This window comes from Pristis pectinata, chromosome 23, assembly GCF_009764475.1.
Source record: "Pristis pectinata isolate sPriPec2 chromosome 23, sPriPec2.1.pri, whole genome shotgun sequence".
NCBI lineage: Eukaryota > Metazoa > Chordata > Chondrichthyes > Rhinopristiformes > Pristidae > Pristis > Pristis pectinata.
In genome coordinates, this window is record NC_067427.1 from 29,020,324 (window position 1) to 29,164,502 (window position 144,179).

Genomic DNA, 144,179 nt, shown 5'->3' on the forward strand with positions numbered 1-144,179 from the left:
ATGGTCTTCCACAGAAGCGTTCTCAGGTCCCCAGTTCCCAACAGCTTCTCACCATCCACCCCTGAGCCCACCTCTGGAACCTGCTCAACTCTTGGCCATTCCGTGTTTGCTGCCTGGACCCTGGTACTTGAATCATTGACAGCTCGTCGTACTGAAGGAATGTGGTTTCTCAGTTGAGGACCAACATCCTCACCCCCTGCTGAGAACACCCTCCGCCAAATTTGTTCTCTGCAACTAGTCACCTCACACGTCCCTCTCCTCACACAGATCCCCAAACGTAGCTTCCCCCACCCCCCAGCCCATCCCACTTTCTCTCAGTGAGACCTGAACATCCAGTGTGGTTTCAACCCATCCCACAGCACAAAGAGAGCTCTGGACATATTTCCAAGTGTGTGCTCATTTTACAGAATCCATTCCTGTCCCCAGACATTGATCCAATGAGACCCACCATCACCAGCTCCACTTCCTCCCCACTCCCCCCATCCCCAGTCTGCCCACATTCACACTGCACCAGGCCACGCAGAACCTCAGGACCTTGTGCGACGCAGGAGCAATCTTCAAATCCCAGTGATCAAAACTGCAGATGCCGGAAATACTCAGTGGGTCAGGCAGCGTCTGTGGTGGGAGAGACTCTTACTGCCTCTGGGCTGTGATCTCACAACAGAATTCCAAACACCAGATCCTTCCCACCTCCAGGACCAAGTGTTTACCCCCAACAATAGCAGCAACACCACCTGCTCTTCAACATCAGAAACGATCATTCCTGATCGATGTCTGTGCTTTTGTCTGGAGTATCCTGAACTCCACGAGGAGAACCCATCTTCTCGACCACCGTCCCACATATTTTGTGGTATTTTCTTAAAAAATGGAAGGAGGCCATCGAGTAAACGCCGGCTCTCATAGAAACCCCATCAACCTCATTCTGCTGTAACCTCCTCTCTCAACTCCTCCTGATTCTCCTTCCACCCACTTACACCAGGGGTGATCTGCAGGAACTGATTAACCTCCCAGCCTGCACGATTGTGGGATGTGGGAGGAAACCGGAGCACCCGGGGCAAACCCACACAGTCACAGGGGGAACATGCAAACCCCACACCGACACCACCGGGGGTCAGGATCGAACCCGTGTCCCTGGAGCTGTGAGGCAGCAGAACTAACTACGGTCACCGTGCCCGTCACTGCTTCCGGTTGGATTACATTCATTTGTATCAGATTTCAATCCCTGTGTTGGTCTTCAGCTCCCTGCTGGCTTCACCTGATGTCTCTGCTCCTGCTCTGTCACCTTGAGCCTCAACTTTTCTAACTCCTCCTTTCTCTCACTCAATTGCTCCCTCAGTTTCTTCACCTCAGCCTCCTTGCTGCAGAGTTGCTCCAGGCCACTGATGATTGTCATCGCATGAGTTAATTTGGAGGTGCATTTCCCTGACCCTTTGAGAGGCTCCTCTCAACACTCCTGCCCTGCCGATCCCTGTGCAGGTTTGCTGCAGACGTCGACCCGTTTGGGCCGCTCTTATGCAGTAGCTCCTCCCATTTTGGACAGTCTGCCGTCGTTCTGATGTCTCGGGGTCATTCAGGGAATATGGAAAATGACCAGGTTAAGGGTCCAGCTTGTGAATTTCCCGCCCAATCTCCTCCGACCCACTACGCACAAGACATGACTTACACCTATTGGAGTTAACTTGTGGATTTTACACTTACTTCCAACTATCCGAGCTTTGGCCTGTGGTTTTGTTCATAGTACCGAAAGGCCAGTCTGTCATGTGATCCTCACATTGACGTCCCATCCAAAGAAGCCTCAGTCTGCTCCGAGAAACCACCAATCAGCCACAGACACACACTCACTGCTGACAGTGAGGGTTCTAATCTTTAGTCCAAATTGTTGTAGTTAACAATAGCAGAATGTAAATTTCCCATTCATCCAATCTCTCGATAAATGTCAGCAGACATTGTTTAAACTCAATTATCCATTCTGAAATCATTTCATCTGGAGAACTGAAACAAAGCTAATTTTACATAAAGTTGATAGGAAAGCCGAGATAATGAATAAAGGAAAGTTTCTGCAGAAAACACAGTCAGTGTTGTTGCAGTTATTCAACTGTCTCTGTGTGCACCCGATGTGTCCATCAGTGGGGCAGTGAGAACCTCATTGGGTAATCTGTTTGAATGACACGGGTGCTGTAATCGGGCTGCAGGGTGATATGCGATGCTGTTTGAGGACTACATTTGGGGGCTAAAGCTGAAAAGGAGATCAATCAAACAGCACACACCCTCATCCTCACCCATCTAGATGCAACTGCCCATGGTGTGTACCGGTGGAGTGACCTCCACATCGACTTCATGGAGATATACATCCATTTTCATGCTGAATAACAGGAGGTTTTACTCTGTTGGCGCCTTCACTTCCTCAACCCAGGTTGTGTTGGAGTAGCCTGGGCGAATAGCTCAGTGCATTCAGTAGATGGCGCACACCACAGTCACCATATGTCCGTGGTGGAGGGAGTGGATGTTTCGGGTGGTGGATGGGATTCCAGTCAAGTACGTTGTTTGTCCTGTTGTCAAGTGTTTGTGGAGTTACACTTCTCCAGGCAACTTGACGGTATTTCATTACCCTCCCTGCTTGTGCCTTGTACATTTTGGGGTGTCAGGAGGTGTTGCCACAGAACACCCAACCTCTGACTTGCTTTTGTAATCATTGTGTTCCTATGGTTGATACCGTTAAGGTTCTGGTCAATGGTGACCAGAGGGAGATGATCTGTCGGGGGACGATTAAGAAATGCGCTGCCCTTCTTTGCAATAGTGTCGTAGGATCTTCTACTTCCGCCGGAGGGGGCTCATGAGGCCATGTTTTAACATCTCACCAGGAAAGTGCAGCTTCCAATGGGGTGGCACACACTGCAGTTTCAACTTACATTGTGTACCTAGGTCTCCGGAGGGGGATGAACTCCCAGCCATTTGACTCACAAGGCTGGAGCTCAGCACACTGAGCCAGGGTTGGTGTTCCTGCTTTCAACACGAAGCGAATATGTGCCAGCAAGCCCATACTCACTGTCTACATCAGATAAGACTGAATTTCAAGTTCAGGTGCTGCCATTATACAGAGCAAACCCAGATGGACAGTAATGGAGCTGGTGTGACTTTGAATGGAAACGGAAAACTTTTATTTCATCCCAGTCCCCAGCACCGGCAGTGGGAATGCACAGATTGAGCAATAGGATTCCACCTCTCCAACTGGTGATGAGCTTCAGCTTGTCTATTGGGTGCTAGCACAGACCTGATAGGTTGAATGGCCTCTTTCTGTGCCACAGTAAGCAATTCAGCTCCACACCATTACTCCTGATTTGATTCACCGTCTGTAAAGTGATTGAAGTCCCTCATGATCATTGTTACATTCAACACCAATTCCCCGATTTAAACATCTCCCTCCATTACCCTTACAGTCTGGGGCCCATAAACAACCCCCAGCAATGTTCTACCCCTGGCTATTTCTCATCTCCTCTCTGAGATACGATCCTTCCTCTCTGAGATACGATCCTTCCTCTCTGCTGTCTCTATCTCGACCTTCAATATCAGCGCTCCCCTGCCTCCTGGTCCATTTTGCCGATCTCTTCTGAAGGTTCAGCCTGCTGCAACATTCAATCCCCATCCCTGGTCACTTTGTAACCTCCTCACTGCAGTGGCCATCAGATGAAACCCATTTCAAGTCCAAGTTCAAGTTTATGTTTGTCATGGGCATACATACAAGGATTAAGTTTAAAATTTATTTTGAAAAGTACAGAAAAAATAAAAAGGACCTCTGGCCAATGTTTTTTATGACTCTGACATGTCCAGAACATGTGAATTAAAGAAGCCATTCTGTTATTGCATTTGTCACAGTTAGGAGATATGTCAGAATGAAAACGGGTAGTTTCTCTTTGGACAAGTGAGCTCTATGGACCACTTTAAATTGAAGGAGAGAGTGACGAGCACATAATGACGTGGTATTAACCTACTTAAAAATTTCATTCCAAGTTTCCTCAGAAATTGACATCTGCAAATCTGGTGCCCAAGCGTTTCTAATTTTGTCTAGTGGCACCTTACTCATTCCTAGTAATCTGTCATAAATATTAGATATTGAGCCATCCTGAAAAGTTTCCAAATTAAAAATTACATCTAATAAGTTCTTATCAGGACTCAAAGGAAAAGAATGTAATTGAGATCGAAGAAAATCTCTCATTTGTAAATATCTAAAAAAATGAGTTTTTGGTAAATTATTCTTGGTAGACAATTGTTTCCTCCAACAAGCAGATCTTGAAGGCAAGTAATACCTAATTTGTCCCACTCTTTAAAAACTCCATCAGTCATAGAAGGTTTAAAGAAGTAATTAAAGAAAATACAGCACAAAAACAGGCCCTTTGGCCCACTCAGTCTGTGCCGACCTTCAAACATCCAATTCTTCCATCCCTTTTGTTTATTCTCCTCTCAGTTCCAGCAAATCCTCACAGCTTCTACCACTCACCTACACACAAGGGACAAATCTCAGTGGCCAATTAATGCACCACTCCATACACCTTTGGGATTATGGCAGCAAAACCCACACAGTCGGCACCAGAGATCGGGATTGAGCACAGGTCTGCTGGCTGCATCCTGTGCTGCCTAAGTTACTGCTGAGACATTGGCTGCCAATGGACGGAAAGGGGTTATTGCTGAATTGAGGACCTATTAACAGAGGGTTAAATCTGAGCCGGGGGAGCCAGTGGATGAGGGGTTAATGTCGAGACAGTGAGGAGAGGGTTGATGCTGAGACACTGGGTGCCGAGTCAACATTAAAGGGTTAATACTGAGACAGTAAGGCTCACTGTACGATTAGCTTGGTTCACTTCTTTAACTCATTAATGCATTAAAAACAACATCTGCTGACACTTTTCGAGAGATTGGATGGATGCGAAATTTGCATTCTGCTATTGTTAACTGAGTTTAACAGGAAATCAAGGACAGCTCGAGCACCAGCTGCCCAAGAACTGAGCTAAAGTGGAAAGGCAGGCAGGGTGAGACAGGCAGCTCTAGGGTTCAGTCTCCAAAGGCAGTGGGGAGGATGGAGTGGGGTGGGGGGCGGACAGAGGGTCGATCACTGGTCAGATTTGCTGGGCTGAAGAATGAGTTGGGAATGAAATCTGTCAGGGGTCCTGCTGCCTCACAGACCCTGTGACCCAGGTTCAATCCTGACCTCCGGTGGTGTCTGTGTGGAGATTGCACGTTCTCCCTGTGACTACGTGGGTTTCCCCTGGGTGCTCCAGATTCCTCCCACATCCCAAAGGCAGGCAAGGTCAAAAACAGAATTGCTTCCTGTAAATTACCCCTTGTGCAGGTGTGCGGAAGGAGAATCAGGGTGGAGTTGATGGGCATGTGAGAGAGTGGGTTACAGGGGAATGGGTTTGATGAAATTTCTTTGTGAGCTGGCATTTACTCAATAGACCAAATGGCCTCCTCCCATGTTGTTCGAAGATACCAAGAAATAATGTGTTGAAGAGCAGGTGTAGCTGCCGATATTGTTGGGTGGAAATACCTGGTTCTGGAGGTGGGAAGGATCTGGTGTTTGGAATTCTACTGTGAGATCACGGCCCAGAAACAGTAAGTGTCTCTCCCACCACAGACGCTGCCTGATCGACTGAGTATTTCCAGTATCTGCAGTTCTGATCAGAGGGATTTGAAGATTGGTCCTGGGTCACACACGGTCCCGAGGTTCTGCGTGGCCTGGTGCAGTGTGAATGTGGGCAGACTGGGGATAGGGGGAGTGGGGAGGAAGCAGAGCTGGTGATGGTGGGTCTCATTGGATCATCGGTAGAAGCTGTGAGGAGTTGCTGGAAATGGGAGGAAAATAAAGAAAAAGGGATCGATGCAATTGGGTGTTTGATGGTCAGCACAGACTGAGTGGGCTGAAGGGCCTGTTTTTGTGCTGTATATCTCCATGACTCTCTATGACACACGGTGTTCACTGGGCACACGGGAAAGCCTCGTTATCTGAATGCAGCAACATTCAGAACAAGGTAGGAGAGACAAGACACTGCAGATGCTGGAACCTGGAGCAAAACCAAACCTGTTGGAGAAGGTCCTGATGCAGGGTTATGAGCTGGAATGTCGACAGTTCCTTTCCTCCCCCATCGAGTTCCTCCGGCAGATTGTGTGTTGCTTCAAAACAAGGTTGCTGAGCTAATGGCAAAACTAGATGTCAAGGACCAGGCCGGTCTGGTCAAGGGACGCCGAGGGGTGCTCAGAGGATTGCTTTGAATTGGCAGACTGGACCAAATTCAGGGACACATCAATGGATCTGAAGAAAAATGCCACAGTTGTCACTGACTTCATCAAGACCTGCGCGGTTGAGTTTGTGCCCACAAAAATTTATCGAGCCTTCCCAAACCTGAAGCCCTGAATGAAGCAGGAGATTCGTGGTCTGCTGAGGGCTCGGTCTGTGGCGTTCAGGACCGACGATGCAGAGACCTATGAGAAGTCCGGGTACGGCCGCTGCAAGGTTATTGCGAGAACGAAGAGGCAATTCTGGAGGAAGCTGGAGACACAAGTGGACGCTTGAAGTTGTGGCTGTGCACGCCATCACTTCCTACAAGGTGAAATCGAAACGCATAAACAGCAAAGATGCATCACTCCCTGATGAGCCTCATGCTTTTCGTGCTTACTTTTAGAGGGAGAACAGTGACACACCAGCACGGGTCCCCACAGCACCCAGCCACCCTGTGATCTCAGTCTCAGAGGCTGACGTCAGAACATCCTTCAGAAGGATGAACCCTCACAAAGCATCAGGCCCTGACTGTGTACCTGGTGCGAGAAACACTGAACTGGCTGGAGTGTTCAGGGACATCTTCAACCCCTCATTCTGCACTCTGAGGTTCCCACCTGTTTCAAGATGCCATTGATTATAACGGTACCCAAGAAGAGCAGGGTGACCTGCCTCAATGATTACCAGCCAGTAGTGCTTACACCCACTGTAGTGAAGTGCTTCGAAATGTTGGTTTTGGCTCAGGGATCAGTTCCTGCCTCAGTAAGGACTGGACCCACTTCAATTCACCTATTGCCACAATAGGTCTACAGCAGACACTATCCCTCTGGCTCTCCAATCTGCTCTGGACCACCTGGATGACCGGAACACTACATCAGGCTGAGGTTGATTGACTAGAGCTCAGTGTTCAACACCATCATCCCCTCCAAACATCGTCAAGCTTCAGGATCTGGGCCTCTTCACCTCCCTCTGCAATTGGATCCTTGACTTCCAAACTGAGAGACAACGATCAGTGCGGATGGGAAACATCATCTCCTCCTCACTGGCCATCAACACAGGTGCACCTCAGGCCTGCGTGCTTAGCCCCTGCTCCACTCTCTCCATACCTATGACTGTGTGAATAAGGATAGTTCCAACACCATCTACAAATTCCCCAACGACACCACTGTTGTTGGCAGAATCATGGATGGTGACGAGGCGGTGTACAGGAGCGAGGTAGGTCAGCTGGTTGAGTCATGTTTCAAGAACAACCTTGTGCTCAGCATCAGCAGGACCAAGGGACTAATTGTGGACTTCACGAAGGGGAAGCCAGGTGAGCACGCACCATCCTCACTGAAGGGACTGCGGTGGAAAGGGTGAGCAACCTGTCGTACTTAGGTGTCAACATCTCAGATGACCCATCCCGGGCTCAGCACAGAGATGTAATCATGAAGGCGGCACACTAGTGTCTCTACTTTCTTTGAAGATTAAGGAGATTCCGTATGTCATCGAGGACTCTGACACACTTCTGCAGCTGTACAGTAGAAACCTTTCTGACTGGTTGCATCAGGACCTGGTATGGAAGCTCCAGTGCACAGGAATGCAAGAGCCTACAGAGAGTGGTGGACTCAGCCAGTTCCATCACAGGTACAGCTCTCCCCACCATCGAGGACATCTACAAGAGGAAGGGAACATTCGTCATCAGGGACCCCCACCATCTGGGCGATGCCCTCTTCTCAGTGCTGCCATCGGGCAGGAGGTACAGGGGCCTGAAGACCCACACCTCAAGTTCAACAACAGCTTCTTCCCCACTGCCATCAGGTTCTTGAACTGACCTGAAAAACCTTAACACCACCCCAAACTCTGTTTTTTGTTCTCTTTCTCAATCTTGCACTGGTGTCATTATGTTTATTTTGTTGTACAGTTTGCACGTGTGTAATTTAAGTATAATTTTGGTTAATTTAAATTTATGTCAACTAGTTTTTGTCCTTCTCTGTAATGTACTGTGCTGCTGCTGCAAAATGCTAATTTTTATGGCATTTATATTCTGCGTATGTATGCCCATGACAACCATAAACTTGAACTTGGACTTGAAATGGGTTTGATTTAACGTCTACTGCAGAGAGGAGGTTACAAAATGACCAAGGCTGGGGATTGAATGTTGCAGCAGGCTGAACCTTCAGAAGGGATTGGCAAAATGGACCAGGAGGCAGGGGAGCGCTGATATTGAAGGTCGAGATAGAGACAGCAGAGAGGAAGGATCGTATCTCAGACAGGAGATGAGAAATAGCCAGGGGTAGAACATTGCTGGGGTTGTTTATGGGCCCCAGACTGTAAGGGTAAGGGAGGGAGATGTTTAAATCGGGGAACTGGTGTTGAATGTAACAATGATCATGAGGGACTTCAATCACTTTACAGACGGTGAATCAAATCAGGAGTAATGGTGAGGAGATGAATTGCTTACTGTGGCAAAGGAGGAGGCCATTCAACCTATCAGGTCTGTGCTAGCACCCAATAGACAAGCTGAAGCTCATCACCAGTTAGAGAGGTGGAATCCTATTGCATTCCCACTGCCAGTGCTGGGCACAGGGATGAAATAAAGGTTTTCCGTTTCCATTCAAAGTTACACCAGCTCCACTACTGTCCATCTGGGTTTGCTCTGTATAATGGCAGCACCTGAATTGAAATTCAGTCTTATCTGATGTAGACAGTGAGTATGGGCTTGCTGGCACATATTCTCTTCGTGTTGAAAGCAGGAACACCAACCCTGGCTCAGTGTGCTGAGCTCCAGCCTTGTGAGTCAAATGGCTGGGAGTTCATCCCCCTCCAGAGACCTAGGTACACAATGTAAGTTGAAACTCCATTGTGTGCCACCCCATTGGAAGCTGCACTTTCCTGGTGAGGTGTTAAACCATGGCCTCATAAGCCTTCTCCAGCTGAAGTAGAAGATCCTACGGCACTATTGCAAAGAAGGGCAGCGCAGTTCTTAATCGTCAACCGACAGATAATCTCCCTGTGGTCACCATTGACCAGAACCTTAACGAGATCAACCATAGGAACACAATGATTACAAAAGCAAGTCAGAAGTTGGGTTTTCTGTGGCAACACCTCCTGACACCCCAAAATGTACAAGGCACAAGCAGGGAGGGTAATGAAATACCCTCCAGTTGCCTGGATAAGTGTAACTCCACAAACACTTGACAACAGGACAAACAACGTACTTGATTGGAGTCCCATCCACCACACGAAACATCCACTCCCTCCGCCACGGACACATGGTGACTGCGGTGTGTGCCATCTACTGAATGCATTGAGTTATTCGCCCAGGCTACTCCAACACAACCTGGGTTGTGCAGGTGAAGGCAGCAACAGAGTAAAACCTGTTATTCAGCATGAAAATGGATGTATATCTCCATGAAGTCGATGTGGAGGTCACTCCACCGGTACACACCATGGGCAGTGCATCTAGATGGGTGAGGATGACGGTTTGTGCTGTTTGATTGATCTCATTTTCAGCTTTAGCCCCCAAATGTAGTCCTCAAACAGCATCGCACATCACCCCTGCAGCCCGATTACAGCACACGTGTCATTCAAACAGATTACCCAATGAGGTTCTCACTGCCCCACTGATGGACACGTCGGGTGCACACAGAGACAGTTGAATAACTGCAACAACACTGACTGTGTTTTGTGCAGAAACTTTCCTTTATTCATTATCTCGGCTTTCCTATCAACTTTATGTAAAATTAGCTTTGTTTCAGTTCTCCAGATGAAATGATTTCAGAATGGATAATTGAGTTTAAACAATGTCTGCTGACATTTATCGAGAGATTGGATGAATGGGAAATTTACATTCTGCTATTGTTATCTGCAACAGCTTGGACTAACGTCTCTCTCGGCCAAGTGAGATTAGAACCCTCACTGTCAGCAGTGAGTGTGTGTCTGTGGCTGATAGGTGGTCCCTCGCAGCGCACTGAAGCTTCTTTGGATGGGATGTCAATGTGAGGATCACATGACAGACTGGCCTTTCCGTACAATGAACAAAACCACAGGCCAAAACTCGGATAGTTGGAAGTCAGGGTAAAATCCGCAAGTTAACCCCGACAGGTGTAAATCATGTCTTGTGGGTAGTGGGTCGGAGGAGATTGGGTGGGAACTTCACAAGCTGGACCCTTAACCTGGTCATTTTCCATATTCCCTGAATGACCCCGAGACATCAGAATGACGGCAGACTATCAAAGATGGGAGGAAGCGCCTGCATAAGAGCGGCCCAAATGGGTCGATGTCTGCAGCAAACCTGCATCGGGATCGGCAGGGCAGGAGTGTTGGGAGGAGCCTCTCAAAGAGTCAGGGAAATGCACCTCCAAATTAACTCATGCGATGGCAATCATCAGTGGCCTGGAGCAACTCCGCAGCAAGGAGGCTGAGGTGAAGAAACTGAGGGAGCAATTGAGTGAGAGAAAGGAGGAGTTAGAAAAGTTGAGGCTTAAGGTGACAGAGCAGGAGCAGAGACATCAGGTGAAGCCAGCAGGGAGCTGAAGACCAACATAGGGATTGAAATCTGATACAAATGAATGTAATCCAACCGGAAGCAGTGACGGGCACGGTGACCGTAGTTAGTTCTGCTGCCTCACAGCTCCAGGGACACGGGTTCGATCCTGACCCCCGGTAGTGTCGGCGCGGGGTTTGCATGTTCCCCCTGTGACTGTGTGGGTTTGCCCCGGGTGCTCCGGTTTCCTCCCACATCCCACAGACGTGCAGGCTGGGAGGTTAATCTTCTCCTGTAGATCACCCCTGGTGTAAGTGGGTGGAAGGAGAATCTGGAGGAGTTGAGAGACGAGGTTACGGCAGAATGGGGTTGATGGGGTTTCTATGAGAGCTGGCGTTTACTCGATGGCCTCCTTCCATTTTTGAAGAAAATACCACAAAATATATGGGACGGTGGTCGGGAAGATGCGTTCTCCTGAAGTGGAGTTCGGGATGCTCCAGACGAAAGCACAGACATCGATCAGGAATGATCGTTTCTGATGTTGAAGACAGGTGGAGCTGCTGATATTGTTGGGGGGAAACACTTGGTCCTGGAGGTGGGAAGGATCTGGTGTTTGGAATTCTGTTGTGAGATCACGGCCCAGAGGCAGTAAGTGTCCCTCCCACCACAGACGCTGCCTGACCCACTGAGTATTTCCAGCATCTGCAGTTCTGATCACTGGGATTTGAAGATTGCTCCTGCATCGCACATGATCCCCAGGTTCTGCGTGGCCTGGTGCAGTGTGAATGTGGGCAGACTGGGGATGGGGGGAGCAGGGAGGAAGTGGAGCTGGTGATGGTGGGTCTCATTGCTTCAATGTCTGGGGACAGGAATGGATTCTGTAAAATGAGCACACACTTGGAAATATGTCCAGAGCTCTCTTTGTGCTGTGGGATGGGTTGAAACCACACTGGATGTTCAGGTCTCACTGAGAGAAAGTGGGATGGGCTGGGGGGTGGGGTAAGCTACGTTTGGGGATCTGTGTGAGGAGAGGGACCTGTGAGAAGACTTGTTGCAGAGATCAAATTTGGCGGAGGGTGTTCTCAGCAGGGGGTGAGGATGTTGGTCCTCAACTGAGAAACCACATTCCTTCAGTACGGCGAGCTGTCAATGATGGAAGGAGCAGCAATCATAGAATGGTCAAGAGTTGAGCAGGTTCCAGAGGTGGGCTCGGGGGTGGATGGTGAGAAGCTGTGGGGAACTGGGGACCTGGGAACGGTTCTGGGGAAGACCATAAGACATAGGAGCAGAATTAGGCCATTCGGCCCATCATTTGCTCTGCCTTTCAATCATGTCTGATTCATTTTTCCTTCTCAACTCCACTCTCCTGCCTTCTCCCCATGACCTTTGACAGCCTTACTGATCAAGAATCCATCACCCTCCACTTTAAATGCATGCAAAGACTTGGCCTCCACAGCCGTTTGTGGCAATGAATTCCACAGATTCACCACCCTCTGGCAAAAGAAATTCCTCCTCATCTCTGTTTGAAAGGGACGTCCTTCTGAGGCTGTGCCCACTGGTTCTAGACTCTCCCACTGCTGGACCCATCCTCTACACATCCACGCTATCCAGGCCGTTCCATATTCGGCAGGTTTCAAAGAGATCCCTGCTAATCCTTCTAAACTCCAGCGAGTACAGGCCCAGAGCCATCAAAAGCTCCTCATATGTTGACCTTTTCGTTCCAGGGATCATTCTTTTAAACCTTCTCTGGACCATCTCCAATGCCAGCGCATCCCTCCTTAGATATGGGGCACAAATCTGCCCACAATACTCCAAATGTGGTCTGACCAATGCCCAATAAAGCCTCAGCATTACATCCTTGTTTTTCATATTCTAGTATTCTCGCAATGACTGCTAACATTGTATTAGCCTTCCTTACTATTGACTCCCTTCTTCCTTAACGTCACCTGCTCTTCCACCTATCTTTGTATCGTCCGCAAACTTGGCCACAAAGCCATCAATTCTGTCATCCAGATCATTAACGTAAACTTGAAAAGTAGCAGACCCAACAACGACCCCTACAGAACACCACTAATCACCGGCAGCCAACCAGAAAAGGCATCGTTTATTCCCTCTCTTTGCCTTCTTCCAGTCAGCCAACCTTCTATGCATGCTAGTAGCTTTCCCATAATACCCTGGGCTCCTAACTTGTTTAGCAGCCTCATGTGCGGCACCTTGCCAAAGGCCTTCCGAAAGTCCAAGTAAACAACACCCACTGACTCTCTTTTGTCCATCCTGCCTGTTACTTCCTGAAAGAATTCCAACAGATTTGTCAGGCAAGATCTCCCCTTATGGAAACCATACTGACTTTGGCCTATTTTATCATGTGCTTCCAAGTACCCTGAAACTTCATCCTTAATAATGGACTCAGCTTACCAACCACTGAAGAGAGGCTAACTGGCCCAGAACTTCTTTTGCCTCCCTTCCTTCTTAAAGAGTGGAGTGACATTTGCGATTTTCCTGTTCTCTGGAACCATTCCTGAATCCAGAAACACTGGGAGAGGAAAGGGAGAATTGCTGGAACTGGTGTGGAGGTGGGCTCTCTGTTGGACTGGGATTATTTTAACCACTGACTTCCCCTCTGCCCTCAGCGACACTACACCCTCGGGGCTGCACGTCTCACCCTGACTTTCTCAGTTAAACAGCTTTCTTCATTTGAATAACAGGAATGGAAATAAGAAGTGAAAGAACAATAAAAGCTTTAACAATGTGAGGTCTGATATCTGATGGTTTTTTTTGGTCATTAGCTTGAACCCGATTACCGACCTTTTGATGACCGTAGCGACAATAGACAAAGGTATTCCTGGAACTGAGGTGGGGAGGTGGGGGGCAGCCCTGAGATGTGATGATAAGAGGGTATTTAAAGGGCAGGAGGAACGGCAGCTCACCACTCGACATCTCAGCTTGCAAAAGTGAAGGCATTCTCTCTTCTCGGGCTGTTGGCCGTGTTGTCTGTGGTCGCCCTCCATTCTGCCGGGGCAGGTGAGTGACACCAACACTAATTCTCTTCCTTTGCAGTCTAGTCTCAAACCAGCCCCAGAACGGTACTGCACTGAGAAGTCCAGATAAATTACAGCTTGTTGTATTTATTCCAGAGGGGGTCCCACTTGCGGAGGATGGGTCCAAATCCGCCCTGACGGAGGTCGAGATGTGAGAGCTGGGTAAGTGTTCACACCTCACTCTGTACATCCCTGTACTGACTGTTTTTGGATGAGGTTCCCCTCCCACCATTTCCCCGGCTCTGTTCTCACTCTGGGAACCACACTTGAGGGCAGAGCTCGATATGTAAAGACAGGTTGAGAATATTTCTCCTCTCAGTCACTGACCTCCCATACTGACGGACCCTGTCAGAGCCAGCACCCTGTGTGAGACCCTCTGCCCAGTATCACAGCCTGACATCACTTTCTGCCCAGTCCCAGGCTGGGTTCTGAAGGTTGAGGTTCCAATGCCAGTGAATGCCCTCCAGTGTCTTCAGCACTGGGGTAGGATGGCGAAACACCTGAAATACCAATAAGGCTTCGTGTGTTGTCCTGGGCTAACATTTGCGGAGAAGGGAAGGAATGTGATGGACTGAAGTTGAAGTGTGGGGCCACCTCTCTGTTCACTGTGTTCAATGGGCTGAGAATTGGGATTTCCTGGGGTTTCCATTGGTGGGGAACCTGTCCTGATACACGCAGCCTGGGGAAACCTGGAAGAACAACTAAGGAGAAGTCAGCACCCATCTCTCCCAAGTCTTCATTCCAAGTCGGTGACGGTGCGATCTAATCATGTGACTTCCCCCTCTGCAGCACCCACCCATCCCCAGGGATGAGAGGGATTCTCAGCAGCAGGCCTGTTGTTTCCTTCAGGTCAGGCCTCACTGACCAATTTCTTCATCACTTGCTCCCCTCCCCAGTGAAAGATGCTGGAAACGGGACCTTCGGCCAACCAAGCAGAGGAAAGCTCAGTGAGGAGATTGAAAGGATCTCCATGACTTCATTAGCCGAAGGATTGTGGGTGTTGGGGGGCAGGAAAATCTTCGACACTTAACGCTGCAGTTGATGGACACGTCATGGAGTCACAGATATTGGACGGAAACAGGGCTTTTGGCCACCAAGTCTGCACCAATCATCAACCACCCATTCACACTCATCCTCCGGTAATCCCATTCTCCTTACATTCTACCAACTCCCCACAGATCCTACAATTCACCTGCACACCCGGGAAATTTGCATTAGCCAATTGACCTACTGACCTGCATATCTTTGTGATGGGGAGGAAGCCGGAGCACCCAGAGAAAGCCCACGCAGTTAAAGGCAGAAAGTACAAACTCCACACAGACAGGGTTGTCTGGCTGACGTGCTGAGTGTTTCCAGCTTTTAATTAGTTGCTGATAGTGTTTGGTGGAAAACATTGTTCTCGGAGGTGGGAAGGGTCTGGTGTTTGGAATTCTGTTGTGAGATCCTCGCCCAGAACCGGTGTCTCTCCCACCTCAGATGCTGCCTAACTAACTCAATGTTTCCAGCATCTGCAGTTCTGATCATTGGGATTTGAAGATTGGTCCTAGGTCAGAAAAGGTCCTGAGGTTCTGCGTGGCCTGGTGCAGTGTGAATCTGGGCAGACTGGGGATGGGGGGAGTGGGTAGGGAGCGGAGCTGGTGATGGTGGGTCTCATTGCATCAAGGTCTTTGGACAGGAAGGGATTCTGTAAAATGAGCACACACTTGGAAATAAGTCCAGAGCTCTCTGTGCTGTGGGCTGGGTTGAAACCATACTAGATGGTCAGATCTCACTGAGAGAGAGTGGGATGGTCTGTGTGGTGGGGGGGAGCTGCGGTTGAGGATCTGAGTGAGGAGAGGTACGTGTGAGGAGACATTGCAGAGAACCAGTTTGGCCGAGGGTGTTCTCAGCAGGGGGTGAGGATGTTGGTCCTGAACTGAGAAACCACTTTCCTTCAGTACGATGAGCTGTCACTGATGGAAAGAGCAGGGTCCAGACAACAAACACAGAATGGGGCAAGAGTTGGGGGAATGGAAAGTAACAGTGCAGAACTGGGACCTGAACGGGTCTGGGGAAAAGTGAGAAACACTGGGAGAGGAACGGGAGAATTGCTGGAACTGGTGTGGAGGTGGTCTCAGTGTTGGACTGGGATTATTTTAACCACTGACTCCCCATCTGCCCTCAGCAACACTACACCCTCGGATCTGCACGTCTCACCCTGACTTTCTCAGATAAACAGCTTATTCATTTGAATAACAGGAATGGAAAGAGTGGAGTGACATTTGCGATTTTCCTGTCCTCTGGAACCATTCCTGAAGGCAGAGACAGTGGGAGAGGAAAGGGAGAATTGCTGGAACTGGTGTGGAGGTGGGCTCTCTGTTGGACTGGGATTATTTTAATCTCTGCCCTCAGCGACACTACACCCTCGGATCTGCACGTCTCACCGTGACTTTCTCAGTTAAACAGCTTTCTTCATTTGAATAACAGGAATGGAAATAAGAAGTGAAAGAACAATAAAAGCTTTAACAATGTGAGGTCTGATATCTGATGGTTTTTTTGGTCATTACCTGGAACCCGATTACCGACATGGTGATCACCGTAGCGACAATCGACAAAGGTATTCCTGGAACTGAGGTGGGGAGGTGGGGGGCAGCTCTGAGATGTGATGATAAGAGGGTAAGATGATAAGCTAAGTCCCCTCTGGCACTGAACCTTTATCGCTAGTTCTTCAGTGCTGGCAACTGGCAGGTGTTTGGTGATGTGAAGGACACCCTGAGTCACTGCAGGAAGACGGAATCAGCACAGCAGTGATTTCCAGCTTTCATCCCCACCTGGAGCAGACTTCAGCCAATTGTAACCTGCGGCAGTATTTCTCCGCCACTTCCGCCGTCTCCAACGGGACCCCACCAGGAAGCGTACCTTCCCCTCCCTACCCCTTTCTGCGTTTTGCAGGGACCGCTTCCTCCCCCACACCCTCCTTCACTCCTCCCCCCCACCCACCCATCCCGCTCCCACCCCAGGAACTTTCCACTGCCCCCGCCAATGGTGCAACGCCTGCCCCAACACCATCTCGATCTCCTCCATCCAGGGACCCAAACAGTCCTTTCAGGTGAGACAGAGATTCACCTGCACCTCCCTTCACATCATCTACTGCATTTGCTGCTCCAAGTGTGTCCTCTTCTCCATTGCTGGGATCAAACGCAGACTCGGTGACCATTTTGCAGAACACCTGTGCTCTGTCCGTAACCACAACCTGCATCTTACTATTGCCAGTCACTTCAACTCCCCCTCCCACACTATCACTGATATATCAGTCCTCGGCCTCCTCCACTGCCAGGAGAATTCCAAGCGCAAACTGGAGGAACAGCACCTCATTTTCCATCTCGACATATATAATCATAAAGAATAAAAAATATATTCTAGACCCCGCGGTCTCTTAGTAAGTGAATATAATACAAAAAAAAATTAAAAAGGGAAAGAAAAGGATTTATTGTATAATGAATCAAAAGAACCCCCAAATCAAAAAAAATTATAAGTGATAAATCGAAACAAACTCGAAAAATTTCAAAACAAACAAAACTGGACTGATATTTCTCGATGAAAAAAAGAGCATTATGTCGTCAACTCCGCTCCTCTAAATTCAAAGGTTATTGGAAAGGGATCTCTATCATATGAAAATATGGAATTAATGGACTCCAAACTTCCTCCAATTTAAGCAAAGAATCAACAGTGCCACTCTTAATTTTTTTCTAAGTTTTCACATGATATAGTTTGAGAAAACCATTGAAAAGTAGTAGGAGGTATTGGATCCTTCCGTTGAAACAAAATGGATCGCTTGGCCATTAATGTGACAAAGGCAATCGTACGGCAAGCAGAAGCAGAGAAGCGGCCAGATTGGTAGCCCAAAAATTGCAGTGATAGGATGAGGTTGTAAATCAATTTTCATTACAGTTGAAATAATGTTAAAAATGTCTTTCCAATATTTTTCTAAGAGAGGGCAGGAGCAAAACATACGTATCGGGGAAGCCATCTTCGACTTACATCTGTCACATATAGGATTTATATGGTGATAAAAATGGGCTAACTTATCCTTAGATATATGGGTCCTGTCAACCACCTTAAACTGTATCAAAGAGTGTCTAGCACACATTGAAGATGTATTAACTAATTGAAGAATTTTCTTCCATGTCTCTGGAGGTAACAGTATCTGGAGTTCTCCTTCCCATTCATTCTTAATCTTATCAAGTGTTTCTGGATGTATTTTCATAATTAGATCATAAATTATTGCTTTCAAGCCCTTCTGCTAGGGATTAAGACCTAAACTTTTTTCCATAATTTCAATTTGATATGGAGTTGGAAAAGAAGATATCGTAACTTTTAAAAGATTTCTAATCTGTAAATATCGAAAAAAGTGTGATCTAGGCAGATTGTATTTATTCGACAACTGTTCGAAAGATAAAAAACAGTTATAAATGAATAAATCGCGGAAGCATGTTATTCTCTTCATTTTCCATAAGGAAAAAGCTAAGTCGATTCTAGATGGTTGAAAGAAAAAAGTAGATTGAATGGGACTTGATAAGTTAAATTTGTTCAATCCAAAAACTTTACAAAACTGAAACCATATTCGTATTGTATGTTAAACTATTGGGTTAGTCATACGTTTACTCAATTTAGTAAGTGCAAAAGGGAGTGGGGATACTAAAATAGAAACTAATGAAAATCCTTGCATTGATTCATACTCAAGGTATACCCATTTGGGACATTGAATTACATCTAAATCTTGTGCCCAAAAAATTAAATATCTGATATTAATTGCCCAGTAGTATAATCTAAATTTAGGCAGAGCCATGCCACCATCCCTTTTTAATTTTTGTAAATATTTCTTACTTAGCCTTGGGTTTTTATTCTGCCACATGTATGAAAGAATTTTAGAATCAATAGTGTCAAAAAAAGATTTCGGGATGAAAGTTGGAATCGCCTGAAAGAGATATAAAAATTTTGGTAAAATATTCATCTTAACCGCTTTGATTCGGCCTATCAATGATAGAGATAATGGGGACCATTTAGTAAATAATTGTTTAATGTGATCAATTAAAGGTAATAAGTTAAATTTAAACAAGTCTTTCTGCTTCTTGGTAATTTTAACACCCAAATTCATAAAGTAGTCGATCAGAAGTTTAGAAAAGAATTCAATGGGGTTACCAGTTTCAGCCCTTTCTGGAAAACCGATGATTCTTACATTACTTTTCCGACTGCGGCTCTCTAAGTCAATAATCCTCCGTTTTTGCTGTTCCAGCTTTTGTTTGGTCGTAATTAAATCTTTTTCAAGTGAGTTTAGTCTGGAATCTCTCTTTTTACCAGCTTGATCCAGTTCAGCAATGAATTGCTGTTGTTTTTAGGATTCTCCTGAATGAGTGTATTTTGTCTGCCTTCAATGTCCTTTAAAAGCATTTCCAAATCGGCGAATCTTCGATCAAGCTTTTTATTCAGTTTAAAAATAGCTTCCAAAGTAGGTCGAGGGTCTCCATTATCCTTACCATGAGCTCTAGCTTTGGATCTGGTATTCATTTCGAGAGCTGAAAATCAAAATTAATCGTGTAACAGTATTATAAAAGTCTCATGAAAGGGTAGTACATGAAAGCTTAAGAAGTGAATGGAGCAGAGCTAAAATATGTCTCACTCCATGTAGCGCCACCAATAGAGTCCCCATCACTATCTCTTACTTGCATCTACCTATCACCACCCTGTGCCCACCTCACCCCCCCCTCCTTTGTCCGCCTCTCACTGCTCTGCCTTTCCCTCCTATATATTGGGCTTCCCCTTTTCCTATCTTCAGTCCTGAAGAAGGGTCCTGACACGAAACATAGACTGCCTGCTTTTCTCCACGGATGCTGCCTGGCCTGCTGAGCTCCCCCAGCATCAGAGAGTTTTTCATCTAGATTCCAGAATCTGCAGTCCTTTATTTCTGCTGTATTTCAAGTTTGTGTAGGCATCAGAAGATGTTGGAACCACCAAGCCGGATCAACGGATCTTCAATGCAGCTCTGAGCCTTGCCCAAGTGGAGCCCAACCAGGCCGTGCACTTTGGAGATGAGGTGTGGATGGATTATCTGGCAGCCAGGGACATCGGAATGGAGAGCTACCTGATCTGCAGAGGACAAGAGGAACCCTCTGGTGCAAAGGGGCTGCTGCCAAGGCCCACATCCTCCACTCCCTGCAGCAGTTGTGTCTTCTCATTAAATGAATGCCTAACTATATGCATGTGTGCTTGTCCAAACTTGGTACCCTTACTGTGACCATCAGTAGAGCAGGAGGTCCATTCAGCTGCCTGAGCCACAGAAAGGACTGACGGTGGAAATAAATAGACACTTCATCCCCCTTAAAGATGGGTGGATTAGATGGATCTTCACCCTGAGCTTGAAACACTGTCCCATTCGTTACAAAGACCATATACTGACACCTTTGTGATGTTGGACATCTCTGTCACAGCATCAACATATCTGCCACAGAAACCCTCATTCACGCGTTCGTGACCTCTCAACCCAATTGCACAATGCTTTCCTCGCCACCTTCCAGCCTCTGAATGTGGCTCATCCAAAGCTGTGCTGCTTTTATCCATCAGGTGCTGCCAATCCATCATCCCTTTGGACACTGGTTTGCTGTGCACCACTGCCAACAAGTAAAGGTTTGCATTCTTGTTTTGAAACCCCTCCTTCTCCCAGTAACCTCTTCCAAGCCTTCAACCCTTCAAATTGTCTGAGCCTTGCCCTCTCGAGTTCTATCCCTTCCCACCACCCCCCCCACACCTGCCCCCCAAATTCAAATACCTCCCTCTATTGTAGAAATGCAACTTTAACCAAACATTTGACCACCTGTGTCTTTGCCTCAGCGTCCGTACAGATTTTCAATGAGCATGTGCAGACAATATATTTCACGAAAGAATCTATGTTGAAGTTGCTGTCATAAGACATTTCCTTCAGCGATCAATACAACAAGTCATTACCCAGTGTTGTTTCCTACTGCTCCTTGTTGAGGTATTTTAATGTCATAAGGTAGAAAATAGGAGCAGGCTAGTCAAATGATCATGTCTGATTATTCAAACTCAGAACCCTGTTCCAGGTTTCTTCCCATATCACTTGATCCCTCAAGCCCTGTCAACGATGTGAATTTTTTGAACAAGAAATCAAACTTGTGGAGGAACTCAGAAGGTCAGGCAGCATCTATGGAGGCAAAGAAATGGTCGACCCTGCATCAGGACTGAAGGTGTAGAGGGGAGAGAGCCTGGACATGGAGGTGAGAGGGAGGGATGAGACAGAGGCTGGTAGGTGATAGGTAGAAGCAGGTGAGGTAGGGGTGGATGGACAGATGGAGCCAAGTAGGAGAAGGGGAGGTGGAAGATGATGAGTGGAGCCAGATAAGGGAGAGATGATGGTCAGAGGAGGCAGCTGATGGATCTAGGGAAGGGGCAGGGGGGGTTGTGGGTGGGATGCTGGTCAGTAGCAAAGCTGATAAAATTGACGAGTTCCACATGAGTGCAGGAGGCAGCACCAATACACTTGTCGATGTAGCGGAGAGAGAGTTGGGGAGGGGTACCAGAGTGGGTTTGGAACATGGACAGCTTTACATAGCGAACAAAAAGACAAACGTAGCTGCGGCCCATGTGAATCCCAGTGGCAACACCTTTGATTTGTAGAAAGTGGGAGGAATTGAGAGAGACTTCAGATTCCAGCATCTGCAGTCTCTTGTGTCTCCAGTCAACTTCTTGAGCATATTTAATTTTTCTGTGTTAGGGAAATCCAGAGGCACAAATCTCTGGGAGAAGAAATCCCTCCTCATTTCATGCTTAAATGATTCACCCCTTTTAGACATGAGCCCTGGTCCTGGACTCCCTGCAAATATTAGATGAACAGGAGGTGTGCTCATTAATGTGAATACTGCCCTGATACAAGTTACCATGGTGCAGCTGTGGAAAGAGCACCAAATACTGACTGGCCATGCTGCAGCAATGTGAACCACTGGGGGCCAAAAGTGACAATTAATCTCAGAAAAAATGAGAAACAACTGTTTGATGCACTTATTTTTATTCTTTTTTAAATTGCTTTGCTTAGGTTATATCGGGCATACAGGCAAGCAAGGGAAGGAAGAAGCAGAGACACTGATTCCATCACTGATATGGATTAAATTTTGTCTATTTTTGAAATGTTTCAGAATCAGAATTTTATCCATCACTAATTCAATCTGTGTTCCTGTTTAAAAGAAAGGCTGAGTGGAGCCAATTGTTATTGGATCCAACCAGCAGTGTTCTCCAGGGTTCTGCCCTGTGTCCAGGACGGACATGTGGCATTAAAATGTTTGATGTTTTCAGGTGTTTGTTAGACGACCTGAACTGTAACTTAAAATATCAAATTTTAATCATTGTGTTTGGTCTAATTTTCACATCTTGCACTTGAATGAGGTTGATGTCATTCAGTGTCTCAGAGTCGCACTGACCCAGCAGAGATTTCTAACTCAGCAGCACAGATTTCACTTGTTAAAGCACGATTGGCGATTCCTCAATGTTAGCACATGCAGATGAACAGCAGGCATTGTAGTTCAGAGTTTCAGCATTCATTAAACGGTCCTTCTCTCCCAGGTGAATCAGATCGATCAAACTGCATGAGACAGAAGGTAAATATTAGTCCTTTGGTACACTTGCTGCAGGTAATGGGACAAGCAAGGTATTGAGAGGAATTGACAGCAAAGATGATGGGAAGCTGTTTCTCCAGAATCTAAAACTAAGTTGTCCCAACATGAGTCATTACCCTTTCAGGACAGAGTTGAGAAACCAGAGCACCCAGAGGAACCGCACACAGTGACAGAGCGAACATGCAAACTCCAAAATGTCTGCAGCCAAGGTCAGGATTGATTCCGGGAGAAGAGAGAAAATGACTTGTGCTCACTCTGTGCTGGTTCATGGCTTCATTTTCCGGTGATGACGATAGTAGCAGTGGTACTAGTGGTGGTGATAATGGTGATGGTGGTGAAGGTGGTGGTGCAAGATTTTCTGCACTGATTTAAAAAAAAAGGAGAGAGAATTACATGTTTCTGCTATTTCTGCTCTATTACTTGCGCTAAGAGTCAGTTGTTATGGGAAGAGGGAGACTATTCGATCTATGGAATTCAAAAAGTCTCTTTGCAGAGAAATCTTGTCTGTCACATTCCCTCACATTTTTCTCATAGCCCTGAAAGTTATTTCCCTCCAAGATCTACCTGTTTCGTTTTTGGAAGCTCTGGTCGACTGTTTCCACTCACTTCCAGGCAGGGAGCTACAGATCATCACTGACCTCTGAGTAAGAGAGCTCTTCCTCACAAATCCCTGTATCTTTTGCATCTTACTTTAAATCTCCATCCCCTAATCCGTCAGCTATCTGCTGATGGGAGCAGCTTCTGTTTATTGGATCAAAAACGATCGGCTTGTACAGCTCCATTAAATCTCCTCTCAACCTTCTGTCTTCCAAGGGGAAAGACCAGATCTGTTCCGGACTAAACCGGTAGCTGGAATACCTCATCCTCGGAAACACTCTCATGTTTTTTCTGCTGCACTTACTTTCTGGTGACCAGGATGAGACACAAATTCTGACAATTGTCTAAATTTTGTGAAAATTCAAAATAACCTCCCAACCTTTGTACTCTATGAATCCCAATATCTCCTGTGCTTCACTAACTCCTCTCTCAACATGTTATCCCACTTTCAATGAATTGTACTTAGGACCCTTGTTCTTTCAGCTGAGATGTAAAGTATAAAAACAGAAAATGCTGGAAGCATTCATCAGGTCAAGCGAAACAGTAAACATTTCATGATAATGAGGAACAATGATTGGTTAATTACGGAAGTGCAGTGTGGGGAGTCTGAAACAATTTTTTTTGCCACAAGCCAATCTTAAAGGAACATCAATTCTTTTCCAAGGTATTCAGTTGCCTGAAGTATCAAAGGTTATGGGAGCAAGTGGGATCAGCCAGGGTCTCCTGTGGAGAAACAGGTTATATCAACATTCTACCTCAAAGGTGGAGAGTTTTGGGTACAGCATCATTAGCATGTTGAAAGGTAGGTTAGTGACTGTTGGCAGGAGAATTGTAAGAATAATTGGGTTATTTGTTGCGTGAAACTATTGTAAACATGTTGTACACATAATGGAGAAAATATTGTGATCAGGAGGCATTTCCCAAACATCCTTTGGGGCACCAGCCCTCAAACTGAGTCACATTCCATGGGTGGCAGAAATATCTGATCCCGTTGTGATGCTGTTAATACTCCAGTATTGTCCTTCTGACAGACATTTCTTCTAAATTTTGTTTTATTCATTGAACGGAAAAACTTACCAAAGAAGAAGAATCATTTCTTCAACTCCTCTGTAAACAGAATGAGAATGGTTCCGGTTAGTATTTGGGCTCTCTGTTTGGTAAAGGATGATTTCCATTACACATTACACATCGTTCCATAGCACCTCAGCTCCACCTCCAGTAAATATCTTTTGAAGCGCACACACAGCTTGGATGCAGAAAACATGAAGTAAATTGCCCTTAGCGAGGTTTGATAGAATTGTGATCATCACCAGGGCATTTATTTCTGGAAAGTTGTTTGAGGGATGAATATTGACTCAGATACTGAGTATAATTTCCCTGGGAGCAGATGGGTCACAGTTTACTGTCTCCGGCAAAAGACAAATTTGAAATATTCCTATGGTACTACACTGGATTGTCAGCCAAGATCTTGGAATAAATAAATGAATAGAAACTGCCTCACATTGCCACATGCCCAGGTACAATCCTGATTGTGTGGAGTTTGTACTCTCTGCCTGTAACTGTGTGGGTTTCCTCCGGGTGCTCTGGTTTCCTCCCACATCACAAAGATGCGCGGGTCAGTAGGTTTATTGGTTACTGCAAATTTCCCTAGTGTGCAGGTGAATTGTAGAATCTGGAGGCAATTGATAGAATGTAAGGAGAATGGGATTAACGGAGGATGAGTGTGAACGGGTGGTTGATGATTGGTGCAGACTTGGTGGGCCAAAAGCCCTGTTTCCATCCAATATCTCTCTGTAACTCCATGACATGTCCATCAACTGCAGCGTAAAGTGTGGAAGATTTCCCTGCTCCACCACACCCACAATACTTTGGCTAATGAAGTCATGGAGAACCATTCAATCTCCTCACTGGGCTTTCCTCTGCTTGGTGGGCTGAAGGGCCCGTTTCCAGCATCTTTCACCGGGGAGGGAAGCAAGTGATGAAGAAATTGGTCAGTGAGGCCTGATCTGAAGGAAACAACAGGCCTGCTGCTGAGAATCCCTCTCATTCCTGGGGATGAGTGAGTGCAGCAGAGGGGGCAGGCACATCATTGGGTTATTATTCCATTGGAAGCAGCTTTGTCCTGGGAAATAAATCAGAATCCTGAAGATTCCTTCTTTTCAGTTGCTATAATGGAAGGGCTCCCACTTCTCTCACTTGTACAGCAGTCTGTGCACCAGCAGTCGTTTATTATTGAGCGACACCACGACCGGCTGATGTTCCAAATGCTTACCTCCAAGCTGATTCTTTGGTAAGAATTGACGCAACATCTCATCTGAAACAGAGAGACCGCGTTGTATGTCCGCGATGTTATCAGTACAGATGAGTTCCTCACTTTGTCAATTATACCCACAATTTTCCAAAATTCAGAGAACAGAATGGGCATCTTTGTTGCTTCATCATTGGAGGCCATTCAGCCCACCTGCTCCAGATGGGTTCACGCTCCAGATACGTCCTGTGCAACCCTGCTTCACCTCACCCCATCAGAAAACCCTTCCGCTTCCTCCTTCAGCTCCTCAATCAGAACAGGTTAATTGGTTTCATGTGGAAGCAGGTTTCACACACTCGCTACTCTCTGGTTGAGCAGTTTCCCTGGAATTTCCTGCTGGATTTACTGGTGTTCATCATGTGAGAGCAGTTCCTGGTTCCTGTCTCCTCAACAAACACAAGCATCCACTTCATATCTACGCCAGCGGAACACTGAATAACGTTAAAGATCCTCGCCCCAACTCCCACCCTAATTCACTGCCCAATCCTAGCTGATGAGAGATGCTCTGCAATGACTATCAATTCCTGCATCAAGCCTACATTTCTGGAATTGCACACCATCACCGACTTGGGATGCAGACTTGGGAGAGATGGGTGCTGACTTCTGCTTAATTGTTCTTCCAGATTTCCCCAGGCTGTGTGTGTCAGGACAGGTTCCCCACCAATGGAAACCCTAGGAACCCTCAATTCTCCTTCTATTGAACACGGTGAACAGAGAGGCGGCCCCACACTTCAACTTCAGTCCATCCCATTCCTTCCCTTCTACATAATTGTTATCCCAGGACAATACGAGGTAGTGTTGAGCAAACCAGTGGGTCTAAAGGTGTATAAATCCCCTGATGCATCCCAGGGTATTGAAAGAAATGGCGGAAGTTACAGTCAGGGCGTTTGTGATAATTTACCAAAATTCTTTGAATTCTGGGCATGTCCGAGAGGATTGGAAGTCAGCCAATGTTACGCCACTGTTTAAAAATGGAAGTAGGCAAAGGCAGGTAACCAAATGCTAGGTTAGCTTAACGTCTGTAGTCGGGAAAATGCTTAAAGCTATCATTAAGGAAGAAATAGCAAAACATCTGGATGGAAATGGTTCCATCAGGCAGACACAGCATGGATTCAGGAGGGCAGGTCCTGTCTGACAAATTTAATGGAATTCTTTGAGGATAGAACAGGCGCAATGGATAAAGGGGATCTGGTGGATGTTGTATACTTGGACTTCCAGAAGGTGTTCGATATGATGCCGCATCACAGACTTATCTTTAAAATGCATGGAGTTGAGGGCGATATATTGGCATGGATATGGGATTCGTTAACCAATAAAGGCAGAAAATTGGGATAAATGAGTGTTCCTTTTGTTGGCAATGAGTGGTGAGCGGGGTACTGCACAGGGCAGTGCTGGGAATGAAACTGTTCATACATTAACAATTTGGAAGAGGCGGTCGAGTGGAGCATAGCTAAGTTTGTTGCTAACACTAAATTGAGTGGGAATGCAAATCGTGCAGAGGATGCGGAGAGTCTGCAGAGAGATATAGATAGGTTCAGTGAGTGGCAAGGGACTGGCAGATGGAGGACAATGTTGGGAAATGTGAGGACATTCATTTTGGAAGGAAAAGTCGAAGATCAAATTATTATTTAAATGGTGAAAGATTGCAGCATGCTGTTGTGCAGAGGGACTTGAGAGTGCTTGAGCATGAATCACAAAAGGCTTGTTTGCAGGTGCAACAGGTTATCAAGAAGTTAAACGGAATGTTGGCCTTCATTGCTAGAGGGATTGAATTTAAGAGCAGGGAGGTTATGCTGCAACTGTACAGGGCACTGGTGAGGCCGCACCTGGAGTACTGCGTGCAGTTCTGGTCTCCTTACTTGAGAAAAGATAGACTGGCTTAGGAGGTGGTGCAGAGTTGATTCACCAAGCTGACTCCAGAGATGAGGGGGTGAGCCCATGAGGAGAGATAGAGTCATCTGGGACCATGCTCGCTGGAATTCAAAAGAATGAGGGGGATCTTATAGAAACATATAAAGTCATGAAAGGGATAGATAAGATAGAGGCAGGAAGGTTGTTTCCACTGGTGAGACTAGAACTAAGGGACATAGCCTCACGATTCGGGGGAGTAGATATAGGATGGAGAGGAGGAGAAACTGCTTTCCCAGAGAGTAGTGAATCTGTGGAATTCTCGTCCCAGGGAAGCAGTAGAGGCCACCTCATTAAATAATTTAATCCACAGTTAGATAGATGTTTACATAGTAGGGGATTTAAGGGTTATGGGGAAAGGCAGGGAGGAGGATCTGAGTCTACGGCCAGATCAGCCATGATCTTATAGAATGGCGGAGCAGGCTTGACGGTCAGATGACCTACTCCTGGTCCTAATTCTCATGTTCTTATGTAACACAGAGGCCTTGTCGGTATTTCAGGTGTTTCACCATCCTAGCCCCCTCCTGTAGACCCTGGGGGGCATTCACGGGCATTGGAACCCCAACCTCCAGAACCCAGCCTGGGACTGGGCAGAAAGTGATGTCAGGCTGTGACACTGGGAAGAGGGTCCCACCCAGGGTGCTGGCTCTGACAGGGTCCGTCAGTAGGGAAGGTCAGTGACTGAGAGGAGAAATAGGCTCAACGTGTCTTTTCCATATTGAGCTCTGCCCTCAAATGTGGTTCCCAGAGTGAGGGCAGAGCCGGGGAAATGGTGGGAGGGGAAGCTTACTCAAAATTGACCTCCGTCAGGGCGGATTTGGACCCATCCGCCTCACGCACGGCCTCCTCTGGAATAAATACAACAGGCTGCAATGTATCCTGACCTCTCAGTGTCGTACTATTCTGGGGCTGGGTTGAGACCAGACTGCCAAGGAAGAGAATTAGTGTTGGAGTCACTCACCTGCCCCGGCAGAATGGAGGGCGACCACAGACAACACGGCCAACAACCTGAGAGGAGGGAATGCCTTCATTTTTACAAGCTGAGATGTCGAGTGGTGAGCTGCTGTTCCTCCTGCCCTTTAAATCCCCTCTTATCATCACATCTCAGAGCTGCCCCCCTACACCCCCACCTCAGTTTCCAGGAATACCTTTGTCCATTGTCGCTACGGTGATCACCAGGTCAGTAATCGGGTTCCAGGTAATGACAGAAACCCATCAGACCTCACATTGTTAAAGCTTTCATTGTTCTTCCACTTCTTATTTCCATTCCTGTTATTCAAATGAAGAAAGCTGCTTATCTGAGAAAGTCAAGGTGAGACGTGCAGATCTGAGGCTGTAGTGTTGCTGAGGGCAGAGGGGGAGTCAGTGGTTAAAATAATCCCAGTCCAACACTGAGACCACCTCCACACCAGTTCCAGCAATTCTCCCGTTCCTCTCCCAGTGTTTCTCACTTTTCCCCAGACCCGTTCTCAGGTCCCCATTTCCCCATAGTTTGTCTCCATCCACCCCCGTGCCCACCCCAGGAACATGCTCAACTCTTGCCCAATCTGTGTCTGCTGCCCCGACCCTGCTCCTTACATCATTGACAGCTCGTTGTACTGAAGGAAAGTGGCTTCTCAGTTCAGGACCAACATCCACACCCCCTGCTGAGAACACCATCAGCCAGACTGGTTCTCTGCAATGTCTCCTCACATGTCCATCTCCTCACTCAGATCCCCAAATGTAGCTTCGCCCAACCCCCCCAGCATATCCCACTCTCTCTCAGTGAGACTTGACCATCCAGTATGGTTTCAACCCATCCCACAGCACAAAGAGAGCTCTGGACATATTTCCAAATGTGTTCTCGTTTAACAGAATCCCTTCCTGTCCCCAGACCTTGATCCAATGAGACCCACCATCGCCAGCTCTGCTTCCTCCCCACTCCCCCAAACCCCAGTCTACCCACATTCACACTGCACCAGGCCACGCAGAACCTCGGGACCCTGTGTGAACCAGGACCAATCTTCATATCCCAGTGATCAGAACTGTAGATGCTGGAAATACTCAGTCGGGAGGCAGCGTCTGAGGTGGGAGAGACACCGGTTCTGGGTGAGGATCTCACAACAGAATTCCAAACACCAGACCCTTCCCACCTCCGAGAACAATGTTTTCTGCCAAACACTATCAGCGTCTAATTAAAAGCTGGAAACACTCAGCACGTCTGCCAGGCAACCCTGTCTGTGTGGAGTTTGTACTTTCTGCCTGTAACTGCGTGGGTATTCTCCGGGTGCTCCTGTTTCGTCCCACATCACAAACAAGCGCAGGTCTGTAGGTTAATTGGCCAATGCAAATTTCCCGAGTGTGCAGGTGAATTGCAGAATCTGGGCGGAGTTGGTAGAATGTAAGGAGAATGAGATTAACGGAGGATGAGTGTGAATTGGTGGTTGATGATGGGTGCGGACTTGATGGGCCAAAGGCCCTGTTTCCGTCCAATATCTCTCTATGACTCCATGACTTGTCCATTAACTGAAGCGTTGAGTGTGGAAGATTTCCCTGCTCCCCCACACCCACAATCCTTCAGCTAATGAAGTCATGGAGAACCATTCAATCTCCTCACTGGGCTTTCCTCTGCTTGGTGGGCTGAAGGGCCCGTTTCCAGCATCTTTCACCGGGGAGGGAAGCAAGTGATGAAGAAATTGGTCAGTGAGGCCTGACCTGAAGGAAACAACAGGCCTGCTGCTGAGAATCCCTCTCATTCCTGGGGATGAGTGGGTGCAGCAGAGGGGGCAGGCACATCATTGGGTTATTATTCCATTGGAAGCAGCTTTGTCCTGGGAAATAAATCAGAATCCTGAAGATTCTTTCTTTTCAGTTGCTTACAATGGAAGGGCTCTCACTTCTCTCACTTGTACAGCAATCTGTGCACCAGCAGTTGTTTATTAGTGAGCGACACCACGACCAGCTGATGTTCCAAATGCTTACCTGCATCTTGATTCAATGAATCCAAGGGAGGAATCCTCTTTTCTGAAACAGAGAGACAGTGTTGTATGTCCGTGATGTTATCAATACAGATGAGTTCCTCACATTGTCAATTATACCCACAAATTCCCATGATTCAGAGAACAGAATAGGCATCTTTGTTGCTTCGTCTTTGGAGGCCATTCAGCCCACCTGTTCCAGATGGGTTCATGCTCCAGATACGTCCTGTGCAACCCTGCTTCACCTCACCCCATCAGAAAACCCTTCCGCTTGCTCCTTCAGCTCCTCAATCAGAACAGGTTAATTGGTTTCATGTGGAAGCAGGTTTCACACACTCGCTACTCTCTGGTTGAGCAGTTTCCCTGGAATTTCCTGCTGGATTTACTGGTGTTCATCATGTGAGAGCAGTTCCTGGTTCCTGTCTCCTCAACAAACACAAGCATCCACTTCATATCTACGCCAGCGGAACACTGAATAATGTTAAAGATCCTCGCCCCAACTCCCACCCTAATTCACTGCCCACTCCAAGCTAATGAGAGATGCTCTCCAATGGATGATAAATTCCTGCACGAAGCCTAAATTTCTGGAATTACACACCATCACCGAATTGCGATGAAGAATTAGGAGAGATGGGTGCTGACTTCTCCTTAGTTCTTCTTCCAGATTTCCCCAGGCTTCGTATGGCAGGACAGGTTCCCCACCAATGGAAACCTCAGGAACCCTCAATTCCCCTCTCATTGAACACAGTGAACGGAGAGGTGGCCCCACACTTCAACTTCAGTCCATCACATTCCTTCCCTTCTCCACAAATGTTATCCCAGGACAACACACGAAGCCTTGCTGGTATTTCAGGTGTTTACCCATCCAAGCCCAGTGCTGAAGACACTGGGGGGCATTCACTGGCATTGGAACCCCAACCTCCAGAACCCAGCCTGGGACTGGGCAGAAGGTGACGTCAGGCTGTGACACTGGGGAGAGGGTCCCACCCAGGGTGCTGGCTCTGACAGGGTCCGTCAGTAGGGAAGGTCAGTGACTAAGAGTAGAAATATGTTCGACCTGTCTTTTCCATATCGAGCTCTGCCCTCAAGTGTGGTTCCCAGAGTGAGAGCAGAGCCGGGAAAATGCTGGGAGGGGAACCTCACCCAAAAACGGTCAGTACAGAAAGGTACAGAATGAGATGTGAAGACTTACCCAGCTCTCGCATCTCGACCTCCGTCAGGGTGGCATCGGGATGGTTCTCCTCCCTCAGGACCTCCTCTGGAATAAATAGAACAGGCTGTAATGTATCCTGACCTGTTAGTGTCATACTATTCTGAGCCTTGGTTGAGACCAGACTTCAAAGGAAGAGAATTAGTGTTGGAGTCACTCACCTGCCCCGGCAGAATAGAGGGCGACCACAGACAACATGGCCAACAGCCCGAGAAGAGAGAATGCCTTCATTTTTGCAAGCTGAGATGTCGAGTGGTGAGCTGCTGTTCCTCCTGCCCTTTAAATCTCCTCTTATCATCACATCTCAGAGCTGCCCCCACCCCCCACCCTCAGTTTCCAGGAATACCTTTGTCTATTGTCACTACGGTGATCACCAAGTCGGTAATCGGGTTCCAGGTCATAGCCAAAAAAACCATCAGATATCAAACCTCACATTGTTAAAGCTTTTATTGTTCTTTCACTTCTTATTTCCATTCCTGTTATTTAAATGCAGAAAGCTGCTCATCTGAGAAAGTCAGGGTGAGACGTGCAGATCCAAGGGTGTGGAGTCGCTGAGGGCGGAGGGGGAGTCAGTGGTTATAATAATCCCAATTCAACACTGAGACCACCTCCACACCAGTTCCAGCAATTCTCCCTTTCCTCTCCCAGTGCTGCTGGATTCAGAAATGGATCCAGAGGACAGGAAAACCGCAAAGCTCACTCCACTCTTTGAGAAGGAAGGGTGACAAAAGAAATTCTGGGCCAGTTAGCCTGACTTCAGTGGTTGGTAAGATGAGTCCATTATTAAGGATGAGGTTTCAGGGTACTTGGAAGCACATGATAAAATAGGCCAAAGTCAGCACGGCTTCCTTAAGGGGAGATCTTGCTCGACAAATCTGTTGGAATTCTTTGAGGAAGTCACAGGCAGGATAGAGAAAGGAGAGTCAGTGGATGTTGTTTACTTGGATTTTCTGAAGGGTTATGGCAAGGTGCCGCAGATGAGGCTGCTAAACAAGATAGGAGCCCATGGTATTACAGGAACGGTCCTAGCATGGATAGAAGATTTGTTGACTGGCAGAAGGCAAAGAGAGGGAATAAACGATGCCTCTTCAGGTTGGCTGCTGGTGACTAGCGGTGTTCCGCAGGGATCGTTGTTGGGTCTGCTACTTTTATATGTTGTTATATGTTACTGATCTGGATGACGGAATTGATGGCTTTGTGGTCAAGTTTGTGGACAATACAAAGATAGGTGGAGGGGCAGGTGAAGTTGAGGAAGCAGGGAGTCTGAGGAAGAACTTGGACAGGTTGGGAGAATGGGCAAAGAAGTGGCAGGTGGAATACAGTGCATGGAAGTGTAGGGTCATGCACTTTGGTGGAAGGAATAAAGGCATGGACTATTTTATAAATGGGGAGTGAATTCAGAATTCGGAGGTAAAAGGGACTTGAGAATCCTAGTGCAGGATTCCCTAAAGTTTAACTTGCAGCTTGAGCCATTAGTAAGGAAGACAAATGCAATGTTAGCACTCGTTGTGAGAGGGCTAGAATATAAAAGCAAAGATGTAATGCTGAGGCTCAGTAAGGAGGTGGTCAGACCACATTTGGAGTATTGTGAGCAGTTTTGGGCCCCATATCGAAGGATGGATGTGCTGGCATTGGAGAGGGTCCAGAGGATGTTTACAAGACTTATCCTCGGAACGACAGGGTTAACATATGAGGAGCGTTTGATGGCTCTGGGCCTGTACTCACTGGAGATTAGAAGGATGAGCAGGGATCTCTTTGAAACCTGCCGAACATGGAACGGCCTGGATAGTGTGGATGTGGAGAGGATGTGTCCAGCAGTGGGAGAGTCTAGAACCAGAGGGCACAGCCTCAGAAGGACGTCCCTTTTGAACTGAGATGAGGAGGAATTTCTTTCGCCAGAGGGTGGTGAATCTGTGGAATTCATTGCCACAAACGGCTGTGGGGGCCAAGTCATTGCATACATTTAAAGCGGAGGGTGATGGGTTCTTGATCAGTAAGGCTGTCAAAGGTCATGGGGAGAAGCAGGAGAATGGAGTTGAGAAGGAAAAATGAATCAGAATCAGACAAGATTGAATGGCAGAGCAGACTTGATGGGTCGAATGGCCTAACTCTGCTCCTATGTCTTATGGTGTTCCCCAGAACCGTTCCCAGGTCCCCAGTTCCTCACCATCCACCCCTGAGCCCACTTCTGGAACCTGCTCAACTCTTGGCCATTCCGTGTTTGCTGCCTGGACCCTGCTCCTTCCATCACTGACAGCTCGCCGTACTGAAGGAAAGTGGTTTCTCAGCTCAAACCGAATCCTCACCTCTCCTCAGAACACCCTCAGCCAAATTGGTTCTCTGCAACAAATCTCCTCACACGTCCCGCTCCTCACTCAGATCCTCAAGCGTAGCATCCCCCCACACCCCCAGGCCATCCCACGCTCTCTCAGTGAGATCTGACCACCCAGTTTGGTTTCAACCCATCCCACAGCACAAAGAGAGATCTGGACATATTTCCAAGTGTGTGCTCATTTTACAGAATCCCTTCTTGTCCCAGACCTTGATCCAATGAGACCCACCATCACCAGCTCCACTTCCTCCCCAGTCCCCCCATCCCCAGTCTGCCCACTTTCACACTGCACCAGGTCACGCAGAACCTCGGGACCGTGTGTGACCCAGGACCAATCTTCAAATCCCAATGATCAGAAGTGCAGAGGCTGGAAATACTCAGTGGGTCAGGCAGCGTCTGTGGTGGGAGAGACACTGTTTCTGGGCTGTGATCTTACAACAGAATTCTACACACCAGACCCTTCCCACCAAGTATTTCCCCCCAACAATATCAGCAGCCCCACCTGCTCTTCAACATCTGAAACGATTATTCCTGATCAATGCCTGTGCTTTAGTCTGGAGGAACCTGACCTCCACTTGTGGAGAACGCATCTTCCCGACCACTGTCTCACATATTTTGTGGTATTTTCTTAAAACATGGAAGGAGGCCATCGAGTAAACGCCGGCTCTCATAGAAACCCCATCAACCCCATTGTGCTGTAACCTCCTCTCTCAACTCTGCCAGATTCTCCTTCCACCCACTTACACCAGGGGTAATCTACAGGAACCAATTAACCTCCCAGCCTGCACGTCTGTGGGATGTGGGAGGAAACCGGAGCACCCGGGGCAAACCCACAGTCACAGGGGGAACATGCAAACCCCACACTGACAGCGCTGAGTGTCAGGATCAAACACGGGTCCCTGGAGCTGTGAGGCAGCAGAACTAACTGCAGTCACTCTGCCCATCACTGCTTCCTGTCAGATTATATTCATTTGTATCAGATTTCAATCCCTGTGTTGGTCTTCAGCTCCCTGCTGGCTTCACCCACTCTGCCTCTACAACCTCCGACAGCCTACATTTCCACCTCATCCTAAGCCCGGGAACTCTGGGCTGTGGGTGCTATTCGTCGCTTCATGGAAATCAAATCCCAGCCGTGAGGAATCAAAACCCTCCCCAAAGCACAGTGGAACCTCCTTCTGGCCCCATGCTCTGGTGAGCAAAATCACTGTGTGAAGAAGACTAGAGTTTCCGTGTTTGACCTTGAAGTATGGAGGAACAGTGAGTGCACTGGATGGCTTTCAATAACACACCCTGAACGATGCTGCTGGGCATTTATTCCTTGCAGGGCACTTTACATCGTGGTCCTGTTTGTAAATGAATTGAAATCTGGATCATACACATTAAAAGGAGACGGAGCTGGAAACACTCAGCAGGTCAGGCAGCATCTGTGGAACCAGTTCTGCTGAAGGGTCTTCTGCATGAAACATGAATTCTGTTTCTCTTTTCACAGATGCTGCCTGACCTGCTGAGGATTTGCTGCAATTGCCTTCTTTATTTCACATTTGCAGCAACTGCAGTTTTTTTTGCTTTTCCTAAAAGGAGACGGATCCAGTTTTCTCCACATCCCTTTAAGGAGCACTGGTTAGGCCTCAGTGTCATTACCAATTGGCACAGCTTGTGTGACATCAGATTTGTCCCTTTATTAGGCTGCATTTGGAGAAGATCCTCAGGGACAGGATTTCCTTGCATTTGAAAAAGCATTGACTTATTAGGGATAGTCAACAGGAATTTGTGCAGGGCAGGTCCTGTCTAACAAATTTGATGGAGTGTTTTGAGGAAGTGATGAAGATGATTGATGAAGGTCGGGCCATGGATGTTGACTCCATGGACTTTACATGACAAGGTCCCTCATGGTGAGCTGCTGCAGAAGATAATGGTATCCATGGTGGGTTGTTAAGTTGGATACAGAATTCTATTAGCCATAGAAGACAGAGAGCAGTGGCAGATCGGTGTTTTTCTGACTGGAGGTCTGTAATCAGCAATGTTCTGCAAGGATCAGTGCTGGGACCTCTGCAGTTTGTAATATCTATTAACAATTCAGTTGAAACTGTAGGTGGTCAGATTAGAAAGTTTGCAGATGACATGAAAATTGGTGGAGTTATGGATAGCAGGGAAGATTGTCAAAGGATAGAGCAGGATAAAGATCAGTTGGAAATTTGAGCAGAGAAATGGCAAATGGCAGAAGATCTCGGGTGCAGAACTCCCTGCTGCAGCAGGCTCTTTATGACCTTGGCCACCTCACCAAGGGAAGTTTACCGAGGGAAGCCATATTACCTTTGGGGATTCAGGTCGGAACCTCGATCACTGTCTCTCCCTGTGTGTAACCACAGTTGGTGGTTTGCGAATGCCCGCGCACAGTCTGTGAGTGTACCCTGCGCTTCTGGATCCTCCATCATCTCTGTGGGTTTTACCCACGGTTCCCCCATTGCACAGACCCTATCCATATAAGTCCCCGTAGGAACCCCTATCAGGCCTTCATCTTCGGGACTCAAATACACCAATTTGGCGGGTCAAATGAAAACTGACACTTTTGCACGATGTCAGAGCCTGGGACGTGCTCTGCATCTAGTTGGAGGTTGATTAAAATGGCTGGGTGGTGACATGCTACCTTCCCATTTGTAAACTCTAACAGGTCCGTCCCGTATCCCTCCTGTAAGAGCCCTGTAAATCCACTCAAATGTATTGTTTCTCTTGTCCCCCACGCTCCACCAATCTACTTGGATGTATTGAGGGTGGTTTTTATAGAATATCCCAGGTGAACCACCTTGGACTGCATTTCCATCCCGGACTACACGTTGCGCCCCGATTTGCCCTCACACTGGGTCCGAAATTGTCCCATGTGGAGCTGATTCACCTGATGTCTCTGCTCCTGCTCTGCCACCTTGAGCCTCACCTTTTCAAACTCCTCCTTTCTCTCACTCAATTGCTCCCTCAGTTTCTTCACCTCAGCCTCCTTGCTGCGGAGTTGCTCCAGGCCACTGATGATGGCCATCGCATGAGTTAATCCGGAGGTGCATTTCCCTGACTCTTTGTGAGGCTCCTCCCAACGCTCCTGCCCTGTGGATCCCGATGCAGGTTTGCTGCAGACATCGACCCATATGGGCCACTCTTCTGCAGGCGCTTCCTCCCATCTTGGACAGTCTGCCGCCGTTCTGATGTCTCGGGGTCATTCAGGGAATATGGAAAATGACCAGGTTAAGGGTCCAGCTTGTGAAGTTTCCACCCAATCTCCACCGACCCACTACCCACAAGACATGACTTACACCTGTCGGGGTTAACTTGCGGATTTTACACTTACTTCCATCTATCCGAGCTTTGGCCTGTGGTTTTGTTCGTTGTACGGAAAGGCCAGTCTGTCATGTGATCGTCATATTGACGTCCCATCCAAAGAAGTCTCAGTCCCCTCCGAGGAACCACCTATCAGCCACAGACACACACTCACTGCTGACAGTGAGGGTTCTAATCTCACTTGGCTGAGACAAACTTTAGTCCAAACTGTTATAGATAACAATAGCAGAATGTAAATTTCCCATTCATCCAATCTCTCGATAAATGTCAGCAGACATTGTTTTTACTCAATTATCCATTCTGAAATCATTTCACCTGGAGAACTGAAACAAAGCTGATTTTACATAAAGTTGATAGGAAAGCCGAGATAATGAATAAAGGAAAGTTTCTGTACAAAACACAGTCAGTGTTGTTGCAGTTATTCAACTGTCTCTGTGTGCGCCCGATGTGTCCATCAGTGGGGCAGTGAGAACCTCATTGGGTAATCTGTTTGAATGACACGGGTGCTGTAATCGGGCTGCAGGGGTGATGTGGGATGCTGTTTGAGGACATTTGGGGGCTAAAGCTGAAAATGAGATCAATCAAACAGCACACAACATCATCCTCACCCATCTAGATGCACTGCCCATGGTGTGTACCGGTGGAGTGACCTCCACATCGACTTCATGGAGATATACATCCATTTTAATGCTGAATAACAGGAGGTTTTACTCTGTTGGTGCCTTCACCTGCTCAACCCAGGTTGTGTTGGAGTAGCCTGGGCGAATAACTCAGTGCATTCAGTAGATGGCACACACTGCAGTCACCATGTGTCCGTGGTGGAGGGAGTGGATGTTTAGGGTGGTGGATGGGATTCCAATCAAGTGCTTTGTTTGTCCTGTTGTTTGTCAAGTGTTTGTGGAGTTACACTTATCCAGGCAACTGGAGAGTATTTCATTACCCTCCCTGCTTGCACTTTGTACATTTTGGGGTGTCAGGAGGTGCTGCCACAGAACACCCAACCTCTGACTTGCTTTTGTAATCATTGTGTTCCTATGGTTGATCTCGTTAAGGTTCTGGTCAATGGTGACCACAGGGAGATTATCAGTCAGGGAACAAGTAAAAACTGCGCTGCCCTTCTTTGCAATAGTGCTGTAGGATCTTCTACTTCCATCTGAGAGGGCTCATGAGGCCATGGTTTAACATCTCACCTGAAAAGTGGAGCTTCAAATGGGGTGGCACACACTAGAGTTTCAACTTACATTGTGTACCTGGGTCTCTGGAGTGGGATGAACTCCTAGCCATTTGACTCACGAGGCTGGAGCTCAGCACACTGAGCCAGGGTTGGTGTTCCTGCTTTCAACAGGAAGGGAATTAGTCTCCACAAGCCCATACTCAGACTGTGGCCCATAAACAACCTCCAGCAATGTTCTATCCCTGGCTATTTCTCAGCTCCTCTCTGAGATTCGATCCTTCCTCTCTGCTGTCTCTATCTCGACCTTCAATATCAGCGCTCCCCTGCCTCCTGGTCTATTTCGCCGATCTCTTCTGTCATGGGCATACATACGCCGAGTATAAATGCCATGAAAATTAGCTTTTTGCAGCAGCAGCACAGTACATTACAGAGAAGAACAAAAAGTTCACATAAATTTAAATTAACCAAAATTATACTTAAGTTACACATGTGCAAACTGTACAACAAAATAAACATAATGACACCAGTGCAAGACTGAGAAAGAGAACAAAAATCATAGTTTGGGGTGGTGCTAAGCTTTTTCAGGTCAGTTCAAGAACGTTATGGCAGTGGGGAAGAAGCTGTTTTTGAACTTGAGGTGTGGGTCTTCAGGCCCCTGTACCTCCTGACCAATGGCAGCACTGAGATGGCATGGCCTAGATGGTGGGGTCCCTGATGACGAATGTTCCCTTCCTCTTGTAGATGTCCTCGATGGTGGGGAGAGCTGTACCTGTGATGGAACTGGCTGAGTCCACCACTCTCTGTAGTCTCTTGCTTTCCTGTGCACTGGAGCTTCCATACCAGGTCCTGATGCAACCAGTCAGAAAGGTTTCTACTGTACAGCTGCAGAAGTGCGTCAGAGTCCTCGATAACATACAGAATCTCCTTAAACTTCAAAGAAAGTAGAGACACTGGTGCGCTTGTGTGCTGAGCCCGGGATGGGTCACCTGAGATGCTGGCACCCAGGAACCAGAGGCTGCTCACCCTTTCCACCGCAGTCCCTTCAGTGAGGATGGTGCATGTTCACCTGGCTTCCCCGTAGTGAAATCCACGATCAGTCCCTTGGTCCTGCTGTTCTTGAGACACAACTCAACCAACAGACCTATCTAACTCCTGTACACCACCTCGTCACCATCCATGATTCTGCCAACAACAGTGGTTTCGTTGGGGAATTTGTAGATGGTGTTGGAACTAACCTTATTCACACAGTCATAGGTATGGAGAGAGTAGAGCAGGGGGCTAAGCACGCAGGCCTGAGGTGCACCTGTGTTGATGGTCAGTGAGGAGGAGATGATGTTTCCCATCCGCACTGATTGTGGTCTCTCAGTTTGGAAGTCAAGGATCCAATTGCAGAGGGAGGTGAAGAGGCCCAGGTCTTGGAGCTTGATGATAAGTTTTGAGGGGATTTTGGTGTTGAACACCAAGCTGTAGTCAATGAACAACACCCTGATGTAGTGTTCCAGTTGTCCAGATGGTCCAGAATAGAGTGGAGAGCCAATCGGATAGTGTCTGCTGTAGACCTATTGTGGCAATTGGTGAATTGAAGTGGGTCCAGTCCTTACTGAGGCAGGAGTTGATTCCTGAGCCAGAACCGACTTCTCCAAGCAGTTCACTATAGTGGGTGTAAGCACTGCTGGCTGGTAATCATTGAGGCAGGTCACTCTGCTCTTCTTGAACACACTATAATCGATGGCATCTTGAAGCAGGTGGGAACCTCAGACTGCAAAACGAGAGGTTGAAGATGTCCCTGAACACTCCAGCCCGTTTTGCACCTGTTACGGACTCAGTGAAAGTCCCTTTAAGATAGAGAGTGTGTGTGTATGTGTGTGTGGGGCGTGCTTACGTCAATAGAAGATAAAGGACGTAATGACGTTGTTGAAGAAGAAGAAGAAGAGAGAGAGAGAAGGGAGAGAGACACCAGCCTGCTTGTTTTCTCTATCGATGGATGAGAAACAATAACTGTGTTTACCACTGAAATCCATGTATGGAAGTTGGAAGTAATCCGGTGGAGTTCACTTTGTTGCTGACCTGTAGAAGGAAACAGGTATTTGTGAGTGGACGACCACGGTTCGGATGCTTTTCGGGGTGAGGAAGTCACTACCGAGTAAACACTGAAGTGTCGTTTGGGTTCCATCGTGGAACATTTGGATTTCGTATGTACTCTCTCTATGTTTTTCTACATCTATATCTTATCTTCAGACAACGGTGGTTGTTGAAGAAGCCCTTGCTCATGTTTCACCTTATGGCTTGCGGAACTGAACTTTAAGAACCATTCAGGAACTGGGAGTTTTGGACTTTGTCACACACACACGAAGAGTTTAGTTTTGGGGTTAACGTTCGAGGTTTAACATTTTTGAATTCTAACATACTAACATTTTTATTTTTGTTTTACGTATTATCGTAAGTAGTAATTAATAAAATAGTTTTTAACACTGAATCATGCTCAGTGTGTTTCTTTTGTTGCTGGTTCGTGACAAAATTGGGGGGTCGTCCGGGATAGTTCCCAAGGTTAACGAGTGTCGTCTGGGATTGTACCCCAGATTGACGAGATTTGTTCGGGATTCAATCCAAAGATTTTGAGGGAGGTCTGATAAATTCTTTTTAATTGGCTTGTGTGTGTGGAAACCAACAGCAATGGATATTAAGGCATTTTTGGAGTCACCAACCCAAAAGGGATTGGAGGTGGCGAAAAAGGATGATCTGATAAAGATTGCTACAAGGCTAAACCTTACAGAAGTAAAGCAGTCTATGAGAAAGGCAGACATTCAGAGACTGATAGCTGGCCATTATGTGGAAAAGAAGGTGTTTGAGAAGGAAGTGTTAAAACAGTTTCTTGGCAGTGAAATAGCAATTTCTGAGGCACAGGTGCAGCTGGCAAAGATAGAGGCTGAACGAGAGCAAAAGAGATTAGAGGCCGAACAAGAGGAAAAGAGATTAGAGGCCGAACAAAAGAAATTAGAGACTGAACAAAAGATAACTCAGATGAAGTTAGAGGCTGAACGGGAACGGGAACTAATTCGGTTAAAGTTTGAGGCAGAGGAGAAGGAAAAACAGAGGCAGCATGAGTTACAAATGAAGCGTAGGAGTTTGGAATCTGATTCTGAAGATGGTTTTTCAGCCAGCAGGGAGGTTCGATTAGTCCCTCCGTTTGAAGAAGATCAGGTTGATCAGTATTTCCAACATTTTGAAAAGGTTGCTGTGAGTTCAAACTGGCCAAGGAAAGGATGGGCTCTTATGGTACAGAGTGTGATTAAAGGTAAAGCTCAAAAAGCTTATTCTGCTTTGTCTGCTGAGGATGCAGCTGATTATACCAAGGTAAAACAAGCTATTTTGAAGGCCTATGAATTGGTCCCTGAGGCTTATAGACAAAAATTCAGAGACTTGAGGAAATCTGCAGATCAGACTTATATGGAATTTGCCAATGGAAAGAGAATATGTTTTGAACGATGGTGCCTGGCTAAAAATGTAGATGGGGATTACGATAAATTGACAGAATTGATACTGGTGGAAGACTTTAAAAGATGTGTTCCAGCTGAATTAACAACATATTTAAATGAAAAGGCAGTGGAAACTTTACAAGAAACTGCTAGGTTGGCAGATGATTATGCTTTAACCCATAAATCCAAATGGGGACAACCTAAAACCTTTCAAAAGAGTTACAAGGACAATCCAGGTAAACCGGAGATTAAATTGGGAGGTAATCAAAAAGGAAAGGATGAAAAGAAGCCAGGGCTGGAGAAACCTGTTGAGCGTACTTGTTATTACTGTAGGAAACCTGGCCACGTGATATCTAATTGTGCCCTTTTGAAGAAAAAGGAAGCTGGGCCCAATGCTTGCTTTCAGGCAATTAAAAATCAAAAAGGTTTAGGAGATGCTGTTAAAGATCAGTCCTTGCAAGAGGGAAAAGCGGAAAAGTTGGAGGAGGTGAGAAAGGAATTCCGTTCGTATGTATCAGAGGGTTTTGTTTCACTGAATGATGAGTCACCCCAGGTGCCAGTGAAAATTCTTAGAGATACTGGGGCTAGTCAATCTCTCTTGCTGGACAGTGTTTTAAATTTTGGTGAAGAAAGTGACACTGGTGAAGTAAATCTAGTACGAGGCGTTACAGGTGAGACCATGTCTGTCCCTTTTCACAGGGTGATTTTAAAGTCAAAGTTCGTAGAAGGACCAGTCGAGATAGGGATAAGACCTAGTTTGCCAGTGGAAGGAGTTTCTTTGTTATTGGGAAATGACCTTGCAAATGGAGAAAGTGATCCTGTGGTACGGTTAACAACCAAACCAAGGATTGATGAGTCTGAGGATGATTCAGATGTTTACCCATCATGTGCGGTGACTCGAGCTAGAGCTAAAGAATTAGCCAAGACAGACAGTCCGGTGCAGTCTGATGTAGTTCCTTGTGACAGTCCTAAACAGGAAGAAAATTTTGATGCCTTATCTGAGACTTTTCTGTCTTCACTGGAGGATCAACATCCTTACAGTGAGCCTGAATTTAAAGATTTGTCTTTGTCGAGGAAGGATTTTATGGTGGAACAGACAAAGGACCCTGAGTTGACAGAATTGAAAGAAAAAGCACTCTCATGTGAGGAGATTGAAAAAGTGCCAACTGGATATTATGTCAAAAATGGAGTGTTAATGAGGAAATGGAGACCTCCCCATGTCCAAAAAATTTAAAACTCGGTTGGAAAGAGTCTGCCAGCTAGCGAGAGAGAATCTGAAAACAAGCCAGATAAGAATGAAGACATATTTTGATAGACGTGCTCGGCCTAGGACATTCGCAGTGGGGCAAAAGGTATTGGTATTTTTCCCTAGCCAAAATAATCCCTTGCAATCCCGTTTTTCTGGACCCTATGTTATTGAATCTCGAGTGACTGATCTAACATATATAATCAAAACACCAGATAGACGCAAGAAAACACAACTCTGTCATGTAAACATGCTAAAACCTTATTATGAGAGGGATTCAGTTGTGGCCTTGGTGGATGGTGTAAAGGTTGTTTCTAGAATGCCTGATGTTGATGTTGATGAAGGCCAATTTAGACCAAATATTGTTCCATCGAAACTAAAAAACCAAAATATCCTGGAGAACCTTGAAACGAAGTTGGACCATTTACAAGTTTCACAAAAACAACAGATGAGAGAATTAATTTTAAAATTTAAAAATCTGTTCCCAGATGTTCCAAACAGAACATCGATAATTACCCATGATGTTGATGTTGGGGATGCAAAACCAATCAAACAACACCCATATCGAATGAATGTGGAAAAAAGTAAACTTGTTGATCAGGAAATAAAATACATGTTGGAAAATGATATTATTAGACATTCTACTTCAAATTGGAGTTCGCCCTGTGTTATTGTACCTAAACCTGATGGAACTGTTAGATTTTGCACAGATTACAGGAAAGTGAATGCTGTAACAAAGTCAGATGCTTACCCTATTCCTAGGGTGGATGATTGCATAGACAGAGTGGGAAAGGCAAAATTTCTTACAAAGATTGACCTATTAAAAGGGTACTGGTGTGTTCCATTAACAGATAGAGGAAGGGAAATTTCAGCCTTTGTAACCCCTTCTGGATTGTATGAATACAATGTTTTGCCATTTGGAATGAAAAATGCTCCGGCAACATTTCAAAGAATGATTAATTCAGTGATTCATGGGTTAAAACATACAGATGCCTACATTGACGACTTAGTGACTGGGAATGATACTTGGGAAGATCACATCTCTGCGTTAGAAAGGTTGTTTGAAAGACTTTCCAAGGCTAACCTTACGGTTAACTTGGCTAAAAGTGAATTTGGCCATGCCACTGTGACGTATCTTGGGTATGTTGTAGGTCAAGGCAAGCAAGCTCCTGTTCAGGCAAAAGTTCAAGCAATATCTGAGTTCCCTATTCCCACAGGTACGAGGACTGTTAGAAGATTTTTGGGAATGGTTGGATATTACCGAAAATTTTGTAAAAATTTTGCTGATATTGCTCTTCCCCTAACTAATCTTCTGAAGAAGGGAGTAAAGTTTGTTTGGACAGATTCTTATCAAGAAGCATTTGAGAAGCTGAAAGCCATTTTATGCTACCATCCTGTGCTCAAAACACCTGACTTTGAAAAGCCATTTTCATTAGCAGTAGATGCCAGTGATGAAGCTGCAGGAGCTGTGTTGTTGCAGAAGGGTGACCTTGATGATATTGACCATCCTGTAGCTTACTTTTCAAAGAAATTTAATGAGCATCAAAAGAATTATTCCACCATAGAGAAAGAATTACTGTCGCTTGTTTTAGCCTTGCAACATTTCAGTGTATATGTTTGCACCGCTCAGAAACCATTGACTGTGTATACAGATCATAACCCATTGGTGGTTCTGCACCGAGTCAAAAACAAGAACAGAAGGCTGTTAAACTGGAGTTTAATTTTGCAAGAGTTTGATCTCATGATAACTCACATTAAAGGCAAAGATAATGTGATTGCTGATTGTCTTTCCCGATGTTAAATGGGAAACATGTATCTGTACTAATCTGATAGTCTGTAGTTGTGTAGCATGATAATTATTAACATTACTAACTATGCGCGGTTAAAATTTTCTTGGGAAAATTTTTTTTTTAGGTGGGAGGTGTTACGGACTCAGTGAAAGTCCCTTTAAGATAGAGAGTGTGTGTGTATGTGTGTGTGGGGCGTGCTTACGTCAATAGAAGATAAAGGACGTAATGACGTTGTTGAAGAAGAAGAAGAGAGAGAGAGAAGGGAGAGAGACACCAGCCTGCTTGTTTTCTCTATCGATGGATGAGAAACAATAACTGTGTTTACCACTGAAATCCATGTATGGAAGTTGGAAGTAATCCGGTGGAGTTCACTTTGTTGCTGACCTGTAGAAGGAAACAGGTATTTGTGAGTGGACGACCACGGTTCGGATGCTTTTCGGGGTGAGGAAGTCACTACCGAGTAAACACTGAAGTGTCGTTTGGGTTCCATCGTGGAACATTTGGATTTCGTATGTACTCTCTCTATGTTTTTCTACATCTATATCTTATCTTCAGACAACGGTGGTTGTTGAAGAAGCCCTTGCTCATGTTTCACCTTATGGCTTGCGGAACTGAACTTTAAGAACCATTCAGGAACTGGGAGTTTTGGACTTTGTCACACACACACGAAGAGTTTAGTTTTGGGGTTAACGTTCGAGGTTTAACATTTTTGAATTCTAACATACTAACATTTTTATTTTTGTTTTACGTATTATCGTAAGTAGTAATTAATAAAATAGTTTTTAACACTGAATCATGCTCAGTGTGTTTCTTTTGTTGCTGGTTCGTGACACACCAGGTACGCATTCAGGGCCTGATGCCTTGTGAGGGTTTGCCATCATGAAGGATGTTCTGACATCAGCCTCCGAGACTTAGATCACAGGGTGGTCGGGTGCTGTGGGGACCCGAGCTGGTGTGTCTCTGTTCTCCCTCTCAAAGTGTGCATGAAAGGCATGAGGCTCATCAGGGAGTGATGCATCATTGCCGTTTATGCATTTCGATTTCACCTTGTAGGAAGTGATGGCGTGCACAGCCACAACTTCAAGTGTCCATTTGCGTCTCCAGCTTCGTCCAGAATTGCCTCTTTCATTCTCGCAACAACCTTTCAGAGGCCATTCCTGGACTTCTCGTAGGTCTCTGCATTGCTGGTCCTGAATGTCACAGATCTAGCCCTCAGCAGACCACGAATCTCCTGGTTCATTCAGGGCTTCAGGTTTGGGAAGGCACAATAAATTTCCATGGTCACAAACTCAACCGCGCAGGTCTTGATGAAGTCAGTGACAACTGTGGCATTTTTGTTCAGATCCATCGATGTGTCCCTGAATTTTTCAGTCCATCAGTTCAAAGCAATCCTCTGTGCACCCCTCGGTCTCCCTTGACCAGACTGGTGTGGTCCTTTATTTCTAGTTTCGCCACTATCTCATCAACCTTGTTTTGAAGCAACACACAATCTGCTGGAGGAACTCAGTGCAGGGAGAGGAACTGTCGACATTTCAGGTCGTAACCCTACATCAGGACCTTCTCCAGCAGGTTTGGAGTTGCTCCAGATTCCAGCATCTGCAGTCTCTGGTGTCTCCAACCTTGTTCTGAATGTTGCTGCATTAAGATAAAGAGGCTTTACCGGGTGCCCAGTGAACACTGTGCGTCATAGAGAGTCATGGAGACATACAGCACGAAAACAGGCCCTTCAGCCCACTCAGTCTGTGCTGACCATCAAACACCCAATTACATTGATCCCTTTTGTTTATTCTCCTCCCATTTCCAGCAAATGCTCACAGCTTCTACCACTCACCTACATACAAGGGACAAATCTCAATTAATGCACCACTCCATACACCTTTGGGATTATGGCAGCAAAACCCACACAGTTGGCACCAGAGATCAGGACTGAACCCAGGTCTACTGGCTGCATCCTGTGCTACCTAAGTTACTGCCGAGACATTGGCTGCCAATGGACAATGAGGGGTTAATGCTGAATTAGGGCCTGTTAACAGCGGGTTAAATCTGAGACAGTGGGGAGCCAGTGGATGAGGGGTTCATGTTGAGACAGTGAGGAGAGGGTTAATGCTGAGACACTGGGTGCCGAGTCGACATTAAAGGGTTAATACTGAGACAGTAAGGCTCACTGTACAATTAGCTTTGATTCACTTCTTTAACTCATTAGTGCATTAAAAACGACATCTGCTGACACTTTTCGAGAGATTGGATGAATGGGAAATTTGCATTCTGCTATTGTTAACTGAGTTTTAACAGGAAATCATGGACAGCTCGAGTACCAGCTGCCCAAGAACTGAGCTAAAGTGGAAAGGCAGGCAGGGTGAGACAGGCAGCTCCAGGGTTCAGTCTCCAAAGGCAGAGAGGAGGATGGAGAGGGTTGTGGTGGGGGTCGGGGGGGAAGCGGACAGAGGGTAGATCACAGATCAGATTTGCTGGGCTGAGGAATGTGGTGGAAATTAAATCTGTCAGGGGTCCTGCTGCCTCACAGACCCTGTGACCCAGGTTCAATCCTGACCTCCGGTGGTGTCTGTGTGGAGTTTGCACGTTCTCCCTGTGACTACATGGGTTTCCCCCGGGTGCTCCAGTTGCCTCCCACATCCCAAAGGCAGGCAAGGTCAAAAACAGAATTGCTTCCTGTAAATTACCCCTTGTGCAGGTGTGCGGAAGGAGAATCAGAGTGGAGTTGATGGGCATGTGAGAGAGTGGGTTACAGGGGAATGGGTTTGATGAGATTTCTTTGTGAGCTGGCATTTACTCAATGGACCAAATGGCCTCCTCCCATGTTGTAAGAAGATACCAAGAAATAATGTGTTGAAGAGCAGGTGGAGCTGCCGATATTGTTGGGTGGAAATACTTGGTTCTGGAGGTGGGAAGGATCGGGTGTTTGGAATTCTCTTGTGAGATCACAGCCCAGAAACAGAAAGTGTCTCTCCCACCACAGACGCTGCCTGATCGACTGAGTATTTCCAGCATCTGCAGTTCTGATCAGTGGGATTTGAAGATTGGTCCTGGGTCACACAGGGTCCCAAAGTTCTGCTTGGTCTGCTGCAGTGTGAATGTGGGCAGACTGGGGATGGGGGGAGTTGGGAGGAAGCAGAGCTGGTGATGGTGGGTCTCATTGGATCATCGGTAGAAGCTGTGAGGAGTTGCTGGAAATGGGAGGAAAATAAACAAAAAGGGATCTATGTAATTGGGTGTTTGATGGTCAGCACAGACTGAGTGGGCTGAAGAACCTGTGTTTGTGCTGTATGTCTCCATGACTCTCTGTGATGCACAGTGTTCACTGGGCACCCTGTAACACCTCTCGATCTGAATGCAGCAACATTCAGAACAAGGTAGGAGACAAAAGAGACTGCAGATGCTGGAATCTGGACCAAGACCAAACCTGTTGGAGAAGGTCCTGATGCAGGGCTCTGACCCGAAATGTTGACAGTTCCTTTCCCCTCCCCACTGAGTTCCTCTGGCAGATTGTGTGTTGTTTCAAAACAAGGTTGGTGAGCTAATGGCAAAACTAGAAGTAAAGGACCAGACCGGTCACAAGCATCAGGCCCTGACTGTGTTCCTGGTGCGAGAAACACTGAACAACTGGCTGGAGTGTTCAGGGACATCTTCAACCTCTCGTTCTGCAGTCTGAGGTTCCCACCTGCTTCAAGATGCCATCAATTATACCGGTGCCCGAGAAGAGCAGGGTGACCTGCCTCAATGATTACCAGCCAGTAGTGCTTACACCCACTGTAGTGAACTGGTTCGAGAAGTTGGTTTTGGCTCAGGAATCAACTCCTGCCTCAGTAAGGACTGGGCCCACTTCAATTCACCTAATGCCACAATAGGTCTACAGCAGACACTATCCCTCTGGCTCTCCACTCTGCTCTGGACCACCTGGACAACCGGAACACTACATTAGGCTGAGGGTGATTGACTACAGCTCGGTGTTCAACACCATCATCTCCTCAAAACATCGTCAAGCTTCAGGATCTGGGCCTTGTACCTCACTCTGCAATTGGATCTTTGACTTCCAAACTGAGAGACCATGATCAGTGCGGATGGGAAACATCATCTCCTTCTCACTGACCATCAACACAGGTGCACCTCAGGCCTGCGTGCTTAGCCCCCTGCTCCACTCTCTCCATACCTATGACTGTGTGAATAAGGATAGTTCCAACACCATCTACAAATTCCCCACAACACCACTGTTGTTGGCAGAATCATGGATGGTGACAAGGTGGTGTATGGAAGTGAGGTAGGTCAGCTGGTCGGGTCGTGTCTCAAGAACAACCTTGTGCTCAGCACCAGCAGGACCAAGGAACTGACTGTGGACTTCACGAAGGGGAAGCCAGGTGAGCATACACCATCCTCACTGAAGGGACTGCAGTGGAAAGGGTGAGCAGCTTCGAGTGCCTGGGTGTCAATATCTCAGATGACCCATCCCGGGCTCAGCACATAGATGTAATCGTGAAGGCGGCACACTAGCGTCTCTACTTTCTTTGAAGATTAAGGAGATTCCGTATGTCATCGAGGACTCTGACACACTTCTGCAGCTGTACAGTAGAAACCTTTCTGACTGGTTGCATCAAGACCTGGTAGGGAAGCTCCAGTGCACAGGAATGCAAGAGCCTACAGAGAGTGGTGGACTCAGCCAGTTCCATCACAGGTACAGCTCCCCCACCATCGAGGACATCTACAAGAGGAAGGGAACATTCGTCATCAGCGACCCCCACCATCTGGGCCATGCCATCTCAGTGCTGCCATTGGTCAGGAGGTACAGGGGCCTGAAGACCCACACCCCAAGTTCAACAAAAGCTTCTTCACCACTGCCATCAGGTTCTTGAACTGAAATGAAAAACCTTAACACCACCCCAAACTCTGCTTTTTGTTCTCTTTCTCAGTCTCGCACTGGTGCCATTATGTTTATTTTGTTGTACAGTTTGCACATGTGTAATTTAAGTATAATTTTGGTTGATTTAAATTTATGTGAACTTTTTGTCCTCCTCTGTAATGTACTGTGCTGCTGCTGCAAAAAGCTAATGTTCATGGCATTTACACTCTGCGTATGTATGCCCATGACAATCATAAACTTGAACTTGAAATGGGTTTGATTTAATGTCTACTGCAGAGAGGAGGTTACAAAGTGACCAAGGCTCAGGACTGAATGTTACAGGAGGCTTAACCATTAGAATAGATCGGCAAAATGGACCACGAGGCAAGGGAGCGCTGATATTGAAGGTTGAGATAGAGACAGCAGAGAGGAAGGATCGTATCTCAGAGAGAAGCTGAGAAATAGTCAGGGTAGAACATTGCTGGGGGTTGTTTATGGGCCCCAGACTGTAAGGGTAATGGAGAACCAGAACCTTAACGAGATCAACCAGAGGAACACAATGATTACAAAAGCAAGTCAGAGGTTGGGTGTTCTGTGGCAACACCTCCTGACACCCCAAAATGTACAAAGTGCAAGCAGGGAGGGTAATGAAATACTCTCCAGTTGCCTGGATAAGTGTAACTCCACAAACACTTGACAAACAACAGGACAAACAAAGCGCTTGATTGGAATCCCATCCACCACCCGAAACATCCACTCACTCCACCACTGACACATGGTGACTGTGGTGTGTACCATCTACTGAATGCACTGAGTTATTTGCCCAGGCTACTCCAGCAGAACCTGGGTTGAGCAGGTGAAGGTGCCAACAGAGTAAAACCTCCTGTTAAGTCAGCATGAAAATGGATGCATACCTTCATGAAGTCGATGTGGTCACTCCACCGGTACACACCATGGGCTGTTGCATCTAGATGGGCGAGGATGACGGTTTGTGCTGTTTGATTGATCTCATTTTCAGCTTTAGCCCCCAAATGTAGCCCTCAAACAGCATCCCACATCACCCCTGCAGCCCGATTACAGCACACGTGTCATTCAAACAGATTACCCAATGAGGTTCTCACTGCCCCACTGATGGACACATCTGGTGCACACAGAGACAGTTGAATAACTGCAACAACACTGACCATGTTTTGTACAGAAACTTTCCTTTATTCATTATCTCGGCTTTCCTATCAACTTTATGTAAAATCAGCTTTGTTTCAGTTCTCCAGGTGAAATGATTTCAGAATGGATAATTGAGTAAAAACAATGTCTGCTGACATTTATCGAGAGATTGGATGAATGGGAAATTTACATTCTGCTATTGTTATCTACAACAGCTTGGACTAACGTTTGTCTCGGCAAGGTGAAATTAGAACCCTCACTGTCAGCAGTGAGTGTGTGTGTGTTGCTGATTGGTGGTTCCTCACAGGGCACTGAGGCTTCTTTGGATGGGACGTCAATGTGAGGATCACATGACAGACTGGCCTTTTTGTACAACGAACAAAACCACAGGCCAAAGCTCGGATAGTTGGAAGTAAGGGTAAAACCCACAAGTTAACTCCAACAGGCGTAAGTCATGTCTTGTGGGTAGTGGGTCGGAGGAGATTGGTTGGGAACTTCACAAGCTGGACCCTTAACCTTGTCATTTTCCATATTCCCTGAATGACCCCGAGACATCAGAACGACGGCAGACTGTACAAGATGCGAGGAAGCGCCTGCACAAGAGTGGCCCAAATGGATCGACGTCTGCAGCAAACTTGCATCGGGATCCGCAGGGCAGGAGTGTTGGGAGGAGCCTCACAAAGAGTCAGGGAAATGCACCTCCAAATTAACTCATGCGATGGCAATCATCAGTGGCCTGGAGCAACTCCGCAGCAAGGAGGCTGAGGTGAAGAAACTGAGAGAGCAATTGAGTGAGAGAAAGTAGGAGTTAGAAAAGGTGAGGCTCAAGGTGGCAGAGCAGGAGCAGAGACATCAGGTGAATCCAGCAGGGAGCTGAAGACCAACATAGGGATTGAAATCTGATACAAATGAATGTAATCCAACAGGAAGCAGTGACGGGCACAGTGACTGCAATTAGTTCTGTTGCCTCACAGCTCCAGGGACACGGGTTCGATCCTGACCCCCAGTGCTGTCGGTGTGGGGTTTGCATGTTCCCCCTGTGACTGCGTGGGTTTGCCCCGGGTCCCTCCCGCATCCCACAGACGTGCAGGCTGGGAGGTTAATCAGTTCCTGCAGATTATCCCTGGTGTAAGTATGTGGAAGGAGAATCAGGAGTTGAGAGAGGAGGTTACAGCAGAATGGGGTTGATGGGGTTTCTATGAGAGCCAGTTTTTACTCGATAGCCTCCTTCCACGTTTTAAGAAAATACCACAAAATATGTGGGAGAGCGGTCAGGAAGATGCGTTCTCCTGAAGTGGAGTTCGGGATGCTCCAGAGAAAAGCACAGACATCGATCAGGAATGATCGTTTCTGATGTTGAAGACAGGTGGAGCTGCTGATGCTGTTGGGTGGAAATACTTGATTCTGGAGGTGCGAAGGATCTGGTGATTGGAATTTTGTTGTGAGATCACGGCCCAGAGATAGAGTTTCTCCCACCACAGAAGCTGCCTGACCCACTGAGTATTTCCAGCATCTGCAGTTCTGATCACTGGGAGTTGAAGATTGGTCCTGGGTCACACACGGTCCCGAGGTTCTGCGTGGCCTGGTGCAGTGTGAATGTGGGCAGACTGGGGATGGGGGGAGTGGGGAGGAAGTGGAGCTGGTGATGGTGGGTCTCATTGGATCAAGGTCTGGGGACAGGAAGGGATTCTGTAAAATGAGCACACACTTGGAAATATGTCCAGAGCTCTCTTTGTGCTGTGGACTGGGTTGAAACCATAATGGATGGTCAGATCTCACTGAGCGAGAGTGGGATGGGCTGTGGGGTGGAGGGAAGCTACGTTTGGGGATCTGTGTGAGGAGAGGGACGTGTGAGAAGACTTGTTGCAGAGAACAAATTTGGCCGAAGGTGTTCTCAGCAGGGGGTGAGGATGTTGGTCCACCACTGAGAAACCACATTCCTTCAGTACAGTGAGCTGTCAATGATGGAAGGAGCAGGGTCCAGGCAGCAAACATGGAATGGCCAAGAGTTGAGCAGGTTCTGGAAGTGGGCTCAGGGGTGGCTGATGAGTAGCTTTGGGGAACTGAGGATCTGACAACGGTTCTGGGGAAGACCATAAGACATAGGAGCAGAGTTAGGTCATTCGGCCCATCATCTGCACTGCCATTCGGCCCACCATCTGCTCTGTGATTCAATCATGTCATTCATTTTTCCTTCTCAACTCCATTCTCTTGCCTTCTCCCCATGACCTTTGACAGCCTTACTGATCCAGAATCCATCACCCTCCACTTTAAATGTATGCAATGACTTGGCCTCCACAGCCGTTTGTGGCAATGAATTCCACAGATTCACCACCTTCTGGCGAAAGAAATTCCTCCTCATCTCAGTTTGAAAGGGATGTCCTACTGAGGCTGTGCCCTCTGGTCCTACACTCTCCCACTGCTGGACACATCCTCTCCACATCCACGCTATCCAGGCCGTTCCATATTCGGCAGGTTTCAAAGAGATCCCTGCTAATCCTTCTAAACTCCAGCGAGTACAGGCCCAGAGCCTTCAAAAGCTCCTCATATGTTGACCCTTTCGTTCCAGGGATCATTCTTGTAAACCTCCTCTGGACTCTCTCCAATGCCATCGCATCCCTCCTTAGATATGGGGCACAAAACTGCCCACAATACTCCAAATGTGGTCTGACCAATGCCCAATAAAGCCTCAGCATCACATCTTTTTTTTTCACATTCTAGTATTCTCGCAATGAGTGCTAATATTGCATTTGCCTTCCTTACTACTGACTCAACCAGCAAGTTAAACTTTAGGGAATGCTGCACGAGGATTCTCAAGTCCCTTTGCAATTCCAATTTCTGAATTCGTTCCCCATTTAGAAAATAGTCTACGACTTAATTCCTTCTACCAAACTGCATGACCATACACTTCCCTGCACTGTATTCCATCTGCCACTTCTTTGCCCATTCTCCCAACCTATCAAGTTCTTCTGCAGACTCTTCTTCCTGAACCTCATCTGCCCTTCCACCTATCTTTGTATCGTCCGCAAACTTGGCCACAAAGCCATCAATTCTGTCACCCAGATCATTAACATAAACTTGAAAAGTAGCAGACCCGACAACGACCCCTGCAGAACACCACTAATCACCAGCAGCCAACCAGAAAAGGCATTGTTTATTCCCTCTCTTTGCCTTCTGCCAGTCAGCCAATATTCTATGCATGCTAGTACCTTTCCTATAATACGATGGGCTCCTATCTCGTTTAGCAGCCTCATGTGCGGCACCTTGCCAAAGGCCTTCCGAAAATCCAAGTAAACAACATACACTGACTCTTTTTTGTCCATCCTGCCTGTTACTTTCTCAAAGAATTCCAACAGATTTGTCAGGCAAGATCTCCCCTTAAGGAAACCATGCTGACTTTGGCCTCTTTTATCATGTGCTTCCAAGTACCCTGGAACCTCATCCTTAATAATGGACTCATCTTACCAACCACTGAAGTCAGCCTAACTGGCCCAGAACTTCTTTTGTCTCCCTTCCTTCTTAAAGAGTGGAGTGACATTTGCGATTTTCCTGTTCTCTGGAAGCATTCCTGAATCCAGCAACACTGGGAGAGGAAAGGAAGAATTGCTGGAACTGGTGTGGAGGTGCTCTCAGTGTTGGACTGGGATTATTTTAACCACTGACTCCCCCTCTGCCCTCAGCGACTCCACACCCTTGGATCTGCACGTCTCACCCTGACTTTCTCAGATGAACAGCTTTCTTCATTTGAATAACGGGAATGGAAATAAGAAGTGAAAGAACAATGAAAGCTTTAACAATGCGGGGTCTGATATCTGACGCTTTTTTTTGGTCATTACCTGGAACCCGATTACTGACCTGGTGATCACCGTAGTGACAATAGACAAAGGTATTCCTGGAAACTGAGGTGGGGGTGTGGGGGGGCAGCTCTGAGATGTGATGATAAAAGGGTACTTATAGGGCCGGAGGAATGGCAGCTCACCACTCGACATCTCAGCTTGCAAAAATTAAGGCACTGTCTTTCTCGGGCTGTTGGCCGTGTTGTCTGTGATCGCCTTCCATTCTGGCGGAGCAGGTGAGTAACTCCAACACTAATTCTCTTCCTTTGCAGTCTAGTCTCAACCCAGCCCCAGAACAGTACTGCACTGAGAAGTCCGGATACATTAGAGCCTGTTGTATTTATTCCAGAGGGGTCCCCACTTGCGGAGGACGCTCCCGATGCCACCCTGATGGAGGTCGAGATGTGAGAGCTGGGTAAGTGTTCACACCTCAATCTGTACCTCTCTGTACTGATCGTTTTTGTGTGAAGTTCCCTTCCCACCATTTCCCCGGCTCTGCTCTCACTCTAGGAGCCACACTTGAGGGCAGAGCTCGATAAGGAAAAGACAGGTTGAGCATATTTCTCCTCTCAGTCACTGACATTCCCTACTGACGGACCCTGTCAGAGCCAGCACCCTGGGTGGGACCCTCTCCCCAGTGTCACAGCCTGACGTTACTTTCTGCCCAGATCCAGGCTGGGTTCTGGAGGTTGGGGTTCCAATGCCAGTGAATGCCCCCCAGTGTCTTCAGCACTGGGCTAGGATGGAGAAACTCCTGAAATACTGACAAGGCTTCATGTGTTGTCCTGGGATAACATTTGTGGAGAAGGGAAGGAATGGGATGGACTGAAGTTGAAGTGTGGCGCCAACTCTCTGTTCACTGTGTTCAATGAGTTCAGAATTCAGGGTTCCTGGGGTTTCCATTGGTGGGGAACCTGTCCTGACACACGCAGCCTGGGGAAATCTGGAAGAACAATTAAGGAGAAGTCAGCACCCATCTGTCCCAAGTCTTCATACCAAGTCGGTGACGGTGTGTAATTCCAGAAATGTAGGCTTGATGCAGGAATTGAACGTCCATGGCAGAGCATTTCTCATCAGCTTGGATTGGGCAGTGAATTAGAGTGGGAGTTGGGGCCCGGATCTTTAAGATTATTCAGTGCTCTGCTGGTGTAGATATGAAGTGGATGCTTGTGTTTGTTGAGGAGACAGGAACCAGGAACTGCTCTCACATGATGAACACCAGTAAATCCAGCAGGAAATTCCAGGGAAACTGCTCAACCAGAGAGTAGCGAGTGTGTGAAACCTGCTTCCACATGAAACCAATTAACCTGTTCTGATTGAGGAGCTGAAGGAGCAAGCGGAAGGGTTTTCTGATGGGGTGAGGTGAAGCAGGGTTGCACAGGACGTATCTGGAGCATGAACCCATCTGGAGCAGGTGGGCTGAATGGCCCCCAATGACGAAGCAACAAAGATGCCCATTCTGTTCTCTGAATCTTGGGGAATTGTGGGTATAATTGACAATGTGAGGAACTCATCTGTACTGATAACATCACGGACATACAACGCTGTCTATCTGTTTCAGGAAAGGTGTCGCCTGACTTGGATTCATTGAATCAAGATGCAGATAAGTGTTTGGAACATCAGCCGGTCGCAGTGTCGCTCACTAATAAACAACTGCTGGTGCACAGACTGCTGTACAAGTGAGAGAAGTGGGAGCCCTTCCATTGTAAGCATCCGAAAAGAAGGAATCTTCAGGATTCTGATTTATTTCCCGGGACAAAGCTGCTTCCAATGGAATAATAACCCAATGATGTGCCTGCCCCCTTTGCTGCACCCACTCATCCCCATGGATGAGAGGGATTCTCAGCAGCAGGCCTGTTGTTTCCTTCAGGTCAGGCCCCACTGACTAATTTCTTCATCACTTGCTTCCCTCCCCGGTGAAAGATGCTGGAAACGGGCCCTTTGGCCCACCAAGCTGAGGAAAGCCCAGTGAGGAGATTGAAAGGTTCTCCGTGACTTCATTAGCCAAAGGATTGTGGGTGTAGGGGAGCAGGGGAATCTTCCACACTCCACGCTGCAGTAAATGGACATGTCATGGAATCACAGAGAGATATTGGATGAAAACAGGGCCTTTGGCCCACCAAGTCTGCACGAATCATCAACCACCCATTTACACTCATCCTCCGTTAATCCCATTCTCCTTACATTCTATCAACTCGCCACAGATCCTACAATTCACCTGCACACTAGGGAAATTTGCAGTAGCCAATTAACCTACTGACCCGCACATCTTTGTGGTGTGGGAGGAAACCAGAGCACCGGAGAAAACCCACGCAGTTACAGGCTCCACACAGACAGCATTGTCTGGCTGACAGGCTGAGTGTTTCCAGCTGTTAATTAGTCGCTGATACTGTTTGGTGGAAAACATTGTTGTCGGAAGTGGGAAGTGTCTGGTGTGTAGAACTCTGTTGTGAGACCATGGTTTAGAAACATTGTCTCTCGCACCTCAGATGCTGCCTGACCCACTGAATATTTCCAGCATCGGTAGTTCTGATCACTGGAATTTGAAGATTGGTCCAGGGTCACACACGGTCGCGAGGTTCTGCATGACCTGGTGCAGTGTGAATGTGGGCAGACTGGGGAGGAAGTGGAGCTGGTGATGGTGGGTCTCATTGGATCAAGGTCTGGGGACAGGAAGGGATTCTGTAAAATGAGCACACACTTGGAAGTACGTCCAGAGCTGTTGTGATGTGGGATGGGTTGAAACCATACTGGATGGTCAGATCTCACTGAGAGAGTGGGATAGGCTGGGGGGGGGGGGGGGGCGGAGCTGCGGTTGAGGATCTGAGTGAGGAGAGGGATGTGTGAGGAGACATTGCAGAGAACCACTTTGGCCGAGGATGTTCTCAGCAGGGGGTGAGGATGTTGGTAGCATAGTGACAATGGACAAAGGTATTCCTGGAAACTGAGGTGGGGGGGGGCAGCTCTGAGATGTGATGATAAGAGGGGATTTAAAGGGCAGGAGGAACAGCAGCTGACCACTCGGCATCTCAGCTTGCAAAAATGAAGGCATTCTCTCTTCTCGGGCTGTTGGCCGTGTTGTCTGTGGTCACCCTCCATTCTGCTGGGGCAGCTGAGTGACACCAACACAAATTCTCTTGATTGGCAGTCTGGTCTCAACCCAGACCCAGAATAGGACTCCACCGAGAAGTCAGGATATATTACTGCCTGTTGTATTTATTCCAGAGGAGGCCGTGCGTGAGGCGGACGGGACCCAATCCACCTTGACGGAGCTCGAGATGCGAGAGCTGGGTAAGTTTTCACACCTCACTCTGTACCTCTCTGTACTGACCGTTTTTGGGTGAGGTTCCCCTCCCACTATTTCCCCGGCTCCGCTCTCACTCTGGGAACCACACTTGAGGGCAGAGCTCGATATGGAAAAGACAGGTTGAGCATATTTCTCCTCTCAGTCACTGACCTTCCCTACTGGCAGACCGTCGGAGACAGCACCCTGGATGGGACCCTCTCCCCAGTATCACAGCTTGACATCACTTTCTGCCCAGTCCCAGGCTGGGTTCTGGAGGTTGGGGTTCCAATGCCAGTGAATGCCCCCCAGTGTCTTCAGCACTGGGCTAGGACGGACAAAGGAGAATTTAGCATCCGTCTCTCTCAAGTCTTCATCCCAAGTCGGTGACGGTGTGCAATTCCAGAAATGTAGTCTTGATGCAGCAATTGATTGTCCATTGTAGAGCATCTCTCATCAGCTTGGAGTGGGCAGTGAATTAGGGCGGGAGATGGGGCCAGGATCGTTAACATTATTCAGTGCTCCGCTGGTGCAGATATGAAGAAGATGCTTGTGTTTGTTGAGGAGACAGGAACCAGGAACTACTCTCACATGATGAACACCAATAAATCCAGCAGGAAATTCCAGGGAAACTGCTCAACCAGAAAGTAGCGAGTGTGTGAAACCTGCTTCCACATGAAACCAATTCACGTGTTCTGATTGAGGACCTGAAAGAGCAAACGGAAGTGTTTTCTGATGGGGTGAGGTGAAGCAGGGTTGCACAGGACGTATCTGGAGCATGAACCCATCTGGAGCAGGTGGGCTGAATGGCCTCCAATGACAAAGCAACAAAGATGCCCATTGTGTTCTCTGAATCTTGGAGAATTGAGGGTATAATTGACAATGTGAGGAACTCATCTGCACTGATAACATCATGGACATACAACACTGTCTCTCTGTTTCAGATGAGATGTTGCGTCAACTCTTACCAAAGAATCAGCTTGGAGGTAAGCATTTGGAACATCAGCCGGTCGAGGTGTCGCTCACTAATAAACAACTGCTGGTGCACAGACTGCTGTACAAGTGAGAGAAGTGGGAGCCCTTCTATTGTAAGCAACTGAAAAGAAGGAATCTTCAGGATTCTGATTTATTTCCCGGGACAAAGCTGCTTCCAATGGAATAATAACCCAATGATGTGCCTGCCCCCTCTGCTTCACACACTCATCCCCAGGGATGAGAGGGATTCTCAGCAGCAGGCCTGTTGTTTCCTTCAGGTCAGGCCTCACTGACCAATTTCTTCATCACTTGCTTCCCTCCCCGGTGAAAGATGCTGGAAACGGGCCCTTCGGCCCACCAAGCTGAGGAATGCTCAGTGAGGAGATTGAAAGGTTCTCCATGACTTCATTAGCTGAAGGATTGTGGGTGTGGGGGAGCAGAGAAATCTTCCACACTCTACACTGCAGTTAATGGACAAGTCATGCAGTCACAGAGAGATATTGCAGGGAAACTGGCCCACCAAGTCCGCACCAATCGTCAATCACCCATTCACACTCATCCTCCGTTAATCCCATTCTCCTTACCTTCTATCAACTGCCTCCAGATTCTACAATTGCAGCAGCCATTTAACCTACTGACCCGCACATCTGTGATGGAGGAGGAAACCGGAATACCCGGAGAAAACCCACACAGTTACAGGCAAGAAGTACAAACTCCACACAGACAGGATTGAACCTGGGTTTCTGGCACTGTGATACAGCTTCTGTTTATTTACTTATTCCAAGATCTTGGCTGACAATCCAGTGCCACCTCGTAGGAACATTTCACCTTTGTCTTTTGCCAGAGACAGTAAACTGTGACCCATCTGCTCCCAGGGAAATTATCCTCAGTATCTGAGTCAATATTCATCCCTTAAACAACTTTACTAATATAAGTGCCCTGGTGATGATCACATTTCTGTCAAACCTCGCTCAGGGCAACTTACTGCAGGTTTTCTGCATCCTGTGTGTGCGCTTAAATAGATATTTACTGGAGGGGGAGCTGAGGTGCAATGGAATGATGTGTGAGGTGTAGAAATGGAAATCATTCTTTACAAAACAGAGAGTCCCAAATACTAACCGGAACCATTCTCATCCTGTTTACAGAGGAGTTGAAGAAATGATTCTTGTTCCATTGTAAGTTTCTCCTTTCAATGAATAAAACAAAATTTAAGTGAAATGACTGTCAGAAGGACAATACTGGAGTATTGACAGCATCACAACGGGATCAGATATTTCTGCCACCCATGGAATGTGACTCAGTTTGAGGGCTGGTGTCCCAAAAGATGTTTGGGAAATGATTCCTGATCACAATATCTTCTCCATTATGTGTACAACATGTTTATAATAGTTTCATGCAACAAATAACCCAATTATTCTTACAATTCTCCTGCCAACAATCACTAACCTACCTTTCAACATGCTAATGATGCTGTACCCAAAATTCTACACCTTTGAGGTAGGATGTTAATATAATCTGTTTCTCCACAGGAGACCCTGGCTGATCCCACTTGCTCCCATAACCTTTGATAAATCAGGCAACTAAATTCCTTGGAAAAGAATTGATGTTCCTTTAACATTGGCTTGTTGCAAAAAAAATTGTTTCAGACTCCCCACACTACACTTCCGTAATTAACCAATCATTGTTCCTCATTATCATGAAATGTTTACTGTTTCGCTTGACCTGATGAATGCTTCCAGCATTTTCTGTTTTTATACTTTACATCTCAGCCGAAAGAACAAGGGTCCCAGGTGCAAGTCATTGAAAGTGGGATAACATGTTGAGAGAGGAGTTAGTGAAGCATGGGAGATATTGGAATTCAACGACTACAAAGGTTGGGAAGTTATTTTGAACTTTCACAAAATTTAGACAATTGTCAGAGTTTGTGTCTCATCCTGGTCACCAGAAAGCAAGTGCAGCGGAAAAGAACAACGAGAGAGTTTCCGGGTATGAGATATTCCAGCTACAGGTTTAGTCTGGAACAGATCTGGTTTTTCCCCTTGGAAAACAGAAGGTTGAGAGGACGTTGGATAGAGCTGTACAAGCCGATGGTTTTTGATCCAATAAATAGAAGCTGCTCCCATCATCACGTAGCTCACAGATTAGGGGATAGAGATTTAAAGTGAGATGCAAAAGATACAGGGCTTTGTGAGGAAGAGCTGTCTTACTCAGAGGTCAGTGATGATCTGTAACTCCCTGCCTGGATGTGAGTGGAAACAGTTGATCAGAGCTTCCAAAAAAGGAATAGGTAGATCTTGGAGGGAAATAACTTACAGGGCTATGAGGAAAATGTGAGGAAATGTGACAGACAAGATTTCTCTGCAAGGAGACTTTATGAATTCCAAAGGTGGAATAATCTCCCTCTTGCCACAACAACTGACTCTTAGCGCAGGTAGTAGAGCAGTGAAACCGATAGTGCCTTTTCCATTTTTATATGGTTCCCACAATGGAATGTCCAAGACTGAATTCTGCACAGAAATGAGAAGGCAGTGTTTGTAGTCTAGAGTAACAGAAGGTGTTTTCAGAAATGCAAGTGATGGATCATGAATTGATGAAACACAAGTTTGAAATAAAAATTCTAAAATACGAATGGCAGAAAGATGTAATTCTCTCTCCTTTCTTTTTAAATCAGGGGTCCATCATCACCACCACTACCGGCATCACCGGAAGATGAAGCCGTGAACCAGCACTGAGTGAGTACAAGTCATTTTCTCTCTTCTCCCGGAGCTTCAGCTCAGCTGCCCAATGATAGTCTTGTGGAAATGTCCTTTTGCTGGGAACTGGAACTTTCAGGCCTGTTAAAAGGATTAGGGATTACCATGCCCCTCCATATGCACTAATAGATCAGCGTAAGCAGTGCATGATGTTAGAACTCTTACCTGAGTCAGTGGGTTGTAGGTTGTTCTACACCAGAGGTTTGAAGTTTCTCGGCTGAAACTTGTCTGTGGTACAGAAGAGAGCCACAATTTCACAGGTGCCATCTTTTACGTGTGGTGTTAAATCAAGGTTCTGTCGGCCATCTGAAGTGAATGTAAAAGGTCCTGTATGATTTGATAAGGAGAGTTCCCCTTGGAGTTCAGGCCAACATCAGGCAGCACAGTGGCACAGAGGTTGGTGCCGCTCCCTCACTGCTCCCGGAATCAATCCTGACCTTGGCTGCAGTCCTTTTGGAGTTTGCATGTTCTCCCTGTCACTGTGTGGGGTTCCTCTGGGTGCTCTGGTTTCTCAACTCTGTCCTGAAAGGGTAATGACTCATGTTGGGACAACTTAGTTTTCGATTCTGGAGAAACAGCTTCCCATCATCTTTGCTGTCAATTCCTCTCAATACCTTGCTTGTCCCATTACCTGCAGCAAGTGTACCAAAGGACTAATATTTACCTTCTGTCTCATGCAGGTTGATCGATCTGATTCACCCGGGAGAGAAGGACCGTTTAATGAATGCTGAAACTCTGAACGACAACGCCGGCTGTTCTTCTACGTGTGCTGACATTGAGGAATCGCCAGTCGTGCTTTAACAAGTGAAATCTGTGCTGCTGAATTACAAATTTCTGCCAGGTCAGTGCGACTCTGAGACACTGAATGACATCAACATCATTCAAGTGCAAGTGTGAAAATTAGACCAAACACAATGATTAAAATTTGATATTTTAAATTACAGTTCAGGTTATCCAAAAAACGCCTGAAAACATCAAACATTTTAATGCCACATGTCTGTCCCGGGCACAGGGCAGAACCCTGGAGAACACTGCTGGTTGGATCCAATAACAATTGGCTCCACTCAGCCTTTCTTTTAAACAGGAACAAAGACTGAATTAGTGATGGATAAAATTCTGATTCTGAAACATTCCAAAATTCTGCAAAGTTTAATCCATATCAGTGATGGAATCAGTGTCTCTGCTTCTTCCTTCCCTTGCTTATCTGTATGCTCGATATAACCTAAGCAAAGCAATTTAAAAAATAAGTGCATCAAACAGTTGTTTCTCATTTTTTCTGAGATTACTTGTTACTTTTGGCCCCCAGTAGTTCACATTGCTGCAGCACGGCCCGTCAGTATTTGGTGCTCTTTCCACAGCTGCACCATCGTAACTTGTATCTGGGCAGCACTCTTACTAATGAGCACACCTCCTGTTCCTCTAATGTTTGCAGGGAGTCTGGGACCAGGGCTCATGTCTGAAGATAAGGGGTGAATCATTTAAGCATGAAATGAGGAGGGATTTCTTCCCCCAGAGATTTGTGCCTCTGGATTTCCCTAACACAGAAAAATTATATATACTCAAGAAGTTGACTGGAGACACAAGAGACTGCAGATGCTGGAATCTGGAGTCTCTTTCGATTCCTCCCACTTTCTGCAAATCAAAGGTGTTGCCATTGGGATTCACATGGGCCCCATCTACGTCTGTCTTTTCGTTGGCTACGTGAAGCTCTCCATGTTCCAAACCCTCTCTGGTACTCCTCCCCAACTCTCTCTCCGCTACATCAACGACTGTATTGGTGCTGCCTCCTGCATTCATGTGGAACTCGTCAATTTTATCAGCTTTGCTACTGACCAGCATCCCACCCACAACCCCCCCTGCCCCTTCCCCAGATCCATCAGCTGCCTCCTCTGACCATCATCTCTCCCTTATCTGGCTCCACTCATCATCTTCCACCTCCCCTTCTCCTACTTGGCTCCATCTGTCCATCCTCCCCTACCTCACCTGCTTCTACCTATCACCTACCAGCCTCTGTCTCATCCCTCCCTCTCACCTCCATGTCCAGGCTCTCTCCCCTCTACACCTTCAGTCCTGATGCAGGGTCCTGACCCAAAAAGTCGACAATTTCTTTGCCTCCATAGATGCTGCCTGACATTGAGTTCCTCCGCAAATTTCATTTTTTTTGTTCAAGAAATTTACATTGTTGACAAGGCTTGAAGGATCAAGTGGTATGTGAAGAAAGCTGGAAAAGGGTTCTGAGTTTGGATAATCAGACATGATCATTTGACTAGCCTGCTCCTATTTTCTATCTTATGATATAAAACTACCTCAGCAAGGAGCAGTAGCAAACAACACTGGGTAATGACTTGTTGTATTGATCACTGAAGGAAACGTCTTATGACAGCACTTCAACATAGATTCTTTCGTGAAATATATTGTCTGTACATGCTCATAGAAACTGTGTACGGACACTGAGGAAAAGACAAAGGTGGTCAAATGTTTGCTAAAGCTGGATTTTAATAATAGAGTGAGTATCTGAATTTGGGGAGGCAGGGTGTGTGGGTGGAGAGGGATGCAACTCCAGAAGGCAAGGCTCAGGCAAATTGAAGGGTTGAAGGCCTGGAGGAGGTTACCGGGAGAAGGAGGGGTTTCAAAACAAGAATGCAAACATTTACTTGTTGGCAGTGGTGCACAAAGAACCAGTGTCCAAAGGGATGATGGATTGGCAGCACCTGATGCATAAAAGCAGCACAGCTTTGGATGAGCCACATTTAGAGGCTGAAAGGTTGGAAGGTGGCAAGGAAAGCATTGTGCAATTGGGTCAAGAAGTAACAAAGGCACGAATGAGGATTTCTGTGGCAGATATGTTAATGCTGTGACAGAGATGTCCAACGTTACAAAAGTGTCAGTACATGGTCTTTGTAATGGATGGGACAGAGTGTTGCAAGCTCAGGGTGAAGATCCATCTAATCCACCCACCTTTAAGGGGGATGAAGGTTCTTCACTCTGTCAGTATTTAATTCCACCATCAGTCCCTTCTGTGGCTCAGGCAGCTGAATGGCCCTCCTGCTCTTCACACCACTTCTTCAAATCCTCAGGACTGTCACTGACTCTCACAGAACCTCTCCTCCAGAGTGCATATTCCCATTATTGTTGGCCTGCTTGAACCTCCATATGCTGTAGAGGGGGAGAAAGTTGGCTAGTGCTTGTTGGTCCACTTTATCTCATGTAGATTTGAATGGCATTTTTCCCCTTAATAGAGAAAGAAATTGAGCTTTTAGGACAAGGCAGGAAGCTGACAATCTGTAATGAAGACCATAGTTAAGTCTCCATTTGGGCAAATATTAAATATTTTATTATTCATTCCTGAGGGTGTCAATTGCAAACACAGCATTAATTGTGTCTCCCCGGATGCCCTGTTGAGTACTTTGCCAGGATGTTCCAATGTTGTACCAGGAATGACATCCTATACAGGCAGGACCAGCTAAGAAGCTGCAGAGAGTTGTGGACACAGCCCAGCGCATTACGGACACCAGCCTCCCCTCCTTGGACTCTGTCTTTACCTCTCGTTGTCTTGGTGAAGCAGCCAGCATAATCAAAGACCCCACCCACCCGGGACATTTGCTCTTCTCTTCTCTCCTCTTCCATCAGGTAGAAGATGCAGGAGCCTGAGGGCACGTACCACCAGACTTAAGGACAGCTTCTACCCCACTGTGATAAGACTATTGAACGGTTCCCTTATACAATGAGATGGACTATGACCTCACGATCTACCTTGTTGTGATCTTGCACCTTATTGCACTGCACTTTCTCTGTCGCTGTGACACTTTACTCTGTACTGTTATTGTTTTTACCTGTACTACATCAATGCACTCTGTACTAACTCAATGTAACTGCACTGTGTAATGAATTGACCTGTACGATCAGTATGCAAGACAAGCTTTTCACTGTACCTTGGTACAAGTGACAATAATAAATCAATACCAATAAGAACAGCAAACTCTTCTTTAAAAGACGGCTGAACCCATTTTGCTTTCTGAGATTTCCTCTTTATCTTTAATGAATCTTGTTATTTACTTCTGAATTGATGTTTGTAAATTGCTGTGGTGAATTCCAGTCTGGATTATTAGACCAGGAGAAAATAAAGCACATCCCCAGTACTATTTGAAGGGCAGGGAATTTTCTGTGCCTTAGGCACCTTTCTTCCCAAGCACAACCACATGCAGGTTAGCTGGTCAATTCCCCAACAATTTGACATTTGTGTTACACATTAAGAGCCTTATGAAGTCCACAGTAACTCAGTGCATTTTGTTAAGGTGGAACACAGGCATTTTTCAGAAGGCATTTTATTCACACATTTATTGTCCTACCACTCTTCCATTCCATCCTCTTCAGCATGGGTTTGCACACTACAAGTTACTAATTGTTTCCAGGCAAAATCTGTTATCTCACATTCTCTCTGCGTCATCCCACAGAGTTAGATTGTACAGACACTGATCTGAAGTGCAATGTGAATAATAACATACTTTCACATAGAACATGAGCAACTGATTAAAGAAAGAACCATTTTCAGAAGTGCAGAATCTACCACAGCAGAACGTTAACCGCTGGACTCTTGTTGATAAATGTCATCAACTGATAACACATTGCTGGAAATTTGCATACTTCCTCCGCTATTTGCTTAGACAGAGAACATCTACTGGGGCTGCAGACACGTCCGTCTGCACATTACTCCAGTTTGCACAAGCTCACACTGCTAATTCCCTCAGTTAGGAAATCCTACCTGAATCTTTCAATAACTGTCACAATTCTGAACATCAAGGATTGATCAGCTGATGGTCACAGTAAAGGTACCAAGTTTGGACATGCACACAGTTAGGCATTCATTTGATAAGAACACACAACTGCTGCAGGGAGTGGAGGATGTGGGCCTTGGGCACCAGCCCCTTTGCACCAGAGGGTTCCTCTTGTCCTCTGCAGATTAGGTAGCTCTCCATTCCGATGGCCCTGGCTGCCAGATAATCCATCCACACATCATCTCCAATGTGCACGGCCTGGTTGGGCTCCACTTGGGCAAGGCTCAGAGCTGCATTGAAGATTCGTTGATCTGGCTTGGCGGCTCCAACATCTTCTGACGTCAACACAAACTTGAAATACTGCCGCAGGTTACAATTGGCTAAAATCTGCTCCAGGCGGCAATCAAAGTTGGAAATCACTGCCATGCTGATGCCCAGATTCCTACAATGAATCAGGGTGTCCTTCACATCACCAAACACCTGCCAGTTGCCAGCACTGCAGAACTGTCGATAAAGGTTCATTGCCAGAGGGGACAGTACACGCTCATCGCTCACTCCACAGAGACAGAAGGTCTTTTTGACCACATCTATCCACCACTGGTGGGAGCTCAGACCCCGGCCTCGGCCATAGTTGGGGAGGAACTTCTCTTGCATTTGCAAGGCGGCTTGGAATGCTCTGTCAAGAGCTTTGGCCTCCAGCTGGATTCCGTGGAGCTTGGCTTCCGAGGAGTACAGCTCACCAACTGAATGGCATACTCGGAGCAGAGTGCCTTTCACATCCCAGGTCAGGAACTGGGGCCTCATCCTCTCATCAACCAGTAATGACTGTGATTATGCTGTGAAAAATTTTTAAAAAAATGCACTTACACAATGCCTTTCAAAAGTACAGGACATCCTTAAGAGCTTTACAGCCAGAAGAGTACTGTTTGAATGTGGTTGCTGCTTAAGCACAAACTATAGTAGCTAATTCCCGCCCAGAAAATTCCGTAAATAACAAGATGATAATAAGAAGACAAGGACCTGAACATTGTGCAGTCATGAGATGGGGACAGATATTTTGTGTACTTTTCAACACCACTGACGTTACTGGGTGTCTGAAGCAGCTTTGCAACCTCTACATACAATGCGTGAACTGGACACGTAATGGCTTGGCTCTTTAGTGAAACAAATTACAGAGTTATCATTGGCACACCTATCATCTGAAATTGGAATTAATACAATTAATTTTATGTAAAATCATTTACAAAGAGGGACAGAAAGATAGTATTGAAAAAGAGAGACAGAATATTAAATTTACCTTCTTTCAAATCTGAAATAAAAATTTAATGTGAACTGCACACTTATAAAAGTAAAACCTTCATAGCCACAAATACTGTTTTGCACCAGCCCTACATGTTTCTCGCAAGTTGTGTGGGTAACCAGCAAATATTTACCACCATGTCACTTCCTTGCATGGATTTCAATACCGTATCTCAGGGTGAGGAGCAGATGGAGGGAAGATTGTAAAGGAACACAGCAACATCTAGACTTCCTCTCTGAAATTCACATCTGCAACTCAGCTGACTGTAACATTGGTGCTAGATTTGAGGTCTTAGAACGTACTTTTCTCAGGTCTAAAGCTGTGCTGGTTTATTGGAAATGGATGTTTAGTGGAAGGCCCATCCTCTCATACAGTTCAGGGAAGGAATCAATGATAGTTTGGTGTTCGGTCACCAAGTGTCCACATTTGCAACAATTGCCTGCACGTTGTAACTCATTGACTGAAATTGGTATGATCTTGGTCCTGTTGTGGAAGAGACAAATGTTGAATATTTCCCCTCATAGTGTAGATTATATCCACTCCAGTCAGTAAATATCATTGGGGAAAGGGTTGGTGTGATATCAGTGCCTTGCTAGATCCCAGTCTGTAGGGTTCTCCACCCTCCTGTATGCATCAGAGGCATGGACAACTTACAGCAGGCACTATGGAGAACTACCTCCTGCAAAATGTTTCTGTTCCATTGGCAGGATAGGCAACCAATGTTATCATCATCTCCCTGGCCCCAAGTCAACATCTCTAGTACTGGGTCATACCCATCACCTTGCTTTCAACATAACTATAACAACATGTATTTCTACAGTACCTTTAAAGTCATCAAAGGTCATAAAGTATTTTTTTAGGTAATGCAGACTGTTACGGACTCAGTGAATGTCCCTTTAAGATAGAGTTTGTGTGTGTGTGTGTGCTTACGTCAATAGAAGATAAAGGACGTAATGATGTTGTTGAAGAAGTCAGAAGAAGAAAAGAGAGAGAGAGAGAGAGAGAGAGAGAGACAGACAGACACCAGCCTGCTAGTGTTCTCTATCGATGGATGAGAAACAATAACTGTGTCTGCCACAGAAATCCATGTATGGAAATTGGAAGTAATCCGGTGGAGTTCACTTTGTTGCTGACCTGTAGAAGGAAACAGGTATTTGTGTGGACGACCACGATTCGGATGCTTTTCGGGGTGAGGAAGTCACTACCGAGTAAACGCTGAAGTGTCGTTTGGGTTCCATCGTGGAACATTTGGATTTCGTAATTACTCTCTATGATTCTCTACATCTACGTCTTATCTTCAGACAACGGTGGTTGTTGAAGAAGTTTTTGCTCATGTTTCACCTTATGGCTTGCGGAACTGAACTTTAAGAACCATTCCTGGACTTGGAGTTTGGGACTTTGCCACGCACACACACGAAGAGTTTAGTTTTAGGGGTTAATGTTCAAGGTTTAATATTTTTAAATTTCTAACATACTAACATTTTTACTTCTATTTTTCGTATTATCATAAGTAGTGATTAATAAAATAGTTTTTAATACCGAATCATGACTCGGTGTGTTTCTTTTGTTGCTCGTTCGTGACAAGACACAGATAAGGACGTATTAGGACAGGTTACCAAAAACCTGTTCAAGAGTGTTTCTAGCATATGCTTTAAAAAAATGAAAAGGAGATTGAGGAAGAGAGCTTGGTTGTGACACCAGAAGCCAAATGGAGCAATGAAGTTTGCAGATGATCATAAAATCTTACACGGAGGAGTGCAGGCACCACGGAAGGTTGCAGGGATATATAAAAGAATGCACATTTAATTTTATCTTACAGGTGATTTGTGTCCTCAGTTTTTGAACACGGTTATTCCAGTGGATAACCCTTTAATTCCTACAAACTCCAGAACAGTCCTGGCAGCCCAAATAGAAATAAAAAAAATATAATTGCTGTTGGTAAAGAACTGGTTTAGCTGAACAGAAAGCATTGATGTTTAGTGGACAACAAGAATTCAGTGGTGAAATATATGAAATACTATAGAAAGCCATTCAGCCTACTCAATAAGGTCTTGGCTGACCCTTTGGTGCTAGTTTCCTGCACTAAACCATTTCCCTAGATTCCTTTATTAGCTAAGAATCTATTGATCTATGGCTTGAATATGGTCAGCGACCCCTTGGTTCCAGACAGCCCAGCCAGAGGAAATGTGAACCCTTAAATCTAACTTATCAAGCCCTATGAATAATATGGTAATTTCAATAACATCACCCAAATGAATACAGACCTTAATCGCTCCTTTCACAACAAATCCACCATACCGGGAAACAGTATAGTGAACCTTTGTTGCACTCATTCGATTACAAACATATCCTTCTTAGATACAGTGACAAGACCTTACACAATATTCCAGATGCAGACTCACCAGGGACCTATATCATCGAGCAAGGTGTTACTCATATCTTCCAATACAATTGTTTACATTTGGCTTTCTAGTTATTTACTGAACCTGCAAGTTAGCATTCAAAATTCATGTGCAAGTACATGCAGATCCCTCTGAACATAACACCTTACAATCTCGCCTTTTGTAAATATGCAATATTCCTTTTTTACTAAAATGGATTACCTTGCAATTACTCCATCTAGCACATTCTTGCCCATTCACTTGTCCAGTTTAATTCCTCCAAAGCCTATCTGCATCCTCCTCATGACCAATACAGCCTCCAAGTTTTGTATTATAAGCAAGCTTAGATATATTGCACTTGATTTCCTCAGTCAAATTATTGATAAAGGCTGTGAACAGACTGATCCCTGCAGCCCCCACCAGACACAGCCTCCCAACCCAAAAACACTGCCTGATCTGCTGATGTTTCCAGCAATTTGTTTTATTCTAGCATCCGCCGTTTTTTTTAATATTTTCATTGATTGGTCAATAGCATAAATTGAGGTTTTCCAAGCCACTGGTATCCCCCGGAACCCAGTGAGCTTAGAAAACTTTAAAACCTATGTTGGAAGCCAGTGATCGCATTACATTTTCCTCGTGATCGGGATTGTTAGAAGTTTTTCCGCGCTATTTGAAAATTGCCCACTTGTTACCTTTGGGATATTTACACCACCCTCCATCACGAGGTAAAAGATCATATTACCCGAGGAAACGAGGCCGAATAGCTGATTCTATCCATTACGTTGTTTCCCCGCCCCAACCCGTCCCACCTCCTCATCCCACTTACATTTGACCAGTTCGTTGTTGTATGTCTGCAGCGCAGCCCCCTGCTGGGTCATGGCAGCGGCTCCGGGCCGCTGTCTCCCCGTTCCCGCCGCCCCGGTGCCCGCGCCGCTCCCGCCAGCCGTCTCCCGGCAACAACCAACCGCCGCCCCGCCCGCCGTCATCAGCCTGCGACCTGAAGTCGCATTGATTTGACGTACAGCTCTTCGCCGCTGCTTTTCATCATGATATCGTCTCTCAGAAAGTCCCCCCCTCCCGGTTACTTGCCCCCAGGCTGATTCGGAACCGCTTTGCGACGGGCTTTGCTGACAGACGAGTAATCAGGACAGTTTGAAAAAGCCAAAGTGTTTAAATTTTCACACATGCGCATTGCGCCTCCTTCGAGCCTGCGGGTTGCGTGGTTGGTGCGCATGCGCGGCTGGAGGCGGCGAGCAATGGCGGCGGGAGGTCGCGGAGCGCGGGAACTGGGTTTGTCAGCCGCCTGGACCCGGCTGAGCGTCGGTCTGGGACCCGGCTCCCTCGGAATGGTATGATGCCCAGCAACTGAGGAGCTCGCCTACTGGGGCAGGGTGGGGCAGGGTAGGGTAAGTAGGAGAGAGAGACACACACATAGTCCGTCCCAGGGATGGAGGGACGGGTGGAGGGACAAGAGGAGGAGGTGGATGGAGCTGAAGCGAAGGAGGGAAGAAAGGAAGCAGTGGAATGAAAGAGGGAGGGCGTATGGTGCTGGATGAGGAGTGGCATGGAGAGGAGGCTGGGATGGAGTGTTTCCCATCGGGTGAAATGTTATTATTTTTATCTCTTTCGTTATTATGTATATGATAGTATATTTTATCAATTAAGAGACGACCTTTTATGATAATTCCGTTCATATTAATCCACTCTTGATTGTGTTGACTGCAAGAAGCTGAATGCACAGCAAAATTGTGGTAACCCACTATCCCATTGGAAATCCTGATGGTTTGGCGCTTGGCTCACTGGGCTGTGGTTTCTCTGCACCATCAAAGTCAGCGGAGTCCTGTTTTCCATGCTCACTTTAACTCACCAGGTCACGAGGCATGGGATCCATGGAGACTTCGTTGCATGGATTCGGAATTGACTTGCCCACATAAGGTAGAGGGTGGTAGTAGAGGGAGAGTATTGTGACTGGAGGTTGTTGACTAGTGGTGTTCTACAGGGATCTGTTCTGGGACCCCTGCTCTTTGTGCTTTTTATAAATGACTTGGATGAGGAAGTGGAGGGATGGCTTAGTAAGTTTGCAGATGACACGAAGATTGGAGGTGTTGTGGATAGTGTAGAAATTTGTTGTAGGTTACAATGGGATATAGACAGGATGCAGAGTTGGGTGGAGAAATGGTCGATAGAGTTCAATCTGGAAGAGTGTGAAGTGATACATTTTGGAAGAATGAACTTGAAGGTGGAGTACAAGGTTAACAGGATTCTTAGCAGTGGAGGAACAGAGGGATCTTGGTGTCCAAGTCCATAGATCCCTCAAAGTTGCCTTGCAAGTTGATAGGGTAGTTAAGAAGGCATATGGTGTGCTGGCCTTTTAGTCGCAGGATTGAGTTCAAGAGCTGCAAGGTAATGTTGCAGCTCTGTAAAACTCTGGTTAGACTACACTTGGAGTATTGTGTTCAGTTCTGGTCACCTCATAATAGAAAGGATGTGGAAGCTGTAGAGAGGGTGCAGAGGAGATTTACCAGGATGTTGCCTGTATTAGAGAACATGTCTTATGAGGAAAGGTTGAGTGAGCTGGGCTTTTCTCTTTGGAGCAATGCAGGATGAGAGTCGACTTGGCAGAGGTTTATAAGATTATGAGGGGCATAGATAGTGGACAGCCAGCACCTTTCCCTAGGGTGGCAATGCCCAATACCAGAGGACATTAGTTTGAGGTCAGAGGAGGAAAGTTTAGGGGCAGATATCAGAGGTAGGTCTTTTACACAGAGAGCAGTGAGTGCCTGGAACGCAGTGCCGGGGGTAGTGGTAGAGGCTGATACAATAGGGAAATTTAAAAGACTCTTAGATAGGCACATGGATGAAAGAAAAATGGAGGGATATGGGGTGTGTAGGAGGGAAGGGTTGGATTAACGAAGGAGCAGGTGTTTATATAGATTGGCACAGCATCGTGGGCCCAAGGGCCTGTACTATTCTATGTTCACTGGAAAAATTATTATACTACTCTAATATTTTTCTTGAGAAAGTGAATTAAAAGTGTGTTGGAGCATTGATACGAATGGCATCCAGAAGTACTGAAAATCTGTCAGTCCGGCACTACCCAAGTTCCAAGCATGCTGGATTAATGGAGTTTCACTGTATTTTCTCCCTTATGCCACTTATTTGATTAAGCTGTGTTTCAATTGCCTGCCTTTAAGATTCAATTAATAGTCATTGCATTGCAAAATTATTTGGTTCACTTTGCCTGATGTGGTTCTAATTGTTTTTTGAGGAAGTGCAATGAAACTGAGTTCATGGTGTTTAAACTTGTTTTTCAGGAAGCTTCTGGATTGGAAAGTCATGAATTTCTGGAGGATGAACTACGAGCTGCATTGGAAATTTTGCGAGGCTACGGTTTGCACACGGTGCTCGTGGAATGGTTCATGGAGGTGCTGCAGGTAGAGCTTCAGGGGAAGGTTGCAGCAGAGTTCTGGGACTTCCTTACACAAAGGGAGAACATGGTGACAGAACAACAGCGCTCGAAGCTCCTGCACGATGCTTTTTGTATGTTAAATCAAAGGCTAGCACCATATCTACGTAGCCTGAAGTATTTGGAGATTTGGCATGAAGAAGGACTGATTAACACTGTAGGACCTGGAACACTAAGGGACAAAGTCTGCAACATGGTTAAAGCTGTGTTATTCTTCTCGAGTGTTCAACCCTTCCAGGAGATTATACATGAGTTTTATACTCGTGCTTTCAGTATCTATGTACACCGTGACAAGAGTCTGCGGAATAGAGATAGTTTGAGTGAAGAAGATGATGAAGGAACTGTGGATGAAATGGAACTGATGACATGTGCAGGCTGCTGTTCAGAGAAAGAGAACTGCTGGTGTGGCACTGCAATGGAACAGTTCACACAAGTCAATCATATATTGTAGGTACCGTAGTTTTTAATCCACCACTTAAACAGTTTGCCAGTTGCTCCCTTTGGTAAACAAAAACCTGCACAATGGATGGATATAAATCATTGTTATTCTAATGTAGATATTGTATATGATGGGAATAATGTGAGCAAGATAAATAATGTGAAAATGTAATAGTTCCAACGGAGTTTTCAGAGGATTACAAAACATTGTGCTTCTGTGCCATTTGAGATGTTTTACATAGGAGAAAAGTTCAATGCTCGGTCTGATTGCTTGAATAATTCCTAGATTTTTAAGCGTGGTATTTCTCCTCAATGCTTGCAGTTTTCCACTATTGGTGGATTTCCTGTTGCCAGGTCTTGACTAGTAGACAGGATGTGGGTGAGAACTGTGAAGGATAGCGTGTGATGAATTGTGTATGTTTTGCCGGTAGCAAAGCAACATGTTATGTTTCCAAGGAGTATCTTAAAATTGTAATTTGAAAAGTTGGGTGAGTGTATAATTAGTCAATTGAACAGATGTATTCTTTGGTACTTTCAGAAATACTGGATTATAGGTGCTAAGGCATTTGCTGGCAAAAGTAACTAAGGTTATGGTGTTAATCTAGCATTTTATAGCAGTCAAACACTTTGGGGGAAAAATAATAGAAACTATTATTTGCTGATGCACCCTATAGGTTGGAAAATAGTCTATAAATCTTTGCCCACTTGGGGTCTTAATATTTCATCTGGAAGGTCACAAATCCAACGGTATGAAAATCCCACTGAATTATACTGGAAATGTCATCTGATTTTGTGTTCAGATCTCTGGGGTGGGATTTGAAACCATGACATTCTAGTGAAAGGAGAGAGTACCACTTCTGTCATTTCAACCCTTCATTAAATTAATACATAGAATATCACAGCACAGTACAGGCCCTTCGGCCCACAATGTCGTGCCGACATTTTATCCTGCTACAAGATCTATCTAACCCTTCCCTCCCACATAGCCCTCCGTTCTCTATCATTCATGTGTCTATCTAAGAGTCTCTAAAATGTCTCTGATGTATCTGCCCCCACAAACTCTGCTGACAGTGCGTTCTATGCACCCACTACTGTGTTTAAAAAAAACTTACCCCTGACATCCCCCTTATATCTTCCTCCAGTCACCTAAAAATTATGCTCCCTTGTGTTAGCCATTGTCACCTTGGGAAATAGTCTCTGACTGTCCACTCAATCTATGCCTCTTATCATCTTGTACACCTCTATCAAGTCATCTCTCGTCGTCCTTCTCTCCAAAGAGAGAAGCCCTAGCTCGCTCAACCTATCCTCATAAAACATGCTCTCCAATCCAGGCAACATCCTGGTAAATCTCCTCTGCACCCTCTCTAAAGCTTCCACATCCTTCCTATAATGAGGCGACCAGAACTGAACACAATACTCCAAGTGTTGTCTAACCAGAGTTTTATAGAGCTGCAACGTTACCTTGAATTCAATACCCCGACTAATGAAGGCCAACACACCATACGCCTTCTTAACAACCCTATCGACCTGTGCGGCAACCTTGAGGGATCTATGGACGTGGACCCCAAGATCCCTCTGTTCCTCCACACTGCTAAGAGTCCTGCCATTAACCTTGTATTCTGCCTTCAAATTCATTCTCCTGAAGTGTATCACTTCACAATTTTCTGGGTTGAACTCCATCTGCCACTTCTCAGCCCAGCTCTGCATTCTATCAATATCCTGTTGTAATCTACAGCATCCTCTACACTATCCACAACACCACCAACCTTTGTATCATCAGCAAACTTACTAACCCATCCTCCCTCATCCAAGTCATTTATAAAAATCACAAAGAGCAGTGGTCCCAGAAGACATCCCTGCGGAACAACACTGGTCACCAATCATTTTGCTTTTTAATTGTTTTTTTAAACTATTATTGATGAGATTGGTGAGATCCAGTGACTAATAATTTTAAACAGTAAACAGTCTTTGTGAACCTTAAAAAACACTTAAGAGATAAAGCATGGAAACATGCCCTTCTGCCCACCATCTCCATGCCAATTATTGAATATCCATCTATACTAATCCCTATTCCAGTACTTGACTGTTGCCTTCTATGTCTTGACAATTCTAGCGGCCTTTGCAAATACTTAAATGTTGCGAGTCTATCTTTGATTAATTCCTGCTTTTCCAGGTGTAGATTAATCCTGTCCCTCAGGATTGTCTCCAATTGCTTCCCTACCATTGTTGGATTTGCAGGCCTGTAATATCCCTGCTGCCCTTCTTGAATAAACATTTGCTGTTATCCAGTCATCTGACACCTCACCTGGTGGCCAGTGAAGATTTAAAAATTTCAGTCAGAGCACTGGCAATATCCTCCTTGCCTCCCATACCATTTTGGGATACATCTCATTAGGCCTTGGGGATTTAACCCACTTTTAAACTGGCTAAGATATCTAATACCTCCTTTTTAATGGTAACTTGTTCTAGAATGTTGTCATCTACCTGCCTGAATTCTCCAACTGCAGTGTCCTTATGTTTGGTGAATACAGATGAGAAGTATTCATTTAATTCTTGACAAAGGGGAGTGCTCCATTTCAAATGAACAGAAATTCTCTTGGATCTCCTTGGACTTGGGACCTAGTTGAGATTTTGGACAAAACGAGGAGCAAAATATTAAGTGTTTATGTTCGTAGATTGAAAACTTCAGGAGAATTCAAAAGATTACTCTGGTTTAAGAGGTTTTGTCACTTATAATGTTGGGGGAAACACACTAAAACATTGTGAGGATTACCAAGGTCTGTTTAAAAAAAATCTAAAGACAAGCTAATGACTACCAAGAGGAGGGGGAAAAAAAATCTACATTTTCCTTAATTGCACTTTCACACTATTATTAAAATTGGTAAGACTTGTTGCATGATAATTAACCAAAACCTGCCTTTTGTGGCAATTGTGAAATACCAAAAATATTGTTGTACTCACAAATATAAGTGCTCATGTTTATATTAATTGAAATGCTATAGAATTTCCATGAATTGTAAAATTACAAAAAATGGTAGGCTACCATCTCACCTGTCATTAATAATATTTCAGGGAATTGAGGACAAGTGAAATTTGCTATTGTGGGGTCAGCTGAAGTGAATAAAATGTATTTCTTTTTAAGAGTAGGCTACGCAAGCATGAGGAAGAAATGTTAGGATTTGATTTTTTTTTGAGTAGGCTTACATGGAATGTAAGCACAGTGAACTTATTAAGCTGAATGACTTCTTTCTGTCATGTACATTCTGTAATTTCTGAAAATTAGTTCTGATTAATCATTGATCAGTTTGTCCTATCATGTGACTGAAACAAAATGAAGCCCTGTATTAATCTGTGTTCAACCAGTATTGTTCTAATGTGGATAGATTTATTTAACCACCAAGGGTAATCCTGATTGACTATTGTGACTATCTTTTTACTACCCATCACAAAAGACAGTTGGTGGCTATTATGTTGAACATCTAATACATCCCATTATTGTCCATGTAAGTTCATAATTTTGAAGTTTGGGAAAAGATATATTTCTTCATCATCAAGTTGTGGAGATCATGGGTCACAATCTCAGAAAAGATGCAGAGGCTGATTATTCTTTAAAATTAATGTGCATTGAGTTTCACCAGTCACAATAATAGCTTGGTAACGTCATTATAAAAGGAAAATGTGGTCTACCCAGTCTGTTCCTTGCAAATAGTGCTGTCTTCTTTATCTCTAGTTTATATATTCCTCACCTTAACCAAAATGGTGCAGTTCAAGCATCACTGGGGTCTTAACCAGCAACTGTCTGTGTTGAAATTGGATTCTATTTCAAATATGGTTGATATTCAGTTATTAGAGAGAAAATATTATTAGAGGGTTCAGAAGTGTACTCAGTCACACTATTTAAAAATTAAAATAGTTTTAACGAATCAATAATAATGAAAGCATTTGAGACACAAGCCTGGCAGAGCTTCATAGGCAGATTTCCCAGTGTAACTGATAAGAAATTACAGGAAATTGATGCAGTGCAACTGAACTCCAAAAGGAGTCTTGTGTCAAAATGCAGTCAGAATGGTGGTAGTGAAGATGCATCAAAGTTTGGGATTTTGCATGAATGGCCCTCAGAAGTGTTTTGGATTATCAGTCTTATCATGCCAGTACTGCTGACGTACAGGATATGGGCATTGCTTAAAAGACCACTGTGTACAGTAAAACTCCATTTGGAACTTTGGTGCTGGACTAGCAGATTTTCCAGCTTGTTGGATGTTATTTTTATTGATACCCCAATTCACTTTTAAGGCATTTTTTTTAGATGTTATGTGGTAATGTAATAGGTTTTCCTGTGAACCTGGTAAATTTAAAGGGAGTGCAGGAACCAGAGCCTTGGTAAGTGCGAACCACGGTCCCATTGTGTCAGGGGAGTGCAGAAATCAGTACCGGTTGAGCCAGATGCAGAACCATCGGGATTTCTGAACAGTGGGACAGTGGATTATTGGAGTTTTAATGTATTGTCAATGCCTAATTCCTCAGAGGTTACTGGATGGGGAACTGCAGGATTTTGGCCCAGTGGCAAAGAAATTTGCATAGTTAAATGTGCAAATTGTTGGTGATTGCTCCCATGTACCTGCTGCTTTTGCACTTTTAGATGCTAATGGGTTTGGGAGGTATTCTGTTTCTTAGCAAGAGTGGCATTTGATGTTAGCAAATCATTGTTGTGCCATCTTCCAGGCAGCTAATAAAATGTAAGTTTAATTAGCATTTTATCATACATGTGAATGCCTCAATCTTTGTATGCCTCCTTAATGTAAACATTTAGTGAGAGCTAACGTTTGGTGGATACTTTAGTAAATTATCTTGTACTTGCAAAAGGAAGGAGGCTATTTGGCCTCTTGGGTCCATGCTGGCTTCTGGGGGAACAATCTTGTCAGTCCCATTGCCCCTCCTCGTCTTCCTCCTTTCTTTGGGTCCCTGTGACTTATTCTCTCTCACATATGTCCATCACTCCTCTTTCTTTCATTCTTTTTGTGGTTACCTACACTAAAGAGGTAATTTAGAGTAGCCAATTAAAGTGGCAGCACCCTGGGAGTATTCTGTTCAGTTCTGGTCACCATGCTATAGGAAGGATGTGATTAAGCTGGAGAGGATGCCGAAAGGATTCTCAAGAATGTTGCCTGGACTGGAGGGCTTGAGTTACAAGGAGAAATTGGATAGACTGGAACTGTTTTGCCCTGGAGTAAAGGAGGCTGAGGCTGACTTTTTAAACGTTTATAAAATAATGAGCGACATGGATACGGTAGATAGCCATAGTTTGTTTTCCCCAGGATTGGGAAGTCTATGGGTTAGAGTGGAAAGATTTAAAGGAAGGGGCAAGTGTTTCCACATAGAGGGTGGTGGGTATTTAGAATGAGCTGCCTGAGGAGTGGTAGAGGCAGCTACAATTACAGCATTGGAAAAAAAAACTTTGGACAGGTACATGGATAGGAACGGTTTAGAGGGGTATTTGCCCAAATGCAGGTAAATGGGATTAGCTTCGATAAGCATCTTAGTTGGCACAGATGAGTTGGGCCAAAGGGCTTGTTTCCGTGCTGTGTAATTCTGAATTTATGATTCGCATAGTTGGAACGTGGAAAGATACCAGAGTGTCCTGAGGAAACTCATGCAGTCACCAGAAGAACATGCAAACTTCACAGAGATAGTATATGATGTCAGGATTGAACCCAAGTCCCTGGAGCTGTGGAACTGTTGTACTAATGGTGCATAACCTAGATATTCTCATTAGCACCAGTTTTGCTACGTTTAATGTTACCTATTTGCTTTTGTCAGACACTCACTGAACCTATTGGAACGCATCAGTGCTGATGCCATCACCACCATCCTGCACAAGATGATAGAGGAGCACGTGGGCAGATTGTGTCGTGGAGAGTATGAAAATTCCTTTCTGTCTCAGCTTGAGGAGGTAATTGAGCTTCTTTTTGATTTTGCATCTTTTGATTTTACCTGCTTAAAAACTGGATGATAAAGTGTTATAACGGATAATTTCAGGTTCAAAAGATATTGGTGACTGCTAATATATCAATATTGGTAATTATCAGCAAATTTGTCTCTGTAGATCTTTTGTCTTGGCCCAAATGATCACTGTAGCCAAGATCCTAGATGGATGTGTAGATTTGGACGTCACACGGTGAGCAGTGGCATGCAGAGCATTGTAATAGGTTTGACAGAGGAAGAATGGAAGTTAGAAATCTGACAACAAACAACACCTGTTGCCTTGCCAAACTTCCGCACCATTTTAAAAAAAAACAGATGGAATCATCTCTCAGAATGGTGTAACAGTTTCAGATGCTGACAACCTGCATATTTCCAGTGCTGTATTTATTCAGAGTTGTAACATATCTTCCTGTAGTTAGCAAGGGATGAGGCAGTGTGGCTGTTTTGCAGGCCTGTAACCTCTGTGCCTCATAATAGAACAAGGAAAAGTGAAGAGAGCTTTGGGACTTGGCTTTCATTGCAGAAAGACCACTAAGGTATTTAAAAAAAACATGAATCTGAGTTCATGGTTCAGAACCATTTTAACCTTTTGTTATGAGATTCAGCCTCCAAACTAGTCCTGAACAGGGAAGAGCATTAATTTGTGGATGTGGTAGTAAAGTGAGGGTTAAAATGATGGGCAGGTAGAGATAGTTTGCAGACAGTGTGCAGTCAACCAAAGCGAGAAAAGTTCTTGAGAGCATAACTCTCTTTTGCACAACCAGGGACCTGAGGCCACCTGGCGTACCAAGGCAAGGATGCGAGGCACACACTAACTATTGGACAATTACTTTACTAAGTCTAAGGTAGTATTGGCCCATTAGCTTGTAGTAGAGGTAGTTGTGTTAGGAGGTACTATTGGAGTAGCCCGGCTGAAGAGCTAATCAAGTGGGCTGGTTTTCCTGGATGGGGTTGCGTATCATGAATGTTGTTGGAACAGCTTTCATCCGGACAAGTGGAGAGTGTTCTCTCGCAAGTTGTGTCTTGCAGATGGAGGAAGGGCTTTGGCGTACTAGGAGGTGACTTTCTCGTTGCTGGATGCTGATCCTTTGACTTGGTCTTTGTAGCCACAGAATTTATGTGGCGGGACCTATTGAGCTTATTGTTGATGGTAATTCCTCAGGATGTCAGTGGTGGTCTACTTGCCAATGATAATGCCATTGAATATCAGGGGAAGGCAGTTAGACTCTCACTTCGTAGAGTTATACAGCACGGAAATGGGCCCTTTGGCCCAGCTCGTCCATTCCGACCAAGATGTCTACCTGAGCTGGTCCCATTTGCCTGCGTTTGGCCTATTTCCCTCTAGGCCTTTTCTATCCATGTACCTGTCTTTTAAACATCGTAATTGTACCCACCTCTACAGCCTTCACTGGTAGTTCATTCCATATACCCACCACCCTCTATGTGAATGGTCTTAAATTTTTCTCCTCTCACTTGAAATCTATGCCTTCTAGTTTTAGACTCCCTGCCCTGGGAAAAAGACTGTGACTATCCACCTTACTTGTTCCCCTCTTGATTTTATACACCTATATATGGTCACCGCTTTGTCTCCCACACTCCAGGAGGAAAATGTCCCAGCCTTCGAACCTCTCCTTATAACTCAAGCTCTCTAGTCATTTGCTGGAGATGGTTGTCTTGCAGTAGAGTACAGGCCCAGTCAGCTTATTGTCCCCTCACTGGATACGAATCAATTTGGTCAATTTATAGATGCAGAACAGAACAGATCTGGCAGCTCGAAACTGGGCATCTGAGAAGCGTAGTGGACTTTCAGAAGCAGCAGAATTGTTCCACCGTAAACTAACTTCACTCTACTATTGCAGTCAAGCCAAGTGATCAATATTGGTTCAGTAAGGAGTGTAGAAGGACATGCACTGGTGGAATACCTAAAATGAGCTGTTAATTTGGAGAAACTAAACAGCAAAAACAGCATGTTCTTAAAACAACTCTGATCAAAGCTCTGCAGTCCTGTCACATCCAGTTGTGAATAGTGATTAATGAACAGTTAATAGGAGAAAAAATCTTTAAGAACATCTCCATCCTTAATGATGGCAGTGCCCAGCACCCGAGTGCTAAAGACAAGGTTGAAGTATTTGAAAATTTCAGCCAGAGATGCTGATTGTTTGATCGATTTCTGTTTTCTTCTGAGGACTCATCATTACAGAAGTCATTTGTTTAGCTGAGTCGGTTCACTGCATGTTGATGCTATGAAAAAGCTGAGAGCACTGGGGTGGATAACATCCTACTGTGATGCTGAAGACTTAGCACTGCAGAACAAGTGGCAGCTCTGCCCAAGCTTTTGTAGTGCAGCTACACCACTGTCATCTACCTGACAATGTGAAAGGTTTCCCATTTGGAGTAAAAAGATGGGTAAACTCAGCCAATCACTATCCTATTAGTTGGCTCACAGTCGTTGGTAAGGTGATGGAAGGTATTGTGGACCGGGCTATCAAGTGACACTTTCTCATCAGTAACATGCTTTACGGTGTTTAGCTTGGGCTTTGAACAGTACTGAGTGCTAAGGCTGAAACATAGACAAGACCGCTGAATTTTTGAGCTAAGGTAGGGCAGCAATTGATTATGTGTGATGTCAACGAGCCCATGAAGGCAATGGGAACTGAGGAGAAAACCCTCCTGGCTGGAGTCATATCTCATAGGAAGGAACATGCTTTTGGTTATTGGAGGTCAGTCATCTTATCCCAGAACACTGCTGTAAGAATTTCTTCGGCCTAACCATCTTCAGCTGCTTCATTAATGATCTTTCATCCATTATAGATCCAGCATTGCTTCTAAAGTGGATACTTGCCCTTAAAGGAAGATTGAAAGCTGCAGTACTTGGAGCCAGACTCTCGTGCCCAGCAGCAGCTGATTATAAGCAAGGATCGTATAATATTTTAAACATAGGGGGAGACCGTGCAGCCCGTCACGTGTGTGCCTTGTGGAAAAGAGCCACGTGACCCAATCCTACCTTCCAACGGTTGTTACATGGTTCTGCAGGTCATGATTCTAAGTGAACGGTCCAAGTACCATTTAAGCTCAATGAGGGGTTCTGCCTCTTGTGCTCTGTCAGTAAGTTCCAGATCCCTGTCATCCGAAAGGTGAATTTTTTTCCCTTCATCCCTCACTAGACATACAAATTATTTTAAATATCTATGCTGTGATTTTTATTTTGGTCCTTTTGTTTTACTCTTATGGAGGCTCCATGTGATTTTACAATTTGGTTATCTCTGGTCAGTCTCTGTTCCAAAGAACATAGTCCCAAACCATCAACTCTTTCCTTATAAATGGTAATTATTTTTTATTCTTGTCACATGTACTGAGATACAGTGAAAAGCTTTTGTTTGTGTGCCATCCAGACATATCATTCCATTCATAAGTACATCGAGGTAGTACAAAAGGGATTTAAAAAACACAGAATGCAGAATATAGTGTTACTGTTACAGAGAAAGTGCAGTGCAGGTGGACAAATGAAGTGCAAAGACCTTGATGAGGTAGATTGAGAGATCGAGAGTTCATCTTTAGCGCATAAGAGGTCCGTTCAACGGTCTCATAACAGCGGGGTATAAGCTGCCTTTGAGTCTGGTGGTACGTTCTCAAGCTTTTGTATCTTCTGCCCGATGGGTGGGGGGAAGAAGAGAAAATGACTGGGGTGGGAGGGGTCCTTGATTATGCTGACTGCTTTCCCGAGACAGTGGGAAGTGTAGACAGTCAATGGAGGGGAGGCTGGTTTGTGTGATGGTCTGGGCTGTGTTCACAACTCTCTGCAATCTCATGCGGGTTTGGGCATAGCAGCTGCCATACCAAGCTGTGGTGCATTTGAACAGGATGCTCTCTATGGTGCATTTGTAAAAAAACAGTCATCGGGGACATGCCAAATTTCTTTAGCCTCCTGATGAAATAGAGGTGCTGGTGTGATTTCTTGGCCATAGCATCCATGTGACTGGATCTGGTCAAATTGTTGGTGATGTTTATACCTAGGAACTTGAAGCTTTCAAACATGTCCACCTCATCACCATTGATACAGATGGAGCCGTGTACTCTGCCTCACTTCCTGAAGTCAATGACCAGTTCTTTTGGTTTGCTGGCATTGAGGAACAGGTTGTTGTCTTGACACCATGCCACTAGGCTCTCTATCTCCTTCCTGTACTCTGTCTTGTCATTGTTTCAGATCCGGCCCCATCTGCAAACTTCTAAATGGAGTTAGAGCAGAATCTGTTGTGAGTGTATAGGGAGTAAAGTAAGGGGCTGAGGACAGAGCCTTGCAGGGCACCAGTGTTGAGGGTAATCATGCAGGAGATATTGCTGCCTATCCTTAACGTTTGTGGTTTGTTGGTCAGGAAGTTAAAGATCCAATTGCAGAGCGAGGTGGAGAATCCTAGGTCTAGAAGTTCGGAGATGAGTTTGCTTGGAATTATGGTAATGAAGGCAGAGTTATAGTCAATAAATAGGAGCCTGACATAGGTGTCTTTGTTATCCACATGCCCTAGAGATGAGTGTAGGGCCAGGGAGATGGTACCTGCCATGGACCTGTTTTGGCAGTAGGCGAATTGCTGGAGGTCAAGGTTGTAAGCGAGGCTGGAGTTGATGTGTGCTGTAACCAGCTTGTCAAAGCACTTCATCATGATGACTGATGTTGGAGCCACCCAGCCATAGTCATTAAAGCAGGTTATCTTATTTTTCTTTGACACTGGGATGATAGTGGTCTTAAAGCAGGTGGGAACCTCAGATTGGGATAGGGAAAAGTTAAAGATGTCTGCAAATACCCCTGCCAGCCGATCCGTGCGGGATCTGAGGACACGGTGACTGTGGGTACAGGTGCATCAGAGGCTGTTGGGCAGGTGGTGTCATTTCACTGAACTTCTGTTCGAAACATACATAGAATGCATTGAGCTCATCGGGAGGGATGTGTTATTGCCAGTGATACTGCCTGACTTCATTTTGTAGCCCACTATAGCATGTGGACTTCTCTGCATTAAATTCTGTTGGCTATCTTTTTGCCCAACTGATCAGACCATCCAAGTTTTGCTGCAGTCAAATGTTTTCTTCCTCACTGTCAACTATGCATCCAATTTTTCTATAATTGGCAAACTTCTCTATTGTGGCCCTTACACTCGAGTCTAATTTGACATGTGTCTTGAAAGCAATGGACTTGGTACCAAGTCCTATAGAATCTCATTCATAATAACCTTCCAGGCATGAAAACACCCGTTAATCATAACCCTTTGCTTCCTGCTACCAAGCCAACTTTGGATCCAATTGCCATTCTTCCTTGGATTCCATGAGCTTTTACCTTTTTGACCAGCCTATCACGTGTGACTCTTAAAACTATAAAAGAAACCCTGTGTAAGTTCACCAGAAAGCTACAAGGGCTTCAAGAATTAAATTATAAAGAGGGATTACCTAAGCTATGCTTGTATTCCTGTAATATATTAAAGTCTATGGATTTTGAAAGGGTAATAGAGATAAGGAAATGTTTTTCCTCTATTGGGAGCCTGGGACATAAGGTATTTAGGAGAGAAATTAAGAAACGCACTTCACACAACTATGTAGTTCTATCCAAATTAATAATTTTACATTGAGCTTGATAGATATTTCCTTGCCAAAGGTATGAATGGGTATCCAGTTAAATTGAATTAGGATGTAGTTAAACAATGAAGTCATTAAATGTTAGGTCAGGTTTGAGGGGCTGAATGGCCCATTCCTGTTCCTGTGTTCTCATTTCAGAATTGCGATCTTGCATCTGCATTCTGAAGTGGTTAAAAAGTGATGGAATTCCTTAATCAGAAGTGATCATTATAGCATAGGTTCTTTCAAAACATTATCAATATGAAACTATAACGGTTCCTCACTCCATAAGCTGTCTGACTTTGAGTATCTCAAGCATTTCTAGCAGTAGATCTATGTGGACAGGTTTCTTCAGGGTTAGTGATGAGTGCCATTGCTTTGTCACAGACTAAATGCAGGCAAATGAAGGAGTGAAGATCTTCAACTGATAGCTGGTGTTCTCTCTTTCTGAATAGTGGTTGGAGTCAAAGGTCATTTGTTGGCTGAGCATGGTGTTCCTGCAGAAGGCCAGCATTAAATCAGCTTCTCCTCAGACAAGCAACACACTGCAACGCTGGAGAATACATCTGCAGTTTTTCCTCTATCAAGTTTATGCTAACATGAGGATTGAGGAACTCTTCAGCATCATTCGAGGCAAGAGGAAACAATTACGCCTTTCCTAATTTAAGAGGAACTTGTGTTTCAACCCATTTTTAAATTTTCAGTGACTTCAATGTTTTTGGTTTACATCTGGATTTGTACTGGATTATTTCGGGAGAGGCAGATGCCGGCATCGTGCTGCAAAAATATAAAGTATTTCTTCCAGTTGCTGTGTGGTTACTAGATCACAATTTCTTTGCTGCTTCCCCTCCCGTAGAGCCAATGAAAGAAAGAACTGTTGGGATTCAGGCATCACATTTTAATATTGTGAGCCAGGTATTGTAATATTGAACAATGTTTTCCTTGGAAGTTGCTAATCTTTGTTTTACTTTGAACTGTAGACTTCCCAGAATCCAAGGCTGCACTACAGGACCTGAAAGTTTGTCTTGAAAGGACCAACCAGAGACAGCAATTGCTTTCATCACTGAAAATGGCCCTTGAGACCAGGCTTCTCCATCCAGGTATCTGTTCATTATGTGCATTCTGAGGTGTACAATATAACATGAGCAGAGTTTGAGAATACTGTGCTTATTGTTGTTCACATTCAAACCAATCATTTGTTATTCTCAATGTCTAGTACTCTGATACAAAGCAACAGAAAATTTTAATTGAGTTGTTTTGGAATGTTATGGTTAGGGTTATTTTCTGTTCTGTCACCCAGGTGACTGGCAAGAAACCAACAGTATATTCTGTCTTCATGCATTGTTCTAAAAAGGCATTTTCAACCATGAAAATTTCAGAAATGTGATTGTGAAATAGAGATGACACCCTTTCCATAAAAGTGTTTGGAGACGTATGTTAGTTCCCATAATGTAAAAAGAATTGAGACAATGAGTGGTTAAAAGGCTGCCTAAGTAGGAGTTAATTCTCTAGTCATTCTGTTTTGCTAATTAAAGGTCATTTTATTAAATGCTGTTAGGGTACATTAAATTGTGAAAGTGGCAAAAGAAATGCTTTCTGGCCATCAGAATTTTAGAGGGTCATCTAACTGAGTGAACTTGAAAGGGGTGCGACTTTAATAGTGCTACAGTCAGGGATTTGGTCAGATGGAGAGAAGGAAGTGATACTTTGTACCTCCATAACTTGTGGTTCACATTAGCTTCCAGGAGTAAGTACTCAAAGTTTGTCTGGTGCTTAAAGTATTGGAGGTTTTTAAAGTGTTTCTAATATTTATGTAATATAGATTAATCAACATTCAGAAAAAGTAATTTAAAAACAAATATCAATTGGTTGGGAACACAGTTAATTAAATAACCAAAACAAGGGAAGGCAGGGACTGTGATGTATTGAGATTACAGCATGTAGGTATTTGAAGACCCTGGAGGTTGGGGAACTGTGAGGATGATGCAAAGAGGTTCCAGTGTAATGTAGACATGTTGCGTGAATGGACAAAAACATGGCAGATGCAGCTTAGCAGGGATAGATGTGAGGTTATGCACCTTGGATCTGAAAATAAAGATATTTCAGTAAAACTCTGATAATCTGGCAGATCAGGATTTTGGTGTTAGCAGGTTGGCATATTCTCTGAGCTATTGGATATTACTTCTATTAATCCCCTAAACATATTTTTAATTCACTTTTTTAGATGTTACACAGTAGTATAATCACTTCTCCAGTGAACATGGTGAGTTTATAGGGAGCTCAGGAAAAGGTGAATTTATTGGGTGTGTCTGAAACATCATCCAGTGAGCCAGATATTGAACCACTAGGATTTCTGAAAAATTGGATAGTGGGTTATTAGAATTTTGCTACATTTTCTGAATGTTGATGGATGGCGAGAAGGGTAGGTGCAACTACACCCAGGTCTCCTTGTACACCAGAGCCTGAAAAATGTTTCAATACGGCAAACGTGTAGGAAGGCAACTGTTATGTTGGCCATCGTTGCAGGAGGATCTGAGTACAGGGGTAAGGATGTCTTTCTGCAGATATACAGTGCCTTGGTGACACCTCATCTGCACTTGTATGCAATTTTGATCTTGTCCAAAGAAGAATGTTCTTGCTGTATTTGGAGTGCAACAAAGGTTTATTAGACTGATGTATGAGGAAAGGTTGGGTTGTTCAGGCCTGTAGTCACTGGAGCATGGAAGACTGAGAGGGGAACTCGTAGCAGTCTATAAATTCTAACAGTATGAGACACAGGGAAGATGTTCCCAATGGCTGAGATGTTCCCAATGGCTGGTATGTTCAGAACTAGGGGTATTCCATTTCAAACTGACGTTTCGCCCATAGGGTGATGATTCTGTGGATTTCTCTACCACAGAAGGCAGTGGAGACCAAAGTATTAAATGTAATCAAAGAGGTGAATGTACTACTTAATGCCAAAAGGATCAAGCAATATGGAGAAGAGGGAACAAGGTACTGAAGTGAATGATTAGCTGTGATTATGCTGATTGGTGGAGCAGGACCAAATGGTCCATTTATATTCCTTTTTAATGTTTCTATCACCACCGGTCAGACAGGTGTGAGAGCCCAGGATGTAGTCACACAGGAACTTGGCCTTTATCTAGAGTCATGGCCCAGAAACAGCCCCTCTGGCCCACTTGTTTGCTCTGACGATCAAGCACCCATTTACACTAATCTCCCATTTTATTCTCCCCACATCCCCATCAACTCCATGCAGATTCTACCATTCAGCCATACAGAGTTGTTAATTACATTGGCTAATTAACCTACCAGCTCATTAGGACGTGGGGGGAGCACCAGAGCATGTGGTCATGGGGAAATTGGTGCTTGAGTGGTTGTGAATGAAAACTAGATATGAAGGGCAATCTGACCAAGACTTCACAGTACAGGAACTCAGTCAAATAGAAGGAACAAAAAGTAGGTTGTTAGTGGTGGGGATTGTATTGACAGGGAGATCATTTCTATTCTCTTTGCCCTTAACCACTCCTGAAGGCTGCAGTCCCTCCCTGAGACACTTTTAAAAACACTTTCTTGTGGCTGGGGAGAATACAATTGCTTTTCTCCATGTAGGAGCCAGCTGCCTAGGTAGAAATAGGAAAGAGGTACTGCTGAGAGACTTCCAATGGCTACAAACAAGCTTTTAAAACAACCTCCAAGGTAAATGTTTTGGTTTTGTTACCTGAACCTTGTGCAATTGGCATAGTGTTGAACAGATCAGAGGATTAAATGGGTAGTTTAGAGTGGTGTGAAAGAAGGAGGCTTTGATTCCATTACTAGAAGCGAGCTATCCCATTTAATTTGAATGACACCTTTAAAATAATGAAAGGGAGCAGGGTTCAGGTGTGGCAAAAATAACATCCATTCGAGGGTATTGATAAAAATCACTAGAAATAGAAACTCTAGACATGATTTCCAAGCTAAATTTGTGTCACAAGCTAAATTTTTGCTTTATTTTGCTGTTTGGTCAAATGTATATAAGTTAATATTCAACAGTTAATGGATAACATTCCTTTATTTAGGAGTGAATACTGCTGATGTGATAACATTGTACATTTCTGCCATCAAAGCCCTTCGTGAGTTGGACCCATCCATGGTTATTTTGGAAGTGGTATGCGAGCCAGTACGCAAGTATCTGAGGTAGAGTGTTGCAACTGTAGTTACAATGAATAGCATTGTGTTGTTTTACTGAGTTTGCTGTTTCCCTAATCACCACCTCAGTATAGCAACACTATCACCACTTTGATCATTTTGCACTACAATGGGCTTTTTTTTTTGTTCTAGTTGTGTTCTTTCTTATAAAAATTGTGGATAATTTATGGTTTTCTTGTGAATGCTGCTTATCTGATATTATGTGCCTGTGGTGCTGCTGTAGGTAAGTCTTTCATTGCACCTGTGCATACATGTACTTGTGCATATGAAAAATAAACTTGGCTGACTTTTTTTGACTTTTCTCACTCTGCTTCATTTATGCTTGTTGATGAGCAAATTTATGTCACAGTTGCTGTTGGGTTACAAAGAAGTTATCAACAAGGTGTGATTAGAAAAGTGCATCTTCAGATGGTGTGCATTAATGCACAATATCCTCAAGGTTTGGAGTTCAGGTGGGATGTATTACTTTGCTGATGGAGTTTTTATTATGGGGGGAATGTTTTACTTGAAAGTCTAGCTAATTTTTGCACCAATGCAAGCTGCTAGTTTGGAGGTTTCCTTTCTTTTGTAATGTGGATAACAATTTATGGGGTTATACAGCGCAGAAGCAGGCCCTTCGGCCCATCTGGTCCATGCTGACCAAGGTGGAGGAAGAACCAACAGTTTGAGAAATGAGTGTCAGAATATAAACAAAAAATAAGAGCAGGAGTGGGCTATTTAGCCACTTGAACCTGCTGTGCTGTTCAACAAGATCATGGCTGATCCTTCCCTCAAACATCATTTTCCTGACTTATCTCCATGTATCTTGATTTCTCTTATAGATGTGCTGATTATTGTTAATTGGCTACAGTAAATTATCCCTGGTGTGAAAAAGTGGTAGGAGAATTGGAAGGGAGTTGATGGGTATGTGAGATAGGTTTCAGGGAAATAAGCTGGCGAGTGGGATTGATGGGATTGCTCTGAGAGTTGCTGTGGACCCAGTGGGCCAAGTAGCTTCCCATGCTGTAAGGGAAAATGAAAATATGGGAATCTTTGCTGTATTCCACGGGAAGTATGGTCTTTTTGGTAAAGAAACCTAAATTGTACAGAACACCCCTGGTGTGGCTTTACCAAGGCCCTGTATTATAGTTGTAAAACGTTATTCAATTTGCCTTGCCTCTCTAACTGCACCTGCACATTACCTTTCAGTGATGTGTACAAGAATATCCAGGTCCCTAAAGAATACGCAGCAGTATTATGGCTACCTCTGTGGTTAATGTGTTTTTCCAGATTGTCCTTCATCAGCCATATTGTTGCCCACTCACTCAACCTGTCCTTATTGTCATGAAGCCTCTTTGCATCCTGATCCCTACTTGAATTCTTGCTTAGTTTTGTGTCAGCAGCAAACATGGAAATACAACATTTGTTTTCCTCAGCTAAGTCATTGATACAAATTGTGAATACCTGGGTCCCAACTCCAATTCCTTTGCTCCCCACAAGTCACAGCCTGCAAACCTGGGAAGGATCCTTTTATTCCTGTGTGAAAGTCTTTTAAAATCCAAATACACTGCATCCATTGATTTTCCCCCTCATCTATTTGACTAGATTCATTCTTGAAGAACAGCAATAGATTAATCAAATACTATTTATTTTTCATAAATTCATATTGCTGGGTCTGGACTCTCATTTAGGCCATAAGGATAAGGAAATCAATGGATTATGAGGTTAGTTCAGGAAAGTGGTACTAAAGTACAAATCAGCTGTGACCTTATTGAAAAGTGGAGCAGGCATAAGGTGCTGAATGGCCAACTATTTCCGATGTTCTTGTGTCAGAATGGGAAATTTTCTTCCCCAAGGTATTTTGAAGGCAATTGGGCAGTTTCTTGGTCATCATTACCGCTATAAGCTTTTTATTTCAGTGGAATTCAGACCCACGTTGCACTGGCCCAAGCCTGTGGATGTGAGATTCAGTACCAGGCTACCATATCCTAGGTGCATGTTTCTTTATAAATAGTTTGTCATTTATTTTTGTTTGTCAACTCCCAGGACTCGTGAAGATACTGTGAGACAGATAGTAGCAGGTCTGACTGATGATTCAGAGGGTTCCAGTGATCTGGCGAATGAACTGTCCAAAGCAGATCCGATCACCCTGGAGCACGGACAAGATAGCGATGATGACATGTCTGATCCAGAGGACTGGCTTCCTGATCCTGTTGATGCAGATCCAGGTAATCTGAAACCTCCCAGTAGGAAGGAGAACTGTATGTGTAGGATATAAGGAGTACCAGCTAAATAATCAAAAGACTCAAGTCCCAACAGAACATATTTGTGTTCTAATGACAAATGGATTTGTTATTAGTAAATCTGAATCTATAAACTATTGGCCAGGTTATTGCTATTTCTTATCAAGTGAACAGTTTAATCCATTGTTACTGATCAAGTTAACACGAGTAGGGTTTGCTTGTTATATAAATGTTCATGAAGGGTTGCATATGGGGGGTAGGGGTGGATGAGGAGTAATAAGTGCATGTTTGATAGATATTTGTAGGAATATGAAGATTCAGTCTTCATGGAGGTCTTGGTAGCTGCTTCGAATATTCCTTCCCCAAAGAATCATGTGGGTGAGATCAGTGATTTGTGGTATATTAACTTTTAGACTAAACGGGTGTAATACCTTAATGATGAATTGTATTTGTAGATTAGAGCTTAATATTCAAAACAGGTGAGGTTTATTTTACAAGATACTTCCATCTTTATGTGCAGAGTTGAACAAAATAGTATTAGGAATTATTTGCTCTTAATTCCCAATCTCTAGTGTCTCTGCAACCATACTTTTTATTATCTTTAGATTGGGAGTTGTTCTGGCAGACCTTAATAACCCTAGATGATTTTTCAGTAATGATTCCTTGCCTTAATTATTCTAATATTTCATGCAATTTCTTAACAAAATACCTAAATAGCAGAAGCAAAGCTCTGAAACGCCTTTGTCTCATATTTTATCCTCCTTGTGTTAGATATTGATTAATTTTTTTAGTAAGTGAAGGAAAATGTGATGTAACCTGGTAAACCAGTCTTAAATTTAAAACAAAGATCAAGAAGAGCCTTCTGCATTTTTACCACTTGGTCCATTTTTCTTGCATTATCAAAATGACTGTAGTACTTCTCCTAAACTTCATTTTCAGGTAAATCCGGTTCTAAGCGAAGGTCTTCTGATATTATCACCTTGTTGGTCAGCATTTATGGCAGCAAAGAGCTTTTTATCAATGAATATCGCACTCTCCTGGCTGACCGAATACTCCATCATTTCAGCTATATCACTTGCAGGTACCAAATGCTTGTTGTCCTGACCGTCTTTGGTTCCATGTGACATCTGATTCAGTGATCAGAGCCCTTACTGATACTGAATAGAATAGACACTGGTTTCATCTCTTGATTTTGTTGACTAATAACAAAATTGCATTTCAATTCCCCTGTAGTAACTGTTGCATTTTTTAAAATTCCAGTAACAATTGTTTGTATGCAATAATTAATGAAATAAAGCACCCAAGAGCACTTAGTAAGAGCATTATCAAACAAAATTTGATATTGAGCCTTGTAAGATGTTAGTTCAAGTGATTGAAAACTTGATCAAAGTGGTAAGATTTTAAGAAAATCTTAAATAAGGGGAGAGATGTTTTTCATTCTTCCTTCCAAAGTGGATAACCTCACATTTTTCTCACATTATACTCCATCTGCCTACTTCTTGTCCACTCAATTAATCTTTCTATATCCTTCTCCAGGCTTCTTGTGTCATCCTTGCAACTTGCTAGCCCACTTGTCTTTGTGTTATCAACAAATTTGTCTACAGTACACTTAGACTCTTCAAATTGTGACTCTGTCAAGAATCCGAATGCCACGATGAACTTGCAGTCAGTGTCTGTCCTTGGATATCCCCAGCCCAACAGAGTCTGCTGGTTCCCTTGCCAGGGCCCCTGTTATTCTCTCTCAGTGATACCCCTGAGGTTTAGGCAGAAGGTGGCCAGTTTCTATCTAGCTGTAAGTATTCTTGGAAAAATTTGGATGGTTACCTTGTCATGAAATACAGTTTTGTGAAATGAACTATAATGAGAGATTTCCAGTAGGGTATGTCATGCCAGGATGAAGAAAGTTTGCAGTTATGAAGAGCCTTCCAAGTTCTCCAGTCTCCTGCTGTTTTGATTTTTATTTATTCATGTGGACATTGCTGTAAGACCAGTAATTTTGCCGTCCCTATTTGCCCTAAAAGATGGTGAACTATTTGAATTACTGAAGTGAGCTCTTAAAATCCTTTAGCATGTTGGTGTAGTCAACTGCTGAGTGCAATACATTCTTGGGCAGTGTAGCTGAATCTTCCTTCTTTATTTGGTAAGTTCACAATTCCCAGTGTGTCGGGAGTATAATGGTTATGACAGTTACTGTGGGAACTTTTCTCCTAGGTTTGCATGGCAGAGCAGGACTTGTCTGCCCAATGGACTTCATTGTGATTGTAGTTCTCTTAGCTGCTCATTCATTCAAAATGGCATTTCCTGCCTTTTATTTTAAAAATCAATGACCCTTGGTTGTGGAGTCTCCCACAAGAAGCAGCATCTTGTTAAAATCCCTGTCACTCTTCTAAACTCCAGCAGACAGAAACCTACCCTGTTCAACCTTTCTACATAAAGAAAAACACGGCTGTTCCAGGGAGCAGTGTAATAAAACGTGAACTGCTTTCAATACATTAACATTCTTCCCTATGTAAGATCAATGCGTACAGATGTGGTCTCATCATTGTTATATATAGCTGAAGCATAAAATCCCTACATTTGTATTTAACTTCCCTTGCAGTAAATGATCCCATTCAGTCAGCTTTCCCAATTACTTTCTGTACCTGCATACTGGCCTTTTGTGAAACATCACTAGGTCACCCAGATCCTTCTGTGTCTCACACTCTGCAGTCTCCCACTATTTAGATAATATTTTTCCTTCCAAAGTGGACATTTTCACTTTTTTCCCCATGTTGTTTAATTTGCCAGATCTTTGCCTTCATTAGCATACAAAAATCACCCCTCCCCCTCCTGGTTCCATCAACGTACTACCCACACATTTCACCCACTGGCTCTCTACCCAACACCCTCCCCCTCTCGTCTGGTTCTGGTTCCACCTGCCTTTCATCTCTTCCTTAATGATTTCTATTATCACTCACGTCTCAGAGTCCTGCACTGGTAGCCCTTGTATCCCCACTGATCGCCCTCCAGCAGCTGTCTCCAGCTTTACCCTCCCCTCCCACCAACTTCGCTCCATCTGCCTTTTTTTTTGTATGCCTCCATCAATCATCCCTCCCCCTCCCCCTATCTACCCTGTCCACTCTTAACCCTGATACGGGGTCTCGACTGGAAGCATTCGCAATTCCTTTCCTTCCTCAGATGCTGCTTGACCTGCTGAGTTTCTCCAGCAGATTGTTGCTACATTTATTCTTTAATAGATTCCTTGAGCCTTCACAATTTACTTTCTTACCAGCCTTTGTGTCATCAGCAAATTCAGCAACTATACCTTCATCTGAACCATTTATATAAAAAGGAAAAGTTAAGGCCCCAGCATGGATCCTTGTGGACACCACTCAATACATCTTGCCAACTAGAAAAACACTTATGCCTACCTGCTTTTCACTGCATCTGGGTACATTGACAATAATAAACCAGTTACCAATCTGCCAGTCCCCAGCCTTGGCCTGCACCCACAGTGTCAGCCAGGGTGCAACACTGAGCCCCACATCTCGCTGGCCCAGCCCACCTCAACACCAACCCTGATAGGCAGCTATTGCACGTTGCCTTGGTGGCTTACTCCATTCCCAGCAGTGCAGTGATGAGATTACATTAACTCTGTAAAAACTCAGATTATCTGTTTTTCCACTTCTAGGTAGCTTTATTTCATACTCTAATTTTTCTAACTTTTTTTTCTGAATTTTCTAAATCAATCATTCTTTGCTCTGTTTTCCATTTGGTCCAATTTGGAATTGGGTTGAATTCCCATCTCTTCTCGGTTCAGCAGAACTCCTTGTGCCGCAGAAATCCTGATTGTTCACATGTGACTGCTTTGCTGCAGGGAGATACGAAACCTGGAGTTACTGAAGCTACGCTTTGGAGAGGCACAGATGCACTTCTGTGAAGTCATGTTAAAGGTCAGTGGAGAGGACAGGGTCTTAAACTGATTTTGTTATCTGCTGTTCAAACTTCTTCCTCTGGGTTGAGAGTGACTGACTGCCACTCAAGTTTCTGATCAGTTGAAGATGCCAGTGTAAGACTTGTAGGCTCTAATACAAAGGTACTTGACTGGGTGTTGGGTAATTTCTTAGGTAGTCATCTCTTCTGGTACGCTGGTTCTATTTATTGTGTTCTTAACATTTCTGTACATTTGCTCAGTTGAGCTTGTTACCCCAAATAAATCTCTGGGTTGGGGAGCACTATGCAGTCAAAAAAAAGAGATGAGAGCTGCTGCTGCCTTGTACCCAACAGCAGGTAGTGAAAGAGACTGTAGGATGGGGAAGAATGGAGCAGGTGCTGCCAGTCCCCAGCCTTGGCCCACACTCGGTGCACTGAACCCCACAGCTCAGCCCTGAACAGCTGTTCTGTTCGCTCTGGCCCCATCCCCTCCACCTCAGGCCATGCCCTTCTAGGCAGCCATTGCACATTGTCTCAGTCCACTCCACTGCCAGACATGTGGTGATGAAATCACTTTAACCATTTCATTGCTGCAGGAGTGCTGAGCCCTGTGCCAGTTTGCTGGACAGCTGTGCATGGCAGCAGCAAGGTCATGTGTTCACGTCAGACTCCTGACACAGCAGTGGTCTCAGTAGCACATCTCGTTCTACATTCTGATCCTTTTTTAGCACCGATTCCACTCACATATTTTTGTAAATGCATTGTGATCACTAAGAGACCTTACAATGCATTTTGTGACGATCCAATAACGTCACGGTCATTTTTACTGACACCAGTTCTTTATTCCTAGTTTTCTTTTTGAACAATTCCTTTTAAGCTGCCATTATGGAATTTAAATATAAATTCTCTGGATTGTTAATTCATTTACCTGGTTTAAAAGACAAGTACCCTTTAATATAATACTGCTCTACTGTTGAACAGTATCTCATTCTGTGAACCTTCGGGATTTGTTCTTCAGGATGTAGCTGATTCTCGACGCATAAACAGCCATATTCATGAGGAGGAACAAGAGGGTCCCTTACACCTGAATGCAATGATACTATCTGGTGAGTTTTGGCCTCCATTGAAAGAGGAGAAACTAGAGCTCCCCCCTGAAGTGAAGGAAGCAATGGATGCTTATACCAAGAAGTATGAGAAGTTGAAAGTAAGTACTGTGTATTTATAAAAGTGCCTTTCTGTAATGACTGCAGAGTCCCTGTGCAGGTTAAGCTTGGAGAGGATGGGACATGATTTTCGAGGTTCATTACTGGCAGGCATGGAATAGAAGGCTTCAGCTTTACCTTGCTTACAAAGGCTGTAACAGCTGGTCTTTGAAGTAGCAATCTCACCTGAGGTAGCATCTCCCACCCAAGGACTCAGTTGATCAGTTGGGGTAAGAAATTCTGTGCGAATGCTAGTCCAGTGGTACTGTCGCCAGCGGTGAAGTGTCCAAAGGGTTTTCCTTGTAGTTATTGACTTTTAAGGAGCACATCGCTCCCGTAATGCTTCCTTCCCAAGTCACATCACTGGGGCTAAGTGACAGTGGGAAATAGGACAGTACTCGTGGGAGAAGTTGGTTTCTTGGTTTTAATTTTCAGTGTAGGTGCATGGTGTTTGTGATCACACTTCACCTCGTTTCCTCATGAGCTTGATCTGTTCATGTGCTATCGTATCAGATACTTTCTACCCAACCACATTGTTGTTTGTATGAATTGGACTTTCCCATTGAAGGTATTTTTAGGACTCAGACAACTAAGAGGTTCTGGTTATTTTATAGAGGCTTAACATTTTTCCTTGTTTCCTTATGATGAAAGGCTCTAAGATAGCAACAAGGGAATAAAGTGATTAAATTGCAAGCATTTTGCTCCTGCTTGGAGTCTATAATGTTTATCTGTGGATGGTGCCTCTCTTAGTTGCCTCAATAAAAATGATCAACATAAAACTAGGGAACTCTGGAAAAGATGCAAAGTGTTTTGATTCTCTTTGATTAGCCATTAGAGAATTTCCTTTTAATTTATTTTTGAGAGTTGTTAGAAAGTCCACTCCTTCTGTGTTGCTGCTGTCTCTCTGGCCTTGAGGGAAGTTATCTTGGTGCCAACAGATGACTTTAAGTGCTAACGTCATTGAATTTTTTTCTCTCTGCATCCCTTAATTTCACTTGATGGTTTCAACTTTTTCAGGCCATGAGATCTTTGAACTGGAAACCTCACTTGGGAAATGCTGATCTGGAGATTGAGCTAGCAGATCGAACGTTGTCTGTGTCTGTTTCCCCTGTCCATGCCGCCATTATTATGCACTTCCAACAGAAAAGTAAGTATCTGTATGATTAGTGAAGAATAGATCAAAGATATCATCTCTCAATATTTTATCCCAATTAAACATTAGGATAATGCTAATTGTACATCTATAGTGGTTGGGTAAAAATGTTGTTTCAAGAGTCTGCCTGGGCACAGTACCTTCTAAGAAATGTAGTCTTGAGTGTTACGTGCCCTTTCTGCCACCACTCCCTCCCCAAGTCTACTATACAGGAAACCTTATTCTGGCTCAACCCATGCTTATTTCTCTTCCTCGGGTCATTACTAACACAACAGACTGGTGTTAAAAAATGACCTAGAAAATCTGTTGAAGCACATTTGGGTTCTGTGGGAAGGTAAAGTTGAAAAAGGGATCTGCTTTTTTTTGTGCTCTTTCTACCAGTTTTCTTCCATCCCTATCTTGCCTGATGACTTTAACTGCTAATAAGGATATGATTTCACTGACATTAATCACTCAGGACTTGAATAAAATTGGCAATGTTTGATGACGGACCATGCAATTGCATCATGATGGCCAAGTCCCATCTTGATAAAGGTGCATCTTATATAGTTGAGAAACCTGGCTGATGTATATTTTGAAAAAACACATTCTTCCCCATTGTTAACTAATCACACTGAGGCCAGTTAAACTATCCCAAATGGTTTCATCACATGCCAGTATTTTAACCTTAACCTTCATACTGTGATTCATTAATTGAGTGGGTCATTAAAGAGATCCAAGAGAAAAGGTAACTTATATGACATAGTAGACATTTCTTCCCAAAGTTCTTGTATTCCTTTGAGTAGTTTCAGGGAATTATACAATTTTGAATACGGACATATTGAAGGTTATAAGTTAAACATGTACAAGGAGATTAGATAACTGAAGTGAGTCTTGTACTGAGTGTCCTTGTGTGTGTATATCTGCAGGTACGTGGACTCTGGATGAACTCAGTGATGTACTCAAAGTTCCACTCATTGCTCTGAGAAGGAAAATTGCACTTTGGCAGCAACAGGGAGTCCTGAAAGAAGATCCTGCAGACACATTTACAGTGATTGAGGAGGAACAGAAGGACCAACAGGAGAAAATGGTTTTGATCGATAGTGATGAGGAGGGAGATTCTGCCATGGCTTCCCAAGCTGACCAGAAGGAGGAGGAATTGCAGGTAGAGCTGTTAGTTGCCTGCAAAGTAATATGATGATGTGGAGGTTTTTTGTATCAATACTCCCTTTACAGCACATTGATATTCAGTTATTCACAAAATCCTTGAACATCGTAAGCCATAGCTGAAGCTTGGAGACACAAGAGACTGCAGGTGCTGGAAAACCAATCCAGATGAAGGGTTTTGATCCGAAGTGCGTCTGGCCATTTTCTTCCACAGATGCTGCATGACCTGTTGAGTTCCTCCGGCAGTTTGTTTTTTGACCCACAGATAAAGCTTATTGGATTCATCATCATGCATTTCCATTGGTGTCTATGACTGTCCAATGACGGTGAATGTTTCTGATGCTCCACTTTGTCAGAAAGATAAAGATTTGTATTTATATAGTGCATTTTACCATAAGTGTCCCAAAGTGCTTCACAGCCCAAGCTGTACTTTTAAATTGGTCATTGTAATGTTCCACAGGCAGCAATGTGATAATGACCTGAAATTGTTTTAGTGATGACAGTTGAAAGGTAAACTTTGGTCAGGACTCCAGGAGCACTACTTCAAATAGTGCTGAGAGGTCTTCTGTATGTGCCTGAGATTGCTAGCAGTCTCTAGGCTCTTGTGGAAAGAAAAGCACAGAAATACAGAGTAAGGACACTGCTGTAGAACTGGATTCCAGCATGAATTTGTGGCTCGAGGGGTCAGGGTAGTAATCTTGCTTATGGTATTTCCATGCCTTTTTAAACAAAGGTGTCTATTGTGTTTTGCAGCTTTTCTGGACCTACATCCAGGGCATGCTGACAAATCTTGAGAGCTTACCACTGGAGCGTATTCACACTATGCTCAAGATGTTTGTAATGACGGGGCCAGTATTGACTGAAATTGACATGCAGGAGCTTCAGGCGTTCTTACAGAAGAAAGTGAAGGATCACCAGCTAGTCTACTCTGGTGGAGTGTACCGCCTTCCTAAATCTAACTGCTGAGCCTAGGGCTCATGCACAAAAAAAGGTAACTTTTTTTTTCCCTATAGTTTAGATTATGTAAGGTTTTAGTCTGATGTAAAAGTGATGGGCAACTCTGTTGACCTCGAGCTTCTTTATGTCCAGAAATGTACCTGCTACCTTGCATCATGGTTTTGGAAGCAGTAGACAAAAACTATTCAGCTGTTCGCTAAATGCAAAATACTCTTTAAATAAAGCTGCATATTTTAATTGTGGTTCCTGTTTACTGTTTTGCTGTTGGATATGTATTATTTTCTATTTATTCTAGTTTCATATCTACAAAATATCACATAGCATTTTTGGCACAACAGTACTGCAGATCCATTAAGGCTTGGTGGAAATTTCAAAGGCTTAGCATGCCAAGCAGTTAGATTTACTGGCTCCTTAATGCTGATGAAAATCAAAAACAGATGCTGGAAATGAGGAAAAAAATAGAAAATACTGGAAACCCTCAACAGTTCAGGTAAGTCCTGTGAAAAGGGAAACGAGTCAACGTTTCAGATCAAAGACCCTTCGTCACACATTGACTCTCTTTCCACAAGCTGACTGAGCTGCTGAGTGTTTCCAGTGTTTTCTGTTTTTATTCCTTGGCAGTGATTTACTTTTTGTAACTGAGCCCAGAGAACTTGTGTTGCCCCTGTAACATTTCCACCTCTCGATGGAGGACAGAACATTACCTTTGGGATTGGCATACTTGAAAGGGTTGGTCGACTCCACGGTGTGTTTGTTTCAAGGTCATTGAAAGAAAATTCACAGGAGACATTTGTATGCATCTTTCAGAAACCTGCCCAGTCATACCGTATGATCTTCTCATGGAGTGGTTGAATGAATTATTGAAATATTTTTGTAAAATTCATGACCAAGCAATAATGGGAAAGGAAACCTTTCTGAGACCACCTTCCAACAAGATTTGTTAGCTGATTTATATGACAGTGCTGGTGGAAAGATGCTCCCTTAGAATTTGGGTTGACTGCAGATATCCATGATGGATGACTATGGTCAGCTCTTGTCATGGAAGGCCAGCTGGTTACTGTAGCATCTGGGCAGAGGGGCTCCATTTCTGCACAGGGGCATTGTTTAGGAAACTGGCGAGAACAGAAGTGTTGACGTTCTGAGAGAGGACAGTGTTTTCCTGCTCTGCATTGCAAGTAGAACTATTCTCTATTTGGGAAGTGGCCAGTAGAGCTGTCTTGATGCAGATTGCTCAGCTTCTGTCAAAGCCTCCAGATCTGCACCAACATAGACTCAATTCAGGTTGGTGAATTCTGCTCCCATTGACAGAACTGATTAGAGTGGTTTACGCCACAGAGGCAGAAAGGCTGGATGTCTTCCTTCACCTCCATGGAAATAGAAATCCGCTGACTATTGCTGTACAGTCCAAGTATTCAGGTCAGTTTCAGAGTAGAACTGAGCTCCTGGATGAATTTCTGAGAGAGATGAAGATGGACTGTGACATCTCTTGCATCCCTCCTGGTGGGGCATTTAATGCATTGAACATTTGCACATGCATTCACATCAGCCTTTCCTCATGTTTCTCTGTTGTAGTCCTCAACTATGCTCTGGGAAGTACTGATGTGCAACCTCTTCTCTCTGGGGAACTGGCATGTTAGTTTTCCCTATGCTTTCAGCCTGACTGTACCTGTCCAGATGAAATACACCCCTCCAGCCTAGCTTCATTTGCTCCTGCATGTCTTCTCCCAGGGCCTTGGCTAAGAGGTGTTCCTGGGTGGTGTGGTGCTGTGGACATCCCTTGAGGCTGCAGTGATAAATTCAAAAGGAGCATGGAAATAGTTAGTGCCTAGTGCAGTTATCCAGCAGTCATTGTCACGAGGAAAAAAAAGTTAGAGGTCCAGAAGTAACTTCAACAGGAGGAACTTAACTGCTTGAGATAGTGGCTCACCACCACCTCCTCAGGAGTAGGTGAGAGTTGAGCAATAATGCTAGCCTTGCTAGCAACTCCCAACCCCAAAAGCTGAAGGTCTGGTACTTCAGAGTAAGTTCACTTCAGGTCACTTTTGTGCAAAATCTGTGTAAGAGTGAACTAGAGAGGGTATGGTATCTCTCCAGCAAAGTGTCAAATGGAATCTTTAGTCTTTCGGTCTTTCCTAAAACTTCAAAATCAATACTTCTGGAAATTCAAAACCTGTTGTGTTACTTAAAATGCTTTCAGCCACCTCTTCCCAAAAGTGGGGTGCTGGAGAAATATTTCAACAGCCACAGAAACTTGCTAGCAAGATTTGCATTGTGCTGCAGAGGCTGGTGTTTGAATTCTTTGGATATGAGCAACTTTTATTCTCCATTCTTCTGTGGTCAATTGATGTGAGAGCTCTGAATGCATGACATGTTAAGAAACACCACCACTTAAACTGCCTTCCCCCACCCACAAAAAAAAGTTTCTTCAAAGAAAACTGCATTTTCTCTGCTGTATTACTAATTTGAAAGAGGACTATCTCTGAGGTCTAATGTAGATTCCTTACTTTCCAGAACAGACAGAAGGAATTGGTTTTTGAACTTCTGACTCGTGTCTTCTGTGACCTATAAAGAAGCTTTATTTGGAAGAAGAATTCGGCATTCTGCTGTAGATTATTGGAGCAACTGCAAGATATCTGGAAGCTCCAGACTTCGATCTTGCTACCCTGGATTCACTTCGGTTCTTTAACCAAAATCTGTGGCAGAAATGTGCTCAAAGATGTGTTTGGGGAATGAGTTAAAGTAGATTAACGTCAACTATATGAATCTGAACCTTTTGGTCAATATCATTCCACAGATGCACGAGGAAGATTATCCAGCAGTAATTACCATCACTTACCTGTGCCTGTGAGAAACCAGATTATCTTCACATACATCCCATGATCATTTTGTGAAAAGCAAAGTTGCTAATCACAGATGTGTCAATAGAAGTTGGCTTTGCTTATTCTTTAAATGTTATGTCTGTTACCTTGTGCAATGCCAAGCTTCAGTTTAGAACTTCTAAAGATACTTGCCTAAATTCTGGCTTAATGCTCAGCCTGTGGAATGAATGATTCCTCTGTGTTTGTATTTAACTTCTCTGATCATGAAACTGTTTTGGTAAGAGGATAGACTTTCATCTGCTGGAGTGCATTATCTTCTAAATTAGGGAAACAGTCCAAGTTTCCAGGTCCAGGTCTGTAATAAGGTCACCTTTTAATGAATGGAGTAACCTAAACTCCATGCTTAAGGACTATTGAGCAATTCTCCATTTTACCCACTTGTAGTGTTCAATCGGGCAGGGTAATTTCAACAAATGGAGAAAATAAAATTCAGTTTCCTGCTTGAGTAACTTATGTTTTAAAGGACACATAACTGTCTAACTCTTGTATGAAATGCTTTCACTAACTGTGGGGTGGCATAACAGAAAGGTATTGAATGTGTCATGGGCAGGAACTGCTCTTTGCCTCTGTGTGGGAATGCTTACTTCAGCAGAACCATCCATGTGGCCACAGTTACTCTGACACTTGTGCTTTGTTTCTCAAAGCTGATAACTATAACCTGCACTCATCAGAGCTACAGCAGTAATGTGCTGTGAATGTTGAGTATATAATCACTAATAGAGTTTGAATGTGAATGTTTCAGAACAGGTGTACTATCTGAGGAAGTTGCAATCCTGGTTACCTGGATTGTATAATAAAGATAATTGTATTTACTTTGAGTTCACTAATCTTTGAGTACTTGTTTGGAGAAAATCATAGAACAAATTTGCTTTGGCAAAATTTTAATGTTCAATCGCAATATCCAACATATTGTAGTGCAAGATTTACCTAAAGTGGATGCTGGAAATAGTTTGTGGTGTCTACTTCCTTTCATTGTGCACTGAAGACATGAAGGGTCTGTGTACACAGCAAAAAAAAAATCAATTTTAGGGATCTTTATTTCTTCAGAGTTACAAAAACACATGAAAACACACGAGGCTTTCTGAGCCTAATGGAGTTCCATCCTCAAAGGTTCAGCTAGTGTGCCAAAGGCAGTGAAAAATGTGGGTAGATGTCATGTATTCTGGAAGCAGTCCTGATGATTCAGTCTGTGGCATTGCATTGTTCTCTTTAGTTTGGCTCAAAAGCAGTGGGTGGCTTTGTGGCATGAAAGGCTCTTGCCTAATGAACTATCTGTTGGCTATAGTGTGGAAACCACACTTGTGCAGCACGTAAATGATGTAAGCACAAAATCTGTTAGGGCCCATTATAGTGAGATAATGGTGCTCCTCCCCAGTCTTTCTCAACATAGTCTCAGTAAATGTGGGACAACGGCACCTACAGGCAACAATCTGTTAACAATGAGCAACAGATGTAGGGTTTCAGGTGTAAAATGGAGGAAGAGGCAAGAAGACAGCCAGGTGGCTCTCATCTGCCTGGCCTTCAGCTGAAGAACCAGTGAAGCTTAAGTACCAATAAACCACAATTGCCTGCATTCATCATCAGTTCCACACCTTACCTTCTCCCACTGTCCATCATCGTGCCCACTTGACAAGGGTGCAAAAATAGAGCCATAGCAAAATGGGTGGGTGGTCTGGCTGGCTGACAGACAGGCAACGGCAGGGATGGTTGTAAAATGGGATGATGCACACCACCTCTTGGGATAGTCTGACAGGTTTGTGCTCCTTGGAGCGACTGCCATTCCCTGGACCGTGATATCTTGTAATCTGGAGAACAGATCGCTGCAGTGTTGTAATACCCTCAAAGTCTATTTGCAATAGGCAATTACCAGGTTGAGCTTGCAATAGAACAACCAAACGTGCAGTGACTGCAGCACTTGCCTCAGGTGCTGTATCACCATTAGATATAATTGCAAATAGAGCTGCCAACTGATTCTTCACTGGAAAGCCAGGGCTCCAAGGTCTCAAGTCTGTGCAAGATTGATGCAGTTTTCCTCCCTGCTCCTTGGCTAACTGAAGTTAAAGTTGATATCAGATTAAAAGGGCATCCAACGTGACAAAGATTAGTGGTAGGACAAAGAATATTTTAGAAACCATCTAAGGATGACGTTTTTAAAAAAAAGAGCAAGAAAATAGATTGAGGATAAGCTTAAAAAAATATACACAGTAAAATCTCATTTCCTTTTTGTATATCTGTAGTTGAAGTAAGTACTAAGACTGGAGTTAATAAAAGGGATAAAGGAAATGGCAGACTCTTTGGGACAAATTTTGTATCCGTCTTGACAGCAGAATGTATAAAGAGCATCCTAATAATAGAAAATCAGGGCAAAGGGGAGGGAGGAGTGTAAAACGATCACTATTACTAAAGAAAAGTTACCAGACTAGTGGGTCTTGGCTGATGTCCCCTAGGAGTGAAGGCCTTTATGCTATGTTCTTAAAATAAGCTGCTGCAAAGTTGGTAGATCATTGATTGTGATCTTCCTAGATTCCCTCAACCCCAAAAGAGCCCCAGCAGACTGGAAAAATACAAGGAAACCTGGATCCCTCTACACTCCACTCATTTGGAATTGTTCTCCATTCAGATGATATTCTGCCTTTTGATTCCTCTTACCAAAGTGCATGACTTTACACTCTATCAAGTTTTCACCCACTTAACCTATCTATATCGTATTGCAGAGTCCAAATATATTCATGACAGCATGCCCTTCCACCTATTTTCATGTTATTAGTAACTTCATTACATTACACTCTGCCCTCTCTCCTCCTCCAAGTCATTAGTGTAGATAGTAAATAACTGAGGGCCAAGAACCGATCCTTGAGGCAATCCAGTAGTTGCATCCTTCAGCCTGAAAAAGTCTTATTTATTTCAACTCTGTCTTCCATAACAATTCTTCAAACCATGTTAACACATTTCTCCCAATACTATCTTCTGCATCAGACTTCTGTGTAGCACCTTATCAAATGCCTTCTTGAAATCCACTGCAACTCCAAATATACTACATCTGCAGGTTCCCTTCTTTTGATGCTACCTGTTACATCTTAAGGAAAATTAGCATGGAGGTGCAACAAGTAATTGGAAGGTACATTGTAAAAAGGATGGAGTGTAGTAGTAGTGAAGTCTTGCTACAGCAATGCAGGCCACACGTGAGACTACATCTAGTGTACCACATATGGTTTTGGTCTCGTTGTTTGGTCTCTGTTAGGCAATTCAGAGAAAGTTCACAAGATTGATTCCTGCAATGAAGGGAATTGACGTAGGGAGAAAGGTTAAATGTATACAGACTGGAGTTTAGAATGAGAGGTGATCTTACTGAAAAAGATGATATCCTGAGTGAGTTTGTAAATTCCGAGAGGATATTTCTTCTAGAACTAGGAGACAGAGTTTCAAAATACAGGGCCACTCATTTAAGATGGGAGATGAGGAGGAATTTCTCCTTGGGAGTTCTGGAGGCTGAGTGACTGAATGTATTCAAGGCTTAAATGCATGCATATTTGGACTATAGGTAAGGGCTATGGGGAACAGGCAGGAAAGGGGAGTTGAAACTAAGATAAGCTTAGCCATAGTCTAATTGAATGGTGGAGTAGGCTTAAGGTGTAGTATGATCCACTCCTGTTCAATACTTTTACACTCTCAGGCTAACTTTCTGGCCTACTTCCTAATGCACCAGGAAGTGTATATGTGTCAATCTTCTGCCCTGTCAAAGTTTCCTTCTATGTCTTGGCTTGCCCACCTGTTCCCTATTCTAACCCTGGTTCTAACTGCCCAGTATCCCAACACAGGTAGTTCCCATCCTGCAAATAATGCACAGTGTTCAGTCCTGAGCAAGCTCATAGTTCTTGCCTGAGCTACCTCAGACTCAGTTGAGAATTGATTTTACCTCAGCTGGGAGCAATAGAGGGTGGAATTGAGTGATATTTTCCATCTTCTCTGTTTGGTGTTTTGCACTGTATAGGCCTGATGGAATGAAGTGAATGAGTGGAGGGTGAGGGTTTGATTTAAGGAGTGGGTGAAATTTAAAAGATGTGTATTTGCACCACTTGTAAATCAGAAGTGTGTGGGTTAAGTGTATAGCTGGACACAAGGGGGTTGGATTAGCGGTAAAGACATCTTTGTATTTGATGCTAGCTACCCTGCTGCTGGCCATGGCATAAGTATCGGGCCTCCTAGCAATGGCCAGCATGGTTTCCCCATGGGTGGTGGGGAGGTTAGGGCATGGAGATGTGTCTGTTCCTAGCTGATTATTTCCTGCTGCCTCTGGCGTGCATCACCTTGACCTCCAAGGGAGCCTGAAGTCTGTCTGTGAATGTCATGTCAGTGTGTTAGGAGATCTGGTTGAACGGTTAACAGTATTTTCAGTCCAGGAGGCGCCCGATTAGGGTGCAGCGGGGAATGAATGTTGGTGACAATCCTAATTGACAGGGATTGTTGGTGGGTTAGTGATGGAGGCATGATGGTTTGAGTTGTGCCTGATCTTGGTAGTGCAGGTGGCAGTATATGGCCAACAAGATTAATAGGGAGTGTAACTGAACAACATAGCCTTACCCAAAGCAACGGAGAGAAAAAGAGATGAACTTACCAGGGTAGCCAAGGTAGTAGTATCTACATTTAGTTTTCATTCATCATGCTGTCAGCATTCATGATCCTTCCAGTTCACTTCCCCTCATTCTGCCTTCAGTTAGTTTTGGTGTTTGCTGTGAATGGCCATGGTTGGGTTGGTGGTGATGATGGTGCAGGTGGGGATAGTGGAGGAGCAGTGACGAGGCTTAGAAATTAGAGAAAGGGGGCAGTGTATTTGTAAGTTCAGTGTCATCGGATTTGGCTTTCTGCACCTCTGCTTTTCTCAGATGTAGATTGATACGATGCATGTCATTTTGTTTTCAGACTTCCAGCAAATGTAAGACTTTTCCTCTTTCATCATTCTCTCCCCTTCAGCTCCTCCATTTGGTCCTGGTGTAAGGGATTCATTCAATCAACCTCTTTGTTCTTGCCTGAGCTACCTCAGACTCAGTTGAAACTTATTCTGTTTAAAGTTGATAAGATCTGATTTGACAGCACTCTGGGAATTTTTGTTGTTTACATATCCACACAAGGCAGCCAGGCTTTGAATTATTTTGGAAAACTGCCCAGTGACTAGAGGCATGTTCTAGAAAGTATTTTTCCTAACAGTATATCTCATCATCGTTCTATGGTTGTGCAGAACTTGTAAACATCCATTTCTAGGGAGCACACTCATGTGCTAAATGTTCAAAGCTCCTTGCCCGCTCTAAATTCTGCTGAGGAATGTATACATCTTAAGTTGAACATTGGATATCAGCGTCTTCAAACATTCTTGCTGCCCTCTGGGCAGAGTTTTCCACTGGATTGCTTGGCAACTTACTTGTGTCAGAAGCTTCTGGTTTTGCTCTTCTCCACAAATGAAAGCATTTGTGCTTCCTCCACCAAAACCTTTCAGATCAACTTTCAGCCCACTCAGTGGAAAAGAGAACCAGCGTCTTCCTTCTTTCCTGGTATGTATAACCTTGCACTTCTGGTATCATCCTTTTCAATTTTTTTGTATTGTGCTACTCATTCCTTTCTACAATATGGTGGCAAAACTGTAGTCAGTTCTCCAACTGTAATCTAACCAAGGTTCAGTACAAACTTAGCAACCTGATCTTTTCAATCCTATCCCTCTGAAAATAAACAGTCGTAGACTTGTACAGCACAGAAGCAGGCCCACTTACACTAACCCCATTTGCCCATACAAGGACTGTATCCGCCTTTGCCTTGCCTGTTTAAACAAAGTAATTATGTTTGATTTTACCACCTTCTCTGGCAGCGCATCAGTGCATTCCAGCTGCCAATCAAAAACTTAACCCTCTGATCCTCTTTAGAACTCCTTTCTCTCACCTTAACCTATGCCCTCTTGTTTTTGATGCTCTTATCACAGGGAAAAAGATTTTGACCATCTATCCTACCCAGTCCTAACCTTAAACTTCTATCAGGTCATCCCTCAGCCTCTTTTGCTCCAGGTAAAACAAGTCCAGCTGATCCAGTCTCTCCCTGTAACTAAAGTCCTCCGATCCAGGCAACATCCTTAACACCACCAATTTTTCTGTCATCTGCAGACTTACTAACCCATACCTCCTACATTCACATCCAAGTCGTTAACATATCACAAACAACAAAGGTCGCTGCACCAATCCCTGAGGATTGGTCACAGACTTCCAATCGAGAAGAATCCTACCACTGTATCTCTACTTTTATTTCTTAAGCTATTTTCTTATGTAACTCAACACCCCATTACCCAGGTCCACACTGGAAGATGAATCTTTCCCCAGTAAAAAGCAAAATTACCAGCACACGTTTAGTGGCAGGAGTAAACTGCACTGTGGACCATGCGACTATCAGCCTAGAGCAGTTAATGTGTGATGAAAACTTTGAACTGATTTATACCATAATCGAATGCATTAGAATAATTTTTTTTCATGCATAAAATAGCAACCAAACATTTGAAATCCTTTCATATGTTTAAGAACTTAAGTGGTTGGTGCGAAGTAAATATCACAGTCTCAATCTGTCAACGACAAATAACCAGCAGGATGAAACTGACACTTCAGCAACAACTGAGGCAAACACTCAACTGTCTGATTGGAGGGAGTGAAGTCAAGGGAGAGGAATGCAATTGGACTGAAAGCTCTGTACCAGGTGCTGAGGGAAACCGATATGCTGAGGGCCAAAACGGGTTAGAGCTTGACTCCACGCACAGGGAAGACGCAGCAGCTGCAACAAACACATCAACTGGGCCCCAAATGTGAGAAAAATCCAGAACACAGCAAGAGTGAAGAAGTGAGTGTAAAACCGGGCACAGGTAAAGCAGTGAGTTTAATGGTGTTATAAAGAAGTGTTACACTGGAGTTTTTCAATCTGTAAGAATGTGACTATGACAGCAAAGTGTTTAATCTGTTGGTAAATGTGACAGAAGAGTGTTTGTTACAGTGAGTGTGAGAGCAGAGTGTTTAATATTACAGTAAGTGAGTGTGAGAGCAGAGTGTTAAATCTGTTGGTAAGTGAATGTGACAGCAGTAACACCCCTGCTCTAGGTGCTGACTCCAGTTTGATGGTATCATTGTGTGCAGAAGGTTTAGCACGTTATCTGCGGCATGCTAGATTCTGATGGACTGGCCGACAGCTCATTTCCATCAATGGTTGCAACAGGAATGTTGCTGCAAGAAAGTCACTGTCGGAGGTCTCAACAATTGCTACTCTCAAAGTTGTCAAAGTTAACCTAAGACAAGGTAAAGGCAAATGGGTTCCTAGGCAAGCTGGCTAATGGGATCCAAAATTGGCTTGGTGATTGGAGGCAGAAGGTGGTGGTGAAAGGATGCTGTTCTGGTTGGAACTCTCTGACTGTTGGTGTACCACAGTGATTGGTGCTGGGACATTTGTTGTTTGTGATGTATATTAATGACTTGAACATGAAATGTAGGAGGAATGATGATTAAGTTTGTAGGTGACATGAAAATTACTGGTATTATGGATAGCAAGGAAAGTTGTTCAAAGCTGCAGCAGGATATAAATCAGATGGAGAGTTGGGCAGAGCACTGGCAGATGGAATTTAATACAGACAAGTGCAGAGTGATGTATTTTGGGAAGTCAAATACCGGGTAGGACACTATACAATGTTAATGAACAGAGAGACCTTGGGATTCAAGACCATCGTACTCTGAAAGTGGCAACACAGGTAGATAAGGTGGTGAAGAAGGCATATAGGGCATGTTTGTCTTTACAGGTCAGGCATAGAATATAACATTTGGGATGCTATGTTGCAACTTTACAAAATGCTGGTTGGACCACACTATTGAAAGGATGTGTTCACGCTGGAGGTAGTGCAGAGATTTACCAGGATGTTGCCTGGACTGTTGGACTTTAGTTATGGGGTGAGATTGGAGGGCAGGGCTTGTTTTCCATGGAGCAAAGAAGGCTGAGGGGGGGATCTGATAGAGGTATATAAAATTAGATGGGCATAGATAGTTAGAATCTTTATCCGTGGTAGGGGTATCAAAGAAGACTTTGGTTTCAGGTGAGAGGAAAGAGTTTTAAATGGGATTTGAGGGGAAAGTCTTATTTTACACTGAGAGTGGTTGATACCTGGAACTCACTGCCAGACGAAGTGGTGGAATCACATGCAATCTCTATGTTTAAGAGAGATTTACACAGGCTCTTGAATAGACAAGGCATAGGAACAGGATATTCCATTGAAGCACAAGCATCTTGAGGCTATTTATCAGGCTGGTGAGACTAGAACTGGACAGTGTGGTTTCAGAATAAGGGTCACAAGGTAAGAATGAATGGAGGAGAGATTTCTGTACTCAGGGGTGAGCCAGCCTTGTGACCTCTATCCCAGAAGTAGGTTTGAAAATAGTCAAGTGTGAGATTGACAGGTGGACCATGTGGAATGGTGTTTGAGTTATGATCCCATTGAATCGTGGAGCAGGCTGCATCAGGTTTCATTTTTCTTCCTTCATCCTATTGTGTGTTCAACTTGGAAGGAAAAGCAATATTTCCAATACCTATCACCCATGTTAGACTGGTTGGTGGAGGCCACAGGGTTGAGAGTTACTGTAAAAGGAAAATAACTGAGTTCCCCAGTAGATCTCATTTGTGAACTCTACTTGTCTTATCCTGTGAGCCACAGTATTTATCACAATTACCTGCTCCTTGTCCCTTAAACCAATTGCCTACCCAAGTCAGTTATCCAATTCCACATGGTTTTATTTAGGCAATGGTCTTGTGCAGAACTTTCACACAGAGTAAAGCACATTAGAAAAGACTTGCATAACATGTCCTTTTCAGGATGTCTCAAAGTAACCTCCAGCCTTACCTGTAGTTTGGAAGCATGATTCCAGTGGGGCTGGCTGGGACCAAACCACATAAGCGAGGGGCAATGCTGACTCAGACTGTGGCTAACTCCTCTGCTTTTCAAGATAATGTCATGGGATCTTTAGTGCACACCTGAGAAACTGTTGCAACTCCCCCACCCCCAAACAAAAAGCCCTGTGCTCAGGTTTCAGAAACTTGTATTTGAAGCCACTCTCTCTGTCCTGGAGGTGGGAGTGTTGTACCTGAGTCTCACTACCCTCACCAGATCAGTGGCAGCTTTGAGTGTGTTTGTGTGATTATCTGAATGTGTTCATTGACTGCATTTGGTGGTGGTGTATACTTTCTAACTGAGCTTGAGCGAAGATGCATAAATATATGGAAGCTTTGTCTTTATCTCTGTTCTTTTGTTTCTATTCTGGTGTAGGCCATCCTAACTGGACAAGAGCCAGTCCACTAAAGGAAGTCTGCCCACCTGAAGCGAGACCTGAAACCACCTTTGTATTTTTCTCTGCTTTCTGCTGTGGAGCATCATACATAGCTGTCAGCATGGAACCTCCACAGAATCTCACTGGCAGTGGCTCAGATTTTGAAGCACAAACAAGTGGCCTGGGTCAGTTCAGCAAACCCTCAGGCACTGTCCCTCGGTCTGGGATTACACAATTGTTTCGCCCGATCCCAACTGCAGGGATTAAACCAGTGACAAACTGGAGTTTAGGATCTTGCAAGGCTGCTTTTCAGGACATGGGTCATTGCAGCAAAGTGGTCATTCTCTGCGTTACACTCTTTCTCATTCTGGGCCTCATCCTGCTATTCTGGAATTATTATTGCACCATTGTCCAGCATTTCTGTGACAACTAATGGATAATATCACTCCAAATGTAACCAAATCACGCAAGAGCAAGCTGGGATTATGGATACAAGGCTCTGTATCTCAACTGCGTTTTAATCATTTTATCTGTCTAGACAACCCAAAGTTTGTAAACAGCTTGGCCTTTCGTGCTCTCTGGACAAGGACATCACTGGTTAGGCATTGGAGGCAGGTGTGGATAGCTCCCTCTCCCTCACTCACATAGTCAAGCAGCTTTAATTATCTTCCACAATTTAGACCAGCATTTCTGTATCACCTTCCACAGTCTCAGGATGTCTTAAAGTGCTGTGGCCAATGAAGTGGTTTCCAGTTATAGTTACTGATGTAAACATGGCAGCTGAAGGTGGGCATCTCACACCTACTCTCTGGGTTTGGTCTGCATCTATCCAGCTGGGCTAACACCAGCCAAGGCTGTGAGCCACACAGCCCAGAACTCCTTTTGTTTATTAAAAGTATATGCACACTGCAACAAACGTATAAGGAAATAAAATATACAGGTAGTTCTGCTGTAACATGATAGGTGCATTCCTAAGAAGCATCGCATTATAGAAAATTGTGTTATTAAAACAATTGTGTCAATGGGGAAAAAGGGGCTAGAGAATTTCAAACTCGCAATAAAAGTTATTTTTCTTGCCAAATTTTCAAAAATACAAGTTTTTAATAGCTTCAAGTTTATTTTATTACTGCAAGCTAAAAATACAAAGGCTGTATGTTACATTGTTTAATAGTTTATCCTTGCACAGTATCAATAGAAGCGATTGCTTGTCAATTTCCAATGGCCTCTTGTGGTGAAAATGGCAGTCTGTGTTATTAAGAGACAGTGGTGTCTGATTACTGCGGGGAGGTTACATGGAAAAAGATTATTTCCCCAAGACAGTTTCTTTCTAAGTGGTTCTCTAGTTCCTGATCAAAATTGTGTTATAACCAATTGGGCCCACGTTCCCTAATTCATCAATCATGTTATATCCAATTCATGTTATGGAAATGCACATTATAGCAGAACTGTGTGTGTGTGTGTGTGTGTGTGTGTGTGTGTGTGTGTGTGTGTGTGTGTATGTATATATATATATATATATATATATATATATATATATATATATACATACACACACACACACATACATATATAAAAAGAAACTACCAAATAATTATATGATGTAAAATACTACAAAAACCGCTGACATAGTTTCTGACTCTTAACAGTTTTTTCACAGCTTTCTCTTAACTGTAGTTTCAACTTGTATGTATTTCTCTCTTAACTCTGGTTCTTAACACCACTCACCCCAGCGACCCCTTGTAGGAGCTCATTCTCATCTGTACAGGTGACCAATCTGGTCTGAAGTTTCCTTACAAGTTGCTCTAAGCTCACTCCCCAACACTATTATGGTACAAAATCACACACAACAATTGACTGATGTGAACTGCACCCTTTTGATTGTACCATCTGCGACCAGCCTATTCCTTATGTTCATCAATTGTTTGATTTAATTAGTTCTTTGTATCAACTTTTGGAGGAGTTGTTTTGACGGCAAAGAACTCTTGAGTTTATCAGCTCCTTATCTGTTGACTTGTCTACCACAAGTTCTGTGGAGAAAGCAGGTAAATAAATTTGTGCCTCTGGAATGGTTTTGCTTTTGTCTCTATGACTCTTCAGCTTACAATTTGTTTTAAAGGCTACTTTAAGAAGTTCCATGGCCTCTTGTGGCATGCTGAAATATAACTTTTAGACAGGTTTTAGTCTGTGTTTGTTTACCACGAGTTAAATGCAGTATTGCTGTGGATTTGTCTCTCTCCAAGTGACTGACACCCTGACAACTTGTGGCATCCGTTACTTCTTCCTGGTCCACAACCCTGTTGAAAATTTCACCTTCACTGCTAGATATAGCAAACAGATCACATGATCAGTGCATTGGACACAAGCCTTTTCTCAGGATTAATCTCAACTGTAGTCACCCAATTCCATAATTGTTTCCATCATGGGATAACTTTGATGTTTTGTGTATCTCATTTCACTTTGTCCTGTTTTAATTCCCACAGTTCATGCTGGCTGACATCATTCAGCAGTTTGGTTATTTTAGTCCGGACTTCAGATATCAAACAAGTATCACATCAAAACTTGCTTCCAGATTCTTCTAGGTTTAAATTAGGAAGTCAATTGGATACATCAACACTAGTTTCTTTTCCATCGTGTAAGGTGTGTAGGATTCTGTATCCTACAACACTATCTGAATAGGTTAAATACATATAATTGGGCACACTAGATTATTTCTGTAACTAATAAGCTTTTAAAGTTATGGTTACACAGCACATCCCATTTCCCAAGAAGCCAAATTAAAAAGTCCATATCTCCCCAATGTAGAGTGCATGGCAAAGTTTGCTCTTCTTCATTATCACAATGTTCCATTATCGTTTAGAGTTACAGAGTAATAGATACAGCATAGAAATGGGTCTGTCAGTCCACTGAGTCCACACCAGCCATCAGGCACCTATTTTTACACTAATCCTACCCTAACACAGTTTATTATCCCCACATTCCCATCAACTGCCTCCGAGATTCTACCACTTGTACCAGCAACAAAAGAAACACACCAAGTCATGTATAAGTGTTAAAACTATTTTATTAATTACTTATGATAATACGAAAAATAAAAGTAAAGATGTTAGATCTTACACATTAACCCCAAAACTAAACTCACAGTATGTGTGTGGCAAATTCCCAAACTCCAAGTCCAGGAATAGTTCTCAAAGTTCAGTTCAGCAAGCCATAAGGTGAAATGTGAGCAAAGGCTTCTGCAAAACCACTGTTGACTGAAGAGGAAATGTAAAGAGAAAATACAGAGTAATTACGAAATCCAAATGTTCCACGATGGAACCCATACGACACCTCAATATCTACTACTCCACTGCTTTGTTCCGAAGTATCTGCCACCCTGAAAAGCATTCAAGACGTGGCCATCCACACAAATACCTATTTCCCACTACAGGTTAACAACAAAGTGGACTCCACTGGATTATTCCAAAAATCCATACATGGCTTGTAGTGACAGACACAGTTATTGTTTTTCAACAATTGATACACAGACCAGCAGGCTGGTGTCTCTCTCTCTCTCCTCTTCTCTGACTGACTGCTCCAAAAACATCATTACAACTTTTATCTCCTGTTGTTGTCGTAATCACGCCACACGCACACATTACTGTACTATGCCTTAAAGGGACATTCACCAATAGTAACTTAACCCGTAACTCACTCATCTCCACATTAGCAGCAATTTACAGTGGACAGTTAATCTACCAACCTGAATGTCTTTGGGATGTGAGAGGAAATGAGTACCCAGAGGAAACATATGCAGCCACAGGAAGAATGTTCAAACTCCAAATAAGTGTCCCATTAAATGCATCTCCAATGTTTGCCATCCGACATGCAGGTAATCCATGAAATGATCAGAGCTCTAATTAACACTAATTAAAGGGTTTGCTCTATTGACCAGTATCCGCACATCGCACCATACTGTACTGGAACTATCATTTCAATCCTCCTTGCAGTATCTAAAATAGAATTAGCAGGTTTTGTGAAGAGTATCATTATGTGTCTCTGTATAGATGCTGCCGTGTAAAACTATTATTTTGTTGTGAGGTGGTATTAATCCTTTCTTTAGTTCACTGTTGTTAACATTATCCTAAACCATTCCAGCTGTGTTAAATTCTGTCATCGCCATTAACCAAGCTCCACCTCCTCCTCTTCTGGGGTTTTCGGTCATGACCACAGTTGTGGGTGAAGTTTAACATCTTCATACTTCTTCTAACTGATTTTCCAAGTATTTAATTTTCATTAATCCACGGCTTTCCCCCAAAACTACTGGTCACTGTAAATTGTTCTGAGTGTGTAGGTGAGTAGCAGAATCTGGGGAGGATGAAATGGGATTTGTGTAGGATTAGTGTAAATGATGTTTGCTGCAGACTTAGTGGGTTGAACGGTCTGTTTCTGTGCTGTATGACCCTAAACAAAATATTTTGTTCAAGGAGGGGTGCATTTGGATTTGCATTCTAAGACAAAAGCTCTTCTTGATTGTAAGCAAACAAAAGGAAATACTTTGACTGATTTCAGACCAGTCCACAACTATGAACATAGAACAGTACAGAACAGAAAAAGGCCCTTTGGCCCATGATGTCAGTGTCGAGCATGATGTCAAATTAAACATCCATTCTGCCTGTACGTGATCCATGTCCCTCCATTTCCTACATATTCATGTGCCTACCTAAAAGTCCCTTGAATGCCACTATCATATCTGCTTCCAGTATCACCCCGGCAGTGTGTTTCAGGTACCTCTCACTCTGAGTAAAAAAACTTGCCCCGCACATCCTCTTTAACCTTTCCCCCTTCACATTAAAACTATGACTTGTAATCTTATAAGGTTGAAACTATCTTTGTACACAACTATTTTGAGAGCCATAACAAAAAGCACATATTTGGTTTTACTTTATTCCAGTAATCTTTTGCCCTTTCTATGATTAATCTTTTTGAAACTTGCACAAAATTTATCCTCAAGAACCAGAAAATAAGAATGGCAAAAATCATCAGAAGCATCTGCAACTTAATTCATGACAGACATTATTCTCATAATGGAACATATTACTGCAAAATAAAAATTCCGGTCAAAAATGTTGCTAATTAGAGCACAATAGCTTATAAACAAGTGGAAAAGAAGATAAAAGAGCACAAGTTTAAAATAGGGTAAGAAACATAATTGGGGCTTGTGTATGTATCTTTGCAAGATGTCCACAGTGAAATAAAATTTAACTCTCAAACCAAAGGGTAAAAGCAAGTGGAGCCTCACACAGCTTTCACAATCACACTTCTTCTTAAAGAAACATTTCCTCTTAAAATATGATAGGCCGTGCAACTCTAAATCACATTAAGTAACACAGGCTTTTTCTATCAGTAATAATTCTATTCCCTGGTACATAATTAGTTTAGACAGAACATTGGATTAATTCCCATTTCCTCTCAGCATTGACTCAACAATTACATGCAGTAACAAACAATCTGCTGGAGGAACTCGGTGGGTTGTGTGGCATCTGTGAGGGGAAAGAAATTGTTGACATTTCAAGTTGAAACTCTGCATCAGAACTGATCACTTACCAGACTTCTGGCTCATTCTTTCTCTTTCTCACTTTCATGTAACTCAAAAGTTCCCAAACCTAATTCAGCATTTTAAAACCCAGCAAGCATTTACACATCAGATGAGCTTGGAAATAAAAAAAAATGACTTATTCTCAAGGACAATCTGAAGCACATTCACATGCATTTTAAGTAGATTATTAAACTTTAAAACAATCATGTAAGCACATACTTTCATGCCCTACAATCCTAGGCAATGCTTCCTGTCCTGCCACAATTAATACACTCTATTCCCCCTTCATTCCAGACTCTTGTTTTCATTTATCAGTTGCAAATGCTTTAGTTTTATTCCTTTGTGTTAGATTTTGTTCCTCTTTATGAGTTTTGCTTCCTGATAATTAAAAACAAATTGAACTCCACTGACTGAAGGATTGTATCTCTGATCCATGAGAGATGCCATTGGTCAGGAAGCAAAACCAACTTCCTCAATGTTCATGCTCTGTCACAGCAGGGAAGCCCATACCAAATCCTGACATGATGGTCTTAGCAATGTGTTCTGTCTGAACTATGAGGGCTCTTGATCATGGGCCGGTTTGCCATATACAAAGAGATTGAGTAGACTAGTACTGTATTCTTCAGAATTTATACAAATGAGATATCTCATCAAAACAAAATTCCTAAAGGGTTTGATGCACTAGATGAAGGGAGGATGTTTCCCGTGGCTGAGGAGTTTAGGGCCAAGGAACACAATTTCAAGATAAGGGGTGGGCTGCTTACAACTGAGATGGGGAGATATTTCTTCACTGGAGAGATAGTAAACCCTAGAGGGCTGTGGATACTCAGTTGTTGTGTTCATTCAGAACAGAGATTAATAGATTTCTGGACATATGTGGGATGCAGGGCTGTGGTAATAATGTTAGAAATTGGTACTGAGGTAGATCAGCCAAGATCTTAATGAATGGTAGAGCAAACTCAAAAGGGCAAGATGGCCTACTCCTGCTCCTAGTTCTTATGTTCCAAAGTATGTATGTGGGATCCTGCACAACAGAAATGTGCAATCAAGGAGTTGAGATTTTTATATACCTAAAGAATTGGTATCAGACAATAGAGTTCAAATCAGGTCACTATTTATTCCCCAAATCTGTTGTGTTCCTCATCTTCAGGTAAATATTACATTTCCTTACAAAATTGCTTCTGAGTTTCGCCAATGGCAATTCCATATTCTAAACAACTTTGGTGTAAAAATGGTAGCTCTGAAATTTTTAGGCCTGGGAATCTAGAAATCTCTACAGGTTGCAGCCTGAATCTGTTTAGGTTTGTGTTTTGTTTGGACTGGAAAAGATCACTGTGTGATTGATTGGGGGGGAAGGATGCAGGGATTTCTGATGGTGACATTGACTGTTTGACATACCTACTGTATGCTTTACATTAATATAGTAAGATTACATGGTATTTAAGACACAAACTGGGAACTGTACGTCTCCAGACTGTCTGATTTCCTTACAGCTACTTGCACTACTACTTTTAACTGATATTGTGTCTGCTAATCATGGCACCTCTGCTCTGATTAAACTATTTCTCTATTCTTACATTCAGAAATACATTACTTCACATTTTGCAATGTTCTATTGTATCTGCCAATTCCGTGACACTGTGTGAGGTATTTCATAATTTTCTGCATCCAGTTTGATGTCATCACATTTTAATATTGTTCTCTCAGTTTCTAATAGGTCCATTTAAATGACAATAGTTCCAACCCAGTGGAACACTACACATGCTTTGTTGTTTCCTGATAAATGTTTGCTTTTCTGCAATGCAATTATGCTAATTTCCTTTAATGTTCTCTGGTACACCGGTCAGAGGACAATTCATGCAAGTCTGGAAATGCTTCAGCCTGGGGTGTAAAGTCACTGTTACCCACGATTCACCATTGTTAAAAAAACAAGCAAGCTGCTTCTCACCTCCCAACAGCAGAGATGATGGTTAATACAAACGGGAAAGAGGAAGAGGACTGGAAATGAATAGAAATGAAACTGAGCAATTAGAAATCAGAAATTAATTCTAAAATTAGTGAAAATCCCCATCTCAGAAAAAAACTAGAATTATTAGCATTACCCTTCATCAGAATACAAATGCAGGCATATTGTCAGAAGTTAAAGTAAAATATTTATTCTTTGCTTGAAACCTCAGACTGACACTGGAAGTTATAGACTACCAGATAACTGTGGTTCACTTCTTTGTTTTCTCAGTATTCTAATTTAAAGATACATCATGGCAGAACCTGGAACAAAAAAATGATAATTTTAAACTTAATAATTGCTATTTTACTGGGGCAAGCATAAATTGGGTTTCTAAAAGCCATGCAAATGCATTTTGGGGCAGATAGAAACTCATGAAATGAAAGGAACTAAGTATAATGGAAACTCCTTGAAATTAGATACACAGAATTCCTCATAGTTCAATGAAAACTGCTTTGAACCTGTGATAACACTGGGCACCATAGTTCTGTCTGCAGTGGTTCCAATACACAGCCCATGACTAATTTTCCAGCTAATACAGGAGCATATGAACTTGGAGCAGGAGATAGCCATTCGTCCCCTCCAACCTGCTCTACTATTTAACAAGATCACAGCTGATCTGATTGTAACCTCATCAAAGATGTATGTACTGTACCTCTGCCTTTTATACACTTAAAGACCATGCTTTCACCACCCTTGAGGAAGAGAGTTCCAAAGACTCATGGCCCTATGACGGAAAAAAATACACCTCATCTCTGTCTGAAATGGGGAATCCTTTGTTTTTAAACAGTGACTCCTAGTCAAGAGACATTCTCTCCACGTTCGCCCTATCAGGACCCCACATCCTTTATAAATGAAAAAAAATCTTCCCAAATTTTGTATTCAGTTCTGTCACAATGAACAATAACTTTCTGAACAATAACTGTTAAATTTCCTAATTACTTGCTGTACATTCTATCCTTTTGCAAATTATACACTACGACACTCAGATTCCTCTGCAACTCAGAGTTCTGCAGTCTCTCAACATTTAGATTTCTTTTTTACTTTTCAGGCCAAAGGGGATATTGTCCCTCATTATACTCTATGTGCAAGATGTTTGCCCTCTCACCTAACCTATCTCTGTAACCTTGTTTTGTCCCCTCACAACCAACTGCCTTACCTATGTTTATGTCATTGGCAAATTTAGCAACAATACCTTTGGCACCTTCATCCAAGTCATTCACATAAATTGTTAAAAGTTGAGGCCCCAGCATTGATCCCTGCAGTATACTCCTTGTTGCTTCTTATCAACCAGAAAATTCATTAATGCCTATCCTCTGTTTCCTGTTAGCCTGCCAATCCTCCATCCTTAACAAATATGTTCTGGAAATCTAAGTACCATATAGTATATTCACTGGTTCCCCTGAAATACGCAGCACATTACTTTTTCGAGGAACTTCCATAATTTGGTCAGACTTAACCCTTTCACAAGACCATGTTGACATCGCTTGATTACGTGGAATTTTCCCAAGTGCCTCACTAATATCTTTAAGATAATATTTGTACGCTTTTTAAATTTGGCACTATTTTTAATATCTTTAGATAACCATGAATGGGGGGGATCCTTCTTTTGGATGATTTTTTTTCTCTCATTGAAGTATGTTTGTTCTGTGTATTCTGATCATCTACTTTACATGTCTGCTACCGTATCTTGACAGACCAATCTCCTAACCTAACTTGTCAGTTCACTTTTGCTAGCTCTGCTTTCATGCCCTCTTAATTACCCTTATTTAAGTACAAGTTACTAGACTTGGACCCACTCTCCTTTCACTCAAACTGAATGTAAAACTCAATCATATTATGATTGCTGCTGCCTTGGAATGCCTTCTCTATGAGGCTATTAATCTATCCAATCCTGTTGCACAGTATCATATCTTGTATAGACTCCAGAATGTGATGCTGTAAGGGACTATGCTGAAAAGTTTTCAGCATAGTTCCTTACAGCAACACATTCCTCCTGTTGACTACATTTGCCCACCTGATGTTTCCAATCTTTATGTAGATTAAAATCTCCCCTGATTATCACTGTACCTTACTGACAACCTCCCATTATTTGTTTCTTTATACACTGTCCTAATTTGTGGTTACTGTAAAGTGACTTTTTTCCTTTAAACCACTTCTACACCCTGGTCTCCTAAACCTAGGTCAACTCTCTATTATTCCAAGACCATTATTAATTAGCAGAGCCACTCCTCTACCTTTTCATTACTTCCTGTCCTTCCTAAGTATCATGTATGCTTCAATGTTCAGGTCACAGTATATCTCATCCTACAGCTATGTCTATCAGGTTTTACTTCTTTATTTCTATTTGCACTCTCATTTCATCTTTGTTTCCAAATGCTTCATTCAGATAGATACATTAGTTATGTCCTATATTATAGTTATAATCTCTAATCTCAGGTACTGATTTAGTCTGAGATTTGTATATTCTATCCCTTCTTGTCACAGCACCTTTACATTTCCATTTAATTAGTTAATTTAATTAATACCTTTCTCTTCAGCCTTGCCTCTACCATTCAATTTACCTGATATCTTTGCAAGTTTGATCCTTTGCCCTTAGTTGGTTTCTAAACGAGGCTTTCATTGGGTGAACCCACAGCATTGACAGTTGAGAACAACAACTTGGAGGTTTCTACTTACGATGTTGAAAAGAATTCATCAAAATTTTCCTCGATATACATTTCATCATAATCTTTTGGACAGGACATCCTATATTAAAAAAATAGAATGAAAAAATTAAATAATGCATAATTTCATAGTTTATACAAGCTTGTTAACTATTCAAATAAACTTTAACTGTTTTGAACATAACTAAAATAGAAAATGTTTTTAATTTCACTCAAAGGTTATGAAGTCACACCTAAGGGTTAACTTTGCTCATTGCTGTAGTCCACAATAAGTTTCTTGTGGAATCTCATTGTACTTAACCAAGCAATGTATCTCATATAACGGTCTGGATCTTCTGCTGATTGGTGAGCTGCCCAGGTTCACTGGCTGAACACAGACTGAATATCTGATAATTACAAACATTCAACAACAGTTGGGTGCTACTAAAACAAAAGTACTTTCACCCTCTATGCTCTTGCTGAGTAGCTGTTACACTGGCTGAAGCGATTCTGCTCTGATTGATGGGAACATCTCTGAGAATTCTAGGATAATTAAAATTTTCAGCCCACCTGATAGAATGATAGGGGAAGATATCTAGTTGCTGCTTTGGACATTCCTTCCCTCTATCATCTACAAAAATGCACAACAGCAACACATCCAGATTTATTCAACCACTCCTGGAAAATTTACAGATCATCTTGACCTGAAAATGTATCTGGGCTTCTCCATTGTCATTGGGTCAAAATAGCAGAGCACACAATCTAACAGTACCTTCAACACAAACACTGTAGTGTAACAAGAAGATGCTTGCCATCATCCTGTCAGGGTCGATTGAGCAACCATTATGTGCTGACAACTACAATGTACAGATTGCAGGAATGAATAACAACTACGCCCACCCAGCAGTTTCCATGTTACCTTCTCTCTTACTAATCATCCCAGTAGTTCTTGATTACTACTCGTGAACACAGCAGGCAATCAAACCATTATGGCAAACCATACACGTCCAACAAGACCAAAATCATACAATGAGTGATAATCAACTTGTGCGTGTTCTTAGAGTTTGCTTTAGTGCTCGTTTGCCTGATTTATCGCAATGGTGGCAGCCAAACTGGGTGAAGGCCGCTCATTTGCAGTTAACGGGTTTGCAGATAGTCTGTGCTTATTTAGCCTGACCTCGGACTCCACTGTCATGAAATGAGCAGGAGGTCACTTGACTGACAGGGAACAAATAGAGCAAAGCAGCCCATTTAATTGGCATTCCATCACCATACTAAACATTTACTCCCTCTACGTCTGGCACATTGACACTACAGTGTGCACCGTCTTCAAAATACACTGCAATTATATGCCAAGGTTACTCCAACAGCATTTCCCAAATCTGTGACCACCACCAATGACAATGGCAATAGACATATGAACCATCACCATCTGAAGGCTTCACCATCCTGATTTGGACACATATCACCTTTACTCGAATATTGGTGGATCTAAATGTGTTCCTGTGTTCTGGTCTTTCACAAGGAGGCCAGTGACATCCACATTCCACAAAAAACATAATACTACTTATTATTCTTATAATGCAATATGTTCTATTAAATCAATAGCTAAAAAGATGCTTTTGTTACATTAATTCAAGCACAGAAAAGCAATCCAGGGAGACAAAGAGTTCAACCCTATTCACGGTGGAGGCTAGTGAAGTAACAAACCATCTATATCTTGCTGCACGTAACTTTAATTCAGGTGTATGATCAGGCATCTACATGTCCTCCTTGGAAACCTGGAATTTGTTTTTCTTTAGAACAGAAAGCTCAGCTTATGCTCTTCCTTTGTGGGTTGAGGAAGACCAGGATTATCCATTAGGCCACAAAGGGAAAGTGATGACCATCCTTGCATCAGATTCATTCCCCTTCCATCCCATGTTACTGACTCACAGCCCCCAGAGACTGGCAGCATCATTCCTCCTATTTCAGGAAATAAATCATTGATGAGGTCCCTGGACCTGACTCCTCTGTAGTAGTTTTGCTCTCCACTCGTCCCAAATTACAAGGTTTGAAAATCTGACCTGCTAGTTCCTTTCTACTTACATTGCAGAAGTTTGTGATCTATTTGTCTCTGGCACTCTTTTCAAGATTGTTTTCTCATCTCTGAAAGACCTACATTGTAAAGCAAGATTACTAAGTTAGTTTGCAAATTATATTTTACATGCACATAAAGATAAATGATGCTGTTGTTCAGATATTTGCCCAACTTTGGCAAGTGGTGGGTTTCATCTTTAATTTGAAGCAATTACGTTATGGAAGACAGTAAGATAGGGGGTTAGCTCTGAACTGCTCGACAAAGATCTGGCGCAGTCACGAGAGAGATGAATTGCCTCCTTCTGCTGTTCAAGTCGGACTGGTGAAAATAGACTTTCAGTCCTGGGTTTATTTTATTCATCTGTTAATGTCTGATGTTACAGAGCAATAATCCCTCACTTTGGCGCCTATTAGGTACAAGCATTATCTAGCTGGTTCTCTCTTCCCTTATTAGAGCTTGGTGAAGAACACATTCCAACTTCCTGATCTCTGCACACTATCTGATCCTACCTTGCCCAATGTATCACAGATTGTCTCCAGATTCTTCTTTGTCTGTATCTTGAATTATCCTCATTTCAACAGTCACTGTTCCCTCTAATTATTGTTGTCATACTCAGCCTCAACAATTCTTTGGTTCAACTTCCCTTTCCACAGTAATTTTTCTTGTCCAGATAATTTTCAGCATGTATCTGTATCACCAGTCACTTTCCCACTTCCAAGGACAAACCAAAGGATAACTCAAGTTAGCATGATTATGTTGAGTAACAAGTTTCAATTAAGAGTTGAATCAGTGTTCTTGACTGCTATCTAGTGGCTCCTATTCTGAGCTGCTGTGGTGGAGGTGAAACTAAAGCACAATATGATGCTATAGGGGATTCAAAAAATAGGGGGGCAGAGAGCATCCTTTATAAGGAGACACAAGAAACTGCAGATGCTGGAAATCTGGAGCAAGATACAAAGGAGCTGGAAGAACTCAACAGGTCAGGCAGCATCTATGGAGTCTCGACCCGAAATGTTGACTGTTCATTTCCCTCCATAGATACTGCCTGACACGCTGAGTTCCTCCAGCTCCTTTGTGTGCAGCACCTTTTATAAATTGGATTGAAAGTCTCACCTTATGTGCTGCCTACCTGATGCCAGGGTGAGGGATATTTCAAACTGCTTTGAATGAATAGTGAAGGGAGAGGGAACTATTTAACTGGCGAGAGGAGGCGGAGGCTAAGGTAAGTCTGGTAAGGTTTTCTTTCTTTCTTTGATTTTTCCTTTAATGCCAGGCTAGGGTAGTTAGAATGGCTCCAGGGCCAGTGGTGTGTTCATCTTGTGAGATGTGGGAGTTCTGGGAGACCTCCAGTCTCCCTGATAGCTACATCTGCACAAGGTGTATCCAGCTGCAGCTCCTTACAGACTGTGTTAGGGAACTGGAGCTGCAACTGGACAACCTTCGGCTCCTACAGGAGAACAAGGAGTTCATAGATAAGAGCTACAGGGAGGCGGTCACTCTAAGCTGCAGGAGGCAGGTAGCTGGGTGACTGTCCGGAGGAGGAAGGAGAATAGGCAGGTAGTGCAGAGTACCCCTGAATAACAGGTATACCGCTTTGGATACTGTTGGGGGGGTGGGGGGGAATGGCCTACCAGGTGAAAGCTGCAGTGACCAGGTCTCTGGCACTGAGCCTGGTTGTGTGGTACAGAAGGGAAGGGGGGAGAAGATGAGAGGAGTAGTGATAGGGAATTCAATAGTAAGGGGGGCAGACAAGAGATTCTGTGGACGGATGGTATGTTGCCTCCCAGGTGCCAGGATCTGGGATGTCAGATTGGGTCCACAGCATTCTGAAGGGGGCGGGCGAACAGCCAAAAGTCGTGGTACATTTTGGTACCAATGACATAGGTAGGAAAAGAGATGAGGTCCTGAAGAGGGAATATAGGGAGCTAGGGAGGAAGTTGAAAAGTAGGACCTCGAGGGTAGTAACCTCTGGATTGCTGCCTGTGCCACACGCCAGTGAGGGTAAGAACAGGTTGATTTGGCAGATGAATGCATGGCTGAGAAGTCGGTGCAGGGGGGCAGGCTTTCAGATTTATGGATCATTGGGATCTCTTCTGGGGAAGGTACGACCTGCATAAAAGGGACAGGTTACACCTGAACTGGAGGGGGACCAATATTCTTGCGGGCAGGTTTGCAAGAGCTGTTGGGGAGGGTTTAAACTCGTTTGGCAGGGGGATGGGAACCCGAGGTTAGAGATTGGTGCATTTAATGTACATGTAGATGCAGCATGTAGAAAGAATGTGAGGAAGGATAGACAGTTGAAAGGGCAAAATTGCAGTCAGTTGGATGGGCTGAAGTGTGTCTACTTTAATGTGAGAAGTATCAGGAACGAGGATGATGAACTTGGTTAGTACATGGAACTATGACATTGTGGCCATTACAGAGACTTGGCTATCACAAGGGCACAAACGGCTGCTGGATATACCATGTTTTAGATGTTTCAAAAGGGACAGGGATGGAGGTAAATAAGTAACTTTGCTGAGCAGGGACAGTATCACAGCTGTAGAAAGGGAGTACGTCCTGGAGGGATCGTCTACTGAGTGAGTGTGGGTGGAAGTCAGAAACAGGAAGGGAGCGATCATTCTATTGGGAGTATTCTACAGATCCCCAGTAGCAGCAGAGACACTGTGGAGCAGATCGGGAGACAGATTTTGGAAAGGTGCAAAAATAACAGGGTTGTTGTCATGGGTGATTTCAACTTCCCTAATATTGATTGGCACCTCCTTAGTGTAAAGGGGATAGATGGGGCAGAGTTTGTTAGGTGTGTCCAGGAAGGATTCCTGACACAGTATGTGGACAGGCTGAAAGAGGAGAGGCCATACTGGACTTGATACTAGGCAATGAGCCTGATCAGGTTTCAGTTCTCTCGGTGGGAGAGCATTTTGGAGATAGTGACCATAACTCCTTGACCTTTACGATAGCCTTGGAGAGGGATAGGAGCAGATGATATGGGAAAGTATTTAACTAGAGGAGGGGCAATTATGATGTTATTAGGCAGGAGCTTGGGAGCATAAACTGGGAACGGATGTTCTTGGGGAAGTGCACAATGGACGTGGAGGTTGTTTAGGGGGTACTTCCATGGGCTTCTGGATAGGTTTTTCCCATTGGGGCAGGGTAAGGATGGTAGAGTGAAGGAACCGAGGTTGACAAGAGACATAGAATATCTTGTCAAGAGGAAGAAAGAAGCTTATCTAAGGTTCAGAAAGCAAGGGTCAGACAGGGCTCTGGAGAGTTACAAGGTAGCCAGGAGGGAGCTTAAGAATGGACTTGGGAGAGCTAGAAGGGGGCATGAGAGGCCTTGGCAGGTAGGATTAAGGAAAATCCAAGGCGTTCCACACGTATGTGAAGAATAGAAGGGTGACTGGAATGAAGGTAGGACTGATCAGGGATAAAAGAGGAAATGTGCCTGGAGTCGGAAGAGGTAAGAGAGGTCCTTAATGAATACTTTGCTTCAGTATTCACCGGTGAGAGAGACCTTGATATTTGTTAGGATGGCATACAACAGGCTGATACGCTAGAACATGTTGACATGAAGAAAGAGGATGTGCTGGAAATTTTGAAAAACATTAGGATAGATAAGTCACCAGGGCCAGATGGGATATATCCAAGTTTATTACGGGAAGCGAGGAAAGAGATTGCTGTGCCTTTGGCAATGCTCTTTGTGTCCTCACTGTCCACAGGAGTAGTGCCAGATGATTGGAGGGTGGCAAATGTTGTTCCTTTGTTCAAGAAAGGGAATAGGGGCAACCCTGGGAATTACAGACCAGTGAGTCTTACTTCAGTGGTGGACAAATTACTGGAGAAGGTCCTAGGAGACAGGATTTATGGGCATTTGGAGAAGCATAGGCTGATCAGAGACAGTCAGCATGGCTTTTTGAGGGGCAGGTTGTGCCTCATGAGCCTGACTGAATTCTTTGAGGATGTGACAAAGCACATTGATGAAGGTAGAGCAGTGGATGTGGTGTACATGGATTTTAGTAAGGCGTTTGATAAGGTTCCTGATGGAAGGCTCATTCAGAAAGTCAGGAGGCATGGGATCCAGGGAAACTTGGCTGTGTGGTTTCAGAATTGGCTCGCCCATAAAAGACAGAGGATGTGTTCTAGGACTGCTGCTCTTTGTGATTTTTATAAATGACTTGGATGATGATGTGGAAGGGTGGGTTAGTAAGTTTGCAGATGACAAAGTTGTGGATAGTGTAGAAGGTTGCTGCAGGTTACAACAGGACATTGATAGGCTGGGCTGAGAAGTGGCAGATGGAGTTCGACCCAGAAAAGTGTGAAGTGATATGGCAGGATTCTTAGCAGTGTGGAGGAACAGATGGATCTTGGGGTCCACGCCCATAGATCCCTCAAGGTTGCCGCGCAGGTTGATAGGGTTGTTAAGAAGGCGTATGATGTGTTGGCCTACATTACTTGGGGTACTGAGCTCAAGAGCCCCGAAGTAATGTTGCAGCTCTATAAAACTGTGGTTGGACTACATTTGGAATATTGTGTTCAGTTCTGGTTGCCTCATTATTGGAAGGATGTGGAAGCTTTAGAGAGGGTGCAGAGGTGATTTACCAGGATGCTGTGTGGATTGGGGAGCATGTCTTATGAGGATAGGCTGAGCGAGCTTGGGCTTTTCTCTTTGGAGCAAATGAGGATGAGAGGTGACTTGATAAATGTGTACAAGATGATAAGAGGCATAGATCGAGTGGATAGTCAGAGACTTTTTCCCAGGGCAAAAATGGCTAACACGAGGGGGCATAATTTTAAGGTGATTGGAGGAAGGTATAAGGGGGACGTCAGATTTAAGTTTTTTTTTACACAGAGAGTGGTGGGTGCTTGGAACGCATTGACGGCAGAGGTGGTGGAGGCAGATACATTAGGAACTTTTAAGAGACTATTAGATAGGCACATGAATGATAGGAAAGTGGAGGGAAGGGTTAGATAGATCTTAGAGTAGGCACAACATGTCAAAGTGTCGGCACAACATCTTGGGCTGAAGGCCTGTGCTGTGCTGTGCTGTAATGTTCTATGTTCTAAAGTATGTTTATTACTCTGCTCATTAAGGAAGATTAGAGAGGAAAACCAATGAATCATGGACAGATTAGGGTAACATCTGCTGGGAATACTAGAGTTTATACTGAAGGTTAGAAACATTTCATATAATGATTCTACCTTGTAAAATTTCTAGTGGTCAGCGAGAGCCAGAAAGAATCTGTCAAGGATAAGGCTTGCCTGATGAATCTAGCAGAATTTTTTCAGGAGGTATCCAAGGGAAGAGCCAATGGAATGCTGATGAAGGTTGTTTTAATGGACTTTTGGTTTAAATGCATTTCCTAAGAGATGTTGAAGCTCTAGGAACTAAAGGAAAATTATTGACTTGTTGAGGAAATAGGCTGATCAGCAGTACATGGAGTAGAGATAATGGGATGATAATACCCATATTGGTAGGGTGTGACTAGTTCTCTAACAAAAGTATCTGTGCTATGGCTGCAATCATTTGTCCTTTTTATAAGTGTCTTGGGTAATGGGATAGAAAGCCATATATGTTCAAGTTTACTGATAATACCTAGATAGATGGCATTACAAGCTAAGTAGATGGAAGTGTTGGAACGCAAAGAGATGTTAATAGATGAAGGGTAAATAAATAATTGTATAGACAGGCATAGATAAGGTTATGGACAGAGCTTTAAACTAATTAGAGGGGGGAGGATTCTAGTGATAGGAAGTTTAATAAATAACAGAGCAGTGGTAGAGGTTGGTGGGGAGAATGAAAATCAAATCATGACAGAAAATATAAGCAAAAGTGTGCAGCAGAAAGTGTATCTGGAGTAAGCGAAAAATTTAAAAAGCCAAATCTCAGAGCTCTTTATTTCAATGCATGTAGCATTTATAACAAGATAGATGAGTTGATGGCACAAAGAAAAACAAAGGACTTTGATCTTTGAAAAGGGTGACCTGGACTGGGAATTCAATATTCCAGGATATTTGATGTTCCAAAAGTATAAGCAATAAAGGAAAGGACGTTGGGTAGTGTTTTTAATTATGGAAGGTATCAGCTCAGTGGTGAGTAGTGATAGAAATGCAATGGATCCCAACGTGGAATTGGTTTGGGTGGAAATAAGGAATAGCAGAGGAAAGAAGACCTGGGTGGGAATGATCTATTAGCCTCCAAAGTGTTGCCCCTCAGTAGGACAAAGCATAAATAGGGCAACATAAAAGGCATGAAAGAAGGGAACTGCAATTATCTGGGATGACTTCCATATTGATTTAATCAAACTATCAATTGTATCAATAGAAGAAGAATTTGTAGAGTGCATCATGATTTGTTTCTTTGAGCATTATGATATTGAATCTACTCAGGAACAGGCTATTTTAGGTTGGTCATGTATGTGTGATAAATAAAAGATTTCGTAGTTAAGAATTCCCTCGGGAGTAATGATCACAACAGGGCAGAATTCCAGATACAGTTTTAGGGCAAACAACTCAGGTTTAAAATCAGTGTTCTCAATTTAAATAAGGGCAATTACAAAGATATGAAGGTAGTGTTGTCTTGAGTGGACTTGGAAAATAGACTGAAAGAAAGATGAGCAGTGGCAGAAATCTAAGCAGCTATTTCATGATGTTCCACAGAAATTTATCATGATTAGAAAGAGGAACTCAATGACAAAGATGAACCATTTGTGGCTAACAAAGGAGCTCAAGGAAAGTATTCAAACAAAAAATTGAGCTCACAAAATGGCAAGAGCTATGGTACACCAGAAGAATGGAATTTTTCAGGAGCTAGCGGCAAGACACTAAAAAGCTAATAAGGAGCTAATAAGGTATTAGAAAAGAAACGAACTAAAGGTGAACAAGTCACCTAGAGCTGATGGCCTGCATTCAAGAATTTTAATGAAAGTGGCTGCAGAGATGGTAACTGTGATGGAAGTTTCATAGTCACCATTACTGAAGCTACAGCTATATTTATTTTTGAAAGATAAATTCCCCAGATGACATGGTAGGATTTGAGCTAATTAATTGCCCATGCCTCAGGATACTGGTCCAGTAACTTAACCACTAAACAACTATACCCATGAAATGGTAAGCTGTTGGGCTCACAATGGTTACTTGGCCAGAATAGGGGGATTGTGCTCCAACCAGGAAGTGTTTTGCCTTGAAAATCAGATCCATTGGACAAACTTGAGTTGTTTTCTCTGGAGCAGCGGAGAGTGAGGGGAGATGTGATAGAAGTTTTCAAGATTATGAGGGGTGTAGCTAGAATGGACAACTGGTATCTTTTTCCCAGGGTTGTAGTTTCCAATACTAGAGGGATGCACTTAAGATGAGAGGGGTTAAGTTCAAAGGAGATGTGCGGAGCAAGTTTTTTTTTACACAGAGAGTGGTGGATGCCTGGAATGCGCTGCCAGGGTTGGTGGTGGAGGCAAATACAATAGAGGCGTTCAAGAGATAGGCACATGGACGTGCAGAGAATGGAGGGATATGGACATTGTGTAGGCAGAAGGGATTAGTTTAGTTAGGCATTTAATTACTAGTTTAATTAGTCTGGCAAAACATAGTGAGCCAAAGGGCCTGCTCCTGTGCTGTACTGTTCTATGTTGTCACTGATTGCTCGATCACTATTTTTATCATTTAGACTATGTAGATCAGATCTCTAGGCTGCAACATCTGCATCATTGATCATCCCTCATCTTGGGGTGGCAAAGGGCATTTCCAGTATGGCACGATTAGGGCAGAGAATCAGGTGGGGGAAGCCTACACACGCAGAAAGTTGTCATGTCACCCATCCCTTGTATTCAGCCTTTCATACAACTGTTCTGTGGCTGCCATGCAGAGAGTTCTTTTAAAGTCTAATACCCTTTCAAGTGATCAGTGTGGCAAAGATGTGGAAGATGGAAGCTTTTCTTCTAATCTTATATAATGTACCCCTGTGGTAAAGGAAATTCACCCTTAAAAAATTCACAAATCATTACCAAAAAATTTGAGATACGGAATAAAAATTCACTTATAGAATTTATGTGAAAAACTTAAATAAATAAACTCAAATTGTGCACAGAGAACTGAACTAGTTTACCAAGGACAACGATCGCAGACTGTCAGTTCATAGCGGGAGGACACAAAGGATTTGCTTTGGAAACTGACAAGGCAGTCTCTTCTATTGATACTTGTACATAGATGGTCTATTAAACATCCATTTCTTGTTAAGCAATAACCCTTTCTCTTTTGCCTACAATACAAACAGAATTCCTTTGCCTCTGGACTGCACACCTGCGGGGACATTTCTGTTGAGTGAAAAACTTCCCATAGTAGCCCACCTCTACTTATAACATGGAGAAAAAAGGGCTCGCGTTGTGGCAAGTCACAATACAGACTGTTTTCTAGGAATGCAATCCCTCTGTACTGTGGGGATACAATGGACTTATAAACAACACAGAAGGAGTCCATTTGGCTGATCAGCCAATGTTATCTCCCAGGGGAGCAATCGCAGTAGTCCCATTCCCTCACTTCATATTTCCCTTTTTGATCTCAGTATCATTACTTATCCTTACAGCGCTTTCATTGTGCTGTCTGTGCTATCAAACTAAGATCTAATCAGATCCAGCCTGGAAGCTTGTAGAATTCATAAGAGATTTAAATAGTGGAGCACCTTGATTTTTTTTACTTACAATGTAGAATGCTTTGGTTCCTCAGGGAAAGATGCCAAATTTCCCATACTACCAAACGAACTGAGATTGGATAGATATTCCACAACAGCATGAAAAAAAATAAAGGAAAATGAGTCAGAGATTGGCTGTGAGATTGTAGCTGTACTTTTATAATGTTGTATACTTACCCAGGTAAATGCAGAGGATCAATTTATGCATACATTAGAATTAATGTAGGATAAGATGATATCTTTATTAGTTACATGAGTAGAGCGTTCCGGGGGCAGCCCGCAAGTGTCACCATGCTTCCGGGGCCAACATAGCATGCCCACAACTTCCTAACCCGTACGTATTTGGAATGTGGGAGGAAACTGGAGCACCCGTAGGAAACCCACACAGACACGGGGAGAATGTACAAACTCCTTACGGACAGTGGCCGGAATTGAACCCAGGTCACTGGCACTGTAATAGCGTTACGCTAACCGTTACACTACTGTGCCTGCCTGTGTTTTAAAAGGGATAGGGAGAGGGGGAGAAGAGGAGGAGAGGTGGCGATACTGGTCAGGGACACTATTACAGCGGCAGAAAGGGTGGATAATGTAGAAGGATCCTCTCTAGAGTCAATATGGGTGGAAGTTAGGAACAAGAAAGGAGCAGTTACTCTACTGGGAGTATTCTATAGGCCCCCGGTAGCAGTAGGGATACTGAAGAGCAGATTGGGAGGCAGATTTTGGAAAGATGCGAAAATAACAGGGTTATTATAGTGGGAGACTTCAACTTCCCAAATATTGATTGGCACCTGCTTAGTGCCAAAGGTTTAGATGGGGCAGAGTTTGTTAAGTGTGTACAGGATGGATTCCTGTCACAGTATATTGACAGGCCAACTAGAAGGAATGCCATATTAGATCTAGTTTTAGGTTATGAACTGGGTCGGGTGACAGATCTATCGGTGGGTGAGCATTTGGGGAACAGCGACCACTGCTCCATGACCTTTAGCATTGTCATGGACAGGGATAGGAGCAAAGAGGATGGGAAGATATTTAATTGGGGAAAGGCGAATTATGGGGCTATAAGGCAAGAACTAGGGAGTGTAAATTGGGGTGACATTTTTGAGGAGAAATGTACTATAGAGATGTGGTCGATGTTCAGGGATCTCTTGCAGGATGTTAGGGATAAATTTGTCCCGGTGAGGCAGAGAAGGAATGGCAGGGTGAAGGAACCGTGGGTGACAAGGGAGGTGGAACAACTAGTTAGGAAGAAGAAGACAGCATACGTAAGGTGTAAGCAGCAAGGATCAGACAGGGCTCGTGAGGAATATAGAGTAGCAAGGAGGGAACTTAAGAAGGGGCTGAGGAGAGCGAGAAGGGGACATGAAAAGGCTTTGGCGAGTAGGGTTAAGGAGAATCCCAAGGCTTTTTACTCATATGTGAAGGGCAGAAGGATGGTTAGAGTAAAGGTAGGTCCGATTAAAGACAAAGGTGGGAAGCTGTGCCTGGAAGCTGTGGAAGTGGGTGAGGTTCTCAATGAATACTTCTCTTCAGTATTCACCAAGGAGAGGGGTCTTGATGACGCTGAGGACAGTGTTGGTAAGGGTAATGTTCTAGAGTATGTAGATATCAAGAGGGAGGATGTATTGGAGCTGTTAAAAAATATTAGGACAGATAAGTCCCCGAGGCCTGATGGAATATTCCCCAGGCTGCTTTGGGAGGCGAGGGAGGAGATTGCTGAACTGTTGGCTAGGATCGTTGAGTCCTCGTTGTCCACGGGGATGGTACCGGAGGACTGGGGTGTGGCGAATGTTGTCCCCTTGTTCAAAAAAGGTAGTAGGGATAGTCCATACAATTACAGACCAGTGAGCCTTACGTATGTGGTGGGCAAGCTGTCGGAAAGGATTCTAAGAGATAGGATCTATGAGCATTTAGAGAATCATGGACTGATTAGGGACAGCCAGCATGGATTTGTGAAGGGAAGATCTTGCCTCACTAACCTGATAGGGTTCTTTGAGGAGGTGATCAGGAATATTGATGAGGGTAGTGCAGTTGATGTGGTCTACATGGATTCTAGTAAGGTCAGAGGCAAAGGGATCCAGGGAGGCTTGGCCGTGTGGATTCAGAATTGGCTTGCCTGTAGAAAGGAGAGGGTTGTGGTAGAGGAAGTGCATTCGGATAGGAGGGCTGTGACTAGTGGTGTCCCACAGGGTTCAGTTCTGGGACCTCTACTTTTTGTGATATTTATTAATGACTTGGATGAGGGGGTAGAAGGGTGGGTTAGCAGGTTTGCAGATGACACAAAGATTGGTGGTGCTGTGGATAGTGTGGAGGGCTGTCGGAGCTTACAGAGGGATATTGATAGGATGCAGAGCTGGGCTGACAAGTGGCAAATGGAGTTCAATCCGGAGAAGTGTGAGGTGGTACACTTTGGAAGGACAAACTCCAAGGCGGAATACAAGGTAAATGGCAAGATTCTGGGCAGTGTAGAGGAGCAGAGGGATCTAGGGGTTCATATCCACAGATCACTGAAGGTTGCCACACAGGTGGATAGGGTTGTTAAGAAGGCTTATTGGATGTTAGCTTTCATAAGTCGAGGGATCGAGTTTAAGAGCTGCGAAGTAATGATGCAGCTTTACAAAACTCTGGTTAGACCACACTTAGAGTACTGTGTCCAGTTCTGGTCACCTCATTACAGGAAGGATGTGGAGGCGTTGGAAAGGGTGCAGAGGAGATTTACCAAGATGCTGCCTGGATTAGAGAGTATGGATTATGAGGAGAGACTAAGGGAGCTGGGGCTTTACTCATTGGAGAGAAGGAGGATGAGGGGAGACATGATAGAGGTATACAAAATATTAAGAGGAATAGATAGAGTGGACAGCCAGTACCTCTTTCCCAGGGCACCAATGCTCAGTACAAGAGGACATGGCTTTAAGGTAATGGGTGGGAAGTTCAAAGGAGATGTCAGAGGGAGGTTTTTCACCCAGAGAGTGGTAGGTGCATGGAATGCGCTGTTGGGGGTGGTGGTGGAGGCTGATACGTTGGTCAAGTTCAAGAGATTGTTAGATAAGCATATGGAGGAATTTAAGATAGAGGGATATATGGGAGGAAGAGGTTAGATGGTCTTAGGAGGGTTTGAAGGTCGGCACAACATGGTGGGCCGAAGGGCCTGTATTGTTCTATGGTTCTATCAATGTATAACGTACTCAAAGTTCTGAACATTTGTTATCAATGATGTGAAACACAGCAATTTCCCAGCACTGATGCTGGTGTTAGACCTAGAGCAATAACAGTGTTTCTATTTATTTGAATGGAGAGGAATGGCTATTGGCAATCAATGTTATAATAGCAAAACTGAATAATGTTTAACATTTTTAATAATTTGCATTTTTTTATGATTTTGGAACATTTTGTATGATTTGTGGGTGACTGTGTCCCCTCCCCCACACCACTGGAAGGCTGTCACCATGTAGAAACCACCACTGGTGCTGTGCTGGCTTTGTGGAGCAAGTTGGCCATTTTAATTACAGACTTTTCATATAGATCAGCAGTCAGCATAGGAGCAATCTCATGGCAAAATCTTGACTAAACTGTGTTAATGAAATCGTGGTGTGACCAAATAGGGTTGAAACAAACACAAGAATTTCTTTAGTTATTATACCATGATCTTGGCAAGGCACTTCACCCATAGGATGAGCATTATAGATATTTAAGAAGGAAGTTTAATAGTAAGGAGCATGTGGGTTGGTAATCTGTAACACTGTAAACAGGTGAAAATGATAGGATGCCTAGAACTCTAATATTTAACTCAAACAGATGTGTGGAAAACCTTCTTTACAAAGCTAGGTTACTGCTTCTAATAGTTAACTAATACAATTTCAATGAGATTTTGACCAGTAGTTAAACTTAACATCACATGTAAAGGTTTTCTTAGGCTTCTTGAGGCTCACAAGTGATAAGAGTGTGAGAAGATTGTATGACAAACCATGGGACTCATTTAAAATAAGGTCTCCATAAATATTCAGTGCTCATATCTAGCTATGCACGCAAACCCCCAAATGAAACAGGACATTCATAAACCATAAAGGGTTTCAATGTTCAGCTGGAGTACAACCACAAGAAAAGTTTGATGCCCATTTGCATTTGATTCCAGTGAAGCAGCCATGGTATTTTCATTCTGCAGTAATTCAAAATCTCTAATCACTTTGGATCTGTGAGCTGATCTGAATTTATCTCTGGCAAGAAATGGATACCTTTCTCAAACTTTTCTGGTGACATATTTTGTGGACTGTGGAGTCAAGAAGTAGGTGGTATGTGCCCAGTCCATCACAGGCACAGCCCTCCTCACCATTGACAGTATCTACAAGAGGCGCTGCCTCAAGGTGACATCTATCATCTTGGATCCCCACCATCTGGGTCATGCCCTCTTCTTGCTGCTACTGTCAGGCAGGAGGTACAGAAGCCTGAAGAACCAGACCAGGTTCAGGAACATCTACTTTCCTATAACCATCAGGTTCTTGAACCGACCTGCACAACCCTAACACTACCTCAGCAATGGAACACCTCTTGCACAAACATGGACTTGTCTGATTCTGTTTTTTATTTTGCACTAAGGTCTTGTTTTGAACACTTTTTTCTTTGTCTCTTCACTGTCTTGTATAATTTATATTCTGTGTGTTATCTGTACCAATGTGCCTCTAATGCTCTTGCAAGCAGGTTTTTCATTGTACTTGTACCTCACTGTATGTGCACATGATAATAAATTTGATTTGACTTGACTTAAAATTAGTATTAGACCTCTCAGGAGAGAAGTTAGGGAGCACTTCCACCTGTACAATGTGGTAGAATTTTGGCACTCTCTTCTGCAAACAGCAATTGCTATATCAAGCAATATTCTTAAATCCAAGATTTATCTCTAGAATGGTACACAGCACTTTGTGTACATCTTGTAGGTGGGATTCCATTAGGAGAAGGCAAAGCATGAAATTGATACTACCCTCTCTATCCTGTCTCTTGTGTGAGACAATATTGTGCCAGAACTGCAAATTTGGCTCCCTGCGCTGCAATGCACTGAGAAATAACCCCACCCCCCAACACACACACACATTACTCTACAGTAACACTGGTACATAACAGTCAATGCCAGTGAAGACGGGCAACTAATGCAGGAGGCTCCAAGGGAGATGTTTATACAGGCAAAATGAGGTAGATTTTAACTTGCTGGTTTGTTGTAAAACTAAAACTATAGAAATTGATTTTGAATAGAAAGTGTTTGAAATATCAACAGAATTTAAAAAAAAGCCTTACATCACACAGACCAAGATTAAATGCCATCACTTCATGAATTGAAACAATCCAAGGAGAAGGCCCATCTTCCAGGGATATTATTGGTAGGCAATAAATCCAGCTAATCACCCATTTCTGATTAGCAAATTTAAAACAAGCAAGTTATGCAAAAATAGCAACACATATCTCCTGAAAACAGGTAGTCTCCATTTCACTTAAACTCAGCAAAATAAATTGCTGTGTAAACTTTACCAGCAATAGATTGAATATAATTAAGCATAAATGACTGGAAAAGGCTATCCTGTGAATAGTAATATAGCTGCAGATCAACAGTTTGTATTTCATGTTTTACTATAATGCCACACTCATAATGCCACAATTTGCTGTGAAAGTGCAGTATAAAAGACAAACCCTGGGATGGAATTTTCCATGCCAGTTGTAGTTTTACTGTCTCCACTTGACGAGTGTTCAGTATTTTTTGAATAATTCATGATTTTGAACAAAGTGCTTTTTATGAAGTAAGTGAATGTCAACTATACTAAAACTGAAGATGAATTCAGGATGAAGAATTTTCTACTTACTTTACAGCCCCTTGGGATGTTTGCTGACATGATTCAGTCTGCATCCTGCTATTGAAGTCTCCATGATGAATCCTATATTCCAAAGAAGAATTATGCAAAAGAAGGAAATATAAATTATTATTTTGCCCTACTTGGTCTTTCATGATGTTGAACCGCTATTTCTGGTTCACGCCTGATGCGTGGAACATCTCAACCTTTTTGAACCAAGGTTTAAGCTTGGTCAAATTTTATAGGGAAGTTTTCAGAATGTAGGGAAACTGTCAGAATTTGGAAATATTTGCCCCAGTGCTCTAATGCTCACAGAGATTAGCATGGTAGTGGGTGTATAGAGAGATCCAGCCGCTCATTGTGGGGAATCCACCTGAAGATCTTGTGCCACTTTGGAAGTGGAGCAGGGAGTTCTTCTCTATTCCTTTCATTATAGCAAAATTACTTCAAGGAAGCCAGAAGGATAAATTAATTTATTCTTCTTAAAGTGTTTGAAGGCTGTCTTAGTTTATTACTTTTTAATATAACCAAAAGTCTTTGACAGTTGTAATAATATTTAATAATTTTTCATTGTTTTGGTAATTCTTTATTCTGAATGTAAATATGAGCCCTAAACTTGCATTGGGCTGGGAAGCAACTCTTACTCATATCAATGCAACTTGGATATAATTTTCAATTGTGCCTCAAGTGTAAAGATTCTTACTGCATGTTAAGCACTTATTTTTACTTCAATTCTGCACATCCGTTCATTTGCTCATTGATGTCTCAGTTCTATTCTCTTAAAGGAATCCTGAACACTAAACTACATTACTGGGATTAAGAACAGGAAATACTGGAAGTATTCAGCAGGTCAGGCAATATCTGGGGATAGAGAATCAGAACTAACATTTCACATCAATGACCTACCAGCAGACACCTGGTTGTATGTAATGGTTAGTTGGACAGGGAGTGAACCCATAGATTCACAAACATGAAATGATGAAGAGGCAGAGGAATAATCATCACACCAGGGGTACCAGGGGCTCCTAAAATAGAGGTGAAGCAGCACTGGCAGAAGGAGACATTCAATTTGATCATGAGCTGATCTTGATCATTTACTATTTTAGTTGCTTATCTGTTAATAAATTTACCAAATAAAACTTATCAATCTTAGTTTTGGAATTTTTGGTTGGCCTCAACAGTATTTTGGAGGAGAGTTTCAGATTTTCACAATACTTGATGTGAAGAAGTGCTTTCTGTCATTCATTTTTTGATCACTTCCCCACCAGAAAAAAAGTTTCTATTTAATATCAAAACTTTAATCAACTGAAATCCTCAAATAGTTAACAATCTTCTGAACTCCATAGGGGCTCAATTAGATATATAAATAGGCACTGTGTTCACAATGAACAATTAACCTGCACCTGTTTAAACCAATGTGGTCAAGACACCAAAATTATAGAAAATAGAACAGTACAGCACAAGAACAGGCCCTTTGGCCCAAAATGTCTGTGCCAAACACTTTGCTGAATTGAACTAATTCTCTTCTACCTGTACATGATCCATATCCCTCCATTCTCTGCATATTCATGTGTCTATCTAACAGCTTCTTAAACATCTCTACCATATCTGCTTCCACCGCTCCCCCCAGCAGCCCATTCTGGGCACCTACCACTCTCTGTGTAAAAAACTTGCTCTGCACATCTCCTTTAAACGTTCCCTGTCTCACCTTACATGCATCTCCTCTAGTACTTGATACTTCTACCCTGAGAAAAAGACTGTGACTGTCTACCCTATTTATAATGCTCATAATCTTATAAACTTCTATCAAATCTTCCTTCAGCCTCCGATGCTCCAGAGAAAACAACCCAAGTTTGTCCAACCTCTCCTTATAGCTCATGCCTTCTCATCCAGGCAGCCCTCTACATGGTCCACAACTCCACCAGCGAACTTACTAATCCACCCATCTACATTTTCATTCAAGTCATTTATATATATATATATATATCACAAACAGAGGCCCCAGCACCGATCCCTGTGGAACACCACTAGACACAGACCCCCAGCCAGAATAACACCCTTCCAACACTACTCTTTGTCTTCTATGGGCAAGCTAATACTGAATGCAAACCACCAAGTCACCGTGGATCCCATGCATCTTAACCTTCTGGATCTGCCTAGCATGAGGGATTTTATCAAATATTTTACTAAAATTCACGTAGACAACATTGACTGCCCTACCATCATCAATCACCTTCGTCACCTCCTCAAAAAACTTCATCAAGTTTGTAAGATATGACCTGCCCTGAAAAAGCCATGCTGATTGTTTCTAATCAGGCCATGTTTTTCCAAATGTACATAAATCCTATCCCTAAGAATCTCTCTAATAGCTTCCCTTTACATTGACATAGGCTACAGGCCTGTAATGAAGAGGAAGCATCCAGTAAGGAGGAAGAACAAGGAGGTGCACTGGTCTATTATCCTGGATTATCCTTATTTACCTTCTTGAATAAAAGAACAACATTGGCTACTCTCTAGTCCTCTGGGACCTTGCCTTTTGCTAGTGACTATCTTCGTCAAGGCCCCAGTGATCTCCTTTCTTGCCTGGTATATATCCCATCAGGCCCTGGGTACTTATCAACCTTGATGCTCTTCAAAAGACCCAGCAGCACCTCCTTCCTGATCTCAACATGCCCCAGTACATTAGCATGCCCCACCCTCCTCTCACTGTCCTCCATGTCCTTCTCCATTGTGAATACCGATGCAAAGTACTCATTTAGTACCTCACCCACATCCTCTAACTCCAAGCATAAATTCTCTCCTTTATGCTTGAGTGGTCCTACCCTATCCCCTAATTATCCTCTTGTTTTTAACTCAAGTATAAAATGCCTTGGCATTCTCTTCAATCCTACTTGCCAAGGACATTTCATGGCCCAATTTGGCCTTCCCGATCCCCTGCTTGAGCCCCTTCCTTCTATCTCTATATTCCTCAAGGGCCCTGTCTGATTTTAGCTTTCTAAACCTTACATACACATCCTTTGTTCTGTAAGGGGTCAGTCAGTGCACTTTCAGATACCCTATCCACCAAATGCACCATCAGCCCTGGACACTTCTCAATGAATCATTCCTTCATTACTTACCTACCATCAATCTCCATGAAGCGGAACTCATATCTACTACATATGTGTCACATATGTTGAGCACTACCACAAATCTCACAATCACCTTATAAGTTGCCTACTATTTAACCATGTCAAGCAGGCATATCGCATGAACACATTGCAATAACATTCACTGACACACTTAGAACATAGAAAGCCTTGCTTTCCCTTATACTAGAAGATGACAAAACCAACTAAACGATGGAATGCAGCAGTGGTTGCATTACCTTGGTCTCATGTAGGAGTGAGCACTGGCTATCATTGGAGTGGTAGGGCAGTGGCAGGGAGGAAATAACAGAAAAATAGTATCCCCATACTTAAGTTCCTTCTCATGTTGCATTCCCCACTTACTCCACAGTCCCTTCTGATTTATGGTCAGCAGTAGTATAGGCATATAACTTTTACTTTCCCAACTTCCTCAATACACTTGCTTTCAGATCTTTCCTTTCAGATTTTCAGGCATTTCATTCTGACTCGTTGTTTGTAAGCAAGAAAATGAGGCTGCAATGCCATTCAATTTATACCAATAGCCACCAGTTCAGATATTGCAACAGCATTTAAAATTTTACTTAGATGTAGGATGTGTAATTGGTATGACATTGGGCTTGCGTGACCTGCAGCTAGGGCAGAGGGGAAGAGCAGCCCAGGTGCAAACTCCCTAAACAGCAAGGTGCACATCAGTTCTGCTGCAGAGGACACTTCAGTGGGATCGCCTTCAGGAGAAAATTGAGGTATTCACACTGCATGAGGCGCCTGGCATCATCATTACACAGAACATTGCGCAGATCTTGGAGTCTATTCTTTTCAACATGGAATAGTGGGCATCTCATTTAGCACAGCTGTAGACCAATGGCCAGCATCTTTGCTTCCATTGCAGTTTGAGCAGGAGTTTTCCAATGTCTGGGAGCTGCAATGGAAACTCAGACTTCAGTCATGCAATTTTTAGGCTGTTACCATCATGGCTGCGAATACCAACATTCAATGGAGTTTATAGGATGTCATAGATGTCCGACAATCTCCCTTCAGACGGACTAATAGGATTGCTGAGGTGCCACACTGGTGGAGTAACAGAGACATTATGGAACACAATTTTGCCATCCCTCGTCAGGATGGCACTCTTGATGATTGCACCCTGCCATGATGCAAGTGTGCTTGTTATTGCTTGCCAGCCCAATTATAGCTGATCTTGCCAAGATGCAGTAGTCTAAAGCTGGACATTCTAGGCCAAGTGCCACTCAAGGTCATGCTCTAAGACCATCTGCAGTCACATCCAGTGAAAGTGAGCAGCTTTGTACCAGCCATGCTACAGCCATTGCAGGTAGCATCGGATCAGGTAAAGAAACACATAAGACTACTGTTAAGGAAGTAAACAGGGTAATAGTTAATAAATAGTAAAAGAAAACTTCAGACTCTAGAAATGGTAAATAAAAGCAGAAAATGCTAGAAACACTCAGCAGGTCAGGCAGAATGTGTGGAAAGATAAACAGAATTAAGAATTTGGGTTGAAGACCTGAACCATTAATTCCATTTATTTTTCCATGATGCTGTCTGACCTGCGGACAATCAGTTGATGTTCATTTGCAATTTGACATGTTTTGATTTACAGATTTGTCTTGGAATGTTCATTTTGTGGAAGCTTTGATTTTGACATCATTGCTAAGTGAAGC

The 144,179-nt window shown here is 43.8% G+C and overlaps 2 protein-coding genes across 6 annotated transcripts; one reads left to right on the plus strand and one right to left on the minus strand.

Annotated features, from left to right (window-relative positions):
- Positions 1–21,866: 21,866 nt before the first annotated feature.
- hdhd3 (haloacid dehalogenase-like hydrolase domain containing 3) lies at positions 21,867–71,064 on the minus strand. 5 transcript variants are annotated; one of them, XM_052037110.1, is made up of 7 exons: positions 70,908–71,046; positions 31,400–31,465; positions 30,212–30,253; positions 28,212–28,258; positions 24,112–24,141; positions 22,692–22,800; positions 21,867–22,403 (listed from the first exon to the last, which is right to left on the minus strand). In XM_052037110.1, the coding sequence occupies exons 3-7, from the start codon at positions 30,215–30,217 to the stop codon at positions 22,353–22,355; spliced, it is 243 nt and encodes an 80-aa protein (XP_051893070.1). In that variant the 5' UTR covers positions 30,218–30,253; positions 31,400–31,465; positions 70,908–71,046; the 3' UTR covers positions 21,867–22,352. The 5 variants fall into 5 exon arrangements, 2 of the variants coding, with proteins under 2 accessions (XP_051893070.1, XP_051893069.1); XR_007958056.1 differs by lacking the exon at positions 28,212–28,258; XR_007958057.1 differs by lacking the exons at positions 22,692–22,800; positions 28,212–28,258.
- Positions 71,065–71,167: 103 nt separating this feature from the next.
- Positions 71,168–104,048, plus strand: anapc2 (anaphase promoting complex subunit 2). Its single transcript, XM_052037108.1, has 14 exons — positions 71,168–71,430; positions 73,396–73,994; positions 79,803–79,935; positions 86,024–86,201; positions 86,549–86,668; positions 89,630–89,747; positions 91,785–91,966; positions 92,921–93,062; positions 95,838–95,913; positions 96,912–97,097; positions 98,113–98,242; positions 99,157–99,392; positions 100,148–100,385; positions 102,863–104,048. Exons 1-13 carry the CDS (start codon positions 71,266–71,268, stop codon positions 100,358–100,360), a joined length of 2,478 nt encoding a protein of 825 aa, XP_051893068.1. The 5' UTR covers positions 71,168–71,265; the 3' UTR covers positions 100,361–100,385; positions 102,863–104,048.
- The last annotated feature ends 40,131 nt before the right edge of the window (positions 104,049–144,179 follow it).

What these genes read in the sequence shown, in the direction of transcription:
- anapc2 (XM_052037108.1), top strand. Translation starts at nt 71,266, where the DNA reads ATGCGCATTGCGCCTCCTTCGAGCCTGCGGGTTGCGTGGTTGGTGCGC. An exon ending in TATGCACTTCCAACAGAAAA is followed by an intron (nt 98,243 to 99,156) that starts GTAAGTATCTGT and finishes GTATATCTGCAG; the next exon opens with GTACGTGGACTCTGGATGAA. An exon ending in AGAAGGAGGAGGAATTGCAG is followed by an intron (nt 99,393 to 100,147) that starts GTAGAGCTGTTA and finishes TGTGTTTTGCAG; the next exon opens with CTTTTCTGGACCTACATCCA.
- hdhd3 (XM_052037109.1), bottom strand. Translation starts at nt 67,204, where the DNA reads ATGAGGCCCCAGTTCCTGACCTGGGATGTGAAAGGCACTCTGCTCCGA.